The sequence below is a fragment of the Fringilla coelebs genome (assembly GCF_963513975.1).
Source record: "Fringilla coelebs genome assembly, chromosome: 2".
NCBI classification, from domain to species: Eukaryota; Metazoa; Chordata; class Aves; order Passeriformes; family Fringillidae; genus Fringilla; species Fringilla coelebs.
In genome coordinates, this window is record NC_140029.1 from 62,823,792 (window position 1) to 62,967,970 (window position 144,179).

Consider the following 144,179-nt stretch of genomic DNA (forward strand, 5'->3'; position numbering starts at 1 on the left):
CACATTTCCAGCCCAGCAAATTCCAGAAAAGGAAATTAGTGTGAAAATGACCTTATTGGACAATTATCTTTGGAAATAGTTTTAAAACTCCTTATAAAAAACAAAATAAATCCTAATGCTGAGACGCACTTCAGTATCTTGTGCACCATGTTTAGTTGGTGGAAGGGGCTGTGTTGCTTGCTCTCTCATAGGTCCCAAAGAGCCTCTGATGTTCAGCTGGTCTTTGCATGAATAAAGCTGTTGTGATCAGTCAATGTGATCGATGCAATCTGGGCTTGCAAAGCACAATAAAAGCTCCAAGGCCTCTCTCCTTGTGCTAAAGTGTTGCAGCTTTAGTAAAGAGGCACAGGGCAAGTTTTGGCATGAAGAAAATCCTTTGGGCCTGCAAGACTGAAAATGCAAGAGTTTGGTTACCTGATGCCTGTCAAGGTGCGTACGTGCGTTTGTTCATATGGGTTGGGTGGGAGGATGGAGATCTGACACATCAGTATTAGCAAAAGCTTGTGGTTTAGAGACATCAGCAGAGCTGCACTCTCACTGACATTGCTTGTTCCAGTGGTAGGAGGAGATTTGATTGCTACAGAGGAAGCAACATAGAAGAGCCTACAGCGCCGTTGTCACACCAGGAGTTTTTCTGGAATGCTATACACAAATGTTTTCACCTAATTAGGGTATTTCACTGCCATGGATTAGTAAAGAATGTCTCTTAGACCCACTTGTAGTAAAAAGAAATAAACAAGGTCACGCGGGTTGCTTTAGTTTAGAGAAATGCCTATGCTCACTCATTACAGGTTATGGTTGCTAATTTTCAATTGGTTTTCAGGTTGTTGGTCAAGATTAATTTGATTCCTAAGAACTACTTCCAGGAGAGTGCGTTCTGCTTCTTGTGAGCTTAGGAAATCTTGGAAGTGAAGGCATGGGAAACATCCTCACTGGGGAGATGGCCAGCAGCAGGACAGGGTGCTGCCTGTGCTAGAGCATACTTTGTCATGTGGTGAGAGGAAGCAGAACTTGGGACTGAGAAGGTTGGGAAGGGAGGGATTGCAGCAGGGTCCTTAATGTGGCTGTGTAATTGCAACAAGAGGGCTGTAGTTTGCTTGCTGATCTTTATTTCATTACCAGCTGGCAGTACCAGCTGAAATGAATTGCCCTGCAGAGGGGACACAGGATGCCCTCCCTGCACCTTCCTGGGGCACAGTGTACCCAGGGTCTGAAGTGCTTTGCCTGCCAAGGACACAGGGTGGTACCTGTGTGACAAAGCACAGGGTGTGATGCAGCTGTACATGCAAGGGCATGATGTACACTGATATCCAAGAACATTTGTAAGCAAGGAAAGACATACCAGGATTGATCATTTTTGTCTGATGTAATTGCACTGTCACTAGGGCTTAATCTGATAAATTGCATTAGTCAGGGATTTTATTTTTTAGTACCCTGATTCTCAGCACTACTGCAAATCTGTTAAAACAGATACAGCTCTGACAGCCATTCTCACAGAGAACAAGAAATGTGGAAGGTCTGTATAAGTAGTTATGATTCTTCTATAAATAAATACAACAGAGTAAAAGAGAAAAAAGTGACAGTTAAGTCTAAGAGCTTGATCAATGCAAAACGTCTCTGATGTCCAAGAAAAATAGCTGGAAGCATCTGTGAAGGGTTGAGGTTTTGCACATAGGCATCATTTACATATAGCCATTTCCCCATACAGTAACAGTGGTGTCCTTTCAGATCCCACTGGCAGTTTAGTCAAATGCTTTATTGATAGAGATTCCGTCTTAAACTCATCACTGCAGTCCTGGGAGTCCAGCAGTGCTCTGAGATGAGCAAGCCATGGATGTGTTTAACCGTGGAGTGAAAAATATTCTTTTTATTAATAATGTCAATGTATAGAGAGAGGATTTGAATTGTTAGAAGTTAACATCTGGCAGATACCTCTCATCTCAAAGAGAAACGGGTAGGTATTTGTTATGGTTCCTATGGACTTTTACATCACTGTAAAAATATTCACTTACAGAAATGGTTTTTATTCTTCACATCACAAGCTGTGTATTTGTGTAGGAACCAATGGCATAGGGGTCAGGCTCACCACTACCAAGAGCCACAACCAGTAAGTTTCACCCCATCACTCCAGTAAACCCTTTCCAGCTTCAAAGGCAGAGCTGATGCCAAGGCAATCACAGCGTTACCTGGGCAGGTGATGCTGGGGAGTGCAAAGGGCCTGTTCAAGCTATGGCCTGCAGGTCCCTGAGGCTCTCCTGCAGCAAGATTGTCACTTGGGTCTGCCTGCTGCACCAGGTGCTTCTCCAGCGAGGCTCTTCTTAAGGCCTGGGGCCTGTAGGCAGCAGCTGGTGAAAAGTTGGCCTGCAGGTCTGTCACCTCCTTGCTCCTGTTAGCACTCGTGCGGGGCTCGAGAGGGACAGCCAGGCTCCAGGTGACACTGATGGCAGAGGGCTGGGGACTGCTACACAGTGCAAGGAATGTGAATGCACAGAAAAGCCTGCCCAGGAAAGGCTCTGTCCCCTCCCTGGTTAATTCTGCCTGCTACATGCAGGAAAATGGGCGTGATACATGCAGACATTTTCAGGATCCTTGAGTTTTATTCAAGTAGAAATTCTGCCAATATTTAGTATTTGGACTAATGTCCAGAAGCTCTCAATTTAGTAGGTTTTTAAATGCATATGTTTTGGTCATGCAGCTTCAGAAAACTGATTTTACTATAATTGAAATAATGGCTTTAATTCCCACTGGCAATTACCATGAAACTACAGCAATATTTTTAAGTGAAAAAATTAGGATAATAAAACTACCTAAGGTTGTGTAGCAGCTGGAAACAATGAGTCAGGACTGCCTGAATGGACAATGTTTCACATATGTCCGTGACCTATACTCTAAAAGAAGTTATAACGAGATGTTTAAAATTAAGATTTTGTCAGGTCAGATGCAAAAATTATCATGAATACTTTATTTGACATTGCAGTGTGCCCTTTGCTTCTTTTGTTTTTCCCCAGTAGGAGCTGATTTTTTTCTTTCCTTTGTAATTTTATTGAAAAGTCTAAAGGCTTCATTTAGAAGATGTTTTAGAATACATGAAAACATTCAAATCAGTACATCTTAAAAGGAGAAGGTGAAAAAGATGTAGCAACTTAAATATGGTTTTACCCAAGGACATGCCTTTCTTTGGAAGTACATACATGTTAACTCTTCCTACTACAGTTTAGATGTAGTTACTATATCAAAGGCTTTGGGATGGATTATTAAAGGTTATTGTTGCTTCATTCATCTGCTGCTCCCTTTGTCTCCCTCCAGCTGTAACTTGAAGCATTCTAAGATTATATTTTGGTTTTACCTACTTATGGAGGCTAGCCCTAAGAGCCTTGCTTGATGAAAAAGTACATAAAATCTGACTTGAGAAGGTGCTTGGTGCATTAACAATTAAAAAAACCCCTAGGATTTACACTGAGGCTGGTTTGTGAAGTTTTTAAAAGGAGCAATGCACTGAGGGCCATGAGACAAATTCTTTGCCTGCCATCTGGACGGTGCAGGGCCTGGCTGTAACAGCATGTTAAAGCAGCTGTGAGGGAAGCGACCCAGGAGGGTGTGTTTGTTTGCTGACAGCTGGCATGGCCTCCACTGGCTGTGACCAAGTCTTCTGAGATGCTTTGCTCTCATTTTAAATTCTTTTGTGCTCTTAAAGCCAGTTGTGAGGAGAAGGCAATGGACTCAGCTGCGGTTTAGGGGTTCAGCTTATTTTCCAAGCTCGTCTGTCTACTTGTCTGTGGTTCAGTGGTTGATGACAGACAGTCCTAAACCCCAAACCTTCCACAGCATCTGGTACCATCTGAATACAAGTATTTAAATGTGTGTAGAAGCAGGGTGAAGTTACTGACACAGTTTTACTAGAATCATAATCAGGAATGTCTAAATCCCACTACAGTCTACAACTCAAACATTTAATTTGGAGTTTATGTACTTTGATTTGTTCTGTATTCACTTTTCTGTATTTGGTTTAATTCTAATTATAAAGCAGAAAGCCAGACACTGTTCTTCTGTTTTAAGTTAATGAATATAAAGGACGAGCCTGAACAAATTACTAGAATGTATGAATGTAAAAATACTAGGGAATTTTAATTGTGTAACATATTAATGCTCATGCTGATTTTTGTTTGGGTTTTTTTTGGGTTTGATTTTTTTGTTTTTGTTTTGGGTTTTTTTAAATCCAGAATTTTGACAGCAGTCTCACTAAAAGTAGTTGCTTTACAGGCAAATGTCAGATATGTGCAGGTAATAAGAATACTTACATACAAATACTTTTCCTTTTCTAAGAAGTTGTCATAATGTAAGTCTGAAAATAAATGTGCTTGTTTGCAGCAGATATTGGTTTTCTAAATGTGAGTATGCAACTGCAGACAACAAAGCAGATTTTTAACATCTTTGAATCAGGGCACTGGCAATTGAATCTCATGGACTTAAAATCCAAGAGATGCCCACAGCCTGAACCTCTTACATTAAATGTAATTTTACCACACAGTGTTAAAAATAACATTTCAGTTGGGACTTGGATCAATGTCAGATTGAGATTCACTGAATCACCGAATCATTTACGTTGGAGAAGACCTCAGAGATCATTGAGTCATGGTCACCCACCACCTTGTCAACGAGACTGTGGCACCAAATGCCATCATTTCTAGTTGCTTCTTGAACACCTCCTGGATGGTCACTTCACTGCTGCCCATGGGGCAGCCTATTCCAATGTTTAACAACCCTTTCCATGATGAAATTCCTCTTGATGTCCAACCTAAACCTCCCCTGGTGCAGTCTGAGGCCACGTCCTCTTGTCTGTCACTCATTACCTGGGAGAAGACGCCAAGCCTCACCTCACGACAGCCTGTGCTCAGGCAGTTGCAGAGAGCAGTAAGGTCTCCCAAGACTCCCTTTTCCAGGTTAAACACCCCCAGCTCCCTCAGCCGCTCCTCACAGGACTTGAGCTCCAGATGCTTCTCCAGCTCCCTGCCCTTCTCTGGACTTTCTTCCCACGAGAAACCATACACAGATAAGATGTAACTCCACCAGTGCTGAGTACAGGAGCACAATCCCTGCCCTGGTCCTGCTGGCCACACTACTGCTGACACAGGCCAGGATGCCACTGGCCTTCGTTGCCCCCTGGACTTGGCACACTCTGGCTCATGTTCAGCTGCTCTTGACCAGCACCCTCAGGTCCTTTCGCCCTGGGCCACATTCCAGCCACTGTGCCCCCAGCCTGTAGCTGTTTCGGCCAAAATGTGGGACCCGGCACTTGGCCTGATTGAACCAGAAGATCCTAAAGCATCTGCAATTCCTGCCCTGCTCTGCACCTGTACAGTTATTCTTACACACAGGTCTGCGTTCCTTCCCATCTCACGGAAAAGATGTATCGCCTGTACCCGCTGAGTACCTGAAGCGTCAGACACGGCGGGGCCGCCATCCCTGAGGCGGCCGCGGGGCGCGGGCGGCTCCCTGAGGCCGGGCCGCGGTGTCGGCCGCCTCTGCCGCTCGGTCCCGCCCCGTGTCCGGGGCCGCGGGCGGGGCGCGGCCGCCGGTGCGGAAGTGACGGAGAGTGGCGCTGACGCCGTTTTCCCGCGGTTCGGGCGGCGGGCGGGGGCCGGGAGCGGGAGCCGGCGGCCCCTGGTCAGTGCCGCCCGCGGCGGGCGCTCCCGGCAGCCGCTCCCGCCATGCCGCCCAAGCCCCCGCGCAGGGCGGGCTCCGCCAGGACGCAGCGCTCCAGCCCCGACGGCGGCTCCGCGCCGCCCGCCGCCACCCGGTAAGCGGCGCCCGGGCCGGGAGCGGGCTGGGGGCGGGCGGGCCGCCCCGGGGCTCCCGGCGCCCGGAGGTCCGGGCAGCGGGGCCGTGTCACCCCGGGGCGCCTCTGGCAGCGGGTGGTGCCGGTTCCGTGGTCGCTCCCCGGTCCCGTGTCCCCGCTGGCGATGTGCGATGCTTTTCCCAGGGTCGAGGTCGGCGAAGCGGACTTCGTCGTGCTCTGTGATGCGCTGAAGGTGTCGGAGAGCGTGAGGGAGAAAGCGTGGAAGACGTACGAGAGCTTGTCGGCAGCGGATGGAGCTCTAGTGAGTAGTGCTGCTCGTAGCATCGCTCGGCAGCGGAGTCTGTCCTGTGCCCCAGCTCACATACTCAGCCGTAACTTCGCTGCAGCGGCCGCCGAGGGTCCCACGGCCAAAGCTCGTGTACTGTGACTTAGCTTTTTCCAAGTGAAAGTAGACTGAAGTGGGATGCTGCCGTGTTCACGTCTGTGTAAACTAGCTTCTGTAGATTGCCCTTTTTTGTTAATATTTTGTAAAAAAAGTACGTGCTCAGGAGTCCTTTTAGGTTACTAACAAGTGACAGTAGAAAACAGCACCATGTGATCGCCTAATTCTTCGAACTGCCAGTTATTTCAAATATGTCTTAGTCAGCTTTATACAGGTAGTCTTACTGCGTGTTTCTGCGTATTTTTTTCCCCTCTGCATCCTTTATGAGGCTACAGAAAGGGTATGGAGATGACTATTGCAGAGACAGGAATGTTTCCTTTTTTGTTGCATAATGTTAACCTGTGCTTATTGTTAAGGCATTTCCGTTCGAAGTTAGTCATTGGGCATGTGTAAACAGATTAATAAAGTGTTAGGGCCTTTCTTGATTTTTGCTTTTCCTTCTCCTCAGTATGACTGCTGTGTCAACAAGCTGGCTCAGAGAACAGCTATAATACAGCTAAGTCATGGCAGAAGCTCTGTTAAAGAGTCCAGATGCAGTTTTGTAGTACCCAGCTGGGATGTTATTCCTACTGTGGGCACTTACATTGATGTACGTGTTCTGACTTCTGCTTACCTTTCTGCAACTTGAGCTGACCTGTCACAGCTGTATGTCACTACTAATAGTTTGTGATCTGTATTTTTTAAAGTGCAGTGTGGATATACCAGGTCTTGATGCATTCACATCACGGAGTAATAATAGCATAGAAGAGAGACTGTGCACAGCTCTTTCAGGAACAGATACAATTTCTAGTCATGGATGTTCATGAAAACATTTACCTAAAAGCATAGTTGAGTTCCCCTGTAAGAATGAAAACAGGAGTAGTCAGTTCCCTTGACTGAAAAAAGCAAGGCAGGTTGCAGTATAATCCTGCAAATTTCATTTACAGGTAAAGTTTTGTTTTCACTGATCATTACTTAGCAGTGGCCAGATAAGATACATGGTGTTTGAAGCCTTTCAGCATCTGAAGATTGCTTCCTTTACCTATTCAGAGCCAGACCTTCATTATGATATATAACTAATATCTGTTGTATTGCAATTAAAATTGATTGTTGAGAGCCTTTCAATGTACAGGGAAAAATAAAATCTACATTATATTTCAGTCCAAGGCCTTCCCCTCAAACTTAGAGATGTATCTGCAGGGTGTTGAAGTGAGTAAGCTGTCAAGTGTGTGCCTCCATGGCGACCTGGAAGGCGCTGGAGTTGCTCTTTCTAGCTGAGAGCAGGCTTTATCTGACTCTGAAGTGAAACAAATTAGCAGCCTGGCTAATTGCTGCTTCTTTTCCCAAGTCAAGCTGCTATTGTGAGCCTGGCTTCTCAGAATGACTCTCTAGTTCAAGTTGCAGGGATTTGGGAGGAGGCTGCTCTTTTCTTCTCTCTGTTAAAGGTATTATGTCAGAAGGGCTGTCCCAGGGTTTGTCCTGCAAGCACCAGTTGCATGTGTTCTAATCAGTGAGGTTCAGTAGTAACCTGTTCAATTCTGAGCTGGAGCAGAAGCTGTGTAGCAGCTTTCTGTTCTCAAGCAAAAAGTTCAACAGCAGACACCAGTTGAGACAAATACTTACCAGATCACTTTTGTTTAGCAGTGTAGTTGGTTTGACTTGATGAAGCTTAAATCATAAAGCTGCTGATGGAAATAGAGGTAGCATCTAAGAATCCCCCTCTCAAGCCATTTACAAAATACAGAGACCTGAACAAAGACCTGAAACCTTGCCTTTCTTGGCTCACTGGCCTTGTTTTATTGTGGTTGATACTAGAATTGTGCCTGCCAAATCTCTGAGAACGTGAAGGGCACTTGTAGTGGTAACTAGGAAGCAGTGTGGCCCAGACTTTAGGTACTGTGGTAACTGGCAGATACTCAGGGTGCAGATGTGGGTTTGGATGCAGTCTGAACATCTGCTGTATCCTTGCTCAGTGAATATTTAGTGACTTGAAATGAAAACATCTTGTAGTGCTGTCCTTTTTGAGTCAGGGTGCATCTGCAGAGACTCTGCAAACTGGGCACATGTGGCTTAAAAGTATAAAGCAATTATTTTTAGCAGGCATATATAAAAAAATTGCTAGAATGTAGTGACCTGCCAGCCTAAATGTGCCTGTGCTTCAGTGAGACATTTTACTGGCCAGGCAGGCATCAGCCAGGAGGAGAGAACCTGTTATCTGCCGTTCCCTGAAATGAATGCCAATGCCCACTGGAGCCACTGCTTTTTTTCCTTCAGGATGTCACACCTTTCCACTCTGATATTTTTTCTTTTGAGCATTTGAGCTACTGGTGATGATACTTTGAAATTTCAGCTTTCTTATCTTGCACTTTCTGTGCTCTGTAGCTTTCCTTGCAGTGCTCTCCAGTTATCTGTTTCCACGGCATGAGTCAAGGATATGCAGATGCATCCTATTGCAGCTGGGCTGTGAGTCCTTGAAACAGCTGAACCTCTTTGAGAGGTGTGGAGGAGGAGGAAGGTGACAAGAGAGATGGTAACAACTTTTCTGGAAAATGTGGCTGACCTGTAGTTGTGAAAGCCAGATCTGCTGAGGGGGATTGTTCAAATGCGCCACAGCTGTCTGTTAAATATGGTGGCGTTTTCCTTCATCGTAGGAAAACATTAAAGCTTCCCTCTGTGACAGCCAAGTTTAATGACATTCTTCTACAATAAAATGGTAACTCAAAATGTCTTAGAGCCCCAAATGCTGAATCAGCGCTCTTGGTGTGTGGGCTGAAGGAAGGTATCTGATGTGTAATCAGAAAGATGTTTCTTTTTAATTTCTTTTGCTATCTGGTGAACTCCCACACAAGCTTATTGTGAACATGGAAGTGTTTATCTAAACAAGAGCTTTTCATTGGTGTCATACAAATATTTTTGTTCTATCATTTTTTTTCTTTATCAAACCAACCTACCCAGATGAACATAATCTTTTAGAGTTGTAGTTTTTGCAGTCTTGGTTTCAAAACTTTTGCACACTGATTGTTGTTGGCTTAACATTGGCTCTCATGCTTGCTTCTCTTGTACTCTTAATTTATTTCTGTCCTAAAATCTCTATTATGAACCAACAGTGCTTGTAAATTCTAGATGAATAGATTTAGTGGAATTACTAATGTACTTTGGTGAGCAGCATGTGATTGTTAGTGTAAGGGATATTAGAAGTAGTCCAGGAAGCCATACCAATGCTGCTATGAAGAAGCTCAGGGTGTTTATGTTCTGCTACTGTTTGTTTTGGTAGAGAACAACAAAATGAGAATCTGAAGCAGAATATGGGGTGATATAAGCAGGAAAGAAAAGCTTGAGCAAATTGCTGAATGTATTGGAAATAACCCATGTGAGGAACAGATGATTTGGTGACTAAATTGGAACCAAACTTCTCAGAAAATTGAAGTGGTTTCAGAAATTGATAGGATTTGGAGTTTGCCAAGGACCTTAAGGCATAGGGTCTGGTATGCTTTGAGCTCATTGGTTTAGCTGGCTGGAGTGTGGGTAGGAGCTCCATTTTTTTGTTGGCTGTTCATAGCACTGTTTGGGAAATGTGGCTCACTGTTCTCCTGCTGCAGCTCAGCTGTTCAGAGTCAAGAATTCCTGAGCCATTTTTATCAAGTATTTGTCTAACCCTCTATTAAAAAATTGTCGTGGTGAAAGATCTGCAGTCTGCATAGTTATGTTTTCCTAGTTTAGCTTTATTTGCCCATTTATTTTTTCCCCAAAGTACTGTACTAATTTGTTTCTGTTATAATTCAATCCAGCAGTGTAAAATTCTGTACCAGCCAATTCTATACCCCATGAGAGATGTATTATTGCTGCCTTTTCCTTCAGAAAGTCTCTAGCATATGAAGACGTTCTAGGCATTTTTTTCTTGTCTCTAATTACTTTTCTTACATCCTGAAATTCTCTCCAGCTGGTGACTTACACTGGTATGCAGATACTGCAGAGCATTTGATTTGTGCAGGAGTTGAACTGCTTTCTTAATGAAGAAAATGTACCAGGTAAACTGTAGCTTAAGTTGAGGAATGAAGTAAAGACTACTTGAATAGTTCTTCTGGTATGGAAGGTTCTTCTGCATAGACCAAAGAGTTCATGTTCAGCAGGCTAAGTGTCCCCAATCCATAAAATTTCACATTTAAATTGAAAAAAATTCCTTTTGGTGTGGCTTCTTATTAAAAAGAAATATTTCAATTGGTAGGCTACCTCATCCTCTTGTTAAAAGACAGAGGGGCTTCCTGCTTTTGTCAAAAACATGAAGAATATAATATAAGCTATTAAAGTATTTTCTGTCTAGACTTTGTCTCTAATTTATAGACCTGCAGCTGAACTGAACCTGACTCCACTGAAGCTTTGGATGGATGAGCAAAATTACAGATATTTTAGGATCCTCTGTTCTTAAAAAAAGAGCTACTGAAAGTCCCAAAACAAACAAATCCTCTCCATGGCCTCTTGCTGATGATATTCAGTATCTTAGCAGCAGATGCACTGCTTGTATGTGCCCTTGGACTTTAAAAGTTCAGGCAACTGGTATAGTTTCTTTTTTTACTCATCTTATCCCTGTTCAGGGGAGAGATTGACGACCTCTCCAGTCTTGCTGCATGGAAAAGTGTAATGGCAACTTTGCATATCAGATGAACTATTTTTACTAGTTCAGTACTTTCCATTGACTTCATTACTTTCATTTGAAAGTATTCTATTTGAATTATATTTATATTCAAATATAATATTAGTATTATATTTGAATTTGATCTCCTCTGTTGTGAACTAATAATAATCTTCTATCCCAGACAGTGTTCAATAGAAAATTTAAAAATGGTATTGCTGAAAAATGGAGGATCTGTCTTTACACAGAACTTCTTATATGTAGACAGGGCTTATAATGGTCACAGATTTTTTTTTTCCTCTGGGATATTTTTCCTGCAGGTTTTTATTCTGAACAGTTTTTTTCTGTGAGAGCTTCTTGAGTCTACTCTCCAGTCATCTTCCACCCACTGTAATAATAAACATGTAAAGTCAGAATGGTTTGGGTTGGAAGGAGCCTTTAAAGGTCATCTCATTCCAACCCCCCTGCCATGGGCAGGAACAACTTCCACTAGAGCAGATTGCTCAGGGCCCAAGTTGATTGTTCAACTTGGCCTTAAACATTTCCAGGGATGGGACATCCACAGCTTCTCTGGTCAGCCTCTCCTGGTGTCTCACCACCCTCACAGTAGAGAATTTCTTCTTAATCCTGATCTAAACCTGCTCTCATTCAATTTGAAGCCATTCCCCCTTGTTCTATTGCTACATGCCCTTGTAAAAGTCTCTCTCCAGCTAAGATCTCCCTGAAGCCTCTTCTTCTCCAGGCTGAACAACTCTCTCCAGCCCCCTGGTCATCTCTGTAACCTCCTTTGGACTATCTCTAACAAATGTCTGTGTTCTTGTACCATCAAGCTAGTTCTCTATATTGATCGGAATGTAGTAACTGGGATTTTGTTAGGAAGTCAAGTTCCATATCTTCCTCTTCAAAAATCAGGTACTTGATATTTGCAGTGAGACATCCTATATCCCATTTGATTCAAGTATCCATCTGTGTTTGCATATTTCTCATGTGCGTTTCCCTTGATCTTCTTTTACACAGCATCGTTTGAAGTTTCTATTCCCAGATCACTTTTGTAGGCTGTCATCAAAATTGTTATCAGTGTTGGCAGAAGAGTAAACATCTCTAACTGCATACTAGAGCTGAGACTTCCTATGATCATCTCCTCCTTGGGACTGTTTAGCACTGGAGAACCTCTGGAGACAGGGAACAGAAGTTATTCCTCTTAGTGCCTTTAATGCCTTTCAGCTGCATTTGGAAAGAAGAGAATCCCATTTTACAATAGTTAAGTGTTGGATGAGCATTTTAAGCTACTGACTCTTCCCAGGTTGTTTTCACAGATTTAAATAAACTGGTCATCTGGTAAAAATCAGATCTAATAAAAGCAGTGGTAAGTCCAGAATGAGAACTATTTTAAAAGATTTTGTAAGAGTTTTAGATCTTTTCCTACAGAAAACTATATTGATTCAACAGAATATTGCAATGCAATACTCAAGTTATAGCATAGGTTCCTTGGGATCCTAAATAAAAGATGATAAAGAGAGGAAGAAGTCTATGTGGATGACTAGATGTTAAATAATCTTAGGGTTAATGATTTGTTGGTAGGCTTTGCTTCATGATGAGTTGAATTAAGGTCACTGCAAGTCATCTTACTGAAACTGAAGGACAGCCAAGGACAGATCTTGAGTTGTTGTCCTACCCGTTTTCTGTAGTGATGCTGTATCAACAAAGATCTTGAGTCAGACTGGTGAAGAAGAAAACCCTCAGAAATTAATTTCTGGCTATGAATTTGTCATCATTTCATTCCCATGCATTCAAGTCCCTCTGAGATGAATCATCTGTTTTGGCTGTAAACAAAGCAAAATAGTTGGAAGAAGTGACGCTACTGTGTTTTTTGTTCAGCAGTCAACTTTAACTCATAGGAAAGAAGAGAACTTGAGGAGGGAAGGGGTGCAAAGAGGAGAGTTCTTATGAGTGTGACTTGCCAGGAAGACATCTCCTTATTTCTTCTCCCCTTCCCCTGCCCCATGATGTTTATATTTGTTCTGGTTTCAGCTGGAATAAAGCTGATTTTGTTCCTAGTAGCTGGTATAGTGCTGTGTTTTGGATTTAGCATGAGAATGTTGACAATGCTGGTGTTTTAGTTTTTGCTAAGTAGTACTCGCCCTAAGTCAAGAACTTTTCAGGTTCCCATGTTCTAGAGGCCAGTGGGCATGCACACTAAGATCTGGAGGGAGCATGACCAGGACAGGTCCTGAATGGGCCAAAGGGGCATTCCATACCAAAGAATGTCATACCCACTGTATAAATTGCATTGGAGTTGTGCTGGGAGTTGCTGATTGATGCTCAGGAATGGGCTGGGTGTGGTGAGCAAATGTATTGAGCATCACTTGTTTCTGTTGGGTTTTATGCATCTCTCTGTCTTTCGTTTTCATTGCAGTTATTATTAATGTTGTTATTATTGCTGCATTTTATTTTGTTTCAGTTATTAAACTGTTCTTTTCTCAAGCTGTGATGGTTGGTTTCAGACACGTCTCCTCACTGAGGGGATGAGAAGTGAGGAAGCAGTTGTGTGGTATACTTAGTTGCTAGCTGGGGTAAACCATGACAATATTTATGGATTAAAATCACTGAAATTTTCATGCATGGGTATGACAGATGCCTTATTTTCTGAGAAGACTGCAGTTCACCCATGTCTTTGGTTGTTTTAACTAGCAGCAGCTGGTGGGATAGTCCCAGTCTGGTATTCTTTCATGTTTTCCTGTCGTTCCTGTCTCAGCTATGTTATAAGGCAGGCATGCTCAGGTGCTGCTCACCTTTTCTTTGCTGCTAGGAAAAAAAAACCAATCCATAATCTATTTATCTTGGGTTGTATATAATTTTTCTTGTTAGGCCAGCAGTCATGCAACATCTTGTGCTCAGGAGAAGTTGTCCAAAGCATCCTGTACCTTCAGCAATGGGTGTGGGAGTAGTCCTGATACTGGAGTTTGGCCATCTGTAATGGTTTGAATCTCATGGATTGCTAGGCTGCCTCTGAGACTGCTTTCCTGTTTAATGCTAGAAACAAATGAGTTGTTGCCCCCAGCCACACTGGACAAGGCATTTAAAGGTCATTCTTGCAAAACCAGACCTCACTCCTATAAATAAAGTATTGCTGTGGCCTTCTAGCACTCATCCTGCCAGAGTTGAGCTAGGCTGCCCAGGAAAGTTAGGCTTGTTTGCATAGGCAACAAACCAGGAACAATTTCATAGCTCGGTGGCACTCAGTCCTCCTGCCCTGTGAGAAGTTGTATTTACAGGACAACATCATGGCCTGACTTTGCCCAAGTGAAAGGAACTTATTTAATAAGCAAGCTCAGCTGACTCCAGGGGCAGGGGTATGCTCTGTGTGAGTAGTCTTCCCTCTTGGTAGTGCACTAGCTAGCATTACCCTGCATCATTTTTTTATATCCCTTTGTGTATCAACAAATGCATCTCAGTCTGTTAATAGCTTATTTCAAAATAATTTCCTCTTGTGCAAAGAGTGATGATTTGTAGAAACACTCAAATAGGAATGCAGGAAGAAAATAGTGACTTAAATAATTGTCAGTTGTCACATTGTTGAGGGTTAGTTTTCATTGAAGCCTGTTCTATAACTATTAACAATTGCACAAGCCAGTCAAAGTTTTTCTTCTTTGGAGAAAGCCCCCAGCCACTCTTCCCTGATGTATAAATACCATTCCCAAGAAAGACACAGAACAACTATCACCAAAACAAACAAAATGTTGGCAGTATTAGTGAAATTGTATCATTTATGGGCCCAGTGGGTTGTTGGTCATGGTTATACTGCTGAATAAGCAAGGACATGAGTGGATGCTGATGGTGCAGGGGATTTCAGAGCAGGTTTGGAAGACTGCATAACATGTAATGAGCTAGGTCTGGTGCAGTCTTCCTCTTACTGCCTTTGGGGAATGTTTTCTAGAGTGAACAGACCACTGCAACTCGCATTGGTGTTGTCTAGGAGGCAGCTGGTGGAGTGATCAGGGAAAGGATAAAAAAGTAGGCCAGGGAGTGGGCTAAGCTAAGCTTAGTAGAGAAGCAGGAATCCATTTCCATTCACTTGCTTCTGGTGCTCCCTTTCACTTCTGTCCTCCAAGAGATGTCGTGTCCAACCTAGAGCTGTGGAGGATGTGTTCAGATCCTGCTCCCTTGCTGTGGGTTTGGGTGGTGTTGCAGTTTTATTTACAAGGATGCTGGATCTCTGAAAAGTATTTTACAAGTTTGCTGTTTGTGTAGTTTTGGCCCGCACCCATGCCTAGTTCTGTCTTCAAGACACCTTTGTTTCCAAAACTTGGGATATACCTGCTTAAGGGTTTTTTCCTCCACGATTCTACAAGTCATTGTTCTTCAGGATTTTCCCACTGAGTTGCTGTTTTGGTGGAAGGGAATTGGAATCTTAAGTAATACCTGTCTGGCTTCAAGTGAGTGGCTTGTGGACCATCATCAGGAGTTCCACTCCATGTGGATGCCGTGTCTGTCATTGTGGGTTGGCTTCTTTTGATGAAGGATAATTGGTTATAACTTGCACCTTCTAAATAGTAGAAGGCAGATCTTAAATGTAGATGTATGGTAGGAAAATGGCTGGAAGTGCTTGTTACTATCATACTTTACTAAGCAGAGATGGGTTTGTGGTTCAGCAAACCACAGTGATGAGTGGTTGACACAGCTGTACTCATTTATGAGTGTTTATTGCCTGTCATTGTAAAGATTTCAATTATGTTTTTATGGCTTGGCTTCTTATTCCTTAACTTTCAGTGTTTTGTTATGATCGTATATGGTAAATTAGGAAAAAAAAAAAGAAATCATGTATGGGTAAAATTGATCCTGTACTGTAGGAATAAGAGTTGAAATGCTCAGTCTTTTACCTGTATTGTAAAACCTGGAATGGTTTTCTGTTATAAAATAATTGGCTGTAATAGTCAAATGTTTGTTTGAGCATATTTTGTTTAGCCATTTCTAATCATGTTTGGACAAATTATTGCCCTCTATGCATTACCCATTTCTGTTGATTAATAAAAACTCTTTCCTCTCTTTTTTCAAAAAGGCTTGCAACACAAAGAAAAAGGAAACATGGGGTGTATGTATCTTTATTGTAGCAATTGATCTGGATGAAGTGACATTTACTTTCACTGAGCTTTTGAAAAGCATAAAAATGAGGTAAGTGAGTTTAAGTGTGTGAATTTAGATTTCAACAATTAACTTGTCAACATTTTTATAAAGAGAATGTTTTTAAGGCATAGTGAATCTTTGTGCATAGCAGACTAGTTGATTTTACAATGAAAGTTACTTACAGAAATTATGAATATGTTGGTAAACTAGAAGTTGAGGGAGTAGTGATACTTGTTTGATTCATCTGTGGTTGGCTTTGGTTGCATCACTCATCCCATTGTTGTTCTTGGTCTCCCTAAAGTATTCACTTGTTCAGGTTGGTGCAAATTGGACTTAAAATATTTCTTTCTTTCTTTCCCTCTATGATGATTTTCCATAAAACCTTTTTCCCAGCATTAGGCTTAGGCTAAATCAAGAAGTGGGGAAAAGAAGCATTACTCTTCAAACAGTTTACCAGCATGCTGCTCTTTCTCAAACATTTTAATGCCAGGCTAAACTTTGTACTTTCATGCACTCTTTTTGTTGGGGGTGTGTTACTGTTATATTGCATATTAAGTTCATAATACAGAAATTAAGATTATAGTATCTGCTTTTAAGGTGAATTTAGGTGGGAACAGCAACCTTGTGTTACATTCACTTAAGGAAAGGATTCCAGTGCCATCTGCCTAGGAACTGTGCCGTGTGTGGAAAGCATGTGCAGGAGCAGAGCCTCTCGATGCTCTAGGACGCCAAGTCCGGGCAATAACCTCAGGCTTGGGCTAGAATATCCTCTTCCTTGACATGATCTGTTATGGTTAGACTTCTCCATGCTCTCTTCTACCTTGCATCATCTCCCAGATGAGGATCAGATCCAATGTTTTGACTTAATCTCTTCAGTGTTGACTGCCTTGGAACTGCATGAAATCCAATTGCATTTGTGCAGCAACGTCCAGCAAGTTCCACCCAAGTTCCTCAGAAAAACTTGTGCTGAAAAGTGAGAGACTTTTTCCCTTAGGATTTCAAAGCTGTTACTCTGCTGATTGTGATACAGTACTCAATTGCTTGTTAGCCCTGGGCTTTTTCTCAGCTATAAGGTTAAACTGGCAGAGATTTCTACTAGTCATCCTCTAGAGCCTTCAGATATATCGGAAACATCTTTTCTTCCATCATAAGTGTTCTTAAATGACCTTCTGACTGGTTTTGTATCTTGTATCTTTATCCTGACAAAGATCAAAAAGTCTCTGAGAATATTACATTCTGATAAAGGATCAAAATATATTTGATGCAACTGAAATAGTTGAAAATATTTGGTAGATTCCTCCTCTTTAATTTTTAGCAGTCTGCTCATTTTACTTCTGAATGTAACAAAATGCTTCCTTGGTGGCCATAATATTATATGGATGAATGGGGAGAACTTGTGTAATATTTCCAAAGGGTGGAGATGTCCTGTTGAAAGACTTGAAATTCTATATAATTCAATGCATTCATCTCAGTTTTCATTCCTAAATCTTTCTTTGGCATGGATGGAGCATAGGTTCATGTTCTTAGAGTAGTAGGAGCGTTTCTAAAGCAGAACAGGAGAGCTGAGAGGTGTGTGTTGGATGTTTGTGGTATTACCAGCAGCACAAGAACAAAGGTGTGTCTCGTTAGCAAATTCTGACTTCCAGAGATAGTATCTGTGCTAGGCAAGGAGATTTTCCTTCTGTAGTAGAGCCTGTATCGTGAGATACCTCTGAACAGTATTCCTGCTGTCTGGAAAATGTGAAGGTGGGACTCAAGATAAACAAGTGATCTTTCCCAAGGCAAGGGTTCAGTCACTGGTAATAGTAGTAAGAACATGCTGGAGTCTAGTGAAGTAAGGCATGGAGATGTGTTTTTATTTTCTCTTTTTTAAAAGCTATTTCAGAGTACTTGTTTTCACAAGTTATGATAATGTGTCATCTTTTTTTTTTCTTTTTTCAGTGTATGCACATTTTTTCAGTTTCTGAAAGAGGTGGATGTTAACATGGATACTGTAAGCACTAAAGTTGATAGCACTGTATCAAGGCTGAAAAAGAAATACGATGTATTATTTGCACTATACCACAAGTTTGAAAGGTAGTGTATGCTTTTTCATTTTGAAATTGATTTCTTTGTCTGTCAACATTTAAGTATTTGAATTTTTCAAACTGTGTGTTATAGGAGCCCATTTAAACTGTGTGGGCTAATATTTGCAGAACAGTGAAATTGAGCTGTTTACATGCATTAAATAAACACTTCTTACATTTTACTCCATAACTATCACAATGCTGTGTTAAACAACCCCCTTGTTGCAGTACAAACAGTAGTAAGAGTAGCATGACAAGTGATTACTTATCACTTTAAACTTTTTACAGATATAAGGAGGATTGGTTTACTATCTAAATATTTTTTTTTTACTTAAAATTTTGCCTTCCGAATCTCAAATATCTCTTAAATACCCTTTGAAAGGGGTAGGAGGTCACCCTTTGGTAGTTTATAGAATGAAGACATATATTTCCTAGTTTGTTTTTGCATAAACTGAATTTTTTTCTTTAAATGGTATGTATCTAGAATAATTGGGAAGCAACATTACACCACAAGGCTTGCACTGCCACTGAAGAAATACTAAAGATTTTTAAATGGTCTTTTATAGTGTCTTTTGTGCAGCTGTAGCACACTTTGCTGTGTTGTACAAAACACTGAGTAACAATGTATGTATGAATCTTGTCTTTCTGGAAGAAGGCAATTTTATTATACCAAGGTAAAATTGTTTTGCTGTCTAAGCTTTGACATAAATATGCAAACAACAACATTATTGCTGGCTTGGCAGGACTATAGTTGATCTGTTTTTAACTACTGAGTCAGCTTTATTTTAAGTTAGAAAAATGTTATTGTGAACTGATGTCTTTTTTGACTACATTCAAGTCAAAGATATTGCATAGTTTGCTTACAGAAGCATGTTCAAAAATAAGAATTTTTTTATTTTCTAGGACTTGTGGCCTTATTTATCTGGAACAACCTAGTAGTGAGTAAGTTTGATTTTCCTAAATTGTGTTTGTCAAGATAAGCTGTAAAACATGATGGCATGTTATCTTTTAACCCTTCAGGACTGGCCTAAGTTGTAGTCTGCTCTGTGTTAACTTAAGATTTAGTGTGGAGTTTGAATTTCAATGAGATGATGGAAGATGCAGAAATTATATATATCTCTATAGATGTGATTTATACACGTTATGTATATTATGTAAGTATATTCTTACAAAAATGTATAGAGTGTGTGTATGTGTATGTATATATCAGTAGATATGTATTATATTGTATTTATATATATTTTTATATATCTATCCCTCATCCACAAAGTATTGCCACCCAATGGTGTATGTCTTGGCATGGTGGAAATGAACATTGGGATGGAGAGTGAGCTTCCTAATCCCAGCAGCAAATGAGTGTACTAAAAGATGCCTTAGCAGCTCCCCAATGAGCTTGAGTTCGTGCTGTGGCTGGAGAGCAGGGCATTAGTGAAAGACACAGGAGAAGACAGCTCAGAGCAGTTAAATTGTCTACAGTCAGTTTCTTTTCTGAGGATGATACAGATATTTCCTGATTCTTGAATGGCTTTACAGGGACTTAAGTTTTTCAAATGTGTAGTCATAATTACAGAGGGAATGGGATGAGATTTTTAGTAAACTTAAGGACCATGGGGGATGTTGCATGTTTTCAAACATTGTAGTTTAAATTATTACAGAGCTATCAATGCAAATTATTTTTGTTTCCCTGCAGGATTTCTGCTGAACTCAGTTCTGTATTAGTCCTAAAAAATTACTGGATTACTTTTTTGCTGGCAAAAGGTGAGTTTTGGTTAAAACACAGTAATTTTGATGAATATTTTTTGAAGTGAGTGTATTTGCTTTACATGTCCAACATGACACTAGTATCCTTATTACAAATAAGTATTGTACAGACCCAGAACGTTTTGATTGCCTGGCTTTTGTAACTGCTCAATAATATTTCTTTATATACAATTTGGCTGTTCTTCTTACTGATACACTTTCTGTATATAAATATATATTTAAGCTTTCTAAGAAGTCTATGATTTTTGTCCTTTTTCTTTAAAGCTTGCTGTTCTGTATTTAAGTCTATTCTGAGGTGCTTTGTAGTCTGCCAGCATTTTAATAATGGATAATTACCTTAAAAAACTGGCATATTTTCAAAAATAAGCTTATATATATATTATAAATTATATTTAATAAGACAAATGTAATTATAAGGTATTATAGTAAGTCTCTGAAAGCATATCATTTGAATGCTTCAAATGTTTCTTAAAAAGTTGTAAATTACAGTTAATGTTGAGTGATGAACGTATAGTAGTCCATGGAGTTTCTGTCTCATTGTACTCCTACTAAGAGGAGTGAATCATGTCTCTCAATTGCTGCTTACTGCAGGTTTGTGTTATCAGTGAAGTGTATGCATCTCTGATATCAAAATCAGACTTGGATCAGCTGAGTTTTTTTTACTTTTGTCACTAGAATTCTCCAAGCGTAAGCATAAAGCAAAACTCACAAAAGGTTTTTTAGCCTGCCTTTTCTTGAGAACAAAGAAAGCTGAAATTTACTAGAAAATAGTTGGAGCTTCAGAAGACCCTGGGTGATGCTTGCTACTTCTGATAGAAAATAAATACAAAAATTGCACCTGTAAATAGAGCACAGGTAGATCTGTAGCTGTTCAAAATCTCTATCAACTTCCTGAATGTTTCGTGGCAAAGCACGCTATCTTGGGATGGCCCTGTAGATCATCTCTGGCATATGAATCCTAATTTGGGAAAAACTGGAATAATGCAGCTCTGAAAGTGCTCTTCATGCTATTACTTGTGTGACTTTTAAGTAATTTCATAAAAATTTGACAGGCTGAGCCTACGGTGTGATAGCATGTTTTGAATTTCTCTTCACCGTATACTAGCGGCTCTTGCTTTCTGAATATTTAGCAGCTTTCAAAAAGCTTGCATGAGACCTCAGACAAAGAAAATAGGAGGAATTACACAGAAGTAAGAGGTTATTCTTTTACAGTAAAGAGAAAAATCAGGGCTGAGCACTGAGGGCAGGATTTTGTAAACAGTAATTGTGTTTGTGTTTATGGTGTCTCTAAAGCCATGAACTGAAGCGCCACAAGTTATAAATTCAATAGCCTTTAAACAGCAATGGCACCCTGTATGATGCTTCCTGAATTCTAGTGGTAGTGTTTTACTATATGAGCTTCCAAATCTTTGTTTTGCAAAATTGCTTCTAGAATTAAGCCAACCATTCTCAAAAAGGTTTTCTTTACCTTTTAAATATTTGCAGGTAAAGTGTTGCAAGTGGAAGATGACCTGGTGATTTCTTTCCAGTTGTTGCTGTGTGTCTTAGATTATTTTATCAAACTCTCACCTCCTGCTATGCTCAAGGAACCATACAGTAAGAATTTTTTTGTTTTTTCATTGAAGTAGAAAGTAAATTTATTATATTTCTATTAGCCATGCTAATACTCATAATTAACATAATTAAACTTCTTAGGCTTATTGAAATGCATTTTTTCTGTTTTAGTTAAATTTACATTATAGTGAACTTGAATTCAATTACCTGAATGTGGCAGTATATTTAATATAATTTCTGCTATGTCCTCTCCCTATACTGGTTGTTTAGGGACTTGTCAAAACAGCAAGTCTAATTTGGTAAAAGAATTCAGGTTCTGGGTAGATTATAACTGAGAACTATTATTCAGGTTTGTCTTGTATTACAGAAGGGAAATGTGGTGGTATCTTACTTTATTGGTGTGGTGGACTCTTTATTGATGTTTAAGAGTTTGACAACAGCAGAAATGTACAAGATACTGGACTGTACGGATATTTAAAACAAATACACAATGGATAGCAGCTCAAAATAAAAGAATAGAGGTAAAATGTAGACAGCTTTGCTTTTATTACATCCTGTTTGCTATTGCAAGTGTCACTATTTTAAGTAAAAATATATTGGGTCTTCTCTATAAAAACTTCTATTCAGCAGTAAGCTTTTACCCATTAAGTTTTTATATCTAAAACCTGGAAAACCTCACTAAAAAGTTACAGTAAATATTTATAAAAACTTCCAAAGATAGAATTCTATGTGAGTTAACTATTTTCTTCAGCAAGCTGTGGAATTAATATACTGAAATATTTGAAGTCACAGGATGTGACTCAGTTTTTTAGTAATGAGTTTATCCTCTGGTGGGTTAAGATGCAGCCCTAGTATATTTAGTCTAAATCTATTTGCTTTATTTCTTTTTTTGGCATCTAAACATCTACCTTCGTTGTAATGTTGTACAATAGATAAGTTATTCACTACTATATTCTTTAAATTCTGTATTTTGGAGATACTTATCTGACCTAGTGATTACTTGTTGCAGGTAGGAAAAAATAACCTTGGTCTTATTCTAATGTGAATACAGGATGGACTTAGGACAAGCAGATCGCTGCTTTTCTCTAGTACTATTCTGAATTTAAATTTTCATTCCTAGTAGGACAGACATATATGCTGCTGCTTGTTTCAGGTGTTATAAAGCAGATCCTTTTCAAAAACCACTGAATTAAAACTGGTTTTGAATTCTATGTTCACAATGATTTATTTTTTTCTTAGTAAAATCATGCAGAATAGGAGCTCAGAATAGGAGAAACAGTTTGGTTCTGTGCATCATATCTTGAAAAAAAAATTCTGCCACTTGAGTTTAATTTGCAGATATGAGTGTCACTGTCCTAAGTGTAAAGCACTGGGTTTCTAGTGTGAAGCTGTGTATGAACTATAAAACAGCTCTGCATTCTTTGAGAAAATAACACAATTTATTGTTCAAACCCTCGTGACCAAGAGGCTTCATGTTGTGAAAAATGATGCCAAGCTTTATGATCTGACTAAGACTGAGGGGATTATGATGAAACCACCTCTGCAGTGTAGTTTGTCAGAATTTCTCAGAACAGCTGTCAAATGCAGATGAAGTTACAGGTGGGAACAGCATGCTGATTATAGTGTCAGGTTTAAACCAACAATATTTAATAATATTAATGCATGTTATTAATATAATTCACATATTTAAGCCATCTATTTTGAGTTTAACTAAATGAAATATTTTTACCTCACAGTATTAAGGTTTTTTGATACCACCTTCTAGGTGGACTTGTTCGTTTCTGTTTGTGTGTCTAGGAGTATATAGGGAAAGGAGGAATTCCCTCCAGGACCATTTTCCAAGTTCCCATCATCACTTAAGCCCTGCATTGATTTATTGTCCTTCAGCTTCTTGTTTTATACTTCTTTAAAAATAGAAAAAATAGTCACTCATCTGTGAAAAGATAAGGTTTTCCTAGCTTTGCAAAACAGATCCTCAGTTAAAGCTACTTGCAGAAAATGCTGTTACATTCCGTGTAGAGTAGTTTCTTAAAAACAAAATGTCCAAATACTGACACAGGAATTTCAAAATAAACTTTCTTTTTGTATAGATTTTCTGTAATGAAGATTTCTTACCTAGCTGAACGGATGAGAAAGAAAATATATTTAAGGGGAAGACCTGAAAAATGTATATAAGAAGTAGCATCTTCTAGGCTTAATAATTTGAATTTCTTCTTTCTTAAGATGTCTCTAACCTTGTGATGGTTTTGAATCTCTTTGCAGAGTCTTCTGTGTCTGCAGTGACTGTAAATGGTTCGGCTCGCACTCCAAGAAGAGGTCAGAGCAGGAGTTCACGCACTGCCAAGCAGCTTGATACTGACACAAAAATTATTGAAATCCTTTGTAAAGAGCATGATTGTAATTTAGATGAGGTAATGCCTGCACTTCAAAGTCTGATAGATCTTGCTGCTAGACTCCATCTGGAATATGTATTTATTTAAATGGTCTTTTTTTAAAGTCTCATTATTTGGGCCAGCTTAACTATTCTGTCAAGTAGTTACCTTCAGTAGTGAAGGTATTTTACCATTTTGTAGTTTCTTGAGTCAGTAGAGTAAAAAGAAACAAAACTCACCCAAAACAAGCCCTTTGGTATGGGTGATAATTTTGTCAAGGTAACTGGTTTGGGAAGAATACAATGTGAAGTTACAGGCGGATCACAGCATGTAGCATATGGATGCAGGGCTGCTCTGATGGAGTTTCACAGCTGCATTGCATGATGAGAAAATGTATGCAAAAAGCACATTGCTTCTGTGGAAGATCTTAAAAGACTCCATTTCCCTTTCCCTCTGCTGTTAAATCTATTTCTGTGTAAAAAGGACTGATTTTTGAATATCCAAATGGATGATGGAAGCAGAAATGTGAGAGGGCTGGAAAGAGTGCAATTTAATCACTTAGTATTCCAGCAAAGGATTGTATTTGCATGTTTACATATCACCATGTTTTGGATGTATAGCAAGTTTTGTTCTTGCTTTATTGAAAACAAACCACAGTGCATTACAGAACTGTCTCCGTTTCTTGATTTAAAGATGCAAAAGCAGTGTATGCATGGCTGACTTTCTACTTTGCTAATGCTACATTTTTTCCTTTTTTTTTAGGTCAAAAATGTGTATTTCACAAGCTTCATTCCTTTCTTGAATTCTGCTGGTATTGTAGCTTCCAATGGACTACCAGAGGTAAGTGGAGGAATTTAAGCCATTGTGGTGGGCAGACCCTGGCTGGGTGCCAAGAACCCATCAAAGCTTCTTTTAATTCCTCTCTGCAGCAGAATGGGGAGAGAAAATATAACAAAAGGTTCATGAGTTTAGATTGCTTACCAAGTACCATCACTGGCAAAACAGACTCAGCTTAGGGATGTTAGCTGAATTTATTGCCAACAAAATCAGAGCAGGATTACAAGAAGTAAAATAAATGTTAAAAACACCTTCCCCTACCCCTGCCTCCTTCTCAGGCTCAACCTGCAGCAGCAGTGCCAGGAGATGGGGAGTCACTTTATCACATATTCCTGCCACTGCACAGGGAGTGGAGTCCTTCCCCTGCTCCAGTGGGGGTCCTTCCTACAGGAGAACATCCCCCATGTACTTCTCCAACATGAGTCCATTCCACAGGCAACAGTTCTTCACAAACTACTCCAATGTTGGTCCCCCCAAGGGTCACAAGTCCTGCCAGGAAACCTGCTCCAGTGTGGACTCCCTCTCCGTGGTTCTGCAAGTCCCTGCCAGGACCCTGCTCCAGCATGGGCCTCCCACAGGGTTGCAGCCTCTCTCAGGCACCCACCTCCTCCACAGGCTGTGGGTGGATCTCTGAATCCCCATGGACCTCCCTGGGCTGCAGGGGACATCCTGCATCACCATGGTCTGCACCAGGGGCTGCAGGGGAATCCCAGCTCTGGCACCTGAAGCACCTCCTGCCCCTCCTTCTCCACTGACCTCGGTGTCTGCAGAGTTGTTCCTTTCACATACTTTCACACCTCTTTTCTCAGACAGCAGTTGTTTCTGTGAAATAACTTTTTCCCTTCATAAATAGGTTATCACAGAGGCACTACTGTAATTCTTGATTGGCCCCAGCCTGGACCAATAGAAAGGGTCAGTCCTGGATCCATCAGGATTGGCTCTGTGGACATGGAAAAAGCTTCTAGCAGCTTCTGACAGAAGCCCCCCCTGTGGCCCCCCTGGTTACCAAAACCTTCCCATGCAAACCCAGTACAGACAGTTCAACAACTGTGTTTTACTTCATGCCAAATTGCTTAAGACACCCTTTACCTATTGGTGGAGTTCTAATAGGTTCTTCTAAAATCATGTAGCAAAATGAACTGTTTTTTAGGAATGTGGGCTAGCAGGGATTCCAGTATTCATAAAGTATATTCAGCTTATACTTTTGAATTTAATAGATTAATTTCCCGAGGCTAAACCAGGCTTTGCTCAAAGCAAAAAGCTTTTGCTCCAAGCAAGAATTGCATATGCATGACCTTGGTAAGGCCATTAATCTAAAATACAACTATTACAATACTAGGTCTCTGAAGTCACTCTATAAATGTCTAAAGTCTTAAATTACACCCCTTAATTTAAATATAAATGAGATATGTTATTGTAATGTTGTTGGAAAGATATCCAGAAGATTAGTCTCAGTTTCACAACTTGGCAGAGTTTGGACTGCTGTGTCTGTGCAAAATTAATTTCATCTTGCTGAGCTGTTGCCTGGATGCAGCAGACTCTACCTCTACGCAATTGCATCCAGAGTGCATTTTAATAGGTAACTTCTTGCAGTGTGTTTACCTTCATCATTATAAAAGTTAAGTTTAGCTGTGTGTCACCAATAGATGTGGTAACCTGAAAATAAGCAGCTCTGAAGCTGATCAGAGCAATCAGTCTGCAGGGTTCAATGAAATGTATCTCCTGTTCACTGTCATAGTGTGTTGGGTGGGGAACAAAGTACAGGACTCACTGAAGATCTTAATCTCTTCCTAAATTAATTCCAGGATATCAGTAGCCTGTTTAGACTTTCTAATTTATGTGTGTGTGTATAGTTGGGAAACCCTATATGAACTTCCAGGCTAAGGTCATTATACAGTTTATTCTCAAATCAAAGGGTTTTCATCCAAGGCTGCTCAACTTAAGCACAATATGAAAATTATTAGTGTAAGACTTGCTAGTGAAACTTTTACAAAAGGATGCATTTGAAGAAAAATCAAGTCACATGATCTTTGCTCCTTAACCTTGAGTGCCAGAGCAAAAAGTTAGAGTTGTGTTTCAGAAGTAGTTCATACATGTAATCAGCTAACCAAAAATCATGGATGAGATCATCACTACAATAGCTAGTAATGTGGTACATTAAAATTGACTTTCATAAAAAAACACTGTGCTTTAGAAAAATTTTAATGTTCCTTCCAGAGCTAGAAAAGCTTTTGAGGCTTAATATTGGTATTTTGTTCGTCTTTCCCACGTGTTTGCTGGTCAGGCTTTATGCTCTAATGAATAGATTGATACAGAACTCTTATTTTTGACTGAAGGTTTCTTCCAAGTTAGCCCAGTACAGCCATCTTGTCTGAGAGCTGCTGGTTTTTTTTAAAAAATTTATGAAATACTGAAATATTTTAGATGAAAAGAATGTATAATCCATTAATAAGATAACAAAAAATAAAAATATAATTAAGTTTTTAAATAAAAAGAATAGTGATAATAGGAATTGAAATATAATCTTTGGTTTAATAGACCTAATCTCAAAGTTTTAATTGTGAGATCAGTTTGGAGCAAATCCATTTGGCAAAGGTAAAGAAGACGGTAAGGAGCAAAGCTGTGTAGGAGATATTTGCAGCTTTCTCTCTCTTGAGACTGAGAAGGGACTAATTTGGGTTCATATGCATTGTTGCCTGTTTTCCTAGCAAGAGTTTGCCAGAGCACAGCATCATTTAATAAGTTCAAGGGCTCAGGGAGCAGATAATTGAGGTGGCTGCATACTTCTGCACGAGCACAGCAGCGGATTTGGAGGGCCAGATAAAAAAATTGCAGACTTCCAGTTAATGTTAGTCATTCAAAGTAAAAAGAAGTAATTAAAAAAACATTCAGAAAAATCCAATAAACTTCTCCATGCAAAGTGAAGTGAAGCATTCTGGGATTTAGTCAATTAAGAAAATTTTAATAGTTAGCAAAAAAACTATGGTGTGGCTATGAAATAACAAGTCTGTTTTTGTAGCAATAGGTGTGTCTCTTAAGAGCTACTCCAGTGCAGATATATTAATATAAAATGAGGAAACTCCTGCTGAGGTAAAAAAAGGGTTTGAGTTTAGGCTGTGTCCGAAATAGCAAAGGCAGGGACTGAGTCAATTGCCCAGCAGCTGTTCTAAGAGGATGCATTTTACATTTCCTGCTCTTGGAGATACCCCTTTTTCTAGAAGAAAAGATTTAAAAATATGGAAATGTTAGTTTGGTTTGCAAGTCTGTTTCCTAACCTAGCTATTTTTACAGTGTCAAGACCTACATTTCATCAAAAAAATTATTACGATCTTGGATTGTTTTCTCTTATAAACAGTAATTTTCCTCTGGGTATATTTCAGCTGTGAAGTAACTTTGTGAGGTCCAAGGTCATTCTTTTAGCATTTCATCATTGCAATCATGAAGTAGGAATAACTTATGTTATTCAGTAGATTGTCAAACTTGTTCCTGTGTAATAAATTCTGGGTTTTTTCAATGTCTTTTTGAGGTTGAAGTTATCTTGAAACAGTATGACGAGCTCTATCTCAAGAACAAAGATATAGACGCGAGACTATTTCTGAATCATGACGAGACTCTGCAGCCTGCTATTGTTGCACGGTAATATTTCCATTTACTGCTTTCATTCCCTAACAGAGAGTGCAAACTTGTGTTGCTCTCTGCCCCCTTGTGTTATAAATGGAGATCTCTCTATCCTGTTGTCCTACTAGCTTTGTATTTCAGCTAAGGTGTTTCTGGCATTAACAGCCTTGCTTTACATCATCACTTAAATAATTAGGGAACATGTGACTTTGACTGCCTAAAACGATTTGGAAGCTCTGCTCTAACTCTTCCTCTGTGCAAGGCCGTTTTCATCCAGGGAAAGCTGAGGAATCATGAGGAGGCATGTCATGCTAGCTTGCCAGAGGTAGTGTTACAGCTCTGAGCCAGCTGGCACTGAATGGTTTGGGTGGTGGATGCCCCATCCTGGGAACATTCAAGGTTGGGCAGGGCTATGAGGACCCCCATTTAGTTGAAGATGTCCTTGGTCATTGAAGGTGGATGGGACTAGATGGCCTTCAAAGGTCCCTTCTAACCCAAACCATTCTATGATTGTTTAATTTTTTTTTTCAGTCCTACACTTATATGCTGGTGATTGCTGACAATTCAACGTCTCTATAATTTAATGTGAGCTCACCATGTGAATCTGAATTTATCTAAGCTATGAAAATACACGAACTTAAAATGGGATTAAAATGTAACTAATACCATCTGTACATATAAATTAAGTTGTTTGTAAATTGAATTCTAGAAAAGAAGAAAAGTTTGGAGGGAAACTTTAGGGCTTGTCTAGTCCAACATCCTGCTCAAAGCAGATCTACTTGGGAATTTAAACAACTGAAGTAATTGGGCATCTCTATCTTCTAAAAATCTGTTACACATTTTTCTCTTCAGATTAATAAGTCTTTATAGAAAACATTGTCTTTGGAATTGTATTAATCTTTGATAAGTTTGTTTTCCATTTCTGTAGCTCACAGCTGGAGAGCACACCACTAAAAAACAATCCAGATGAGGAAATCAATATTATACTTCCACAGACTCCTGTTCGGTATGAATTTTTCTCTTGAATGTGTTCTTTTGTTTAATATCATAGTTAAAAATATCCATCTTTAGAGTAGTCTTTTTTTAATTTTTAAGGAACTGGGGCCTTGGTTTTGTTGGCTTTTTTTCCATAATCTATATTGTAGTTCTGATCACTGATACTTTTTATTTATAGTAGATATAAAGATGTCAAAGATGCTTCCTTAAAGTTCTTGACATTAGAAAAGTCCAGGAGTATGAAGTTTCTACATTGCTAAAAATTTGAAATATTCTAAACCAACTTTGTTCTTGAGATAAAGTCTAGTGATTTTTAGATTCTTTCCATTCTCACTTGGGCTTTGCTCTGATTTTTCCACAACTGATGCTATTTAAGGCAAATTGTGTGAAGGCCTATTCACCAGCACTGAATTTGGGCTGTAGTAACTTTTTCATGAAACCACAGAAGTGTCAGTAGATGGCAGCAAAGGCTTGATCACCATCTTAGAGTGGAAAGCGAATCCTTCTCTCCCTGATTAAACAGAACCCTGTGTAGTATATGCTGAAAGGGCCATGCTTATTTCTTTGAGTTACCTTACAGTGTCATATTTTTGAACCTAGACTCATGGACTCTGCCTTAAAACCCCCTGAAACAGAGAATCTAATGATTTTTATCAGTGGATTTGTATCTGGTCATTTATGTAGAAGCTAGTATATAAAAAGGGTGTAAGTACTAGTTATGAGTATAATGAGAACGGGTTACATGTTTTCATTTTATGTTTTTCCAGTGTGCTTATGCTTTTCCTTATCATTAGGAGAGTTATGGCAGAAGTGATTTTTACCAATACTTTGTAAAAAGTAGATTAAAGAAAAATGCATTATGTTGCAATGATTGAACACATTTTTGTTGGGTTTGCACTTACTTGACTGGTGATATGAGCCAAATTGAGGTTAAATGATACAGAAATTTGAAACAGACAAACTGTAGTGGGCCAGCCAAACACCAGTGCATCCACTAGAATTATTTACTCATTTTCTGCTGCAAGATAAGGTTTAGGAGGAGAGCGCAGCAGGCTTAAAACTTTTAAAGGGTATAAAGAAAACTTTATTGATAGAACTAAAAAAAAAAAATTAAAAAAAAAATCAGAATAAGCCTTTATAAACCTTCAGAATACTTCTCCTCCCCCAACTCTTCTTTCCTTTTCCACTACTGATGTAAAGAGACAAAACCCGTAACTTTCACCTTTAAAACAGTAATTTTTTTTTCAGTTCACTTAGGGGAAGGAATCTCTCTTGCCATGCCATGGAGACTTTTCCACAAGAAACAGTTCTCTTGTGGTTTTAATTTTCACAAATAGCAGTCACCTGGAAAACCTGCAATCTTGAAGTCCCTCCCACAGTTTGGTAGTCTTCCCACAGCTACTATCATGGGGCATTTCAGTTTGTTTGTGTACAATTTTAAGGATGAGCTGTTCTAGTGTAGAAACAAAATGTTCTTTTACCTCTGGGAACAGAGGTTTCCTTCTATCCTGGGGTAAGGTTTCTCATCATTTTCATCTCTCTTGGTTCAAGCTTCTCATTGGAGCCCAGCTACTTCAACATTTGCTTGGGTGCTCATGGCTGTGGTTAGAACACTACATTCTCCCCATGTATTCCATGAGTTACAGGGGAAAAAAAAGTCTTGTGTATCAATTATATCTTCACCATAGCCTTACAAGACAATTTCAGCCCAAGACTAAGGCATCTCCTCATTCTCCTCGCATCTGGGATTTGACTCCTTCACTGACCTTGGTGTCTCCATGTTGTTTTCTCTACATGTCTGTACCCCTTCCTTTTTCTGTCACTTGAGAGAGGATTGATGCCTGCAAGTTCCATCTGTGCACAGAGAGTTAATATCTCTCCTGGGCCTGCGGATGGTGATGTGCTCACTCTGGCTGCGTGGCTGTTTTCCAGCCTCTGCCACGCTCCATTCCAGCCATGGGGCTGCAGGGCTGGTCTCTTTTCTGCAGTGCCAGCAGGATGGCTGGGCAGCTCACGGGAGGGCCTGGCTCAGCTCCACCCGAAGCTGAGCAGAGCCAGCCTGGCCCTCCGGCCGTGGTTGGGACTTGGCAGCAGCACAGAGGGGCCTGGCCCGGCTGCTGTCCTGTCACCTGTTCAAAGGCTGGAAGCAAGAGAGCTTTTCCTGGGCTTGTTCATCTTTAAATGTGATTTCACAGGGTGTATTCAGCTCTCTTAAGTGGTTTAACAGAGTGTCCATATTCAAAACTAGCCAGCTGATTGGTTCTGTCAGATCCAAAGGAAGCTGCCAAGGTCCTTACAGGGAATTGCTTCTGTATCTCCTAGAGTTTTTTTCCTTAACTAAAAACTAAACTGTGTTAAACCATGACACACACAAAATTCTACTTACAACAAAAAGCAGCAATGAAAAATTCAGGAATTTTCAGGAAGAATTCAGGAAAAAATTCTGGAATAATCAAACTATTTCTTAGGTGTTAAGCCATTATTTTGGTTATTAAAATTATCACAATCCATATACAAGTAATTAGATAAATTGCAGTGTTAGAATTCATAGTTGTTACCACAGTGCAGTAGATTTTCGCGAACAGTTTGATAACTGGAGTGAGAACTGAAGTCGTAATTTTTTGGTGTGTATTTGCTGTTCATTTTCTGGAAACTGTCAATCCAACCTTAATGCTTATTATGCATTTTTTTGTGTTTTTCCAGAGCGGCAATGAATAACATTCAGCAGTTGATTATGATTTTAAACTCAGCAACTGATAAACCATCAGATATTCTCATCAAGTACTTCAATGTAAGTGACTAAAAAGAAGATTTGTGTAGGATTCTTGGAATTACCACTCAAGCAAAGTAGACACCTGAAAATCTGATGCACATGTTTTTGAAAAAGTACATTTTATTTGGGCTGGTTTAAATGTCATTAGTCATTTTAGAAAGCACTTCTCTCCTCTCTAACTGTTGTGTAGTGGAACCTTTTAAGTGCTTAAATACTTCAGTTACTGAGTAACATATTAAAATTATTTTGTGTGTATTGAATGGAAAAGCAAGGGGGTATAGAAGGGAAACAAAAGAGAAAAAGATGTACAGCACTCTTTTAAATACTCCATTTTTATTTATGCTGATGACCTTATTGATAGGTGTTGCAAAGGGAAGCAGGACTTTTAATCATTTAAATGATTGAAATGTTTTTAAAGTAAAATGTCTTTTCTTTGTCCTTCCTTCCCCTAATTTGTTTCCTGTACTTTTTTAGAATTGCACAGTGAACCCTAAGGATAGTATCCTGAAAAGAGTGGAAAGTTTTGAACACATCTTCAAAAAGAAATTTGCTGAAGCAGTTGGACAGGGATGGGCTGAAATTGGCTCACAGGTAAGTATTTGGGTTGAATATCACTCACTTGAGCTCTGTTAGCACTAGCTGGTGTGAGACCTGACTTACTGACTGTCCTCATTCAGTGTAGATCAGTAAAGGTAAAAAGTAACAGTGAGCTTTTCAAATTGAGGAAGCACTGTAAAGAAATTCCTCTTAATATGTAAGGAGCAATAGTAATTGGGTGGAAATATGTTGGAAGTAGTTTACTGAAGAATGGAAAAATTTTTTGGGCAAATTACATTAAGTGAAACATATATTTGCATTCATTAGGCTAACTTGGCCTAAAACTGCCAAAGGTGACTCACTTCCTTATAAAGTCAGGAGAGCAGCTGTGCTTTCAACAAGGATTTTGGAAAATAAACCCAACCAAGTTTGTACTGACAGTCTCCTTCCTGTCTGTCAGCCCTGCTTTTTTATCCTGTTAGCTGTGAATCGGTGTGAACACAATTCAGGTTGTTACACTTGGTTAAATCTTTGTGTCGTTGGGGTAGTCGCACACCTTAGCAGCCTTGAGGCCTCTCCAGTGTTACTGGCCAGTGGAACTGGAGACAGTAACTTGTTTATAGTGGCTCTGTCAAAAACTGGAATGTTCTGGATTGTTAAAAGACAAGAGTCTGCCTGTTGTATTCTGTCAAAACTTCTTGTAATATTCCTGAATTTCTCATTCTAACAGAGGTACAAGCTTGGAGTGCGTCTCTATTACAGAGTAATGGAGTCCATGCTGAAGTCGGTAAGTTTAGTGCTGCTATCTCAGTACTGGCAGTACCTCTAGAATTGCTAAGAATATTCACAAGTTTGGTCTGATTTATTTATTTCAGGAGGAAGAGCGCCTCTCAGTGCAAAATTTCAGGTACTTGCCCGTAACTTGTTATTGAAGTCTGCTGTTTGAAGTCTTGGGTCAAGTACTAATAACTTCCTTTCTCTTCAGCAAACTTCTGAATGATAACATCTTCCACACATCTCTTCTGGCATGTGCTGTTGAGGTTGTCTTGGCTACATATGGCAGTAAGTTAAATCTAAAGTCCTTAATTGCATTGCTACTAATTGGTAGTTATTACTGTTTATTCTAATATAAATAGCAAAAATCTTGCCCAAAACACAAAAAGTGACTCGCTGAAATGTCTGAGCTAGCAATGATTCAATAAATACAAAAAGGAAAAAACATCAAAAGTGGAAGAATGTAGAATATGTGGTAATTTTAGTCTGTTTTCCCTTCAGGAAATGCTTCACAAAGTGACAGTACCAGTGCTGAAACAGACTTGTCTTTCCCATGGATTCTCAATGTATTTGATCTAAAAGCTTTTGACTTCTACAAGGTGATTGAAAGCTTTATTAGAGCAGAACCCAACCTAACACGGGAAATGATAAAGCATCTAGAACACTGTGAACATCGAATTATGGAGTCTCTCGCTTGGCAATCTGTAAGTAACACTTTAAAGTAGAATTTGCCCTTGTGTAATGTGCTTACCTAGAAAAAAAAGAAGTCACACCCAACTCTATAGAATAAGTTGTGGTCTTGCTGAGATTTGGTTCTAGAAAAATAAATTAAAAGGGCAAAACAGGATTAGTTTTGTCATGTCTTCTGGTTTTAGAAAAAGAGAGCATATCAGAGGAAGAAGTCAACATAGGTCTGCTGATTTATGTAACTGTAAGCCAGCATCATTTTACTAGTCTGGCAAAAATCATAAGGGTAATTCCCTTAACTGTGTTTTGGTACCAAAGTAAGCAATAAATTCAGTGTTTTTATCTGAATGTTAATTTTTATCCAGTTGCTATTCCTACTTGGCAATAGGGCCTTTGTTCTGGACATCTGATATATTTGCTAATAGTACTTAAAATATTGTTTTGCATTGTCCTTTGCATTCCAGTCACTTTGGTATTTTTGGATGCCATTAAAATAAAATGCTGGAAGGTTGGGTTGTTTTTTTAGGCTGTATTTCAGTAAATCAAACATTTGTTTCTTTCCATTGTTTGTTACTTATAAACCAGAAGTAGGCTGTTTATGCCACAAAGCAGGAGACTATAGAGGCTGGTAATTTTGACTAGACATAAAGGAACCATTTTAGAACCAATCCCATATCTTTTAGTTCTGGAGAGGAAGGGGTATTTTAAGAGGCAGATACTATTTTAGGAAACTTGCAAGCATGCAAAAGGTGTTTAGGAATTGTAACCTTAAGAGGACAAAAGATACCTGGGTTTGATTGTCTAGAAGCAAGAAGTGGCTCCTGCTGCCTTCTACAAACCAGCTGGAAGCCAGCTTGCAGATCAGCAGTACACAAAATCCAGCAGTTTTTACCCAACAAGTAAACTACTCAAACAAGGAATGCAGGATAATCTAATTTAGATCTGGACTTTCAGGCTGGAAAGTTGTGTTTTCAAAAATTATGGGTGTTGCAGGCTTTTTGTGAAACAAATGATAATGTCATCAACAAGCACAGGATTATTCCAGGGTTTTTTGAGTTCTCTGCTTGGATGTGTTTTAATGTTTTGACTCTCTCTTCTTGAGTTTCTAGAGGGGCATGTTTGGTACTAGTTTGGGGTGGCTGATTTGAGTGTTAATAGCATGGAATATTTCAGTTGGAAAGGACCTACAAAGATCACCTAGTGCCAGAGAAGGATGTGGATGAAAAGGAATGTGCATGACATGTATCCAGGGGCCCTGCTGCTTCCCTGACCTCCGTATCACCTGGTCTGGGTCTCCCCAGGCTCCAGACAGTGTCTCCTGTTGTTGGAACCTTGGCACCAGAGGGCACAGCAGGTTCCCCTTAAAAGCTGAGGGCAGCTGTGGCAGCCAGGACAGGCACCCCAAGATTCTGTGCTGGCCTCCATTGCCTCCTCTGGCTGCCCACGAGAGGAGGGAGGGCTGTGAGCTGTAAATGGCAGAGTGCTCAGGAGAGGAGGAGGAGGAGCAGTGAAATATTATCTCTGCCAAAATGTCTTACTGAGTCTTCGGGTCACTGCAGCTAAGGACCTGAATCCCCACATAGAAATGTAAGCCAAGAGTCCTCTAGTGCAGAAAATCTACCCCTTCTTTACATCTGAATGTTCTCTGGTTTTGCCTGAAAAGTTTAACTTATTAGAAACAGGAGAAAATACTTAGATGGCTTACTCAGGGTGCTGTTGAGGTATCCCAGAAAGGCTTAACTGGTGAACAAAGGAATGGTTTACTGTATTCTTCTGCAATTCCTTATCTGGGTATTGCCTCCATTGCAAGTGTCTGCTTAATTAGCAATTCCCTCAAGAATGGGCAGGCAATTAGGGAAGTGTAGTTCATACCAGTAAATACCTCTGAACCTCCAAACACTTGATAAAGGAGTAGAGAAAAGCCAGATGCCTTCTTACTCCTAAAGAATGTCTCACCATAAGTGGTTTCTTTGCATTAATTGTAAACAGTCCAAGAAAGATGGAATCTTGAGAAAGTTCAAGTGTCCTCATATGGTTATAGAGTGGTTTTGGTTTTTTTTTAATTTTATTTTAATTGGGTTGGTTTGATTTTTTCCCAAAAAAAGTGTTAAAATTAAGAAGAAAAGCATGGAACGAGTAAAGCTTATGCAAAAAACCCCAAAAACATCTAGCTTAGTAAATAAGAATATAACCTTCTGAGAAATATTTATTTACAAATATTTGCTTAATGTAACTTTGATTTCCCCACTTACTTGCTATCTATTTTTGTTTAGTTCTTGTGTCCTCCACCCTCCCAGGTAGTGCATTTCATTACAAGGCTTGTCTGCTTCAGTTGTTGCTCATTCTCCTGAAGACTTTGATGAGACATTTAAAAGAATTGAGCAATTTAATACCAAATAGCTTGAATTTATTGCGGTTTTACTTGTCACAGAACTTTTGTGAGGAAAAATGCCTTGTGTAATTTCTCAGGGAAAAAAGTCTCAAATGCATCTGACCTTTACCTGACTTGGGAAGCTGCAAGTGAATGTAAAAGATTCTGGTTTTTACTGTTTTTTGAAGATAATGTTTTACTTCTTAGCTACTCATTGTGAATATGTTTATGGCTTTTGCATAGCTAGCTGATTTAGTCATCTGTGCTTTAGGAAGGAAATGAAACTTTTCTAGGTCATCCTTTCTTTTAACAACAATAAAAAAAAAAAGCATAGCTAGACAAAATAGAGTGGAAACCAGCTGAAGGTTCTTCTCAATAATTCTTGATTTTAAAAAGGGGCAAGTGCATACTTACTAAATCATGTGAAAAGTACTTCCTTTTTCTTAAATCTTTATTGAACCCTGAGAGAAGAAGTTCTATTTAACCACTCAAATATTTACCAGTGAGGTTATGATGCTTCCAGATAAAGATTATGTGGAGATCAGTTCAGAATATATTAATAATACTGCATAATTTTTATTTGAAAAATAGAAATACACTGTACAATATTCTTTACTTTGAATTTGTGCTCACAGTATTTTGAGCACTATTTTGATTCTGTAACTTTAAAGGGAACTGAAATTACTTTAGACTCAAAGATGCTGAATAGCTTTGTTTCATTTTTATCATACTTATAGATATATGATGTAAACCCTTCCATAGTTAAAATCTGTTTCCTATGAAAGGGATAGCTTGTTACCTGCCAGGCTGGGAATTCGTGCTCAGCCTTTTCCATAATTCTATCAATTTGACCTCCCAAAAAAGTAATTGTTTTGAATATCTCAAATGAAGGTTATGTGAACAAATTCCAGAATATCTGAATTTCCCTTGCAGCCCTGTCAACTGCCATGCCCCATCTTTGACTGAAGTATTGTTGCTGTTTGCTGCAGTTTGTTAGGAATAAACAAGGAAGGACAGGTTTTCAGGCAAGCAAATCACACAAAGTCTCTCAGTTTTCAATCTGTTTTGAGTGAAATGCCTGTGGTATGTTTTTGGTTTTACCATTCAAGGAAGTAGATGCCTGTGGAATATGTTTGTTGTATCTGAAAAGCAATCCAGCTGTATCCCTGCCTCTCAACTTCCATTCTGCTCACATGCTCTGAATGGGGAGGTACAAGCAAGGTTGTGTGTTTTTCATGCTGCTGCATAGAGAATGTGCAGTGTTGGGGTAGTGAGAGGGACTTGTTCTTCTGCACTGGAGCTGCAGGCCAACCTCAGCCTTGTCTGAAGGTAAATCAAGTTAGAGACAGAAGCACTCCACACTTTCCTGGTTAGCTCTACAGACCATAGTGTTCTGTTAACTTGTTAGCTCCTCCGTGTGAGGAGCATTCCAAGCGGTGTTTCTCTTAGGACTGGAGTTTGAGAAGGTTATGTGGTAGCTCTTGCGGTTAACAGAGATGAGGGTCAGCTGCATCACCACCTGCAACCCTCCAACAGCTCAGAACAGAAAGTGAGGGTTCATTGTGGCAGGCTGAAGAAAATTAGATTCCCAGCCTGCTTTGTTCTGGTAACTTCAGCTGTGGTTTTCATGTTTGTTTTTGTGTGAATAACAAACAGATGGGAAGCTAAAGCAGTGCATCGCACTGCAGCTTTTGACACTGTAGCCTTCTTTGTACAGGTTTTTAATATGTGCTGTCCTAATTAGTGTTTTAATTTTTATAAGGAGGGAGGAACACCAGTATTGATATATGTTGTGATTTGGAATTGTAGTATGTTTTGGAGTTTTAATGACAGATGCAGGTAAAACATGGCTTCGTGAAATTAGTTCTCTTAATGGTTAAAATATGAGTAGAAGTAGACAAGTGTGCTTTTGCTTTATTTATAACATCTCTCATGTAGCATTGCCTGAACTGTGCTCCATAATGCTTCTCCTTTTGTAGCTTCTTCTTTTCTGTGGTTTCTATTGTCAATTCAACATTTGCAATGAAATCTACAGTATTGTTTTATCACGCAGAGTTGATTTAAAATAACTCGATATTTGCAATAAGTGTTTGTCATCTAACTGTGTAGTCAGTGTTTATACTTAAATACCTCATCCCACACCAAAGACTTCTGTTGGTTTTAAATTATGCAGCTCACTGCAGCAGAGTGCCTTCGTGCTCAAAACCATGTATTCCCAAAGAATATATTATTGCATTAATATGGTGAACTTGCTGAGCTGGAATAACAGCAGACCTACTTTGATCCTGCATTAAGGAAAAAAAAAATAATTAAATAATATGTTTAAGATTTGCATAAAAAGCCTTAGACAAATCCAGGTCAGGGTAAAGCTATGAGTAGTTACAGGTCAGCAAGTGCTCCTTAGTACTCTGCAATAGTACAGGCTTAGCTATGCAGCCTCCCGGTCTTTGATTGTACAAGGACACAGTTATTGTGGAGTTCACTGTTCGCAAGCATTTAGTGCCTGTTTCCTTGGATGTACAATTTCAAATTAGGTTTCTGTGCTCCTTGTAAGGAGGAGTTGAGCATCTAGAAAGGGGAGTTAATACATTTTCTTGTGGGTTGACTCCTTCTTGGTTGGGATTTCTGTTAGGTGTGTCTGAAGTCCTTCAGCTTCTCTGGAGGTAGGTGTCTACATGCAGTTTAAAACCCTCTTTCATTTTGACATCTTAAGTGATTCCTTTTAAACCAGTAGGAGCAGTAGGAATTGTCACACTGTTAACATTTGATACATTAGGTTGCTGGATAAGTGGTTTGCTGTTGTGTTAAAAGAATTAATGTAAAATCTTTTGATAGGCAGCCCAGTAAGCCCAGGCAGCAAGGGCTGGGTATTTGGTGCTGAGTTTGTACTATTGGCCTCAAAGGGCAGTAGTTTGGGCTTAAGTATTGCCCCACAGTCATCAGGGATGTTTCCTTGGTAACGTGTTCTCTGGCCTGTTCTGGCATTTGTCATCTCTCTTCGGGACAATGCCTAGGCAAGACTTGGGGCATGATGCAGCTCAAGGACTATTTTCAGCTGCTGGTATGGATTAGCAGTGGAGAATGTGTAGCTATGTGGGTGCAAGCTGTGCTTTGCCACTTGCCCATGAGGCCTCAGGACAGGCTGTGGCTCGTTGTGCTGCCAACCCCAGATGCAGTCGCGGGTTCAACCACGAGCGACTCCAGCGCTGGCAAATGAGTCACACGTTCCTGAGCTGTCTTCCCTCTGGGCTGCAGGACTCGTGCCTGTTTCTGCACAGCAGCTGGCTTCTCTTGGGAAAGCTAGTCTATGTCAGGCATACTCCCTCCATGCCTGCTAATATTTGCCTTTCCTCAGATACAGGAGTGGGGGACGACAGCCATAGGCACAAAAAAAGCGCTGAGCGTGTCCAGAAGGACAACATCTGCAAGCGTGCTCACTGGCAGGGTACAATCTACAGAGGGAGCTTCACCAGTGTAAAGATAGGCACCTCAGGAATTGCAGGCATCAGATATTGTTCATGCAGACATTACTCATGTCTTGTGGGTTTCTGGATTTTAGGCACCTAGGATCTTGTCTCAGCTTGGAAGTTGCAATGGGCAAGGATTTGTAATACGGAATTTTCTAGGGTTTTTCTTGCAGGGGACAAAACATGCTCACCATGGGTCACCAAAGGATGGCTTGTCATGTGCTCACCACGCTCCTTTTGACAAAGTTACACTAGGAGTATGCAGCTTTAACCTTCAGAAAGGAACTGAGAACATATTTGAGGTTTTCTGTCTGTACATACTAAATATATTTCTGCTTGCATCATGAGTGTGTTCCAGAAGCATGGGGGATGAGACAGGTCACGACCACCACTGCTCCTCGGCGTGATAGTGCTAAAGGCTCATACTGATTCGGCTGCATGTGCTCTAAATTTTTTTAAGGTTATGATATTTCAGTTGTCACAGCTGTGGCTGGAAAATCTTCTAGGATTTTGCCTTTATCATACAGGGCACAGTTTTAGGAGTCTGTAAGATGATTGCTTTTTTGGGTATTTGTGAAAATAGCACATGGTGTAATAAAAATATATGAATTTATTTATGTTTATATGCTCTTTTATTTTGGCTATATATATGCACACACTCTTTAATAAATGCTTGCCTTTCTAGTACTCCTGAAGAGTTTCCTTTAATTAAAACCGTGTTGTGCTTTTTGAGAGTTGAAACTTTTATCTGCCTTAACAGCTGAAGGCAAACTGAAAAACCAGGAAGAATAGTGAATTATAATCTTCACTGTCTCTCCCATCACTTTGAAAATCTTCCCTGCCACTCCTATTTATCGTGAGGATGACTCAAGCTGTTATTCATGCTTGGGTGTTACCATTTGTGCAAATCCTCCAGGCTACTGGAAGAGAAGCCAGAACATTTAAAGCTGAGGTCCTGTGTTTCCTGCTTTTGTCTGTGTTGACAGTGTGTTCACTTCTTGGTAGGCACTCACAAAAGTGCATAAAGCACTCACTAGGACTGGAGGATTTTGGTTATGTTAGCAGTGTTAACGGGTTTATCTGTTGTAGGTATACCAAGTCAGCCCAACCCTTAAGATGCTCTTGCTTCAAGTACAAACATGACCAAAGGGATTACCTAAGACAAAGCAACTATGCAGAGTTTTCATTCTGTGACATTTAGATGCCATTCTTGATTAAGAATGTTAAGTTTTTTCCTACTGCTTTAAGGTATAGAGTTTCTCTAATTAAGAGAATATGAGTCCTACTTCTACAGCTTAGATATTTAGGTTTCCTCTGCACTTGAGACTCTGTACTTCCAGGAAGCAGTTCATTCTATTTATTTTAAACAGGTATTTTGCAGTGGGATTATTCATCTTCCACTGTCATCTGTCTCAAAGACAAACCTAAACTAAATTTATAGTTTTGTTGGTTAAGGTTAGGAGAAGCAGGTCATATGCTTACTTTTCATAACTGTGTTTCCCCCTTCCCTAAAGCGTGAAAGGGAGATTAGCAAGAGGGGGTTGTGTAATTATCCCTAGGTTTGCTTTAGCTGGCTGCTTTTGCTTTATCTTGCCGGTAGTTGCTGTTGTTTTCACGTGGAGGTCATGTACCCAGGCTGTGTCAGGATTGCTCTGGTTATAGATTTACAGCTGTGACAGGGAGCTGGGACTTACAGGCTGTGCTCAGTGGACCTGTCAGCTCTCTTGGTTCCCCATAAAGATATCTTGTCTCCACACCAGTACTAAGTACAGATTTAGTCACAGAAATGTCTCCATTAACGTGGTAGACTTTTCTTTACTCTGTTTCGCTTTAAGGTTGGCTGATTATAAGTAACACGGAATAGTGAAATAGTTTTCTGGGAATCCTTGCTTTTCAACTTGTTGGGGTTTTAAAAAATTTTTTTAAAGTTCATTTTAATACTGTTCAATGTTTTGGTGGTCATATCTCAGCTGTAGGAGTTTGATTTTAGTCCTAGTCTGTTTCTAGGTAGTTTGAACTTTTCATCCTGCAGCGCTGCTATATCTGCATTGAAAATACTTTGTAGGAATGTTTAAAGGTTGTCCATGAGGGAAAAATGTATTAGAATTCAGGGAGGTATCTGGCAGTTCTTCAGTTTTATATAAACTTGCTGATTTGTGGCAAATTTGATGTAACTGTCTCCTTAAATACAAAAGTAAATAAAGCTTGGGTTAAGTTCTGTGACTTGTATCCCCATTGCTCCTTCCTTGGATGGCACTATGCTCTCCAATTTTGTAGTTTTAGGAATCTCTGTAGTGAAACTGGTAAAATTATTGAAATTAAATTTTGATTTGGTTTTTGGGGTTTTTTTGTTGTTGTTGATTGGTTGGTTTTGTTTTTGCTTTGGTCTGGCTTATTTTATCTCAGCCAAAGTCCTGAATAATTGTCACAACCTTTTATTACTCTTTCTTTCCTTACTGCTGTGTCATTTGACTTACTCTTGCTAACTTTTCTATGGAAGGTAAAATTAGTTTATGTTAAGAAGCAAAGTGGGTGCTGAACAAACATTCTAATATGGAGGTTTGGGGTTTTTTTCCAGCTTTGTGCTCAATTTTCAAGCTCTTAAGGTGATACTGGTATCATGTCAAACTGTCAAATTATATATTATTGGAAGATGTTTCTTTTCTTGCTGCACTTTAAGTTATTGCATGCATAAAAACATGGGGTTTGAGTTGCTTTTTTGTAGGCCAAATAAGTGCTTTTGTGCCTGGTTTTATACTGTATAAATATATAGGACTTCAGTTATGTGCTTGTATCACTATCTTACAGTAACTTTCCAGTAATAAAGAGTCCAAGTGGGGGATGTGGATGCCCCTGTTCACAGCTGTTGAGCAGGCATAGTGTTCAGCACCCTCCAGAAAGGTAATCCCTCTAGGTTTGGTGGAAGCTTTTCCTTTGGGTTGGGTTTGCCTGTCAGAATGGGGTAGCTGCAGGCTGGTAAGTGCCCATGGTACAGCTGAATGTGGAGCCTCTGCAGCTGCATCCTTGGTGTTCTGCTGAGCAGAGGCTGGAGGCTCACCCACGTAGACTCTGCCAGGTCTGAACTTGGCTCAGGTTCATTCCTGGACTGCCAGCACCCTGTGCTTTCCCTTTGGGAGTCACCCTCCCCACTGCAGAGCCCGTGCTTGGCGTGCTCTCTGCATGCCTGTTAGACCTTCCAGCAGCTGGGAGGAACTCTCAGATCTTATCTGGACAGCAGTCAGTACCGATTTTTTTTTTTTTTTTTAATTTGCTACCCAGGGGAGTGTGTGAAATACAGTAACATGTAGTATATGTGGTAAACTTTCTTCCACATGCAAGAAGTGTGAAATAACTTAAGTAGACCAGCAATTTTCAGATTTGATTTCATTAATGAAACATTTTTTGTTAGGCTGAAAAGGTAGATATCTTGGTACTTGCTTCACTGTCAGTATTCTCATTTTTGTCCATGTTTTGCTATGTACTTAATAAAATTTTCCAATTGACTTGCTTTCATAAAGCAGCAGGATTTGCAGAATTCTTCTGAAAAGCAGAGTTATCCTAGCCAAAGTTGTTTTCATGTGAGGTAGAGTTAATATTATTCACAAGATGGTTGCATTAATTTTGGGTGCCTCCTGTTGCTAGCATTGTTATTTAAGAATTTTGTTCTTTAAGGCAGGAACTCACTGTTTAAAAAAGATAGAGTTAGGGGAAATATTAAAATTATGTGTGTGCAAAAATATTCTTTTTATCTCATCATAAAAAAACTTCTTTCTAGCGGCCTTCCTTTGTCGTTGCTTGTGGTTTGATCTTCAGGTTTAAACTACGGAAAATTTACCCCTTCTTATTGCTGGACAGCTTTTAGTTCTGATAGAACTAGAGTGGGCAGACTACTTCTTAAGTAGGAAAAAATAATTATTTAAAATCTAAATTCTCAGCTCTGGAATTTGTAGTTCTCCAGCAATGTGATAATGTGTGAAGGGTTCTTTTTGTTTGTTTTAATTTTGTAGTAAGTTCGGTTTTCTTACGGGAAGAGCTGGGCTCGCTTTTGGAAGCAGCTGTATGACAGGAACTGGATGGGGGTGAGGTGATAAATGTGGAAGGCTTCAGTATCAAACCAGAATTGTGAAAGCAAAACTTCTGCATGCAGCTTCTTGCATAAGTGTTAGACTTTGCAAGCTTGGCTTTCTGAATTTGGCTCATCTTAAATGAACCCTATTGAGTATGTGCTGTAAATGTGCTAATGCAGTGATAGTTCTGTTTATACAATGTTTTCAATATTCTGGTAATTGGATAGCAAATGCAGCCCAGGCATTTCTGTCTTCTAGATTTAGAATCATTCTGATTTACATTTTGCCTTAGCTTTTGAAATGTATCATCTTTCATTTTGTCAGAGGTGCTCAAATGCCAGAAGCCCTGAGGTCTAAATGATGGTAGTCTAGTAAAAAAGGGAACTTGTCAGGATTCACAGGTCTGCCTAGATGCAAGAACCTTGTAATATTTCATTTACTGCTGGAAAAGTATGAACAAATTGCTTTTCATGGATAAAACTCTTAGAAAATAACTTGAATAAATAAGGCTAGAGGATACTGTGCTCAGGTGGGATTTTTGAAATTACCAGTCTCAAAGTGAACCTCACTGGGTTCTCTAATTTTAGCTGAGTTGTTTGTGTAATTCTAGAAATCTCATCTTTATTTATGGTGGTGCTTGAAATTGCAAGTGAAAATCTCTTTCTCATTTGCAAGAGATCATGGAATACTGTTGGATCAGGGGTGATATGGAAAGATTGAATGACAGTCTAGTGCTCCTTGCGTCTTTCCAAAGAAATGAGAGGGGCACTAGTGAAACTAGTAGATTTGAAACAAAAGGATGTTTGTGTTTCTTAGTTTTGTTCCTCATATGCACACACACAATGTGAACTTTCTACTACTGTCAACGTTAAAAACTTTACATACATTTACAGGAAGACAGAACAAGCTCACAGAAGAAAAGTTTTTCCTGAACACACAGATATATCTGACCCAGAAAATCCTGAGATATGACTGATGAAGTGGGACAGCACTTGAGAAAGCCTTGTGTGCTTCTCCTACTGTTATCTTGTTCCCCAGGCATCCAGCCTTGTCTGCTCTTGGAGTCAGGATTGTAGATTAGCTGCATGTTTGGGGTCTGATCAGCTATTCTTATCTTTTACCTGGTCTCAAGAAGTCTTTTTCAAGTTTTGCATTTCTGTGACTGAGGTTATTTCCTTAAGAAACCAAAGCTTGTGAGGTTGATTTCATTTAAGGATTCCTTACCTGCCTGAAGTATTTTCCATGGAGTTTTTTTTTTTACACAATTTTAGATGAAAAATATAAAGACATATTTGACTTGGTATTGGTATTTCTTCAAATATAAAATACTTGTATACTGAGGTGAAAAAAAAAGATTGCTTGGCAATTAAAAAATTAAAGCTGAATACAGAAAGTACAAAATAGGACATCTTTTGATTTTGATGTTGAAGTAATGATATGTTGAAGTAAGTTTAAAGTGTTTATAGCAAATTTCTTTTCCTTTTAAAACTGCTGGTTAATTAACTAGTTATCAATATCTACCTGCCTTTAGATCTAAAACATGCTTGGAATCAATTAAATTTGCCCTGCTTTTATTTTTATAGAAGGTGTGCATTTTCTGCACTCTCTAGATGAAGAAACCACACTACAAAGAAGAGTTTTTAAAGTTTTGATCCTAAAACTGAGCTCCTAGCTCTCCCTGGGTAGGCATATGAGTAAAAATAATGCACTTTTAGGAAGTACCGGTTGCAACACATTCAGATCCTCAGGAGCTCTGACAATGTAAGCCTTTTTTTCTTTGAAATGTCTTGGCATGACTTAGGAATGTAACTTCTTATCTAGATTTTACATTTAAATTTTGTCATAAGACCTTACCAGAGAGACAAAAGAGTTGGTATCAAAGTCAAGAGCAGAGAGAGAGAGTGCATCTGTTGAGGAATTGCTCCATCCACAGCTCTCCAGGATAATCTTGTTGCAGAACCAGAAAAGGCAGAGAAAACCTCATCCAGTCCTGAATATCTGGTCTTTTTATCACCTCGTTGTGGGAGGTACAGTTTTACTCCCTCTCTTGTGAATCAGTTAGATCAGGAATTTTCCAAGTAAGGGTCTGATTCTCAGCATTACAGATGATGCTTTTTGATTGTGTTGGCTTTTTTGTTAGGATATTTTGTTGTGTGGGGTTTTTTTTTCCTCTGGTGAAAAAGTGAAAATGTTTAATAATAAAAAATACAAAGTTTCCTCAAGTAGCTTCAGGACACTGAGCTATTAACTGATCAGAAAGCTTTTGTACTATGTTGCGCTGTGCTCTTTCAAAAAACAGAAGCTGCTGCCCTGGAGAGTGAGTGCAAAGCAGAGCTACTGTCTGTGCTTCTGCAGACTACTTGAGGTAATATACCAAGGAAAGTTTGGTTAAAAAGGGAAGTACTCATATATGTGGCTTTGTCTGCTTGTTCTGCTTTTAAGTCAGTGATGGGTTTTTATTTTTCCCCTGCAGTTTTTTAATCTCAGAAAGAGTAGGTTCTGTTTATCAGGGTGAGGCTCCGGGGTGCTCACTGCTGTAAGGCAGAGGGGGTGTTGCTGAACAAGTTGTCACTCAACTGAGTAACAGCTATGACAAGCTCAGGGGAGTAAGCAGTACCCTGGAAACATAGCCCAGCAGGGACATTATGGGCTTTTGTCTCACACTTCTTGGAGGGAGTCTAATATTGAACACACCCCTTAGAGAGAGAGAGAGTCATTGGGACTTTAGAGATGCATATCTGGTTTAGGACTTTGGATTTGTCAGTGACATATGGAAAACAGAGTAACTCATGCCAAGAGTTTCATGCACTTTTTTGAAGTTGGATATATATCACAAGAGTTTAGGATTCCCAACAAAGATAATTGTTTATTTCGGATGTCATGCAGACATTCATATCTATGTTATCTTGGTAGCTTAAGCTCATACTATATGAATTTTCATTTCATAAATTATATGGATTAAGATTGAAAATGCTGTTAAATTTAAAATTCAATCAGCACTAGCTCCTAGCAGTCATTGAGTAACTCTGTTTCCCAGTAGTAGGAGGCAAGGTATGGTTGATTTATAACAGTTAAACAGAAGCTTTGCATAGGGAAATAGACTCATTCAGATAACAACGTATCATATCGTTTGATGGCTCAATATGCATTTTTTCCTGCATTGATTCACTCCTCTGTACTCCTGTATACAGCCCTGGTGCAGAAATGTCTCAGTGCTGTATGTGTGCTACAGCTGACTGCCCTAAATCTTAAGTGCAAATTTGTTTAGACTCAGTTCTTATTCTTGACTCCATTGTTTTTGGGGAGGAAAAAACAACACTTACTTTACCTTTTAAATTTTATTTTATTTTACAGTGATGTTAAATTAATTCTCAGGAAAGTGTACACAGTGTTCTAGTAGCTGGGAAACATATATAGCAGGATGTTTTAAAGCAGTTTTGTCTATGTATTCCTGTTTGTAACAGTAATATATATAGATTTCTCCTTTTACATGTTGCTGACTTTTCCAAGTGTCTTGATTAATTTTGCCAGCATGTAGCCCTGAGTACTTTATTTTTATACTTTTTAAAGTTTGAAAGAAAGTAGCATTTGAAATTTTAAATGCTCATGTTCAAATGATTTCTAGGACGCAAAAATTGAGAGGAAGTTGAACTCCAAAATTACAGCATCTTGAATTTCTTTATGGGACACCAAATAGTCTCCTGGAAGAAATAATCAAGTTGATGCACATATATATTTCTAGTTAGAAAAGGTCTTGTTTTACTAAGAAACTGTACTTTGAGATCAAATTAACTTACTCAGAGGATGTAATTTTCCTCAAAAGTCATGCTTAGTTTAAGAACTCCTCACAAAAGAGTTTAATGAATGGTACTGTACCTAGAGCATTAACTTCAGTCATCACAAGTTACTTTGTTTTAATCACACAGGCTTCTGAGAGAGAGGTGAGAAGAAAAACCAGTTTGTCTGAGACATTTCCAAATGCTCTAAACTACCAGGAGACATAATTGCTTTATGGGGGCCAGGCTTGGAGAGAGCAGGTATTTTTATCAGATAAACCTGGGAGAAACAAAGTTCTTGTAACGCACTGATTGAAGCCGCCTGTGAACATAATGGTCCCTAAGAAGGAAAGTGCAGGGGAAAAGACAGTAGGGGAGGAGTAAGATGAGTAAGAGAAGCAAGAAGAAACTGGGGATGGCACAGTAGCTGAAGTGATATGACAATATGGGCAATTTTCCTGCAGTGTGGAGCAGGTAGCTTCGCCCCCATCCTCAATAACTTGGAAACTGATACCATTATTAAATTGAGCAACTGTTTTAACTTCAGGAAGGAAAACAACCTACTTTTTCATTTGTGTTTGACTTGAGAAACAGTCCTTGGACTTTGGTTAACCTCTAAACTCAAAAGTTCATTTCTAACATACAATCTGTCAGAACAAACCTTTGACATAGATTTTTAAAATACTTTTTCTGTGTGCTATTATGCTTAACACTTTTACAGCCTTGTAATAAACTTTTCAGATGTGAAGGAAGCACAGCCTTTACTTATATGAATTTATGTCCACAGCTGAAGAAATGTGCAGGCTTCTAATTCCAGTTTAGTCCCAATAGTCTTTTAATATAGTTTATATTGTAGAGTCACTGTCAAATATTTTCATTTTTATGGTCTGAAGGCTGTGTTGAATGAAGCTTTCTGAAACTGGCCTTTCAGAGAATCTGACATCCCGTGGTCTGGTGGACCGGTTCTTTTTTATGGAATTTTGAATGGTATCTGATGTGAAGTAATAGACAATGGGGTCAAAACAGCAGTTTGAGACGGCAATGCACAGAGTTATGGGGTACATAGTCCTGACTGCAGTCACCACTGAGCAATTGACCCAGGTCTGTGTTCTCATAAGGGAGTAGAGTATTAAGGTAATGTTATAAGGCACAAAGCAGAAGCAGAATATCACCAAATGGACAAAAATCATTTTGAGTACCTTTTTCTTGCTTACTTTATTCCGGCTTAACGTAAGCGGTTTATTCAAGGTCCGTAGGACCATAGTGGAGCAGGTCACGTTCAGGATGAGCGGGATGAAAAACCCAACGGTTTCAATGAAGATAACAATCCGGGATAGGTAGGTTTTCCACGTGTCCTCTGAAAAGTTTTCAAAGCACGTCCTTTGCTCCGTGTTGTTCCGGCGGTTTGTGGACTGGAAGAAGCTTGCTGGTGTGCTGCCGGCTAGCACGGTGATCCACACTGCGGCACAGACGATCTTTGCGTTCCGTTTGGTCCGCAGAGTCTTGGATCGGAAGGGGTGTACTATAGCCAAAAAGCGATCCACGCTGATGCAAGTCAGAAACAAAATGCTCCCGTACATATTCGTGTAAAAGAGGGTGACAGAAATCTTGCAGAGAATGTCTCCAAACGGCCAGTTTCTGGTTACAAAGTAATAAATCCTGAAGGGTAATGTGAACACGAAAAGCAGATCTGATATGGCTAAATTAAGCATGTAAGTTGTAGTCTCGTTTCGCACTTTTAAAGTACAAGTGAAAATGTAGATCGCTACGCAGTTCGCTATGAGGCCAAGAACAAACACCATGCTAAAGATACACCCATACAGAGTATATTTAAAGGAGTCCTCAGTGGAACAATTAGAGCTTACCATTATAATGGTGTGTTAAAAATTCCTGTGATTTGGCGTCTTCTCTGGTATTTTTATTGCAACTTTTTTGAAATTCCACAAGAACTTGCAGGTCAGATATATTTGCACGGTGTGCTTTGGCAAGTTTATGCTGGGAAGCTTCAGGGAAGGAAGGTGAGCTCTGTGGCAGGGGAGTACATCTCCAGCAGAAATCACCAGGAAGTCTCTCTTCTCTGCCGAGTGCTATTTGTAATCACATAGCCAGTCTGCAAAAGTCAGAAAACGCATCATTTGTGGCAGATGAGATCACCCCAAAGCTCGCTTAGTTCCATTTCCCACCTCGATTCAATGAAGCCATTGTAGGACTTTCTGCCTTACTCTTGGCTGCAGATTGTGCCGGCAAAGCCTCGTCCATCCAAATTTACTGGGAGAGTGTGCTTTAGGAAACGATTTCCTGGACTCTGCAAAGTGTCAGCGCTTGCATCTCCCCCTCTCCCTTCTTTCTATGCAACAAGTTTGTCGGCTTGCTGGCTGGCCCCATGGGGCGGGAAGCAGAAGCAGAAGGGAGCTGCCTGCCAGGGCAGAAACCGAATTCCAGAGCGTGTTTGTTCCTGCAGCCCGCAGCCCTCGGCAGCTCTTGCCAGCCCAGCTCCTTGTGGAGAGCGGAGCAGAGCGGCCGGGCTATTTGTAGCGTGACATCACAGGAAGGAGAGGCTGGACGTGGAAGAATGGTTTCAGTTTGGTTTGTTTGCCTTCCTCTGTCTCTGCTGTACCTTGCAGATGCAGCTTGTAGAGTGCTGCAGCTGCTTCTTAACTCTTTCCATGCCCCCTGAGATGTCCTTTGTCAGTGTTGCTGGGGTCTGGAAACCTTTCTCTTCAGTTATGACAAGACTTTGCAGTGTCTAAACTCTCATGCCCTTAAGTTCCTATTTTTCTTTGGCGATAGCAGTAATTGTGGGATTTTAATATAGAATTGAACTAACATTGTGCCTTTTGTTAATAGTTTTGCTTGTAATAGAGAACACTTTAATCACCAGAAATCAGCTGAGTGGTTCTGTCTAAATTCCCCCAATACACCAGTATAAACCTCAAGAGGGACAAGGTAACATTGATAGTATATTAAATAATTGCACCAAATAATTACTGAAAAAGAGAGGGTTGCTCTTGGATATTCACAGGACTGAGATGTGTTGCGGTGGGAGGAGAGATTTTTTTTAACTTGTTCCATATTAGAAGGCACACCCCCAGCTTTATTTCTAATCAGAAAGGTGGTTCTTTTGTTGAAAAAAAATTACTTCAGTGTTTTTTTGAAATGTTGTGATACAGAAAGCATTTTCTTGAATATGTAAGCACAGAATTATACAACAAAATGCATATAGTGTACTGTGCAATTGGTTCTGGTAATTTCAAGGGGGACAGTTACCACATATGCACAAAATACTCCCATTAGTCACTAATAATTGAAACAAAAACATGTTGTAACTAATTACATTAAGTAAATATTAAAAAAAAGCAGCTCTTTCTGCCTTTAGGGGCAGATATGAGATAAATCTCAGTTTAGACAGACTCATTTATTAAACAACAACTTGAATACACTCACTTCTGGCATCAAACCCAGTCTATTTCTAAGTCTCAGAATAACAAATCTCTTCATATCTGGCTGGGTGGCATGGTTCTTTTGAACTGTATTTTAATCAGTTGCACCTAAGCAAGGCTCTGGGCAAAACCTTTCTAGTCTGCTGTGAAGGAGAGTAAATAATAGCGCTTCACAGGATTTTGGCACAGTTTCTTAGTGTAAGGTATGTCAGATGAAATTCAGAAACATGCAAAAGTGGATCTTCCTTATTTTATTTCAGGTTTTCTTTATAGTCTTCTGTGAAACACATTTTCACCTTGATTTTGAGGTGAAATCAAGCAGTTTAACTTCAACAGGCTATAACCACAAGATAACTTTTTGAATATTGAAATCCATGCTTAAATGTAAAGCATAGTGCACCTGGGACTTCTAAGTCAGCCGGAAATGAAAATGTGAGCTTGGCAGAGTCACTCATGTCCAGCTTAACATGTACCTTAGCATAAAGGTTTTCCTGGCTTTTCTCACAAAAGCAGTCATCACACACTAAATTTTGTTTCTGTTCCTGGCAACCTTGCATGGTAAAAGAAGGTTTTCCTGCAAATGTTCTGCATCATGTAGCAGGAGCTCTGCTCTCAGTTTTACTGCTCCAACTTGGTTTGCACATGAAGACTCTGTGGGGCAGGCTCAGTTACTGGAATGAAAATCCCTGCAGTACAGAAATTTGGTGTCACAAATCAAAGCCTCAAGCAATAATTCATGTTTAGGGGGAGAAACTAATGGCAATGAGTGTGTATCTCACTGATTAGAACTTGATTTGGCATTTTGACAAAGGTGTGGGTGCACAGAGGCAGGATGGGATGTCTGGTCCATTTTAGCACTGTAAATGTGCTTAAAAGCAGTGGTGAAGGTACATCCTCAGGCTTTGCTCTATGTGTCAGCACTCCTGCCTTGCTATGGCTCCTAGTTGTTGGTCCTGTTACAAGCATGGATACTACTCAGAGCCTATTTTAGGGCTTTATGTGTATGGTTGTGTTGTCATTAGGACTCTTGCCCCTGAACCCTTCTAGTGCAGTACAGTACATGCACTTTGCACTAATTGATGACCTAAGTGATATTTGTGTATGTCCAGAAACAGCATTCAGCTGCAGGGTTTCTCCATCTGCAGATGAAAATGTGAAACCCCTGAATTGACAGATTTTTCTTTCCCTTCTTGTTTGAGCAAGGAGAGTAACCACTGAGCAGGCAGGCTGAGTAGTTTTAGTGTAAAAGTGTGAATGGCAAAGACAAATTGTATATCCACTTGCTTAATTTAGATGTAGCTGATTGTTACCAAGCAGTATTTTAATTTCTGTGAGCTTGTCCAAGCTGAAGAGCCTGTGTTAGTGCACTGGGAGCAGTTGGGAGTCAGGACTGGCTTCCCTTCTGGCCAGGCTCCAGCACTAGCAAGGGGGGAAGCTTCATTTTGCTCTCTCCTTTTGTTGGATCACGTTTTAAGGTGTTGGGCTTTGTGCTGACAGGTTCAGAAAAGACTTTGGTAGCCCCCAACCCCTTAAATTATAAGAAGTTTAACAGTTATGGAAGAAGAATTGACAGGGTAATGGCCTTGCTTATACTCCTTCACCACAGGCTATTTTCCTTTAGGATGGGAAGGAGGGGGTAGGCAGGAGGAAGCAGCTGCAGGGCGGGCCTTGTACACTGAGGGGGTTTTTGTCTCCAAAGGAAACAGTGCTATTGCTGCAGGGAAATGCATATGTGAGTCTGTCTGCCTTTCTGCATCAGAGATGGGAATGAGTTAGGACCTGTCATTTGTTGCTAGTGCTATATGAGCAAAGCCTGCATTTCCATCAACAGGCTTCCTGTGGCTCTTGAAAGGGCACCAAAGGCAGAGTAAGAATGGGCTCCTTAAAGCCAGGAACTGATGAGATGTTTGAAATCATCTCTCGCTTCAGCAGCGAGCAAATTTTTTGCACTGCTTCAGGCAGTTATCGCATAACTCTGCTTCTCTGAGTTTAGATACCTATTTAAGTGATTTTGGATTTATGTGGCAAGCCTGCTCCACCTCAGGAGTTCAGAAGGAAAAGTGCTTATAACCGTAGCAGTGTCCTAGGAGAGTGGCTGTAGGACACTGTTCCTTCTTCCCCAAGATGCCACAGAGTTGATTATTTGCTGTCATTTAGGACACAGGGGGCAGGATTCCTTAAATTCAGAAGTCCAAGTTGAGTGGCAAAAACCATTTCACTGAAATAAAACAGGTATTTGAAGGCTTTCCAAGCTTTTTGGGTTGTGCTGACCAGTGTTGTGTGTTCGTCTGGTGGTACCCTCACCTTCAGAGCTGGAATTAAACCAAAGTTGTGGTCGAAGTTGAGATGCATTTGAGCTTGTCTAATGTACTGCATTCGGTCTGTACATTCAGTCTGTGCCGATGCTAATACTGAAAGTTCTTTAGAGGGGAAAGAAGCAACTTCAACATCAATAGCATTGTGATAAATGCTTACAGTGTTTCTAAGGCCAGAGTATGCACTGTTGAATGAGGGTTGTCAGGTGCACAAAATGGTCTGTGTAAGACCATTGTTCAGTTACTGCTTTTAGAGGCACACCTCTGTCATGGTACAGGCATTTGTTCTTTCTTAGGTTAAGCAGACTTATGCTGAAGAACTTGCAGGGAAGGCAAGCCCTGGCAGGATAATATTTTCTTTGACCTAAGTGTTGTTATTTATCCAGTTATTTTAATGGATTTTAGCTCTTTTTTGGGTCTATTTACTGGAGTTTCTCTTTGAACATGTGTATGTACTGGAAGGAATTTGTTATGGTTGAGAAGTAGGGCTGAGAGCCAGGAAATCTTTTTGGCTGTGCCACAGATTTTCTGTTCCAATCCTGGCAAAGTTTTCTATGACTTAGTCCTCAAGCTTCCCTCCACATAAGAGCTCATTCCACACTGGGATGATGTGAGACTGTCTTGATTGCTATAGTTTGAAGCCCTTGGATGGAGAACCCTCTATTAAATATCATATTGAGATAATTACAGTGCTACTGAATGTGACAAAAATATAGACATTAAAATTTTGTAATTTTAGATTAGATTCCAGCCAAGCAAAAGGATCCATTAAGAGACTTCATTAGTTTCTCCTCCATAAGTCTCTGGAAAAATAGGTATAGGGGAAGTAGGGCTGGGTATTTTGTATATCAGCTGGTATATCAGCTGTCTTTTGAGGCTTCCTGCTCAGCTACCCCGAAGTCACTGTAAGACTGCTTCTGAGAAGTGGTTCACTGCCATCCTAAAGTGCAGTGGTGGTTTCCACCTTTGCAGATAGAGTGAAGCTGTTATGGCACTGAAAATTTCCCTATTTTGTGTTGGTGTGGCAGACAAGACTTCAAATGAGCATTATAAAATTTAGGATGAACAGAGTATTTTTATCTAGCCAGCCTAATCCCTTGCAACTGTTGCAGAGGCAGTTAAAGGCTCCTCCATGTCAGGAAACTTGTTAGCATAATGCATATGAAATCCATACAAATTGCAAGTAAAAGCTGATTGTGTAATTGCTTAAAAAGGGAAAAGGAAGCTCAGAATAAAATTCCAGACTTCCTTCTTCTCATGATTTGAAATACTTCTCTTCCCTCTTTGAAATTGTTTCAGTTTTCTTTATAAGAGACATAACTGCTCCTCTCTTGCTTGTAGATAGAGGAAACAATTTCTCTCCTTCTGTATGAGTTTTTAGGCTGCTAGAGTACTTATTTTTCCCCCCTCAACTCTTGGGTTGATGGTGTAAGTCTAGTTGATCTCATGGTAGGCTAGTAGAGGTTAGATAAAAGATGAAATCTTTCCAAGCTTTTATCTGTGGATTGATTGGTTTAAAAGGGATGGACTAAACAGCGAAGGAAAGGATCATAGGGATTAAGAGCTTGAAAAGTGGATGTTGATATTCTTCAGAGGAAAGAAAAATGGAAAAAAGACTATAAACAATCTTAACAGCATGATTTTCAGTGGATAGGAATAGAATGAAAGGAATCTCTAAAATGTCAGGTAGGAAGAGAAATGCCTTACCTAGAACAAAATACCTGAGTTCCTAAACTTTCAATTGCATTTTTTTCTAACTTAAAAAAAGTGGTTTTTCAGTTACTCTGCACGCGTGATTGAAATAACATCAATACTTGAAATTTCTGTCTGCTGTAGATGCAGGAAATAAGTTGAATGCCTTTCCCAAACACTGTGGCAAGTTCTGGCTCTACTCATTCTTATACTTTCTAAGTCCCAGGATTAAAAACTCATAGTTTGAGTTGGCAGAAATTTGCCAGATGTTCCATGGTTAATTTTTTTTACTCAAAATACTTTTCAAGTGCAGAACATGACTGTTTTAAGAAAACCTAAAATAAATTTAAAAAACACTTGGTATAGTAAGCAAATACTAGAAATGATAGGAAGGAAGCCTCATGAATTATTTTGGAAACTCTTCCAAGCATAGGGGGTGAAGTGGTTGGGGTAACAGAAGAACATCTGGAATTTGTGTTGTTCTAAAGCAACTGCTTACTATTTTTCGTATCTTTAGTGTAAGGTTTTGCCCAACATATGTTCTGTCAGGATTACTGGTGTTACTCCATTGGTTTGTTTTATTTTCATGTCAAATTACTTGCAAATACTGCATCCAGTGTTTACAGCCTCTTTCAGTTTTGGCCAAATGGAGGCCTCTGATTTTATATACAGAGAATTTTAACCTCTATTTGTCAGAGGCAGTAGGAAGCCCCCAGTCACATTCCTATGCTGCTTTTTATAAAGTATAACATTATTAAGTTATTGAAAGAATTTGCCATAGTCATTCAATAAGATCTATGTGAGTTCATATTGTTTAAAAAAACCCAAATCCCGTGATATTAATTTGGTTTCCTTCACAAAACCAGAGCATAAGAAATGAAGGGGTGAAGAAGAGTTTCATAAGAATTATTCAAGCCGATAAGCTAATTAGTTTAGATAAATACTGACATGAAAATGCTTGTCAGGGGAAAACTGCTGCCAAAAAGCAGAACTTGGGCTTGATTAATGTGAAGAACTATTACTTTCTAAATGTGCAAGTCAGCAAATAACCTCTTTAAATTCTGCACGATAAGATCACTTAAATGATTATTTAGCAAATCATTAGTACTGGTAAACAGCAATTATAAATACTTCAGCTGACTTTCCCTTACAACTGCTCTTTTCTTCCAGCCCATACTCTGAAGTTTTATGGAACCAATTTGGTGCTTTATGAACCATTTTACTGCACTGTTGACCGTATTTAGCAGTTGCCTTTTCAATGTGGCAATCAGCTAATACGTAGAAAATAAGAAAGGAAATGTCAAAACTGTGGAGGATGGACAAAGGTCATGCTTCTCATGTGACAATTAAAATTTTTTCTACTGCAGTCTTGGAGAAATGGAGAGAGAGATGCTCTCAAATGCAAAACATAAATGATCCATTTTCATTGAATCTCTGTGAATAACCTTTCTGGAAATGGAAGGGTGTTTTTCTGGGAGACATAAGTTTGACCTGGCAGGAGAGGGGAGGCTGGAACCTACATGTCCTGAGCAAGTGCTCTTGTTGTGAGGGATTCTTATCCTTTGCTGTAAGGGAATGGGTCCTCTGAAAAAAGGTGCTCCATCTGTGGAAGTATTCAAGCCCATGGGGGATGGGGCTTTCAGCCACCTGGTCTGTGCAAAGGTGTCGCTGCCTCTGGTGGGGATTTTGAAACTAGATGATCTTTAAAGTCCTTTTCAGCCCAAACCATTCTGTGATGATGTATTTAGCCTCAGAAAAAGGCATTACACTGGGAACAGAAGCTTTGTGCTGCAGTTCCTGGTGAGATATCCTTGCAATAGTATTTTGCTCCTCCTTCGAAGGTGGTAGAGGAAGCTCCAAGTAGTGTTGTGCAGCCTACAATGTCCTGCTCATCCCTTGCTTGAGTTTCTGGGTTTTGCCAAACTTCTTCAGCTGTTGTCCATGGTGGTTTAGTAGGTATGAGATACCTGTTGTTGTGGAAGGATCACTAAGATCCTGCTTCTGCTCACAAATACTCCCTTAACTTTCTGTGTACTTCTTGAACTCCTTGGGTTCTGATACAGTTTTTTATGGTTGATTTAAACAGTTGAAATGTGGGCTGTTGCTCAAAGTAATCCTACTGCTGTCCATTTAAGCCTCTCTTTCCCTTGTGCTGTGTGCACATATGCAGTCAGCAAATGAGGACAGCCATTTGGTTTAAAACTAATCCTAACAAATACATAATTTGCAGTCATAGCTGTGCTAATGCTGAAGCAAGGGATGAGGCACAAAGTGCAGATGTGTAACTTGGAGAAGCACCATCGTGCTTACAACGATTTAAGGCAGGGTGAAACTCTGCTGGAAGTGTTGTGGCAATGTTCAGATTTGAGGCTTTCAAATCTGTATTGTTTTGACTCTTGGCCAGACATTAGCTTAGAGTCTGGTGGTGTGAGGTTTTAAAGCCTCAGCTAAACTCAAGAGTGAGATCTGTGCTCTTGGTCTACTACCCTATAATTTATTTTGATGTAAACTGTTTGGAATGATGATATTTATAATGTATTAGGAGAGAGCCATGTATGCCTAACTGATTTTTCCACAAAGTAGAATAAAAATGAGCAGTAAGACAGACATGGTATGCATAGTCATGCTTTCTTACATAAGATTGATGGAGTGATAAAGGATGACAGCTTTCCAGGCATATATCCGATCCAGAGTGCATTGAAGATGCTGTAAGTTTTCTTACTGACTTAAGGGTGTTGGATGCTTTGGACCAACTGTCTGTACTCTTGATACTGGTTTTTGTTTTCATGGTCTCAGGCCAGTCTAGGGGGTTAGAAAATCACAGACAAATAAATATGCTACAGGTATCTCATATCACCTGCAGTTATAAAATTGATAAAATAGAGAGCCAGGTAGCAGGGAGGTGGATTCAGGTTGAGATTGTAATTAGTGGGTCTAACCTCAGAAATGAATTAATTTGCAGCCTCTTATTTCCTTGGAAGTAAATTATAAAACCTGGTATGTTTTTGCTGTAGCTCAGTCTTTGGTTTCTATGCTTCAGAGTAGCTATAGAAATTTCTCACTGAATGATAAATAACCTGTTGGATACTTAAGAAAAAAAAATTACAGAAATCTACTAGCAGAATTTGTCCTGGATTGAAGTACCTTAGTAGATGTGCCTTGTATGAGCTTTTCCTAATAAGTCATTGATATGTAAGGCTTCTGGCTGCTGTTCTGCTGTGGTTGTGGGCTCTCTTTGGGTTTTGGCTTCTCAATGAGTTTGACACCAGTATGTTTGTGGTGAAGGCAGTGGAGCTGCCCATAACAGATCTCACACTGACCAAAAGCATTTTCCTTACAGTGAAAGTAAAGATAGCAGAGTAAAAGTGCATTCAAATCAAAGTAACTCCTTTAAATTTGACAACAGTTTTCACGTGTTCTTTTTCCTTCTTTCTCTGAAATATCAGGAGTGTATATATAGATGCACAGATAAACTTAAATGTATACACCTAAGCCAGTGTGAAAATGGTCTGTTTCTTTACCAGAAGCAATGCAGTGAAATCTCAAGGTCAGCTTGTGTTTTTAAGTCTTCCTTTTATTCTTTATACTTTCTGAGGCAGGCAGGTTATCGTGATTAAAATGCAACCTAGATCTTTGAGAGTTATGACTTCTTAATCTCATGTGAGAGGATGTGAGAGGCAAGATTGGGAGAAATGGCTGAGCCAGTTCAGGTTTGTTTTTTCTAGAGCAAATATGAGATGCTGTAAAATTCAACAGAGCTTGGAATTGCATTATTGTCTACGTAATGGTAGACCTTTACAGGCTCTGGAGCTTGAGAGCTAAAGGGAAACATTTTGGGGGGGTTTCTATAAGCTCAGCACTTTACAATGCCTTGTCAGGAGAGGATATCTCCCCAGTCATCACAACCTTGCTGCATCTGCTTACCCCACAGGAATTAAACAGTAGCAGGTTCAATGTGGTTGTTTGTAACTTCAGTAAAACAGAATTGAAATACTTTAAGTCATGCACAATGACAGTTCATGGAGTGATCAAGACTTAAAGTGAGCATATGATGGCTTTTAAAACACTACTTGGTGAGCTTCTGCTTTGAAATTGCTAAAAGAGATGCTACAGCCAGATTGGTAGTACTAGCAGAGAGTTTGAAATGCTTTTGTTGGAAAACATTGGCAAAATGTAGGGTTTCTGCAGGAATATGTTTCAATGAAATTTCTTCCAAAAAGGCTGACTGAAGTAGAAGAAAAGTTTTAAGAAGCTGATTAGCTTTCCTTAAATTTAAGGGAGAAAACCCAGGATTAAAAGACTTGAATTATCTCAAATTAGGATGCAAAGCATAGTGGTTGCCTCAGAAACATTGAACTTGGGGTTTGCTTTGTTTACAAATGACCAAGAATTTCTCACAATAAAAATGCAGAGCTTTGATAGAAAAGCACATTGTTATTGAAGGATTTCACATTTTTCATTTGTGTTTTCTAGCCAGATATTTGTAGTTTAATGAGATCGGGGAAGCATGTTTTGATAATTTAGTAATTGAGTGCACCTTATCCCCTAAGTCAGTTTTACTGCTTTATTGATATGTACTCTTCATGTATTGCTTAATGTCATTGATTTATTGCTTCAGGGAGAGTCTCATAAGTTCTTTCTATGTACATGGTGCAGTTTTTAATTATATGCCAAGGTCATATAATTAAAAGGAGCAAGCGTACAGAAGAAGGAGAGAGCAGAGGGCATAAAATTTTCTTGATTTTAAATCCACTCCCTACTCAGGAGAATCTGAGCACCAAAAAAAAAAGGGGGCATCAAAAGTCTTGACAGTCTTTGAAATCCTTTCTTTTGAAATGTCATTATAAAAGGCCTAAGACCCACATGCCTGTGCCTTGGCAAGATTTGGCTTTTTAGCCCCCAGCTGGATGTGTACTTCTCAACATGGCTTTTGTAGAGCCTCTCTGGGGCAGCTGGTTTCCCTCATGGGTCCTGCACAAAGCCTCCAACCCAAGTTCTGGCTTCAGGTTCTGCAGTGGGTGGGCAAAGGACTGCAGGTGGGATGCTGAGTATGGGTCCTTCACTGCATAGATGTGTAGCACAAAGGTCTCCTGTGCGGAGGGAGGTTTCTGCATTGGTGCTGCTCAAATGTGAAGGGGGGTGGTGGATCTTGTTTCTGGTGTTTTGGGAAAAAACCCAACCAAACATGATCTTAATCTTTTTGTAGCTGTAGATTTTAAACCTTGAAGATAATTGTTGTTTTCCTAGATCCCTGTGAATGCATCTAAATAGAAATGCACCGAGTTTTAAACACCCTGCTGGAGCAGGGAGGTTGGACCAGGTGCCTCAGTGTGTTCCCTTCCAACCTTAACCATTCTGTGGTTCTCTAATATCCCACATAATTTTGCTCTAAATATCCAAAGGGAAAATGTTGCACCTTACAGTGTGTTTTTCCAGAGCCTGAGCTGGCCATCACTGATCAGTCTTCATAAAAGATTCTGGTGTGGCCATGAGAAAAGGCACTCAATATCACGTCTTAACATTATTTTCTGAAAAATAGTACTGGACTAGTTTGCAGAAATGTGAGCTCAAACTTCTTGCAGATGTTGATGTGGTCCAAGTGTGGTCTGCATTTACCACATCCACACACTCACTTAGACCTTAGAGAAATTGTTTAGTTTTTTTGCACCTTTTTATTGGTTTAGCCCTTCTTTGCCAGTTTAACTATATTTTTGGTCTTAAAAATTAAAGCTACTGGTATATTGCATTGTTTTAAGGTTTATTTAGTCTTCTTTTTAAGGATCCCAGAATATCTTCATGTATATTCCATGTATATGGATATTTCAAAGTGTAAGATACTTCTGACTGCTATCATTTGCTGAAGGATACTTTTGCATTTGATAATAATAGTTAACAATTGTTTCTCTGCTTCAGATCTATATGAAGCTAATGATGACCTAGTAATTCTGCTGACATAGTAATTCTTGCATCGTTTCTCCTATGGTTATAGAAATTTACGTTTTTTAGTTATGGAAGCCACCTAGTGCTGTAGATCAGTGAAATTTCCTTTGAGGTGAGTGGTGGGAAGTGAAGGAATCACCAGAAAAAAGCTGGGGTGGTAAGGAGATCAGCACTTTTTCTTTCTTTATTTTTAGTAGAAAGCTCTGTAGTATCTTTTATTCCTTTTGGCAAGGACATGTATGACAGGACAAGTGAAATGGCTTTGAACTAAAAGAGGCTGGGTTTAGATTAGATATTAGTAGGAAATTCTTTACTGTGAGGGGGGGAGGCACTGGCACAGGTTGCCCAGAGAAGCTGTGAATATCCCATCCCTGGAAGTGTTCAAGGCCAGGTTGGATGGGCTCTGAGCAACCTGGTCTAGTGGAAGGTGTCCCTGCCCATGGCAGGGGTTTGGATGACCTTTAAGGTCCCTTCCAACCCCAACTCATTCTGTGATCTCCCTCAGAATTAGCTGCAACACTTTGAGAGAAAGCAGAGGGGAAAAGCACTTAGTAATTGATAAAACCATCAATGTATACAATTACTAAGAAGTGAGTATGAAACAGGTGTAACGTGAAAAAAAATATACATACCAGTGCTTTCCCATTTTTTGTTTCAGGTCTGATAAGACAAGTCATTGAAAAGTTCAGGGTGTTTCTAGTGATTTTTATACTATTTTGTATCACATTGTCAAATTTCAATTATTTATTTTCAGTTTGGGAAGAATGTTGTGTTTTGATTTTTAATGAACTCTAAATAATAGCCCAAGACCTTTTTTACCATTCTCTTCTTGATTTGATTTCCAGTGCAGTCTTCCTTACCTCTATTATGCTACATTTTGTTAAATAACTGCTTGTGAGGCAGAAATGCTTCACTGGAAATGTCTTCTTAAATTCTGCCAACTGACCACTCAGAAGCTCTGTATGTGCTTCTGCTCCAAAAGCCAAGCACAGCAGGGTGGCTGCCAGGTCTTGTCAGCCTTGAGCTCATACCAGGGTATGGACAACTGAGCTTGAGATAGCTCATGAGGATAGTCATACAAGTATTGGCTTAAATTGAGATTAAAACTCTTCCCAGAGGGTGGGTTTCTGCCCAAAATTTTGTGACATGGATAGTTTTGTTACAGTTTCAGGTTTTTCTCCTTTGTCATGTCTAATTTCCTTTGTATGGAAATGTTTTCCAGAATTGGTTGATAAATCCATGACATAAAATGGTTTGCATGCTCACATTGTCATGTTTTCTCACAAAATATGGCATATTGTTTATGGAACTCCAATTTGTGCCATTTTTCTCTTCTAGATTATATGAAGTACAATGCAAGATATTCATAGTCCTTTTTTTCTTTTAAAAATCACAAGCAGTCTGCTCTTAATGGTGCATGAAACAACCCCTACCAAGTATTAACTTTTCTGGGGAATTGCTCTTTCTGTGCATGCAGCTTAGTCAAATCCTCTGCAGGTTATCTGTTATATCTTCTTTTGCTCAGTCCATAATTGGTTGACTCCTTGGTTACATTGCTAAAAGATAATCTCCTGCTCTTTCAAAAACTGCTGCCTACAAAGTTTCTTGGCACACTAACCACTTTTAGGTTGTTAAGAGAATTGTTTATGGGACATTGTACCTAAATTTGTCCAGCTAATTGGAAAGAGCACTAAACTTGAAACTGAATCTTGGGCTTGAACCGAAAGTCTCAGAGGCACTTCACTGTCATGTTTCCACTTGTACTTGTGAAAATATTTCCCAGAGGTGCTCTTAATTGTTTTTCTGGGGACTGGGACTGTGTAAATGAAACTAATAGAAAATGTGAGGCAATACTATGACAATTTGATCGTTACAATAGTAATTATGTAAATAAGTTGTCTTTACCAAGATAGGCATTTTGTGACTCAGAAGTTCCTCTGAAGAAAGTAAGTGCTTGAGTGCTATTTTGCTCCCCAGTGTAAGAATTTTTCCTGCATAGTGATAACTATAGAACTGTTATTTCTAGTACTGCCTGATGTTTGTTAATATAATGGTCCCTTAAAGCATCTCTCCTCTACTTCCTGTGCTGAAAATCTTTACACCCTGTAGTTTTTCACAGCTTAAAGCTGTTGGAAAAATTTTCAACCTCAAGATTTTTTTTCTTGATATATTGTCATTTCCAACAGTCAAGTGGTTCACATCAGGTGGGCTTTGGTTTATCGCACACAACTTCCTGTGCAGATCGTGGCGGGAAACTGGTATTGATTCCTTGAAACCTCTGGCTCTTGCCCAGAAATCTTGAGATTTGTCCAAGAATTAGTCATACTGAAGCCTGGCTGCCCTGGGAGCTAGAACTTGCTAATTACTTCAGATTCAGATTGTTTCTGCAGCAGCACTGCCAGTGCAGTACACAGATCCCTCTGGAAGATGCTTATAGCAGTTGTTTTAGGGAAAAAAAAAGTGTGGCAAATGAGCCTAAAATTATATTTTCTTGGACAATGTTCAGCAAAAAAAGCAAGGATTGTTGTATTTTGTAGTGCTTTGTGTACCTGCATGAGCACTTGAGCAGAAAAACTGCTGAAGGAAATGGTGCAAGGTCTGCAAACCCTGTAGTAGCAGCCTGCCCAGGGTCATCCTGAGCAGTGTAAACAAAACAGTTGTATAAAAGCATAGTTCCATTTGTAGACTGTCTTTCAAAATTCCTTTCAAAGTGATTTTTTAAAAGTCCCCCAGTCTTGGCAAATAGGACCAGTCCTAATGACCAGGGTTTGTTTTTTCCTTTCAGTATTGAGCTGGTGATTGGTTCCAGAGCCACAAACCAGTAACTGTGTCAGAAGTTCCCTATTTGCCAAGCACTATCACTGGTTTGTGTAATATTTTTGAACATAACCAAAAGTTTTAGTCACTGTATTGACAGAAGGTCTATCATCTTTATGGCTAAAAAGTGTTTTCATTGCTAGAAAGGTGTTTTCATGATGCTCTTGTACTGCTCTTGTAGAATGAGGTAGGTCCCATGGACCTTTGCTAAGAGATGCTCTAAATCATAGAGAATTGGTTAATTGGTGTTCATTTGGTGAAGAGTAATTTTAGGAGCAGAGAGGCTGAAAAGTATGGTATTGATTATTCTGAAATAAAGTCTGATTTCTAACAAGATTTGCCAGGTCTTTCCAGAGACTTCTGAGGAAGAGTAAATTATTGCAAAACTGTGAGGAGAATGGATTTGCAGCCTCATTTAAAGCAATGAAGTGTAAGATGTATATTCAGACTGGGGCAGCCTTCCTTTCCTTCTCTGGGGAGATTTGAACTCCTTTATCACTAGATAAAAGGAGATTCTCACAAAGCTGGATGACTCTTAAATGCTCAAGATAAGTGGGATAGGAATTGGACTTGTTAAACATACACACACTGTATGGAGTTAAAAGCAGATCTACCAGTATTCTTAAACAAATTAAACTATTAACACTGTAGTTTTTAATGGTTTTCTTTATAAATTTTGTAAGAACAAGCCCAACTGCGAACATAATTTATATAACACAACTCTCATGTGAAATTAGGACACAATCCTTAATTTTGTTGATTTTTTTTTTCCATGATCAATACTATTTCAGTTTAGACTGTCACATCTACTTTGTTTTAGTAGGTCTGAATTCAGAATTCTGGTAACTTATTGTCACGTGAAACTTCTGAAAACGTGGTTGTAAACAAAAGCCAACTTTCTGGGCATGCAGTTTTCCCTTGGGAAAGAGGGTTGGAAATAGCTTGTGCTGATCCAGTCCTTGCACTTCCATTCCAAAGCTGTCAGTTCTGAACTGGGTCTGTTTTGCCTTACAAAATCACTGCTATCTTTTATGACATTATGAAGAAGAACATGTCTTAACATTATGTGTTGTATTGACTGGTTTAATAATTTGAAAACAAGCAAAAGAAAGCCTGAAGCAAAAAAAAACCCAGCACCCAAGGGACCTTGGCATTGAGATATATACATAGTTAAGTGCTAAACACTGCATTAAAATTTAATGTGAACAGATAACTAAAGCCTGAAAATATATTAGGAAAATATTACCAAGACAAAAAACATAAGGCATATAGAAAACAAAGACAAAAGCAGATTTTTTTTATTAGTGAACTACTAATAGCATTGTTTAGAGTAAAGCTGCTCAGGGCTTTTCCTCTGTGGTCAGTGGATACACCCAAATCCCAGGGTGGTTCTTCCCCATATATAAGGATTAAGGGTTTTTTTAAATCTTTTCATGGAAACCAAAGTCCAATTAAACATGTAGTTGGGATATAGCCAATATACAAAGACTGGGAAGCACCTGTGTGTCCTGTTGCCAAATAAAGAGTAGCAAATAAGAAATTATGCATGTTTTTTTCCATAAAAGGAGCTTTCAGATGGGGAAAAATCACTGCATATGCTTGAGATGTAAGTGTTGCTGCAGGGAAGCTTCCTGCAAAGCCACTCTTAACAAAGCCCCACTTAATGCACAGAGTTTAGCCTTGGAGAGTTAGTTAGCCCTGGGTATTTTGATAGGGAACTGAGTCAAATTTCAGCCTTATTCTTCATTCTAATTCCAGCAGCCTTTTGACCCTGAGAAATTTTAAGTCTTCATTTCTTGCTTTCTCACTTTTTGCACTAATAAACTGGGGTTTCTGTGGCCATCACAGGGAAGGTCTCAAATTAAAATCAGTATTTGGCTTAATTACTGAAATTCATTCTGTGGCTGCATTAATCACTTACTGAGCATTAAATTAACGTACAAATTGTAAATCTCCTTTCACGTTAAAGCAGTGCATTGGAGGTGACCTGTTCACCTTAAGTGCTGCTTAAAAGCTTTAAAAAGCAAGATGAAATTTGTAAAAGCGTGAATAACATTGCTTTAGAAACAAGTTCCTGATAAACATTCCTGTTCAATTAAGCTGGACCCGGGGGTTAAAGTTCTTATGTGATTATTACTTAGAGGACTGGTAATTGATTGGTAAATGATGTTGTATTTCTCTCATTTGAGTCCTGAATATCAAATTGTGGACTGAAGCTGAAATTTGCCCTGATAAGCTTGGAAACACCCTGCAAGCTGCAGAATGCACTTTGAATTCACGGAATAGGAGCATTTTTCATGTTCAAGTATAAAGAAAGGAGACACAGCTGTAATTAAATCAATTGGTTTTACAGCAGGGGGATAGTTGCACTTGAGCAAACCCCTCTCTTTGTGTTTCTTCATTGTGCCACACAAAGGTTTTTGTGAGGCATCAGTTTTGTCAGTGCAGCACCTACTTCTCCAACTATGTGGCCATGCACTTGGAAAGGTTCCTGTGAGAGTGGTGGGGGTCCCTGGGGAAAGAGCAGAGGGGGTTGCACCTAAAGTCTGAGAGGAAGGTGGAAATGGTGATCAACAAAACACCTTCTTTAAATGTCACCAGGTCTGAAAGCTAAATAACCTCTTTTTTGCTCGTGCAGCTGCAGGGCTGGCAAGTTGGTGCTGTCAGCATAGGTGACAAGGCTGTGGTTTTCCCAGGGACATGCACTGAATGGGGCTTTCTCACACCCTGCCATTGTTGGTGCTGGTAGCTCTGCACTGTTGGGGCCAGGTGTGTTGCAGCACCCTCTTTGTCTTGCCTTTTTAACCACAGCATCAGCTAGTATTTGTGGGAACCAAAAGAGTTGTACTGGACTCACTGCATCTTGCTGTTTGGGCTCTGTGGGTAGATGTTTCTACACAAAAATATCCTCTTGCTGAAGGTAGCCCATCTAACTGATGGAAGGAAGCAATCAGTTCTCTACATTCCTGTCAGATAAAATTCCACATACTAATCAGGTTGTGGAATAGGTTGTTGTCAGTAAATGCACAGCATCTTGTGCTTTGTGTTCTGCTCTGCTCCCAGCCTTCGTGGTGTGGCGTTCCTGTCTGTTCTTAGCGCCTGTTCTGGCTCTGTGATTCTCTCCAGAGCAGACTTAAATCTGGGTTTGCTTTCTCTGTTAGCTTTCTGATGGTTTAGTTGATTTATGTGGAGGTTGTCTGGTTGTGGAGGCTGGCAGGTAGAAGAGTAGAAATTATGCAGAAATAGGCAGATCCCTTCTGTGTGTAGCAAACTGCTGTGTCCCCATACCTTATCCAATGGAATCACACTCAGAATAATGTGAGCAAAATTGGAGCAGGGTGAGAGAGGACCTGGAACTGCTGGTCTCAGGTGCTAACTCAAGAATAGTAACCTTTGCTTCTCTTTATAGACCTCTCATTCCCTTTCATCAACCCCTTTTCCTCCTTCATTAAAAACAATACTCTTCCAGTCATTAATCACTAAAATGTGATGTGAATGAAGTAGGGTTCACTCTTAGTCAAGATATCTCAGCAATGATTGCTCTGGGAAAGAAATTTGGATTCCTCAGAGCAAAGTGAAGTGCTGGTGGGAACAATAAATAAGGAAGAGGCCAAGTGGCCAGAAGAATGAGAAATGGAGGTCATGTGCCTGTGTTTCCAGCAAGGGCAGCACTGAGAGACACAAGCGAAAGTGCGTGCACTCCTAAATGAAGGGAAAAATTATGCAAACCAGCCCAAGAGCTGAACTGGTTGAGAAATGATGGGGAAACAACTATGTGGTTATGAATCACTAACTGATGGTTTTTTCCTGCTATGGATGAAACAGCTCCAGTATTGCCAAAATCATAATTTAAAAATTGCAGTGTGAAAAATTGTAAATCTCATCACTCTCATCTTGTTACTCTGAATTTCTATTTGATGCACTTAAAAAAAGGTGGGTTTTTTTTAGGAATAAGTCTAAATAAGGAATGTCTTAATGCTAGTTTTAATTCTAGTAAATGTAGTGTAATTTTACTAGGCTATTTCTTATTGCCTTAGCAAGGTGATGCTGCATGCTTTACATGCATACTGTGCTCCTTTTCATAGCTATAGATTTGTCATCTGTGCCAGTGCATTTTAATATCTAAAATGTGCATTTGGAAGACCAAACAGACCAGGAACCATGAGGCAATGCATTGTCTACAGAGCAATTAGCTGACAGATGTTACTGCTGTCTTTTGGGAAGATCATTTGAGGAAAATGCTGCATGCCTTGCATGCCTGATTTTGCCCACTTAATCCTCAGTTTTATGGACACTGCTTCCCCTGCCTCTCACTCTTAAGAAGGCACGTATTTGCTACTCAAATATTCCTCTGTTGCTTCGGGAGTTCTGATGCTGCACTGGTGAGAGGCAACATTGTACTCAAGGATGAGTCTCCTGTTTAAAGAAAATAAAACAAACAGAAGCCATCAACCCTGTGCTTTCAAATTTATTTATAAATATGGTGTCAAAATACGCTCCCATGTAGTCTTGCTGTCTCAGCATAGTTCTATTGTGTGTGACATGGAAGCAGGCTGAGACTTTGTTTCTGCAGGACTGCTGTTTATTACTAACGTCAGCAGAAGGGCTGATGTGGTTTCAGCCAGAACCTCCTCCATTCCGCTTACGTTCTCTCTGCTCCTACTCTCTCACCTCCTACCTCGAGCTCTTAGTTTCTGATGTATTCCAGAGGACTTGATTAAAGTACTGGTAGTTAGCTTCAAATCAAAATTTGGGTTTGCTTTGGGCCATGAAGGCAGAGACTTACTGTATCCAGAGTCACTCTAACTCTTTCCAGAGGTGGCTCTGGAATGTGATACTGCAGAGCCTAAATAGTCCCCAGTGCAGTTAAATGACTGTGGTTTATATATTATTTAAATATTATATATTGTTAAATGTAAAATATTGGGTAGATGTTGTAGCAAAAATGGATTGACAGTAGGTACAGCAGTAACTTGCAGTCACCAATGGGCTGAGGTTTCCTTCAGCTATTTTTTGGTGAGGTTTTTTGGGTGTTGGTTGTTTGCTTGGTTTGGTTTTGGATTTTTTAGGGAGTTGGGAGGATTTTTTTTTTTTTTTTGTATCATTCTGTGTTTTTTGAAATGTGACCTTTTGTGTGTTTTCTTGCATTGATTACTCTTCAGAAATGGCTCTAATAAGAAGTAGTAAAGGACTCTAGAATACAACTGTCTCAAATCTGCAGTTAGCCTATAGCTAATGGACTGCTGTTGAAACAGGGAAAAAAGCATTTGATGTATTTAATAACTCAAATGGTTAAAATTCATCTTGCAAAGTATGAGTGTTCTGAAGTACTTCAAAGCTTTAACTTTCTGTTGAGGTTCACATTTTGGTGGTTGGGTTTAGAGAAGGAACAAAATCCATTCAGAGTTGTTGTCTGTTCTTAGTGTGATGCAGGATTCCTGTCATTTTTCCAGGGGTCCCCTCTCTTTGATCTTATCAAGCAGTCAAAAGAGCGAGAAGGCCAAGCTGATCAGCCTGAACCCACTTCTACTCCCAGTACACCTTTCCAGCATAACCACACTGCTGCAGACCTGTGAGTGAATGCCTGAGGTCTAGGGAAATGTGAAATTGATATTATCCTTAATATTCAAATCCAGCTATATTCTGTTTTCCTACTTCTTAGGCTTGGTACTTAAGTTTTGTTAAACCATTGTATTTGGAGATATTTATTAAACATTGAAAGTTAAATCAAATATTCAAATATTTTTCCCCAGCCCTATCAAATATGTAATTTTAAAGTGTTACATTACTTGCCTAAGAATGAACAAGTCCCTGTATCAGCTGTTGGGGATAACAGGTCACAATAGCAATTTATTTCTTCTGATGGGGAAAAGGGAAGAGTTCCTGCAAGTATTATTCATAGAGAATTGAATAATGAAATTTCTTCATCCTGTGATGTTAAATGCTTAATATATGTTGAACCTCCAGCTATCTTTCTCCTGTGAAATCTCCTAAGAAGAAGGCACCTGGACCTCCTCCAAGTGCTACTTCCCCTTCAGATGTTCCACCTGGTGTGACCCCCCAAACACCGCAGAAACCGCAGAAATCTACCTCCCTCTCTCTGTTCTACAAGAAAGGTTTGTTCCTTCTGCAGTGCTGACATTGCAGAGTTATCTCTCGCTCTTTGTCCTTTCTGGGTTTTGGCACTCAGCATTTCAGAAAAGTTTGTTGTAGAATCTGTAGTGAACACCGGGCAAACCTCTGGAAGAAAGGGCAAAATGGTGCCAGGAGGTGGTTCCTGTGTGCACTCTGTGAGTTAGAAGTGAAAACTTCCCTATCCTGGCTGTAAGAGTGTCCATATGGGCTCTTCTGTCGTAGCATCCTATTCCCAGCAGCGACCATAAAGAGATGTCAAGTGAAGCTGGACAACTGGGCAGACATGGCTGGTGCTTTCCCAGGCTTGATCTTTATCCCACCTGGGGGGTTTGCTGAACCTTTTGTGCTGTGTCTGCTTAGTAACTCTCAGCAAATTCTTGTTCCAGGGGAATGGACATAGATGTACATGTGCAGTGGTGTTTGGTGTGGCCTTCCATGTTGTCCACTGTCTCTTGTACGAAAACCTTTTCCCTTTATTTTGAGCCTGGCTTCTACTACCTTCACTTGATGTCTGGTAGTTTTTTTCTTTGGAGACAGTGAAGAGTACAATGCTGTCCCTCCTTCATTGCATTCTTTCATTTTGTATGCTCCTGTTACAACAATTTCAGTTTATTTTTCTTTGTTTCTGAAGTGTATCTACTGGCCTATCGTCGACTCCATACCCTGTTCCTTCACCTTCTCTCTGACCATCCTGACCTGGAACCCTTGATCTGGACCCTCTTCCAGCACACACTGCAAAATGAGTATGAGCTAATGAGAGACAGGCACCTGGACCAGGTAACAAGGACAAAACATTTTTAAAAAGTTAAAAAGAGTCTCCTGAACAAAATGTTCTTTATATGTTCTTAGCCATTAGAAATTGTACTCTGAGGTTCTTAGTAATCTCTTGATCACTGAAAGGAGGCCTTAGTTTAGACTGAAGTCTGTCATCTCTGTCTTTTAAGCACTGGCAATTACTTGATATGGCCCCCTTAGATACCATTTTGAGTTTTTAGCAAAATAACAAAGACAGACCACAATTTCTAATAATTTGCATAAAAATATAGTGATTTTCTTTGTGAAGACAGCATGTGTGGCTGATAAATTCTTTTGTTATTCTACCCTAAAATTGCAGTAAATGGTAGGAGTTTGAGAAGCTCCAATTAATTGTTTGTCACAAAGAAATGGAGGTAGCATTATGTTAACTTACGTTCTAGAAGTTCTTTCTAACTTGAGTTGTCTGCTAGTTTATAGAGCAAAATCAGTAAAAGAAAGTTATTTCTTAACTTGAAATGAAAAAGCTGAATTAATTTTCAGTTTTCTTGTTTCTTTAATAGATCATGATGTGTTCCATGTATGGCATATGCAAAGTAAAGAATGTAGATCTTCGATTTAAAATGATAGTTTCAGCATACAAGGAGCTTTGCAACACAAATCAAGAGGTATGGAAGTCCTTAAATATTAATCCTCCATAAAAAACCAGAAAACTTCTGCTCCACTGCATCTCCATTTTGTGGAGGAGAAAACTGACTCTAATACTAAATATCTCTTAAACATCTTGCATAAATAGTTTGGTAACTCTCCTCAGAAAACAACTTTCATTCCATCTTTTGAAAAATATGTAACAATGGTTTATGACTGTATTTGGAGTCTAGATGAAAAATTTATGTCTAGAGCTAATAAGATTTTCAAAAGTAACACAAGTTTCTTTATGAGTTGTCTAACTTCCCTGGAACATTAAGGGAAGAGAAGCAGATTACTTTCTACAAAAGCTTTCAACAGAACCATGGTTTGATAGCAAATAGAGATGTATGGCTATATATCAAACAGCTGTGTATGTATTAAAGTTGCAGGCTTAATTCTAACATGAAGAAGTTCCTTCCTTCACAGGAACTTCAATGTACTGAAAGTTTTGCACAGCACAGTAATGAAATCTATAGAAAAACCCTCACCAGTTAATGGAACTGTAGCATCCTCTCAGTAGCAGAATTTCTCATAGTGTATTTGTGGACCTTGGCTATACTCCAGACTTCTGTCTCCAAGCCTATAGAACTATTTTATCCCCATCAGGTCAGTAATGAGTTTTTTAGCCTTCCAAGGCATGCACAGTAGTCTAGACTTTTTGACACATGTGTGTGAAAGCAAATTGTTCTTAAATTTGGAAAATGTTAGAACTGTGTTCACACCAAGGGGCTGTGCCAGTTAATGAAGTAGGTGCTTGTGCTGGTGTTCAAACACATTTGGAAAAATCCCAACAGTTTAGAGAAGTTACAATGGCTTGCACCCACCCATGTGCCATCCTAGCTCTTAATCTAACTCAGACTTTGAGTGACTTTATGAGTTTGTCAAATGTAAAATTTTCATTCCTTTTATTTTTTTTTAATCTGTGTATGATTTTCTTACTCTATGCAGACTTTCAAACGTGTTCTTATCCGAGAAGAACAATATGACTCCATCATAGTCTTTTACAACTTAGTGTTTATGCAGAAGCTGAAAACAAACATTTTGCAGTATGCTTCCAGCAGGGTAAGCCATTAGCTCTGTTCATTATTCAATAGACTAGAAATATATAGGCAATAAAACCTTATGATTATTTTATTATTTTTATAGCCTCCCACTCTGTCACCAATCCCACACATTCCTCGCAGTCCTTACCAATTCTCCAACTCTCCTCGGCGTGTCCCTGCTGGCAATAACATCTACATCTCACCTCTGAAGAGCCCATACAAATTCTCTGATGGGTTTCAGTCACCCACAAAGATGACTCCAAGGTCTAGGTACGTTGTTGACAAGCATTTCTTGGACTAAATTTAAGGTATTTGGGGGATTTTAGTGGAAGCAAATTTGAAAAATTGCAGTCTAGCTTGTCAGTAATCATATAATTTCTGGTTAATAGTTTTTTCCCTGTATTTGGAATCTTTATTCATCATTCAATGCTTTTCTGTTGTGCTCAAGGAGGTTTTTTGTTGGTTTATTCCTCTTTTTTTTTTTTTTTGCCCCACACCAAAGAAGAGTTTCCTGACCTGGTTGCTATAAATGTTGTTGGCTTTGACCCTGCATCACACTCCTGAAAAACACAGATGAGCTTTGTCAGCTTCTTTAAAGAGAAAATACTTTTTTGCAACAAAATGTTTGTTTAGCTGGCTGAACAGCGCATTTCAAACTGTTAGTTACTGGTTCTTGGCAGATGAGGATGACAGTAAATATACCAGTTTCCAGTGGCTTTTCAGACTAGGATCAAGTCAGTCCCACTGCACACAAAAGTTTAAATGTTACTGTGTGTTTTAGGTTGGAGTCCTGCATGATTTTGATTAGCGGACACCTGAAGGTAGAGATGAGAGGATGATTGTCTGGGTACCCAGCACTGAAGTATCTTCTTGCTGATACAGGACAGACTAGAGGGGCCTCTGATTCTTTCAAGCCACAATTTCATGTCTGTCTGTGACTTAGTTCATTTGGTGATTGAGCATTCAGTGGCTCAAAGAGAAAGGTCTCAACACAGTAAAGCACAGTATGGATTTGCACTGTTAATGCAGAGAGAGAGAGAGGAAAGACCTTGTTAATGCCTTGTGCTAACCTGTGCAAATGAGTTGATGCTTCTGTCAAAGTTAAATGGAGCTTAAACTTCTCTTCTTCATTTGGCAGAATTTTGGTGTCCATTGGAGAATCATTTGGGGTGAGTTTTAACATCTTTGATGTCTGGTCTTAAATGCATGTAACTTTTGGAGGAATGGGGTAGCCTGCTCACATCTCTAGAGCAGGTCAATGAGTCTACCTGATTTAATATAGTAATTATAGGGAAGTCCTCTTAACTCCTTTCAAATATCTAGACTTGACCTTCAAAATGTGTTGAATTTTATTTTAGTTGCTTTGGTGCAAGATAAAGGTTCTTAAAACTCCAGAGTTTTAAGAACTCCTAATTTTTTTGATAATCTGGAAAGTTGGAGTGGTTTCAGGATTTATTGGCAATTCTTTCCCTGTTTTCTTGTCACTTCAGACTTCTGAAAAGTTTCAAAAAATAAACCAGATGTTGTGCAACAGTGAGGGCCAGCTGAAACGCAGTGCAGAAGTAGGAGCTGCTGCCCCGAAGCCACTGAAGAGGCTGCGCTTCGATATAGAGGGGACAGACGAGGCAGATGGAAGGTGAGAGATTGCCCTGGGCTTTTCAGAGATCTTGCATATATTGGGGTCTCAGGGCCTTCATCCTGACTTCTTCCTGACACCCTATCTTGTGTTAATTTGTGGGCTTTAGCAGCTGTATCAAATGAGAGATGGAAGCATGAAACTCCTCAGTTATGCGCTTTGATGTCAAAAAGCGACTCCCGTGATTTAAAGTTTAGGTAATGAAGGTAAAAAGTTATTTTATTAACTTAACTTTATGCTTTCTTTCTGTAGCAAACACCTACCCCAGGAGTCTAAGTTCCAACAAAAGCTTGCAGAAATGAGTGAGTATTACTTTTCTCATAATCTGTAGAGCACTGAGTGCCTTGGATAAGAGAGCCTGGACCCACTCAGACAAAACATTGTCCATCACTGATGTGATCTGGGTAATTTGCTTAGCTTTTCTACTTCCTGCATATAATCTTGAAAATGCAGATTACAAAATGGGAATTTATGTACGCAGGAAAACCATATGTAGGTTTTTTTGTTGCTTTGCTTTTATAGGGAAATGTCTGAGACTGCTTTTTCTTCTACTGTGGGTCAGCATTTTTTCAGATCTTATGGCATCACTTTTCTGTTTTGAAATGAAATTCAAATCTAGCTCATAAAAAGCAAAACAGCCCCACCCCCATGTCTGAGTTGTATTTTCCACTTGTGAGAAGGAGCACACTTGGCCTGGCCAGGCATTCTCACTCTCTGAGAATCTGAGCTCTGCAGCTGAGCAGATTAGCCCATTAAAAACTCTTACATTGCTCATCAGGATAGGTATGAGTGTGGATCCAGGCACCTCTGTTTTAAGGTAGGATAAATGTTTCAGTGCTGATTTAAGGCAGGGGTTAAGAAGGAGAGCTCTGTCTCGTGTCTAGTGGTGTTGGTGTGTGCCACTGAGGGGAAAAGGCATTCCTGGCCAGGCTGTCTCTGGGATGTGGGCACTGCTCAGCCTGCAGCTACTGCCTGGCGAGATTCCTGATGTGACACAGGCCATCTGCCCACCTGGAGGATGGAAATGGACACAATGAGGGGACAGAGACAATGAGAACTGGAGTGAACAGGTGGAAGGAATTTCATAAGATCTGTAAGATTGAGCAAGAATGGTTGAAACAGTGCAAAATTAGGTGTCCGGCCTATAATGAGGGATTCAGTTTGTTTACAGTAGAATAATGTACTTCTATTCCTTGTGTCATTACAAATTTTTCCAATAGTCCAAAGTTAATTATGAAGAAATATTTCATTCTTTTTCTTTGTTGGATTTTCTTGTAGCATCTACTCGAACAAGAATGCAAAAGCAAAAGCTGAATGATGGAAATGATACCTCAGCCAGTGAAGAAAAGTGAGATTCTTCTCAGGACCAGGGGCTGCACTGCCAGCCCTCTTAAGATTGTTTTTGTTTTACAGCCTTCATTAATAGAGTTGCTTTTTAGTTGCTTTCTATTCCAAACTGCTAGTTGAAAACATTTGTACTTTTTAAATTGTTAAATGTTTTCCATTATACTTTGCCTTATGATGTAGCATATATACAATGTAAGCCACTGAATTTAATTTATATATTTTTTGAGGATTTTTAAAAAGTCTTGGAAAGTGTCTGAATTTCCTGTTGCAGCATTACTGATTTAAGCCAGTTCGGTCTTGTTGGATTGAATTTTTTATGTCTAAAGATGAAATGTTAGCTAGAATGATTTGAAATGCACTAATTTTGTTTCTTAGATTTGATTATTAGATTTTCATTATTTGCAAATTTTGAAAATGGTGGGCCAATTACTGCAAAGATTTCCTGTCTCTGTTCATAATTAGCACATCAAATTCCCATTAAATTAAATGGGACAGCAGCTGGGGGCCTTGCAGAGAAGGGGCCTCACCTCAGGAGTACAACCTGAATTCAAAGTGAACTCATTTTATAGCCTCACTACTGAAACCAACACTTGGCATTTTGTAGTTTTGCTTCCCCAGCTCCCACCCCAGTGTCATTTTGGAAGGCAGTTACACTGTCCCTCAGTTTGAATTTCATGGAGTATGAATCCCATAGAGATTCATTCCAGAATCCCACACTGAAACTTCCCAGAAGCTGAAGCTTCTTTCCATATGCAGAGTAATCGATGTGCCCTTTCTTATCTTGGGAAATTTCAAGTATTACAAGAAAAAACAAAACAAACAAACAAAAAAAACAAATTAAAAAACCCAACAACAACAACAAAAAAAAACAAACAAAAAACAAAAAAAACCCAAACAAACAAACAAAAAAACCCAACAAACCTAAACCATACCTGGTACACACAAGATTTCAAAATTCTAATGATGCAAAATTTTCCTGATTTCTTCAAGTTTTCACCTCATTGTAGCCAAGCCAAAGAGCTTGAGAAACAGCTGGAAGCTGAGTGTCCCCAGCTGGGTTCCAGGTAAGAGCAGCCTGGTCTCTAAAAGCACAGGGCATACCCCGTCGGCCTTACTGCAGAATCTGCAAAAACCTGAACGTGGTGAACCCACGTTGGGAAAATCCATCTGCCTTTACTGACAAGGCAGTTAACAGGGCAACTTGTGAATGGTTGCAACTAGCAAAAAAACCCAAACAAAACCATCCAACACTTTTTTCATATTTTGTATCTGTAAGTTACTGATTCAGATACTGGAACTTTTCTTGCAACAAGAAAGTTTTGTTAAAATAGCCAATTAACAAAAGCACATGTTTTGTTTCCAGTGGATTAAAATATAAGCAAATCAATTGTCCTGCTTTAAAATTACCAATTTTTATGAATTTTAGCTTTTGTAGCTTCTTAAGAACAGGTAGAGTAAAAAAGCATGCTATTAATGACACAAACATTTTAAACCAGTGTCTTCCAGGGAGCTTATTTACAGATTGTTTAGCAGATCCTAGAGTACTTAGAGTAAGAAGTTTTTTAAAGATCCAGTTCTTGTGTTGATTCAAAGCTAACCCTAGAACTACTAAAAATTCTATGAGCAGCAAAAACTGTAAATTAATTTAAAAATAATATTGAGGGGTGTTTTAGACTCAGTATGGCTTCAACTTCCTTACTGAAAAATGCACAGAACTTTCCAGAGTACCTTATGTTTATTTTCTCACTTTTTGCAGTTTTTCAGACAGGATATATGTTAACATTGGGGTGCACTGACTGTAAGCTCTGTGATAGCAGTCCTTTGGCTAGAGGGATGATACAGAGTCCAGTATCTAAACAGATTCATTCTTTCTTTACTGTAACAATGTATTTTTTTGGTCAAGCAGACTGAAGGCTTTACATCAAATGTACAATATTATTTTATACAACTAATCAGTTTCTCGCCTTTCAAGATAAATAAAATAGCTTTTAAAGGATTTACAGTCAGTGATTTTCTTTATTAGGTGATTTCCTATGGTACCTGTCCAAATAAATACATATTGAAACTAATGGCTTTTTATTAGATGTGGAAATGTTGCTGTGTTTCACAGCACTTTTCTTAGAGTGAGACCTTGCTGTACTAAAAATGGCCTGGAATATTGAAACTGTTCCAGGAAAAAAGAAAGTCTGGAATCACAGCAGAAGCTGGGCACAAAATGTGATGGCCATTTTAGGTGCTTAACACCAAGCATCAATTTCTGTAGAAAGCTGAAGCTGCCCTGGGTGTAAGATGAGGTCAGGTAAATTGTATCCTTTAAAGGCCCATTTCTGTCCATTGGTGCTTAAAGGCATGGAATCTATCAGCCTGGCTCTGTAGCCATGGGAAGGTGGATGAGCTGACTCCCAGGCTCTTCATTTGATGTTTTATACCTTAATCTCTTCCTGCTGTCCACTGTTTCCAAATGCTGTTTGTTCCAATATGTCATAGGGAGCTTATTTCTTCTTCCCTGCCTTTGGCCTTGCAAGTGAAGGATTGCGTGCTGAGGCGGTGCTTGGGCAGAGGGGCTGCACTAAACAGCAGGTTCCTCACAGGTACCAGAACAGCCACAGGGAATGTGCAAGTGCACATTTTCAGGCACAGGAGCAGCTGTGGGAAGACACCTGTGTCAAATGTGGAGCAGCTGGAGAAGATCATGGCTGTGTGATACCAGCACACAGTACAAGTTGAAATATTTTAAATGTAACAAGCTTGTCATAATATACATTTGCTTAAGAAACCATGATTGGTGTTCTGAGAACCATATTATTAATCACAGTTTATTAAGTCACCAGGGCATTGATTTCTTTTAAAGGTGGAAATACACTTGAAGAAATTCTCCAGCTTACAAATGTGTTATCTGGTGACAGTGATTTCCTAAGAACACAAATAGCTTTCAAGGTACCTCTGTGAAATATTATCTGCTTTACTTCCCCCCCCCCCCAACATACAGTCAATTCAGTCTACAAGCACCAAACTTTCTTCATTTTTACTGAAAAGAAAGGAAAAAAGTCCCACTCAAACGGTTTTAAATATGGCATTTTTATTAATGGTTTATTAAACCAGGTAAGCTTATATAGAACAAAAAAATAATTTATGTAAAATCAGGGTGTAAACTTTCTATATCATTGGGTGGTGGCCAATCAATCCTGCCTCTCTGGGGCAAAGAAATGCTTTGTTTTACAAGGAAAGTCCATGGAAAGTGTTCAGATCATATCAAAACAGCAGTTTACATAGTTACCAAGCATTGTAACAGAACTCTACAGGTGGATACTAGATGACAAGGCAGTGCTGGCTTTTAGCTTCAATGACTTAAGAGAACCTTCAAATGATCCTACCCCTGTAATTTTTTTTTCTTTTCAGACTCCTTTCTGGAAAGCAGAATATTGTTTTTTATTTAAACCCCAGACACGCTTTCTGCTTGACCAAATTTTCACTTATTTATTAAATACTTTTTTTCTGTGGTATCCTAAAACAGAGCAATACTTTATTAAGTATTTAACCTGCAAGATACACAAACACAAGGCTGTTGCAGTCTATCTCACCACAGTAAAACACATCTTTTGAAATGTCCCATGGTTGGGTTTCAAGCAATATTTACATCCATGCAGCCACATTTCACCACCTAAGCCAGTAAGGGTGGTTTTTCTTTGAACACATGCAATGAAAAGTAAAAAATTAAATAAATAAATGTGTCTATGAATGTAACACTATCACATCCAGGTCAGATGATACAGAATTAAAAGCCAACGCTGACACCTTGGACCTTTAGAATCACCCTCATTCCATCCAGAGATGCTTTTTCTCAAAATTACAGGCTTTGTCAGTTATTCTGAAATTGCAAGTAGGCTTTAATGTGTATAGTTGGCTGGAAATAATGAGCAGGAAGGAAGTAAATTGTAAAAAAAATGACACTTTGTTCTATAAAGCCAAAAACATCTTGTTCCAAGCAGCATGCCATTTCAGCTGCAATCTCTGTTCAACTACTTTGTTCTGAACTTGAGCTAATGGAGGAGAGTGGTGTCTCTCTCCAGTGCTATCATTATTCCATGCAGTAATGTCCCCAGAGAGCCAGGGAAGGTTTCTGATCAGATGCTGAGTCAAAAAAACCCCCATGATTTCACATATATAGTTTTTTGTTTGATTCTTCTGAGTAAAACAACAGGAACTTGTGGAGAGACCTTTCATAATCGACACCTTAGGAAAGCTGGAGTGACCACTGCCAAGCCAGCAGCAGGGGTGGGGGTTCCCAGCTGGTTCCATTTCCCAGTGAGACTGGATGTGTGCCAGTGTGAAGGTGGGTGGGACAGGGCTGGTGCCAGCTGCTGCCCCGAGGCTGGGATGTGGTCACACCCTCATTCCGTGCACTGCTACCCTGAAGAAGTGCTGGCAGGTGACTCTGGCATCTCAGGCCTACCCAGGGATCTGCAGCCTTGGCTTACATGGAATCCCTTGTGCCCACACTGGTATGGTCAGTGCTGGGCTACAGCACAGAGGGCTGGCAGTAAAACTGTGCCCTACGGTGACAATATTTCGCTGTCTGCAGTAACCTCTCTCTGTGTGCTGGTGTCAAGTGCTTCTCAACACAAACTTAACAAAACCGATCTCCTCCCCCACCAAAGCTGTGTTTTTGATGAATCTGCATTATGTATTGGAAAGGCTTTGACCACTTCTGTTTGAATACAAAATACTGACACAGCTGCTAAGAACAGACTTAAAACTGCTGGAGGAAGTCATACTCATCACTGAGGGGGTGGCAGAATGTGCTTGTTAGCAGTAGATAATCCAATATATTTCTAGTGAGGGGCTGAGGCAAATATTTCAAACACAATTAAATATTTAGCACAGCATTTTCTAAAATACTTGCTCATCACCCTCTTCCTAAGTAAATTCTGCTACCTGTGTGCTTCACCTTTCCACTCACACACACAAGGCCTGGGGTGAAGGGGGTACTACTCACTGCTCCTCTTCCTCTTTTTCTTCCTACTCTGCTTCCAAGAACAGGATTGTTTGAGAAATGAGCCTCCAATATGGTACAGAACAGCTATTTCCACCTTAGACATGAAGATGTGATAATTTAAGGGAATGAAGTTCTTAGAAACCACATTTGAGGATTAGAAAACATCATTGAAGGATGCTGTGGCACAGCAGAGATCTGCAGGAAGACTGCATGACTATTTACATAATTATATTCATGTACTGAGCCTGGTCATCCAGCTTTTTCTTGCCCATTTGTAAAATTTGTAAAATACTGCAAAAGGCACTTGAAGTCACTTCACTCAGTCAAAATCTGATATTCTCAGGGTTAATTCACAGTTACCTGTTAGAAAGTTCAGGTAAATGCTCCATAAGCTCCACATCTTCTGTAATGGGGCAAACCTCTCTCTGTGCAGCACTGGGTGGGTTTTTCATCTTAATATTCACTTCAGCCAGTTAGGAATGAAGCATCTACTCTACCTTAGCCACCGATGATCAGTGGTGGGAGAGAGGCATGTCCAGAGGGCATCTCCTCTCTCCTGAACAGCCCTGAAAGGAAAGTGGAGCGGTCACCTCACAGCTCTGACCACAGGAGAATCTGAAATGCCCTATTTGGACAAGATACCTTTATCACCATTTGGAATATAGTGTCGGTTCACTCTTAAAACTTTATTAATTTGAAGTTACCACTTCAAAATGACCTTTTTCTCCATTTTTCTGAAGTTGATCTGTCTGAGGAGAGATAGGAAAACAGGAATAAATAAGCCTCAAGCAGAACTTGAAGAAAGCTTGTTTGGGTTTGTAACTAGGTGGTTTTCTTAGTAGTAAAACTCACAGCATGACAATTCACATCCCAGACAAACTTGGCGAGTGCATCCATTGGGGTGCCAGGGACATGCCTGGTGGAAAGGCAAGGGAGATCCTTTTCATTCTGGCTAAACAATGAGACAAGTGCTGGGAACTCAAAACTGTAATATCCTACTGAAGCTCCTCATAAATTAACTCCAAATAAACAACAAGTGAGACAAACCCTCCTACAAACCAGGAAGCCTCTCATCCTAAAGGACTTACAGTACTTTACCATGTGACCAGAAAAACAAGTTTGTATCTCCACTGGATTATACAAAGAAGCCCATTATGGCATATTAACTGAGTTTTGACACAAAAAACATGCTATGAAAGTTTCAGCAGCAAAGAGGTCACTGTCCCATAAAATCCAAACACAGACTGTTTGAAAAAAAAATAAAAATTGGACAGACTAGATAATGACAAGCTTAGTTTGCTTGACTTTGGGTGTTAAAGGGTAATTACTGCATTAGATTTTTGTATTAAATTCTGGCTGTTGGCAATGAACAGTCACCACACACCTACACTGTAGCCATCCTTACAACAAAGCCTACATGTTAGTGGACTCCTACACACTCCCTAAGCTGATGGACACCGAGACTTTCCAAACCATTGCACATTCTGACCACGGAGGAGTTCTCCAAAGGAAAAGTATTTCCAGAAGGGAAGAGGACGTGCTCTTCAGCTTGGTAGTAGTCAGACCTCAATTTCGGAATGCTCCCACTCTGCTGGCTTTGCTAATGAAGTTTTTCAGGAGGTCATGGTCCATGTCTGCAAAGCCTTGAGTTTGTGTAACAACAGTCAAATGGTTTATGCAAAATCTGAAGCAAAATTCTTCCAAGTCCTAGGAACAAATTTGAGTAATTTGTAATATGAATGACTGATAAAATTATTAACATTGTTACTTTGTTTCAAATCTGTCATTTAATTAGCAGAAAATATACCAGATTGTTCCCATTATAAATTCCTTTTCCAATCCTTTTGATGAGATGACAAATGATAGGATGAAATTCTTTCATACAAACTATTCAATAAACCCACTTTGAGAAAACAGGAGTAGCCACCAAAATCAACTCTAGACCTCCATCACATTTACTAGAATTTACTACACATTCATTAGAAAAGTTACCAATAGGTAAAGCCATCAAATTGCCCCAAACAGAACTAGAGCATCAATAACTAATTTCTTGTCCTCCCTGCACTGCATTCAGTAGTGAATGTCCCAAGAAAAACAGCAGATCTGTTAGTCATGCTGGAAATAAAAGCAAAGTATGATGGAAAAGGGGATGATGCTGAACACAAACTGCATGTTAGGACACATGTGTCTTTCATAGCAAACCTAGGAATTGAATCCCTCTGTCTAATGGGATTCCCAGATAGCACAAAAGGTTCTGTCTTGTCCTGCTCTCACTGTAAGAGGATGCTTAGCTGTTCAGCACAGGATGGGTACAAGCCATCAAGCCAAACAATCAGGATTGCATGTAGCAAATTCCTCCCACTCAAACTCCTCACAACAGTGGCAATCCTTCTCTCCATGCACTGGCGCAGTCTCCTTTAGTTGGCTCCTATGCAACAACTTGCTGTGAATAAAAATTATTTACCTTCTGCAGCCAGAGCTGGAGCCAGCAGCAAGGAAGTCAGAATTAATCCATAAACTACAAAACTTTTCAAAGGTTACAGCAAAAAGAGTAACCCATGCCAATTTGATTCTATGTTAACTACACAAACATTGCAGCCTAGGATTAATAGTAGCAAGACACTCAGCAGACTACCTGGGCATCTCCTTTCGAAAAGGAAAACGTTTCCTTAGATTCTGTGTTTCAAGATGTAACTAAAGCATAAACTGAAGCACAAAATATCCTTAAAGAAGAAATATGGTATAGCAAGTATCTCTCATCAACAACTACTGGGAAAGTTGAAAAGGAATGAGAATAGAAGAAGCAAAAAACCAGAGGAAATAAAAAATGTAAACAATCAAAGACGGTGACACCTTAAGTTCCAGCAGACTTCTGAAATAATACTGTTAGAACCTGAGCTGCTTTACAGTCAATGTGTAAATTTTTATGCTAGCTAAAACTATCAGCAGCTAATTTTTCTGATGCTGGCATGATTAGGACCATAGATCATAGAGAATCCTGGTCACTCATTTTGCAGTTTCAAGAAATACTGTCTTTTTAAATTCTGTTTTATAGAAGATGATTAGCCTAAACTTTGCTACACTGTATATGAGAAAAATGCTTTAAAATAACTTGTAGCAGAAACCCTTTGTATTTTCTGAGGATAAGAAAAAGATATTTTTGTACATCTTCAATCCTAACAGATGTATACAGTAGTCAAGTTAATCTTCATTTAATTTGCAAAGTGAATGGCATATCACACGCCACTATAATCTTCCACCTGCAGTGCTCACACTTCATGATAAAAAAATGGAATTCTATCTTTTCAAACTTCCAAAATATGAGGCCTCTTTCACAATCCTTCTTTTGGCAGTTTTCTACTGAAGTCCTGACACAGTGCACATGGTTCTCAAACCAGGAGTTACTATATTGATGTAGTACAGTAGTAGATCCTGATTTATTCCACAATTCCTTAGACAGAGGTTATTCCCAAGTCTCTAATAAAGAAATCTTTGCTGCACTTCCACCTCTTTCTGAGCTGGTGGGTGTAGGGAGGAGGGCAAAAATACACGCCTGAGTTTGGCACATGCTGCAGCCAGGGCAAGTGAACCAATTCCTCATCTGACAATTGTGCTAAACTGTTACATGTTTTGAAAGAGCAAAACTGAATCACAGAAGGAAGAGGAGGATAACATGTATTTAGTTATCCAGCCAATCCCTTTTATTGTGTCTCAGGCCTTACGAACTCTGGTACTTTGTTCAGGCTGGTTTTATTATTTCACAACACACCTAAACCTATCTTCAACTACTCTTTAACTACTTCACCAGATACAGACCAACCAAAAATAATTCTGCTTTGAAGATGTTAAAAAATTTTGGAAAGCTTGTAAGAGGAGAAAATGAAGAATAATATTTTAATGAAAAATCTGCTGTTAAGAGAACCAAACCATTGGGTCATGCCCTCCTGTAGAGCTTTCCCTGCCATGCTGGGCTTGTAGCAGCAGGGCACACTGAAAGCACAAGCCCTTTTTGACCCAGCCATCCACACCCTCTGTTTCTGCTACCTGGGTTACAAATGCCTTTTAACTGGCAGCTGGCACTCTTTCTATCCACTGATCTCTTGTTATCCTCTCTTTCAGTGCACAGAACTCACTGACTTCCATCTCCTCTTTGCAGCTCCTACACAAATTCATCTCCTGTAGTTTGCTGTCTCCATACAGTACTCACTACTGCAACATTTTCAATTCAGTGTTTGTTTCAGTCTCTTCTACTTGCCTCCCATACCTGAAAGGTATTTATAACAATGTCCCCTATATATGAAATACATAAGTAGACTTTTTGAATAATAAAACCCACCACACAGTTATTTCCACAATCATCACAGCACTAGGAAGATGAGAAAAGGCAAATATCTTTGAAAGTATTTCTTTACCAAAAAAGCACAGATAACAGTTTAAGTGCTGGTGACTCATTCCAGAACCAAGGGCAGACCAGATGACAGGATATGGAGGGAGTATTAACAATAGGTAATTTGTTGCATGTCAGCACAATTCATTGTAAACAGTATTGCAAAAGTGGATTTTTTTTTTTTATAAAAGCACAAGTGTAAATATGCAGGGACTTTACAGCTGACTTCTCCCACTGCCTGTAAAGGTCAGCACCAGAATAATGGTACCAGACAGCAGCAGACAAAATGATCAGGAGGAGAACTCAGGAAGTGAAAGGGCAAAATCCAAAGGCAGAGATGTAAATGGCAGTGAGAAATTTGTATGCCAAGCCTTGCAGTGCCACATGACAAGGAAGGAAGCAGATTAAAAACCCTGACTCACAGGAGCAAGCCAAAAGGGCAGGAAGAAAACACTAAACTGGGAGTTTTAAAATTTTTATTTAACAGCTTAAAAAGGGGAAAAAAAATTTGTTAAGCCAGAAAGGGAAATTACAGTAATCATGCCTCATCAGTTAAATATAGTCATGTTTACATTAGGCAGCTTCATTTCTCAGAAAACAGCTGCTTACCTGAGGAGAAGTTCTTACCTGAGCTTCGTACTTGACAGCGGCAGAAAGGAGAGCAATGGCATTCTCTTCACAAATGCCTTGTTTGATTGTTTGCTGGCAAAGCTTTTTCAGTCTGTTTTCTCTATATAGTGTAGCCAAATCTAGCAGCCCTGTGAAAATTTATACAGCTTTAACTATTCTGGTGCAAAATGTATTAGTGGCTTTTCAAATTAATCAATCATCCTTTTGTTTCAGACTGAATTAATCAAAGACTTGCTCTGTTTTTTTCCCCCTAGATGATGTGTGCATTTTTAAGGTCCCCTACACACCTATCAAAAAAGGAACCATTTTATTACTGTGGAAGTGTTCTGTTCTCTAGTTCTCGTTCTGGACATCAATTACTGACTTACATCCTCTTAAATTCATGCAGGGAAGAGCTCCCTTTGCATTAAGGATCAAAAATCACTACAGCTACTCAAACAAGTAAACTTCCAGGATGGCATTAATGCCTTTCTAAATAAAAGAAAGTTCTTAATAAGAGCAACAAGTTCTTTCTGAAAACTTTTCACTTTTGATCTCATTGCATGCCCACCACTGTTTCCTGCTACTGTATCTTTTCTTCCCGACACCTGCAAAATTCAAGATTAAAATGCTGAAGAAACTAAAATCAACAAGCCCTGCTTTCCTTACTCTGTAATGACACATAGATTGAACTTTTCAAAAACAATAATCTGGAGTAATCTGCATTTATGGCAAATACCTATTGCATCTTCAGGAGGGAGCCTAATGTTGTCAGTATACAGATACTCCAGGAAGGCTCGGTAAACAGGGTAAGAAAATTCACTCATTTCTATAATTTCATCATCATTATTGAGTACGGAGCGAAAATGTTCACACCTACAAAACATGAACAAAGATTGTACATGGCAAAGAGTTAAGCTTGAAAGATGAGCTGCAGCAAGAAGTTGGTAAAAAAAAAAGTCAGTCCTACAGAGTAAATACAAAAGCAGAATCTCTAGCTACATTATTTCTGGCTTTGAACACGTTCATTTCTTTAAGCCTTATAAACTTGATATATGTAATTCAGAATATTATTCCTGTTGTTAATATTTTATGGCAGGCTCCATTTCTACTTACAAGAATTATCCATCTGGTTTTGGTGCCATTTTTTAAAATACATTATACATTAGCAATCAATTTTATTACCTGTCTCATAGCACATAAACTTTACAATTAACTTAGACATTCCTGAGATTTGACACTGATTTCTCCAGCATTTCCTAATCAAGAGGGAAATTATTAATGATTTTAGATATCATTTATTCCAGCATCAGAGTCCATACACAATTTAGCATTAATCATTACAATCAAGGATTAAATTACTGAAAGTGAAGACACTTTCACTCAGATCTTTCATCATCTTTTTCCTTATAAGTCTGAATACTTTTGTGACAGATACAAACAAGGACAAGGCACTGCCTTTGGTAGCTGTAATCTGCAATTTCCAGTTCACAGTAATTTACAATGCCCTGTTCCCTAAAGAGCATCCTAACATGAGCATTGTTTTCAAATTTTTTGTTGATAAAAATGAACATCTCCCTCCACTTCTGATAACTTTTCCTACAGCAACCACAACGTAATCATATTTCTTTGTACTACACTAATTTGCAACCCTCCCACATCTGAATTTTCTCTTTTTTTACTTAAACTTTCCTGTAAAAAGCAAGACTGTTTCCTTTTAATGTCTCTGAGACAAAACTACAATGTAAAGTATTGCTTAAATCTAAATGAAAAATAATTAACTAATGACTTAAGTTCTTCACATTTTACTTGTTAATGAAAGAATTTTTTTCTTTTAGTATTTTGAGGATTTTAATAAAATAATGGAACCTCTTGTCTAATTCATAAAGAAATAAAGTCATTATCTAGCTTCTGCCACATCGTTTACCACATTCTGGCATTGGGAGAGGCAGACAAAACCTCATTGTTTTGCTTCCCAGAGCCCTATGTTAAGTAGTGGTGACCATGCTATCCATCCAGCATGGATCAGACCTTGGGAATGGTCTGTGCCCCAATGGCACCACTCAAAAGTCAGAGAGAAGGTGGTACACACTGATCCCTGAAAAATGAAGCAATTCTCTTGGAGGAGATCCCTGGGAGTGTCTCTCTTGCTGTCCCTACCCTGAGCAGAGCCAGCTCAGTCAGCCCCTCCGGCTGACTCAATGCCGGGCTGGCAAATCCCAGCCGCGTTCTGCTCTGGGATGTCCCTGCTCCTGCAGGCAGCGCTGGCCTGGGGCTGCCCTCACTGGGCCGGCTGCTCCCTGACGTTCCTCCACCACTGCCAGCCAGTAACCACCACCAACGGGATCCAGCTCAAGAACAGGAATGGAACAAGATGGAAAGGAGTCCTCATAAGCAGTAAAGAAATGACTAAACAATAAAAAGGAACTTTTAGCAGCACTGCTTTCATGACAATGCTCCAGGCCAAACGTTGCAAAACACCTTTTCAAATACTTTGATCCAGTTGCACCATGAGAGTAAAGAAAATAGTAATTTTACAGACCATGCCTGATGCTTTATTATTCCTTCACAGTATTTTGCTAACACCATATATGTAAATCCATTTTAGAATTAGACATTTCCTTCACAGAATGCCACATAATCTGAGAAAAATAGAGCAAGAAAAAGGAAATATGGGAAAGTTACACGTAGTCTGATTATCAGGAAAACAAACCTCAGGAACATTTTGGGCATACACAAGATCTAGTGTGGTATCTGATGGAGACCACATGGCATTCCATATGAAGAGGGTGGACTATAGGCATGAAAGTAATGAACAAGCAATGAAACCAGTAAAGGGAAGACAAAAGTAAAACAGGTAATCAGAGTAGCAAGAGGAGAGCAGATAAAAAAACCCAACACAACAAGGACAGGCAAGAATTAACAGGGAATTTTAATTTCACACAGTAATATACAAGAAATCACTAACAGGATTCAGGAGCAGAAGTAGGAAGATGAAAGTGGTGATAAGCTGAGTGAGATAGCGAAGCATTTTGAGAAAAAAATAGCAAAGAGAAAAAAAATATTATAACAATGAAGAGGATGAAGCAGAAGCAATTGGCAAGGCAGAAGAGATCTAAAGCAGTGTCTCTAGAATATCACAGGAGAAACCACATTAGCAGTAACAAATTAATCTCTCTGCATGTTAATAACAATGAGATCATTCTGTAGATCTACTTATGTAAAATCTCACCATAAAGTGGTCATAACTTGCAAAAAGTTGTAAAAACAGAAAAAAAAAAAAGCCAGCTTAAAAGTCAAACTCACTGGTAAGAATGTTTAAAACACATAGAACAAGAAATCTGTCATAAAAGGGGGAAAAAGATTATCTGGATAGCACCTACAGAAGTTGCTGAAACAACTTCCACTGAAAGGTCCTGTAGAAGGAAAGAGTGCCAAGAACAAACACAACGCCCTCAAATCATTCTGGTGGAGGAAGCCAAGCATATAAAGGAGGAAAAAACTGATTCTAACTACTGACAAGACAGCAGAAGGAAGTGAGCCTTTTCCTTGGCAGCAAAAGGTTACTGGAAATCAAGGGCAAGGCCATTTAGGAGCACAAAGAAGGATAAATGTCAGGATAAATGGAGGAAAGTTTAGGCAGGTAGTAGAGCAACATGCTTGATAATTAGAAAGTAACAGTGAAGAACAGCACATGAGTCCCTGACTCAGAGAAAAGAGAATTTGTAAGAATAAGTCAGGAATTTTTTTGCAGTGATGACTCAGCACAGTGGACTACACTGCACAGTTTAGTTTATACAATTTATACTGTTTGTTTCTTACCTAATTTTAAGAAGAACTTTATGAACATGAATGTATTTTCCATCCACTAGGAACTTCAGGTCTGCAGTTTCAGGGTTGTCAAATTCCTTCTTTAGTGACTGGGCTACTGTTAGATGATCATCAGGCTCTAGAATAAAGAGGGGACATATAAAGTAATAAGCAATATAAACATCTCCCACTACAACATTCTGGGTATCTGTCAGCAATTAACACTCTTAATAAATACATCTCCTTAAAGCTAGTAAAACCCCCCCAGCAGCCTACGTGTTCTGTCTGGGCCAGAAAAGCAAAGAAAGGACAGCTTTTTTAGTCCTTTTTAGTTTCCTGCTCCAAGCAAATATCTCCATTAAAAAACCTGTGAATTCCACTCCTCTAACTCATCTATATAAGGTCAGAAAAATAAAGTTAAGGAGTTTACTGCTCAGAGGTTTACTGCTCCATATGACAGAAAATGCTATCATCCATTAGTGACTAAATTATATCAAACTGAAAGTGTTAGTTATTATAAGAGCCTCAAAAGATCAATAAAAAAATCATAACAAAATTTTCTGAAATGCTCCCATAAGGAGACATTATATTGCAGCAAAAAATGAATCTATTACAGAAACAACATATTGGCTGGCAGTGAAACTGCCCAGTGCAATATTCCTAAAAGTAATACCAACACTCAGAAGTTGAATAGCTTTCCCTAGACTTAATGTGTTAGAAGCACAGTGTGTCTAGGTCTGCATACTCCTGTTGGTGTCATATCTCTGTATATATCTGATATTTGCATTATAAAGTTACCAAACAGCTTTGAAAAGTCCTCCATTATCTGCATACAAAATTTTTACCTACTGATCCAAATCTCCATCACACAGCCTCAGAGAACCATGTTCTTTAATAGTAGTCAAAAAAATCACCAACTCACTCTACCCCCAAATCTCATTCTGAACTGTGACAACATTTTCTCTTCTTACCATATAAATATATATTATGGGTTTAGACAGATCTTGTGGGTCAGTAATTAGTTGTTCTCTACAGAAAATTACATAAATGCTAGGTTCTGTAACCTAATCAAGCTAGAAATTAGAATAGTATTCTGCTGGAAATGGAAAGACCTTCTCCACAAGCTCTAAAAAAGCTTACACACACACACACTTAGATACTGTTACACTTTGTTTAGCACAGTCATTTTGCACTTCATTTAGAGAATGTCAGGTATACACAATTTGGGTAGGTACAGGTAAAATGGATGGGGGAAAAGAAATCCATAAGAGTGATGATTGAAAAAATATTTCTGAAACAATGATACTGTAAAATACTTTGTTAGTTCTTATTTTGTACAATGTGTGGTTTATTGATTCGGATCTCTGCTAGCTAAACAAGTGAGCATTTTAGCAACTAATGCAAAGGTGAAAATGTTCAAAATTAACTGACAATCCAGATGCCCACCAAGACACATCTCCAGATGACTTATTACAGCCATCAGAGGAAAAGTGAATATAGTGGGGTTCAGCTTTGAAACTCTTAGAGGAAAACCAGATGCTTTTATTTGTTACAGCAGTGAAAGGGGAGCTTGAGGAAGGAAAGGAAGAGGCAGTTCCCACTGACAAGGCACAAAGCCAAGAAAACTCCTTAGCAGCCAGTGCTAAGAATTGTATAAGAAATGTCAGAACTGCCACAAACGTGCAGAGAATGGGAATGCCTGGGTGTGGAAGCATCAGAATAAAAGGGACAGAGAAGGGCTGTAAGCATGGTAGATGTCCGTGGCATACAGGTCAGCAGATGTAAGATCCCAGGACACAGCTGCCTGAGGATTCTCACCATGCAAACATCAGATGACAAACAGCAGTGAGTCAGTCCTGAGAGCTTGCCAGGGTGGGACAGGATGAAGAGGCCAGTAACCCTCAGCTCCTGGAGTGTGCAAAAAGGCACAACTGACACCAGCACAGAGACACCTAACTAAAAACAACCCAGGAGACATGACAAGGGCCTGATAGCCAGCATCCTTTTTCCTGTGTCATCACAAGAACCCTGCTCAGACCTCCTGAATAGTGCCAGGATGCTGGAAAGACTACTTGGCACATATGAAAAAGTGGCTTTAAAAGTGCATCTGCAACTTGTTTTATTTAAAAGTTAAGTAACCTTTTCCTCTTGTAAGGCTTCACCTTATGCTTTCGTACAACATTGCTGCAGTCTTGTAGCTCTATTTCCAAAGGGACCCAGACCGCCCCAAAAACCCCCCAAAAAACCACATAATAAACAAATACACAACCCCCCCAAGAACAACAGCAAACAAAACCCGAAAACCCACAACAAACCAAATCAAACACACAAAAATATTGCTACAACAACAAAAAAAACCCAAGAAATCAAACAAAAAATCCAACAACACCCCAGCAACTTCATTAGAAACCATTATGGGATTAAACTGTAGTGAAAGAATGAGCTCTCTGGTAGCCAATGCTGAGTACTTAACTCTTTCTACTCAAGGCCAGCAAGACAGATCTTAATGCTAATCAAACACCTGAGAGCCAGCAACTTGTCTCTTCAGAAGACCAGGTCACGATCAGTTGTGATGAGACTGAGGGCTTGTGGCCAATTCAGAACATGGGAATTTGGCTCCCTCAATTCTTAGTAGTCTACTTAAGGGCATCAAAGAAAGCTTCAGATCTCCTCAACTCAAATCTCCAAATTCAAACTCAGATTTTTCCACCCAGAGCCACTGGACAGTCACACACAGAGGTTACACAAAAAACCCCGTCCCAAACCTGAGGCACTTCTCCACAGAAATGAGCTCTTGGGATCCCCCACTGGTCAGAGTGACCCTGAGATAGGTTGGAAAGTTTCTTTTCCCAGCCTGGCAGTCGAAGAAGGAGTCAGAGCTCTTCTGTTCTTGGTCTCAAGGTTGTTTATTGTTCCTTATCTATAACATTCTTTCTCCTGACCTGCCAAGGTCTGCTCAGCAAGACAGTCAGAGGCACTCTGCCTGCCCCCGGGGCAGTGTTATCTTTTTATACTAAAAACTACGTGTACAATACTTACAGTAACTTTCCAGTATCTATTACCTATGTTAGACAGCGAGCTTCTACTCTAGACCAATCTAAAAGTGCCAACATCACAGCAGAAGATGGAGGCCAATAAGAAGAAGGAGAAAGGCTGGACATGCCCAGATTCCTCCATCTTGTCCCCTAAACCCCATTCTAAAAACCCCAAAAATCTATTTTTCACCCTGTGATAAATTCACTATCATTCTACTTAAACTGTTGTGGCTTGCAGATCTTCATGTAAAGTTGGTAATTTTTTTCCCCAAGGGCTAAATCAAAGGCACAGAGGTCTCTGTCCCAAGGTCTCTGAGCCCCCTGGGCAGGGGCTCGAGCCCTCCAGGGCAGCCAGAGGAATTTCCTGGGTTCCAACAATGAGCCACATCAATAAAATGGACAACTGTCTAGCTCCGCCATCAGGCTTTACCAATGTTCTACCATGCCACATTACCACTTACGCATACATCCCATGTCATTATTATTATGCTCCCTGGTGTAAGTTTTTCTGAGCAGCTACGTTAGGCTTCAAACAAACGCAACTGTTTTATGAGCTACCGGGTGTGTATAGAAGGTGCCAGAATAAAGAACGTTTCACCTCACCTACGGAGAGCAGGCGCCACATGACGGCGGGCGTGGCGAAGCAGGCGAACACATCGTCCGTGCAGGCGAAGTGGGTGAGGTGGGGGAAGGTGACGGACTGCCCCCGGCACTGCCCCCACATGTACACCTGGCCGCTCTGCGTCTTGGCCGCCGACGTGTGCGCCGAGTGGCAGGCGGCGATCTCCACCACCCTGAATGTGCAAGCAAACCGAAGGAGAAAAGCGAGTCACTCTCATTAAGAACAAAACACAGTGAATCAGCTCACTGCCTCCTGTCTTTCTCTAGTGCAAGACATGCTTGTAAGCGTGCATGTAAACAAGAATGCTTTCTGGTCACGCACAGCAAAATTAAAAGGGCTGGAAGTGTTTCTGCAAACAGCATGCACTCCAAGTTTCTCTTTGGAAAAGCATCTTGGGAGAGAGCAGCCAGAGCTGCAGCAGAGCTCTGTATCTGCTGCAGCACATACTCTGCTGACCCCTCAGCTCTCTCAAGCAAAGCTATGATGAGATTCAAGTCTCTGAATGTCCTTGGTGGTGCTGGGCAGCGACAGGAGTAGCTGTATTAACAAATACTTGGAGAAGATGAAGAAGGAAATAAAGATGCATTAAAAAAAATTAAAATTGCATTATGGCTTATAATTGAAAGACAATGAAAGTCTTTTTTTTCTGTTTGCTTACTGGTACCAATTATAAACCAACAAGTTAAACATACTTCTTCATACTCCTATAATTATTATTACCTATGTTTAAAGGAATTCCATTTTGAAAACTAAAACTTAGAACCAAACAGCACTTAAAGCTGTTTCTAAGTGTCCTTTAGCTAGGCTATGTCTCTAATCCCAAGACTGATTTAGGACTTCAAAACTCCCACTGTGTACAGCATTACACAATCCACTGTTTTGCAGTCTGAACTACTGCTTGTTTACTTGTGTGCTCAGCTGCCTGGGGATAATGGCAGGGAAACAACTTGTTTAAAGCTGTACGCACAAATCTTGCGGGCTTTAGCGAGGCAATATTTTCACTGATACCAACAATTCATATTCTGACCAACAAAAGTCAAAGGTAGCATGCAACATTAAAACTTGTATTAAATTCTTATTCTAACATTTTAAAAGTGTCTGGAAAAAAAAATCAATAACATTTGAAGCAAAACCACAAGTACACACATAGAAATAGCAATGCTCAAGATCAGGCCATGTCTCACCACCAAGAGCAGAGATGCCACTTCCTCACAATGATGTACTCAGACACAGGGTTAAGAGGGACATCTCACTTTGCTTCTTATTCACAACAGGAGCCCAAAATCAAGATTTCTCATCATACATATACATGGCTTTATAACAGCAACAGAAACAACTGCCCCACTGTCCCTCAAGGACCTAGAGGAAAGTATTTAACTTGCAAAAATCGAAGCTTCATTTTTAGGCAACAATACCAAGAACTCCTCCCTTTCTCTCTCTTCTGGATTATGAGCCAGATTTAATAGCAGAAATAACACAAATTGCCGATGTCCACCCTTCACTTTTTCTGAGTACACTTCTTGTCAAAAGTAGCATATAAAAATACAATTTATATTCACAGACAATAAAGCCTTTACTGTTGATTTCAAGCAATGAAACTACACCACTGAAGGGAAACTGCAATTAAGGCCTTTAAAGCACAATGTGAGTCGAAGCAGAAAATAGCATATTCAGGCTCAGAATATTCAGTTTCTCTTTCACAGGCATGGTTATGGGACAGATTCAAGAACTTTCAGTGAAAAGTCTCTTTATATTTATCAGATGAACCATTGCAAAAAATTTTAGGCTCCTTCTCCCAAATAAAAAAAAAAAAAAGATAAAAAATACCATAATTTTATGTAGTTCTTCTGTGAGTATGTCAACCAATGTCTGATTGCAAGACTGTAAGTATTACCTGTCCTTATCCACAATAACTGTTGTAGGGTAAGACTGGTTACTTTTATTCCCAGTACCTAACTGGCCATATGAATTGGCTCCCCAGGCATATATCTGACCTTCATCTGTTAGCACTAATGTATGTGCATAGCCACAGGCAACCTGTAAGGAATAATAAAAAGAAGAAAACCTCATTTTTATGCAATAGTAAGTTAATACAGATAGATACATCTTATGCTATAGATGTATGCCATTGATTCTAGGCTAGTGTAAAAATTAAAAATACAGGTAAGTTTATTAAAAATGGAAGGAAAGTAGATGAGGTGACTTTGTGGAAAAACATTTACCAATGAGAAACCCTGACAGATAATTTCAAGAGCAGGGCAAAAAGAGTAGATGGAAACTGAGAAAGAAGGAAAGTTATATGACAAATTTGAACAATATGCAGGAAAGTGAAGATTGTCTGTCTTTCATTGACCTTGCTCCATGAATAGCTTCCCCACTGGAAAAATAGCTAAGGTCTGCCTGTCTGATTCTCTCATCCCTGACCGACAGCCACACAAAACTGCTCCCTCTCTGTGCCAGCTCTTGTGCTTAGAGGATCCTCTGGTGAGGTAACTCCCCATCCCTGGAAGTGTTCAAGGCCAGGTTCATTGGGGCTCTAAGGAACCCAGTCTAGTGGATGGTGTCCCTGCCCATAGCAGGGGATGGAACTGGACAGTTTTTAGGGTCCCTTTCAAGCCAGGCCATTCTGGAATTCTCTAAACTTACATCACTGCAAGAAAACTCTCACAGTACGGTCTGAGAACCACACACAAGATAAGCAACAAGAGCAATCAACCAGGAAAGAGAGGGCAGAGACAAAACTCTCCATTTTGATGGCAGCCCACAGCTGTATCAACTCATAACTCCCCGTGGAAACCCCCTGGGTTCTACTGAGCTGCCTCCTCACATCAGATTGTTCAAAAAATCCCCTTCAGATATGCAGCACATGCCCCACATACAGACTGATACACACTGGCAACACTACCAGCAGCAGTCCTGCACTGCAGGAGTTTGTGTAATTTAGTAGAGATAGACAACTACCAAAAACCAATTTACATTGTTCATAACTAGCTCACCTATCTTTATATGATCTGCAATGACACACCATAAACGTATATACTCCACTAACATCCATGAAGCATGTGATGCACTTTAAGTGAAATAAACCATCAAGTTATTTACTGAGTGGAGATCTACTTAATCAATATTAAGTAAAGGAAGTGTACAGAAATAGAATCTAAGCCAAACTTGCTGGAGCATTCACTCTCTAAACAGAAGAATAAATACAGGGGAACATAATGCTCACTTTATTATGTTACTATCCAACAGTAGTGGCTACCAGCAAAGCTACTGTCTACATCCTAGGCACTGAATATAAAATGACGTCATTAAATGAGTTTCTTTTAAAATACTTTAAAAATTCATAGCTTTCCTGAGTAAACGCAATAAATAGAATCCAAAGTTCAAAATGCTCTTGCAAATTTTCATTAGTTACAAAACCAATGTCTTCTAACAGCTTGTATCATTTTCCTGTCAGTATCCTCTATTTTGCATGAATCAATTAAAAATTTCCACAACCAGTCCTGCAGTAACTTTAAATATTTCTTATTATACAACAGAAGTTATCATTTTGCTAGTTACAAAGCTGGCAGCCCCGCTACTTGGTAAAGTGCAATAACCTTCAAAGGTCAAGACTAACTGTGGAATCATACCAAATATTAGCCAAATGCAGCGGAGGCAATTTATTCAGACTCCAAACACCAGTAAGTCACTGTGGCTGGAGTGCAGCTAAAATGAAATTCAGTTCACGAGACAGACAAAATGGTAAACTGCAGCTTTTTTCCAGAAAAAAATGGCACAGGTTAATGAAGAACGGAATATCCTAGAAAGACTCTGTTATTTACTAAAATAACAGCAATATTTTTTAATTAACTTTCACAGGAAAAAAAGAAGAAAACAAAACAAACATTTTCACTGGTCTAGTCCTCTAAGTAAAATCCTGACCTCACTGAAGTCAATGGCAAAATTTCCACCGAACTCAACAGGGTCACAGTTTCTCCCCTGTTGGGAGAGGTCCACTTTAGGACACATTTGTTTTATTCTGATGTCACTTTTTAAACAAAGGACTATCTCCTTCAAAAGCAGCATTTGCTGTCTACAGGAGTCTTGCAGAGGTTCCTGGAGGGTTTGAGGTGGAGCAGCACAGACGTACCCGCTGCACACGAATGCCCTGCAGGGCTGCGATCCGGCACGGCGTGGGCTGGTTGCCGCTGCTGCCCAGCCCCAGCTGGCCATTCCCATTGTACCCCCAGACATAGACCTTGAAACAGAGACAGGGACTGTTAGCTGTTTGCTACTATTCACTTCTTTTTGTTTTAGGTAAACACAAACATATTCACAGATATACCTACCTATGTAAACATACATATACACACACCTTTTTCTTTAAAATGCCAGTTACATACTCATCTAGAATTCTTAACTTCCACATTCATGCTCTTTAGGAGTTAGATTATGTAGGACTACAATATTTTAATAGGAAGAACAGTGACTCATATGGCTGCTTGCCAGCACAGAGTAAATCCAGCACAATACTTTCCTTCTTCAAAGAGCTGATTTCTCATTCCAAAATCTTCTAACAGAAAACACACTAGAACAATTATAAAATGGAAGCTGTGCACAACAGCTTGAGTAGGCAGCTTTATGCCAAACATAAGAAAAAGGGAAGACACTAAGCTCTGATAATTTCAGTGACATTATGGTTTTACTGCAGTCAATAGCTACTTAGTTCTAAACTCAAGTGTTTGGAGAAATAGAGCTAGCAAGATGTACACTGGCCAACATCATCAGCTCATATGAACAAAATCTAGAACTTTACAACCCCCTTGTATCTTTGCAAAGAGGATAAAAAAGTATGAGAGAGACTCAAGAGGTACTCCAGTACAAAAAATGTATGCAATGTACTTTTGTTTCCTCTTAAGATATGTGAATATGAGCATTGAAAATTAAAATACCATTCAGTGATTATTCTCACATTCACTGATTATTCTCACATAAAATACTTCAGATTCAAGTATAGACAATAATTTATTTGTCTATGAATGCTAAAGACAGTAGTCTTTATATATGCTCATAACAACAAAGGTTGTTATGAGCAGTATGAGCAGCTAGACTCAAGGGAATTTGGAAAAGTAAACTTCCTTTCTGAGTAACAGCTCATTACTACCAGGTTTGAAATTATCTACATGCCAAGTTATTACATGAAGTAAAACTCAGTCCAAATATTCACTTGAAATTTCTTACCTCTCCATTTTCCACCACAGCCATAGAGCACATCTGCCCACAAGCTATATTAACGACTATTTTATTTTGTAGGCAGCTGGTAACTCTTCGAGGAATTGGCTGATTTGCTGTTGAACCAGATCCAACCTGGCCCGAGTTATTATAACCCCATGTGTATACCTGTTGCAAAATAATTGTCATCAAAGATGGCTTTATAATATACAGTTCAAAGTACACATTCAAGAGAGGAAAGAGCAGTATGAACAAAAATTTTCATTTTTTATGTGAAAATGGATCTATTGTTTTACAGACATAGGAAGACACACAGGTTTACAAGTCAACTGTTTCTAACAAAAATATGCGAATCTAAGCATTTATATATTCCATTTTTTTATGTTCCTCCACTCAAAGGTGAGGAAACATGATGGCTGCAGTTAATGCTGGAAGAATCCATTGCTACTTTTCCAGAACCCAAACTAGAATATTTAAGTGGCACAAATGGCACCTCAAGGCAAATTACAGGAAACTTTTTACTTTGGCAGGTAAAATTCCTTGCAGTGAATGTGATTCACGTTAACATCAGCTTTAATGCCATCAAGCATTTAAAGTAGATCATAGCATAGGAAGGAACTAGCTGTATAATTTGTTATTACAAGTAGAAGTGGCACAAAATCAGTGCTCTGCACACACTTCAAAACAGCTACACCCTCACAAGTTTCAATTTTTTTGAAACATTTGTGTCACATCAGCACTGTGAGGACTGGAGGAAGCAAGGTCTAATGCTAGAGGTGCAGAGTGTTTTCCTGTGTCTCACCTATGTGAGTTCCATAAAGAGAAAACAGACGCTGGTTTCCACTATACTCACCTCTCCATCAGAGGTTAACACCATGGAGTGGTGAGAGCCACAGGCAACCTCAATGACTTTCTTGTTCACCAAGTTAGTAGAGACTTGACAGGGAATGAAGCCATGATTTGTTGTACCATTGCCCAGCTGACTGTAAGCATTATGACCCCATGTATACACCTCTCCTTCTACAAGAAAAATGTAAAGAGCTGGTTGAAAAATCTCTACTTTTCCAATGAGTACACAACATAAAATTACAAACCAAAAAGTCAAATTCAGTAAAAATATGCATACTTAAGTGTATAAATACATATATGACCTATGGGGCTTGCTCAGCCCATGGATGTATCAATCCTACCAGGCTCACATAGTTTTGACCACAAATCCAAAAGGATAGTATCAGTATAATCATAGCAAAGGAAAACATACTGCTGCAGGAAAAGGGATGGTGCAATACAGAAGAGAAAAGGATAAAATGACAGTCAGAGTCCCCATTTCAATTTCTATGTTACTGACAACAAATCAGAATTTCTTGTCTATGCCCTGGCCTGTCTCCCATTTTGGAAAACTCAAAAATTAAGCTTTCATTCCCTTACAATATGCATATTCCCTAAGGAGGATTCCCTCAGAACTACAAAGGCAAAATATGCTACGTTAAACCAATACTTCTCCATAATAACTGGTTAAATCTAATTACTTTATCCTACCAAAAGTGAATAACCCTTTTCTCAGTTCACCAACATGTGAATACAAATTTCAGTAAACATGTGAAACATACAGCAAAGTGGCAATGACAGTAATTAACACAAGAATTGTGTAACATATAACAGCCCTCTAAAAGGTAAGTTTAAAAGGCTGTGCTGAAGAAAAGCTATTAATGCAAATGGAGTTATGAGTAAACATCATCAAGGATCAGTTCTTGACCTGCTCTTTGGCAGTACTTCATCATCAGGTTAAGGAGTATGAATGTGTCATTGGGATCTACCAGTAACAAAACTCAGAGTACAGATACACACGTAAAAAAAGTGTGCAGAATGGTCTGCCACGAAGAGTGGAGGAAATGATGGAACACAACTGAATGTAAAACACACATTTACAACATAATTCCCCTCACCTACTTTTAGTCATAATCTAAGAATACTGAAAAGCATTTCCTCTCATTAAAGAAACATGTAAGTGCGAATATCATCAATTAGGCTCTAATAGAACCTCACTAGGAACACATTATTAATAATTTTTCCTCAAGTGTAATGCACTTAATTATGAACATAAAAACCACTACCACAATGTGGACAATAGAGTGTCAGTGCAGGAAACATGAAGGCTGGAAGGCAACATAATGGGTCTTTAAATCACATCCAAAAGTAGGTACTGGAGGGAAAAGATGCATTTTAGCTTTAGTGTTGGCACAAGAACACAGGGGCATAATGTAGCCACTAATGTATTTCAAGAGCAATCAGAAGTTTCAAACTTAACTGGGAAGTGAAAGAAAAAACCCTTCCAAAAGTAGTAACGAGGTCAAAGTAGGGCTTCAAAAACTCTTGAAAATAACAAGCTAGCTGACATGTGATATTTGCCATTTTAAATACTTTTGCCTTAACAGCCCAGAATACTCAACTCTCTCTCTTATGTTACCAGCCCAGACCTTTCACACCTGCTGGATGAATTTAAGTGGACTCTCTGAAGAAGCAATATTCAGATCATACTTTACCTTCTGTAGCAAGAACAACATGAGGGCCACTTCCATAACTCAGGCAGGCTATCTTTTTGCCACACAGGGAATCCAACCTCCTTGGTTCTATAGTGCTCTGCATGTCTCCTGTTCCCAAACAGCCACTGCAGTTCATGCCAAGCACAAAAACCTGTTATAAAAGAATCACAGACTTGTAACTTAGGTTGCAAAGGAGAGCTTCCTCCTAAGTTCAACTAGTCCACCCCTGTGCTCACCAAAGATCTAAACAGAACAGTTGACTCAAGGCCATGTCCAAAAGATTCTTGTACATGTCCAAGGAAAACAAATCTCACAACTGCTTCAGGATTTAACCCTTCTCATGGCATTTTTTTCCTAGTACTAAATCAGAAAATGCCATCTTGCAATTTTGTGTCCACTGCCTCTCATCCTGTCACTATGCACCTGCAACAAATACCTAACTCCATCTTCTCTTTGCTCTGTGATTGTGGTAAGAAGCCTTTAATTTAAACTGAAGATGTTTCAGTAGCAAACAAAACAATCAGACATTTTTGCATGCAACTTTCTCTAGGTGTACTATTATACTACTGGCCTTCAGAATAACTTGATACATAACTGATTAAACATGTCACATTCATACATACTCTTGGACAATTACCTCATCATTTTCAGTTGCATACAACACTTCATTACCAGCACTGCCAAATACACAGGCTTGACGAATTAACTTGATCTCTTCTGGGGAGCAGAGAGAAAAAATCGGCCATTTCCCAACATCCAGCATCTTCAGGGCTGACAAGAGTGTTGCCTCCAGGGCCTGGTATTATAAAAAATGCTATCAAATATCTGCACAGAAAAAATATATGCCATTGCATAGCAAAAAATTATATAAACACTACCATCCCCTTTTTCAGCCACAAACTAGTATTTTAATTGTACAATACTTGAAAGGAAGGCATTAAATAAACATATAAAATATATCATGATCTAGAAATAAAGGATCAACATTAATGGAGAAAAGTACCATGTAGAATGTTAAAAGGTGAGGTCATACATTCACTATATTCATGCAACATAAGTGCTGTCTTACAGTATTCAATATACATTGAATTCTGTAAGACAGCATTCCAATATAAAGTGTAAAGTGTATATTCAGAATTTGAAATCTGTGTATTTTCCCTTGGTGCTAAAATTGCTGTTAAAAAAAGAAACCATAAAAGAACGCTGCCCAAGAATACACTTATCTTTGAGAAATATGCATATTTGTTTTCATGTATGTATTATTTCCACCTCCAAATTACACAAAGATGTGAATAAATTCTAGTTTGGAGTCTGAAGCATGTTATATCAGCCATAAGAATATTGCATTTTTGATTAGTGTCACTGACTATGAAAAAATATACACAGGAATATATATAACATTAGAAAATCAAAACCAACACCCTAAATTAATCCTAAATTAAATTCTTTTGAAAAATACCAGCTAATCACACATTTTTTTTATTATTTACTTCAGAGGAGGGGAAAGAAGTATTGGCCATCTTCACAGGAAAAAAAGTTGTGGTTTTGATCACACCAGTTCTTTCTCCATCTCCTTGAAGCAAATAACTGACCAACTTCAGCCAAATTTGCAAGTGAAAGGGAAGTAAGATTCTGCTGACACAATCAGCTTGGCAGCAGGCAGCTGGACAAACAGACATTATGTTATGAAATAAGTCAGTGAGCAAGTAGGTCCAAGCTAATCCTAGCAGACACTGTTCCCTGTGACACATAGCAGGGTTATCAGGGATGAAGGACCAGAATCCATATGGAATCAGTCTTCGTACATCTGCTGCTTGCAGAATAATTTCTTTTATGTCAAGAGGTTACCATTCATTACAGAGAATTTTAGGCCCTCCTAAGATATGATAATAAATACTGAAAGCATCACAGACTATTCTTCCAACTGCATCAACAAAACTGCATCTCACTTTTGTGCAAGACTGAAGAAGAATGAAATTCAAAAGGACAGTCAGGGTGTCATTCAATTTTACAGATTCCTTTACTGAAATAACATATTGGTTTCTTTATAATGTGGGCTCTAAATCCCAAGTACTCAGTGGGTCAGAACCCATTAATCTTGTAGAGAAAAGTTGTTTTTTTCTGTAACCTTGTTCCACAAAGCACTCATGTTGTACCCTCATAATTAACAGCTTAAAAAAAAAACCCAAACTGTAGCATTTCTTAACACTAAAATAATACACTGAAAGAAAAAAACCCTCAACTACTTTTATAAAAAGCACCCAAGGAAATACTTATAATACTGGTTAAAAAAAAAAAAAAAAGAACCAAAACTTTATCAGACAAAAAAAATCCAGAATCTAAATCCTGTCTCTGGAATTATTAGTTGCACTCAGTAAGAGATATTTTTCCACTTTTCAAGACTTTCTTCCCTCACACAGTTCCACATTATATTTTGTTTCAAAAATATAAAAATCACCTTCAACTCTTAGCCTACCAATATTTATATCCTGTAAGTGATCAGTTCCCTCATTATATTGCAAGTCATGAAAGGCAGACTTGGACATGAATCTCAGACGTTATAGGAACATATTGTTCTTTTAATGATTTGTAGATGACTTAAGCAAGATTTCTTCAGCTAGTATCATTTCTTCTAACCATAGCTTTTCTGTCTACCTTGAAAAGTACTTGTATATATTAAGTTACTGCTAAATGGAACCTTTTGAGCAGAGCAATACAGAATTCCCAATACAAATCAACACTCTGACCTTGGCACTGACTCCTTGAGGAGGAGGTTCATCCTCCATATGGATTTGTGCTTGCGTCCCCCTGCAGAGAGAGAGAGCTGTGGTTAAAATCATCATATCATATTGCTGAAACAATGCTTTCTGAAACCATGCACACTTAATATTAAGCCAGAAATACCTTCCTCTGTGGGGTGAGAAAACAAGAAATGCAAAGCTCTCAGTTTTACTTTTACATACAACTATATAATGACCAGTTAGGCAGACTCTGCTCTTCTGTATTCTTACCTAAAATATTAATTCTCGGACAAAACATCTTTTTAAAACAAATAGGAAAATTAATCAGATTGTGATTGGAAAGAAAGATGTTTTATGAGCACCATACTCCAATGTCTTTTCATTGCAGTAAAAATAAATTGAGAACCTTCCTGACATAATGCTTTAAGACATTTCTTTCAGCAAAGAAAAAGCACACTGCTCAGAGAATTCAATTTCTGGCTTAAGCCTTCAAAATTACTTACACCAGTTCCATTCTGAAACCAATGCTAGAAAAACATTTGTGTCTTTTCAGGTTTACTGAGAGCTGCTAAAAAATTCATTCTGCTTCAGAAAATATTGTCAGCCCTGTAAATTACCTGTATAATTTCTATGACGTACACTATCAATAGAAACAGATCTTCAGACCAGATGTTTCTTCACAAATGTGCACAACTCTGCCATCCTAAAATTATTTCCTAACATAAAGCCATGCAACTCTGTTTTCAGTAAAACGACAAAAATGAGAAGCAGCTCTGAAGCTGTAGAATCCTCTTTCCCTGAAGAGTGATGAAAATTGTACACATAATTTTCTTTGAGGTACATTGGTTCAGACATAGCTAAAATCTGTTTATTTCTCCCATAAAATCACATGTCTCTAAAATTCTGACTACAGGCAGAATAACATCCAACAAACAAGTTACCATTTGACTGAATTAATTTTCACACTTATACCACATTAAAACAAGTATCAAATGTAGCTACATAAAACTACCTAACTTACTACTAAACACATCTCTTATGTAAGACTTCATGCCATTAGACTCAATCCAATTACACAAAATACATGAAATTAGTATGACTTAAGTATGAAATATGTTAATGATTCAATATGTAATCTACTGAATAAACTAACAAAAATTATTTTCTTGAAACAAAAACCTGAACAACTCTGCAGTTCATACCATGCAGACCATACTGAATATGCACAACTGTTAAGCTTAAGCTTTGACAAAACCCACAAATCTACACACACAGACTGTATTTTATACACCTAGTTTGAGATATTAAATGAAGAATTAAGGAAGAATTGAGACATTACATGAAGAACTCACAATTTATGCTTGAAAGTCCACAGTGACTTTGAGCTTAAGGCTCAAACACACAGCCAAACTGAAACAACTGGAAGCCAAGTTATATTCCCCTTCAACTAGAACAGACTAAAGGGCTGACTCAGTCACCTACACATCAGCACCTACTGGTATTTAAGATGACCTTGGGGATCCCTGACACCAAACAGTGCTGGCAGATACGATACAAGACCCACGGGATATCCACACATCCATGCCAAGCTGGAGCAGCAGCCAAGAACTAAACAGCACCAGACAGTTCTGCCTGTGCAGCTGAGCAGAGCCCTGAATAAGCACACAGCCTTTTACCAAGCTTTACACCTTCATGGAAATGGGGGAACTTGCTGAGCTCTTGTGATTAAGCAATTGCTTCTTTTCTCCAACATACTTGTACAAATAACAAGAATGCAACAGTTGATTTTGTGGACATTGTCTCTATTCAAAGTAGAAACAACTCCCCCAATCAAGGCCTTTGCCTGTACTACTGAACTATTCTGAAACATTTAACTTCAAGTATGCCAGTAGTCCTACTGTGAGACTGATTATCGAGGCTACCCAATATTTTGCAGCACCAATTTCCAGCTCTCCCTAGCAATGCTGACATGGTACCCACTTTTCAACCATCTTTAGCCTACACTCAGATCCCAAGGGAAAAATTACTAACTGAATTTTCTAGCTCAAATAAATGTAGAATTCCGTATTTCCTTCCTCAAGCCTTTTGATACCCATGATTCTTCAGGTTCCAATATTTCACTTCAATAACCATCTCAGTTAATTAATAAAAAGTGCTCCACTTCATTACTTTTCAGACTCCCAACAGTTTTGCTTTGACTTTTCTATAACAAAGATCAGTTACATGCTCTCCCAACTCAAAAGTTAGAACATGTTTTATCTTATATATGAGAAAATTACCCTGCAACTCTATTTTCAGTTTGCTCTGCAAACACAGACACCTTATTTCTGAGCAACCCCACAGGAGTACGCAGGGTGACTCAAATTATGCCAGTTTATGCTTCTATTCAAATTCATGTCTTCTAACAAAAGCACATACTGTGCACCACATATCTGCATCTGCAAAGTTGTTCTTTCTAAAAACCTGTAATTGATTTAGGAGTATATATCCACCTGGGGATCCCAAAAATAAGGACAGAAAAAAAAATAAAGCCTGTTTAAGAATCATTCTTATCCATATACTTTAAAATATTAGGAATGATTCATATTTGCCTACTCACACGAATTTTCCTCCAGAAAAGTAACCATTGTGAAGGCAGTCAAGCAAAGAAAAACCAGTATTTTTATCAAAAATGAAAAGACAAAAACCTGTATATTTGAGTAAATCAGGTACAGGAGAAAAACATATCCTAGCTATTTAAGACAAGTTACTGGGATTATTTGTCTACTAAATCTTATAATATGTGCACAACTGCTAAAACCCATTACTTTCAAATAGCTAGCCACTACATTTAAAAAGAATACAATACTTATTTTAGAAAGTTAAAAGGTAAGCCAGAAATATTTCTCATGCCTGAAAACTTTTTATAATTTTCACTATCTGGATCTCCCAAAAAACATTTTGAAGCGCAAATCTAAAGGAAAAAACATCATTATTGTAAACATCCATTTTTTGAGGACAAGCACAGCATTTTGATGCAAAATATTTATATTAAACTTCCACAAATCTCTTATCTGGAATCCAAGTACTATTAAGAATCTGGACAGTGTACTCTGGCAGTTTGAGTTTAGATCTTGGAAACTGGAAGCTTTGACCATCATTTTGGCCCAGCCAGGATAGGTCTTTGGATAAGACACACATGCTTCTGCAGTACACATAAGATTGAGTTAAAGAACATAAATACTAAATCTGGTAGCCAAGCTCCATTAACAGTCCCAGACCATTTAACCCTAAATATTTAAACAGGTTCACTGACTCATCTGAATGTAAACATTCTTGTAGATTCTCTCTCTAGGAACTTGGCAAGCAAACAAAAATTTTCTGAACTCCACTTAGTATTTCCTCCCACTTAACTTGAGCATTTATGAACCTCATCTGCTGATTCAAAAGTCTGTCTGCAGCTTCTTCCCCAAGGACTCTAACCACAGGCTTAGGAAAGATTTCAAAGCAAAAGTCACAGAGAAAAGGGACTTGATAAGACTTTTAGAAAAGAAACCTAACCTTCTCTGATATTCCTGATTTCTCAGCAGTTTCCAGCAAGAGTAGACATTACATGCTACTTGTCCAAGCAATTTTGCAGGAGAGATCAACAATACTGCCAACATGCACTCCTTGAACAGGTCACATTCCTTTCTAGGAAGACTATTTCCAAAACTATCTTCTTTCTCCATGTACAGTAAAATGCCAGTACTATACCTAGTGCTGACAATAAATTGACAGAACTCAGCTTATCATTCATTCCTCCACTGATGTGGCATTTTCCATTACCAAGAAATTGCAGATCTTGACAAACAGTGAGTGATTGTTTGGAAAACTTCAAACTCCAACTAAAGTATAATTTTCTCTCCTTCCTTTCTTGCTCCATGACACCAGACTGTGAATTCTTTGCTCCTGATGCAATTTCCACTGTGTGCCTACTCATTACACAAGCAAATCAACGCACAGTTTAGAGGCTAGATCCAAGAAACTCTTTATTGGCTCCATCTCCAGAAGCAAAACTTCAGCCAAGCATCTTGTCAGACATCACCTGTCTTTTGGCATGACATCCAGCTCCACATGTTGGCTCCAGGGACAGACACCTAGCATGACCCCACTGAAGTTTCCAGAGGTTCACATGCAAGATCCATATACTAAGTGATGGTAAGACAAGTGCTCATATTAAGTCTTTTCATTTTTCTCATTCCTATTCCAGTTACTTTTCCCCCTTTAGAAAAGTCTATCACCATTGTTGATGCAGAATGGTGGATTGTTGACCAGCCAGCAATAAGAGTGGAAGCAACTGGAAAAAAATCATCATCACCCGCCAGAAAGAAAATATTTAAAGCAGAAATAAATAAGTAATCCCAAACTCTTTTCTCATTCTACAAACCCTAGATTCAATCTGGAAAAAATAACACCACACCTTTGGCTAGCTATCTACTTGACTTTAAAAAAAGAAGCTTTGAAGAAAGAAGGTGGCAACTACTAAGAAAGAGAAGCTATATAACAAACAAATAAGAGACAGAAATACAAAGACAAGAAAACAGTAGTGTTTATTTAAAATTAAGCCTCCAGTAGACTTACTGAAATGTCAAAGTCAGCAGCTAAAAGAGCCTGATAAGAAAATGTCAACCAAAACACATTTTCATTTAGAAGTATTTACACTTCCTTCTACACATGCAAAAATACCTTTTGAAGGCAAACAAATGTTTCAGATCATGGAAACAATGCAAGAACTACTTTAAGTGCTGAAAAGTATTATAGGAAGATGCTGGAGTCACTTTCACATAATTACTGGTTTACTTCTCCAGTAAAAGAAAAAAACCATAATGAGCATTATCTCTAGACCTTGAGATGTGTTAAAATAATCAAACATTTTGGGAATCAGATTCCATTTCTGCATCAAAATCTAACCTCATGTAATCTAATGTAACCTAAATCTAATCTGAGGTGCTAAGGAAAAACATCTGTTGACAATTTTGATATGGCTAATCCAGGATTTTCAAAAAAATTAACTTGAAAAGTTCCTTCTCTTTGCTGAATTGTTACCCAAACTCTAAATACACTTCAGTTCCTGTAATCCATACAGAAACATAAACATAATAAAATGCAACTGATGCAATTGTTGGCTCTTGCCTACTTTATGTTCTACATAAAACTTCATTTACTATCCAACTGATTTGGTAGAATTGATAACCTATCTTGATTTTAACCTTCAAACATGAGAGGTCAAGGAACCAGCTTTAGGGAAACAAAATAAATTCAAAGATTCAGTTTAAGAAAGAAACACCTTCTTAAAAATATTGACCGTGCAACAGAACAAAAACCACTCAGTTTAGTGCAATAAATATGCAAAATAAATAGCCTTTTTTAAATTTAAATAAGGTTAAGGAATTCTAGTAGAGAAAATATTAAAGCTTTAAGAACTTAAGCACCAACAGGTCAGTTCTTCAGGATAAACCATGTATTAACTTCAGATATCAGGTGGCATTGTATCTGCACATAGGAGCCTGACAAAGCCAGAATTTACCTAGGTAAATCCATCAAACAGGTATCATATACCTGGAGCTAAGAATGTTATTAATTTTGTTAATACTCTTAATGCTGTCTGCCTAAGAAGACACTGCATGCTACAGGAAAGAGAAAAACCAGTAAATAGAATGTGCATGAGAAAGAAAAGTTACCCCACTTCCTCTAGCAATAAATGATACTGTTAAATACCCAAATGTACTGTTCCAGTCTTCTGATACTGGAACTACTGGACAATAAGAGACAAGAGCATAACAGCATCAGACATAACAAACAGATTCTCAGCCCTTAAAAAATAATTGAGACAAAAGGTTATTCTTTCAAGGCAAAAGCTGGAGTATCTAACAATAAGTATATCCACTGCAGTAGCCTCCTCCAAACTGCAACAGATGACATGCATCATGATGCCAAGGCCATTTTACCTCAAATTTATCACTCAGTGGTCTTACTTCTATTACTGTTTTCACTTACATGATTAAGGAAATTAAAAAAAACAATTGTCTGTAACTAACTCAGAATTACTTTTGCTATTCTTTTGCAATTCTTACTGTCGAACTGGCACTTTAGCTCTTCATTTTCACTTTGCTTGACTATCCTTCTTCTAGTCTTTATTTCTAAAATCCTATTTGATGGTTAGAAGTTGTTTTCAACAGACCTTTTTGAAATTTTTTTTTTGGACATAAATTGCAGATGGATTCTACCTTTGGCATAAAACAGCTTTCTACCATCTTTACTTTCTAGGGCCCTCAGGACTCTTGTACAAACAACATCACTAATTAATCCTCTTGATTTTTCCAAGTTTCTAAAATGAAGAATTTCGAACCTGTTTAGTCACCTATTTTATTTCTATTTATTAACCTAATTAGAAATGTGATCCAAGATCACAAGCTGACTAATGAACCACCTTTCCTCAGAATTTTCCCACTGCTTAACTGAGAGCAAGTGCTTATTGGGCAAGATGTATGTAAGATCATCTGGATCGCTGTGTGTCTAAATGATGCCATAATCTGCACGTCTTGGCTGTTCGGCCTGGAAAAGAAGAGGCTCCAGGGAAACCTCACTGTGGCCTTTCGGTACTTAAAGGGGGCTTATAAAAAGCCCCCTTTAAGTACTGAAAGGAGGAAGGAGTGTAAAAAGGAGGGAGAGTAACTTTTTACACAGGCAGATAGTGATTGAATAAGGGAGAGCGGATTTAAACTACAAGAGGACAGAATCAGATCACATCCCAGGAAGAAATTCTTTACTCAGACAGTGGTGAGGGCACAAATGGTTTGCTGAGGAAAGTTGTGAATGCCTCATCCCTGGCAGTGTTCAAGGCCACTGGATGGGGCCAGGGGCAACCTGGTCTAGTGAACGGTATTCCTGCCTATGGCAGGGAGGTTGGAACCAGATGATCTTTAAGGTCCCTTCCAACACCAACCATTCTGTGATTTTACGGTCTAAGAAAGAAATCCATCTGTGACATAATTCCTGACATATCTCTCAGTAAGCAATATTCTTATACAAATCAACTCCTGTGGACGATAGCAGACACCATCAAAAGCTCTTATTATTTTCTTATCTCAAAGCAATGCTACGCTTCACTGTTTTTCTTTATCCACAGTCTCTTCCTGTACTTTACAGTCCATCACATCATTCACATCCTACATAATTCTGTCACATTTATTTCCAGTATCTGGATGGTATTATCTCTCCAATCAACACTGAGCAGGACGATTACTTCTAAACGTTTCCTTTGCCCCATGTTTGCTTTCACATCCTCCAACATGGAATCATAGAACGATTTGGCTTGGAAGGGACCACACACATAATTTTGTTCCAACCTTTGCCATGGGCAGGGACATCTTCCACTAGACCAGGTTGCCCAGAGCCCCATCCAAATCGGCCTTGAACACCTCCAGGGACGGGACATCCACAGCTCTCGGAGCAACCTGTTCCAATACCTCACCAACCACAGTGAAGATTTTTTCCTGACATCTAATCTAAATACACTCCTTTTCAATTTGAACCTGTTCCCCCTTGTCCTCTCACTACATTCTCTTATAAATAGTCTTGCCCCATCTTTCCTGTAAGTTCCCCTCATGTACTGGAAAGCACATCGGTTCATCAGCCCTAATAGTTTCTGATGGTGCACAAGCATCACTCCCTACAGACGTCACCCGATTCGCAACCTGAGTAAAACCTCTTCGCTGACTGCGCCTGATATTAGCAATTTCACTTGCCCAAGGAAACGTTCCATGAAATCCTCCCACGTCCCACACAATAAACAAACGGTGTCTGGTTTCCAAAGGATCCCTTCTTTTCCTTAAAACCATAACCGTGCCGCCAAGCTCGGCTCGCCTGTAGTGCCGCCGCCACCACCACCACCACCACCACACCTCTGCGCACCTGCGGGCAGCGCGCACCGGCACCACACACACGGGACTCCTGACGGAACCGGAGCACACGCAGACAGACTCACAGACACACACACGCAGACGGACACACGGCCATCCCCGTTATCGGCCATTTACAGACCGGCTGCCTGAGAAACGAGGCCCCGCGGAGCGGAGCGCAGCGCCAGCCCGGCCCAGCACACGCAGCACGGGCAGCCGCGCCCTGCCCCGGCCCGGGGCCCGCTCCCGCTCCCCACCGCCGGCCGCCCGGGGAGGGGAAGCACAGGGAAGGGGGGGAGCCAAGCCCCTTCCCTCCCCTTCCCACCCCCGTGCTCCGCAGCTTACCTTCCTTCTCCGAGGCGGCGGCGGCTCCTCCCCCCGCCCCGGCGAGCCAAGGGAAGATGCTGCCGCGCTCAGGCGCCTCCTCACCGCCGAGCCCGCAGGCAGAGGGGAAGGGGAGGGAAGCGGCTGGCACCTCCCAGGACCCACCCACTGCAGCGGGAGCCTGGGCAGCGGCCGCCGCTGTCCTCGCAACCCGCGGGGCCCGAGGGGCAGTGCTGGCTGCCGGGGATTGCGGCGGGAGAGGCTGGAGCTCTCCCAGGCCTGGCCCGGGGATGACATGGCTGCTTTGGGAAGAGTCATGCCCAGAGCGAGCTCGGCGTCGCGGGAGACACCGGCCCTTCCCGCCTCCGAATCACAGAATCAATGAGCTTGGGAAAGACCTCTGAGGTCCTGAGCCCCGCCTGTGACCCGGCACCTCGGTGACAGCTAGACGGGGCACTGAGTGCCACATCCAGGCTTTCCTTAAACACCTCCAGGGACGGTGGTTCCAGCGGGTCCCAGGGCAGCCCGCTCCAGGCTGTCGCCTGGGCCAAAATACGCGTGTCAACCACGCACTGGGTGACACATGGTCAAAGGGGAATGTCAAATATTGCTATGCTGTTCCAACCTGCAATCGTTTAATTTTTTTTCCCAAAGGAAGTGAGGAGATATTAAGTATTCTGTATCTCCTCCTATGGCTTATGTTTAAAGTTAGGCACCCCCAAAGAGGATACATTTGATAAGTTTTCCTAAAAGCACAAGCTGGCTGTTATGCCTGGTTGTGTCTCTTACCTTGAGTGTCACAATTGCCTGCTATTTTGCTGTGGGAAATCCTCAGAGACCCTTGCTGCCATACCCAATGATATTGTTTCATTATTGCTGTTGAAACCTTTTTCAGAAGGAGAAAGTTTGCTCTGGAGCTAACTCCCATCAAAAATTAAATTCCTTTATGACCTAGGGAAGGTCTCCATTTTTCTTGTGGGAATGACAGCTTCATAAGGATGTTTTGACATTTTAAAGATTGATGTACTCAGATGCAAGCCTTTGGCTGTCCAAAAATTAGGTTTGTGTAAGCACTTAAAGTTTCAAAAACCCCATCCTTAGTGTTACCAAAGGAGCAGAGGTTCCATATGTGTATGTTCTCCATACTTGCTCTGTTGCATGGCAGTCTCAGTCTATGGGCTACACGTGCCTTTCATCCCATTCTTCACCTCTATCATACATGGAGTGCCTGCAGTGCTGTGCCGACTACCAAGTGCTCTTCCCTGATGTGCTGCCCAGTGCACGGAATCAAGAGTCACAGAATGGTTTAGGCTGGAAGCTGAAGCGATTAATATTCAGATTGACAGTAAAGCAAAGAGTAATTGTCCCCTAAAACAATTGTGTGTGTTGATTCATCAGTGCATATTTTAAAACAATATTGGGTATTTTTCTAGGAGTTATGCTCGATGTGACTCACTGCAGTGCTGTGTACTGCATTAGGCTGAAGGTCACACTTAGAAGCAGTGGAACAGGTGGTGTATTTGATCCTCTGAAACAAAATGCAGTTTGATATGGTGGTGCCCCTAATTCTGCAAGAAATAGGTGTAGATCAACAAGCAGGCAAATTGCATTCTGAAACATGTAGCTAAAGGACTGAGTTCAGTGAACAACAGCTGAATGCCAGAGGATGTAGCAGTGAAAAAGGCTAATTTCATTCATGAATGTGCCAAGACAGGAATCAACAGTAACTGAAAGGTAATTTGCATCCAGTAATTAGTATTTTGAGCCAGTTATCAGGATGCTGCATATAATGCTACTATACATTTGCATAGGAACATTGAAAGTGGGATAGGCTGCATGAAGATGATCAATGGTCTGAAAATAAGACATAGCTAAAGGGATTATTTGTTTAGCTTATTGGAAAGAGTTTAAAGGTAATTGCCATTTGTAGCTTCCTTACAATGAGAAAATATTAGGTACTGAGTGGCATTTTAATTTAATGGAAAAGAAAAAAACCATAATAAAAAGCAGTGGAGATATATTAAAGCCTCAGGAGTTCAAACAAGAAATGTTGCACAAATTTCTGACAGGGAAAGTGGAAAGTAGCCTCCATTATTTATGCCTTCAAGTAAAAACCTGATCCAGTTATTTCTGCCTTTCCTTACATGCCATTTGTCGAACTCCTGTCTCGTTTTCTTCCTTTCATTTGAACTATTCCTGGGTTGTTTTTCTTCTTTCCTAAATGTAATGCCAAATTTAGAACTCAGCAGCAATGAATGAAAGGGAATTGGAATGGAAAGGAATGCTCATTGCAGGGGGGTTAGCCTAGATGACCTTTAAAGGTCCCTTCCAACCCAAAACTATTCTGTGATTGTATGATTCTAATATGTGCCTGTCTCATCTTACAAGCAGCTTGTAGGTCCTTCCAGTTTTTCAATTAATGACTAGGATGATGCTCATTCCATTTCTGTTTGACATGAAGCCAGGAAGGACTGATGGTGCACTGCAAGGCAGTCCAATTTTAGCTTGTACAGTAGCATCCCATCAAAACAGGTAAGCCTCATACTGGGATGTCCAAAAATAGTATCTTAGGACAGAAAAGAAACATTGCCAGGTTGTGAGAAAATGCTACTGCAAAGAGCAAGGAGAATTTTTGATCACTGCATTACGATCAGGAAAAATCAGGAAAAATATTGAAGCAAAGGAGATTTAGCTTTGCCAGTAGGGAAAACTACTCTCACAGTGATAATAAGGAAGTTGGGAATTGATTGCCCAGTGAAGTTGTAGTTTCCATGATTTGAGATTGTAGCTCAAAATTAAAGTAACTTTTGTTGATCCTAATTCAGGTCATGAAAATTGATCAGATGACCTGCTGAAGTTTTTTCCACTTTTAGGATTCTATCATTAGTTCCATTGTACAAGAAATTAGCTCCATTGTAGTTTCCATGTTCAGGGTAAAAAATGCAATAAGAGGTACAGAACCTACAGTTAAAATAGGAACAAATAAAAGCTTTTAATCAAAGCAAAATGTCTTTTGTATGTGTTGATTAATAAAAAGATTACTTCACAATAACCTAAATTTTTCAAATATTCGAGCAGTTTTATTGGCTGAATTCCTTTTAAAAAGCTGTTAAAGTTCACTGTTGTTTTTTGGGAGGATGGACTATTTTAAGAATGGAATAACAGACTACAAGTTAGGTGTCATATAGCTGATAAAAAAAAATCTAGGAAGAATTGTCTACCATGCTTCTATTTCCAGTAATGTTTTATAGGTTGATCCTGACAAGTATTTGCTTATATTCAAATACAATCTCTGTTGTGATTTTGTGATACTACCCATAATGTTTGCAACAAATCAGAATTTTCCTAGTTTTGAAAAGTCATGATTATGGAAATATAATTCTTCATGATTTTTGAGTAAGCATTTCAACCAAGAATCTCTGGCTCCCCTTCCCCTTGAGTATCATCTTTTGATGCCTTCAATAGTGCTGGTTTTCAGCCTAATTAATCTCTTTTGATATTTTCAGATATTTTAATAGAAATACTGTTTCACTGTCAGTCTCAGAGAGCAAAGGCTCAAGTTTCCACTACCTCCATGCTTAGGTATTACCTATGAAAAATTTGCTTTGAATTATCTTTAAATCTGTGAAGTACAAACTTTAGTGATGCCCATGTAACTTCTGAAAACAGTTTTCTTTCAGAGTTACATCATACTATGTACAAAGAAGAAAACAGGAAAGAAGCTAGATCTGTGACTATTACCATTTTCTATAAGCACTGTCATTTAATTCCTTGCAAAGATTCTATTTCTAGCACCACAGATACTCTTTTTTCCACCAAAAAAAGGTTACAGACAGGAAATGTTTTGGATAGTGTAAAAACATTTCCTGATAAACATTTTATCACAGCTTGATAGCCATTTCCTGTTGGTAGGATTTGTTTTAAATATTGTCATTTTGTTTGCTTTCTTGCTATAATTAACACACATATGGGATCTGGCTAAGTGTGCTCATCCTGTTAGACAAAGGTTTTGACAAGTCACAGATTTAATTATAATGTCATGCAAGAGTGTATATTGTCCATTTCCCTTCATTTCCACTTCGTCTGGAGCACTAAATGAAGGAGAAATACATGTGCAGCATTCTGGGAACGGGGAATTCCCAGAAGGGTGGAGGTTCCTCAATATTCCAAATAGAGCATTGTCTGCTGTGAGCCCAGTGCTTGCAGTGAGCTTCCAAAATAACTTTAGATGAGAAGGTGGGACTTCACACAGGATCTTGTTGTTTAATGCAGACTTGGACTTGAATTGACCTGAAGAATACCAGAAGAAATTTGTCACTTTCTATGCAGAAGTTTTGAAGCACTGTCCTTGCAAAGGAGACTTCCTTCAAGAATTGTGAAATGAATCACGTTTTCAGCTTTCAAAATATCTTTTCAGTCAGCAGATCTGCTTTTGCCATTTTTGTACCTACCTACTTACTTTGTAAGCGATGAGAGCATTGCTATCATACAGCTCAGTCTGGTTCTCAATCCCACAAAGATCACAGGCATATTTTAGCTATGCCTCTGCTAAACTGTAGATGGCCAGGACACATCCTCTCTCCCTTCCTGGAGGCGTAACCTACCCCATGTCCATATTATTTAGGGCTGTATTCCCCTTAGGATCAGATTGGCCAATCAACACTACATCTCAAATAGCCCTGGAGCTCCCCTTCAAACAGAACTTGCTGATGTCTGCAGAGTTTTTTATCCAGTTCATTGTATTTGAAAGTGGCTGTTCATGACCTTTTGTTTAAAAGTTTCACTTCCATAGTTTTTCTTTCCCCCAAATTAAAAAAAATATAAAAATTAGGTCACTGACATGAAAGCATGTAGTATTTGAGGGTGCAACACCTGCTGAGATAGCATTGAGGGAGTCTGTAGAGAGTAGACTTGGAGCAGGGTTATCCATAGAACCCGCTGCAAATGGTGTTTAAGGTGCACTGCTCTTGAACTGTTCTAGTTGGCACAGGCCAAGTCTGCTGGGAAATCAGCTAAGCAGCAGCCTGTGTGATCAGAGGTCAAGTGGTCAGTCATGGGGAGTTTATGGAGTCTAAATAACACTTTGCCTCAAGCTTTATGTCTGTTGGAAAGCCCCGAGGAAAGAAGAATTTGGAGGTCAAGGCTTTGGGAAAAGCCTACATGCAGAGGGTTGAATTTGAAAAAAAAATTAAAATTATTGGTATGTTGTGGATAACTATATTTTGCATGCACATCCTGAATGTATTCTTGGAAAAATATCCAAGGAAACAGAATCTGGTGGTGTCTTTTGGTGGTTTGTTTATTTGTTTGTTTGCTTTTAATTAGACTGGAAGAGAGTAAAGTATTCTTACAAAGAATTGGTCCCAGTCATGCAACCCAATGCTGACTGCACAGTCTATTAAGGCATCTGAAAGAAGGTGACATTGATGTAATCATACATGTCACTCTCTGAGGATGAGTGTAAAAATATGAAGTGTTTGTGGAACAGGAAAATGAACTCACAACCTTGATTTATGTAATTCCAAAAGGAAACAAAATTGGTTGCACTGAATGCAGTAATGGTGAGGCTAAAAGATAAAGTATCTTTATCTTTTGAGACATAGATTTTCTGTTATTGGACTCTAGCAATAATTAATAAGTAAGGCAAAGTGAATGCTATTTATGGGTAGTGTATCGTGTCCATTATCATCATTTGCTTTCTGTGGAGCAGACAGCAGATGTTGCCTTTGACCCTCAGGAATAAAGCAGTTTCCTATACTAAAAATGTAAAATTTATGGTAGCATCTGTCTGATGAGGTGTAACATTTTTCACCAAATTGCCTTTAGTTGTGTAAATATGTTATTGAAAGACAAGGTAATTGCTAATTTTAAGCAAATGCTTTAGCATTGCTCTCAGATATCTTTCTGGAAAGGGAGATACACAGTAACCTTATAAGAGGTAATGAGTTATAGCTCAGGTTTTGTGGGATTTCTGTTATTTGGTGCAAACAATTTAAAAACAGTCTGGATTTTTTTCCATTGGAAATAATGTGCAATTCACTCTCTGGACTGTTGAAAAGCTAAATAAAATCAAGCAATTGCTTTTTGGATGTGTATTAGTAAGAATGTTAAAGATGATAGAAGCATCCCATTTTATCAGAAGCCAAGAGCAATGTTACATTATTTATGGTTGCTATCAAAATGTGAGCTTATAAAATTAATTGTCAGCAGAAGCCTTTTTTTCTTTTTTTCAGTGTACAGCATTAATCCTAAGAGTTAAAAAAAAAGTAGTTTTCCTCCTGCAATTCAATTTTCGGAACTTTCCATTTTAAGATTCTGGAAGTGCTAAAACTTGGCATGAACAAGTCAAGGGAGAGCACTCGATATTGCTTACGAGGGTCTCCTGCTGAGAAACCTCTGAGCTATGAGTGTTCAAAGGCTAGGATAATATTTAAAGGAAGCTTTGTATTTACTTACCCTGTTCTTTTCTAACTCACTGCCAGAGAACAGATTTTGTTAGAAGGCCTGACCCTTTCTGGCACTTTTCCCTTGATGTGTCCTTATGTAGAGCATGTTGAAGTATGTGTCTAGCTTTTGACACAGCCTAACACTGATGTGCACTTTTTATTTCCTGTGAGGAAATGCTCAATGCTTTCTTGGATTGGAATATTTTTTTGTGTTTTGTTTTTAATGGAAGCATTGTTGCTGTTTGTTGATGTAAGGATTATTCTCTGTTAAGGTCAGAGGGACTGAAGATTTTGGACAAGTCAGAAATTCCCTATAAGACCAGCTAGGCAGCCAGGCATGCCCCAACCCACACTGAATCTAACACTGAAGGTATCTTATATACTACTATATTAAAGCATACAGAAATTAATAGCTTTAAAAAGAAAGCATAGTATGTGTTCTGTATATGTTCTATATAGCAGCATTGTAGTATTCTACCATATGCTCATGATGAAGTCTACTCCATATATAGATCTTGATACACTTAAAATGCTACACTAATCTGTGATATAGCAGCTCTACAGATGATTTACAGAGCACCACACATAAGGGAAATAGATGGTCATGTTTATTAAACAGCAACATCAAAAAATATACTGAGAATTTGAAATGAAGATGGATCAATTAAGCAACAAATCCGGGTCTACTTGAGGAAGTGATCATGTTTCAGTTTCCCCAAAGTGATGTGTAACCATTAGTTCTTGAAATACATGGGGAAAGGAAAATAAACAAGTTGCTCAGGGTAAAAAGCTGGAGCTATAAACTGGACACGGACAATTTGAGTTCTCAGCTTCATTTGAAATAATCCTGAAACCCTTAATATTTCCCAGTGACAGGAGTCTTTGGATCACCACAAGGTTCAATGTTCTTTTTTGTAGCCTAGGAAATCGCTCACACTGTGCTTCACAGCTTTTTCATATGTTTCTCTAAGTGCAAGTCATGGTGTGTGACAATTCATCAGTCACCCTGTCAGTTTCTCTTCCAATAGAAAAATGAAGATGGTTCTAAAAAACGTGGTGGAAATTCTGCCATTCAGGGGAGCTTTTGCTTTTGCGAGAGAAGCTGGAAGAATAAGAAGCCTTGCCAAAATGATAATTTTGTCCTAATTCTAATGTCAAAAAACTTTATGTAAAATTAATTTATTGGAGTCATAGATACAAATCATGCTTTACAGTTTAGCAGTGGAACAGAATAGTTAATCTCAAATTCGTGATTTGCATGGAAAATGAATTACATATCTTTTTTGTTCTACTTAACTTTTTTGTCTTTAAGGGCTATGGTTTTTCTCTTTTATTACTCCTGCTCATTTATACACCACCTGTTCAACAGTTTTCCTTCACTTCTCTTTCCTCAACCCCCCCTACCTTTCCTTTGTCTTCTTGAAAATATCACAAATGGGGTGAAATTGCTTCAATTGAATCTTGCCTCTGGCCTGGTCATTAAATGGCCAAAGCAGGGCTCTGACCCTTAAAACAATAGATGCAGGAGCCGAGGAAGTGCTTTTGATATGTAAATCGCATTCCTCAGTAGAGTGCTTGGCCCAGACCTGTAATTAAGCACCAAAACAGAATTACCATTTCAGATGTCGCTCCTCTTTGCTACTTCCTCTGGGTCTGGGCATCATGCATAAGCCCTGGTGTATGCTGTAAACAAGCCTTGGGGTCAAGTTTGGGGCACACAAATCTCCTAGGCCAGCCAGTGTTCAAAGAATACAAGTGATGGTCAATTCCACTTCTGGAAGGTCGCATGGTTTTGCATTCACCACAATTTTACTTGTGGTCAGTGGTGTTCTCTCATTGTTTTGAGATAAAGACAGAAGAGTCCCAACCGGTCCTGACTATCCAAGGAATGTGTCTGAATTGGGATTCTCTGGAAGAAGTCTAATCACTCTAAGTAACTTACTCAGAGAATTAGTATTTCTTCTGTCTGAAACATTAAGATCCTGCTATGTTAAACATCCTTGGTGTGAACTATTTCCTCTCTCTTCCTTTTCAAATCCAATACAGAGACTAAACTAGAAAATGCATTGATTAAAATCACAGAGGGTTTCAGATGCAGCCAGGAATGTAATAAGGCCTCCTGGGGGAAAGTTCAATGCCTTAAGTACAGCCTGTTCTGTCTTTCCTTTGATTTTTAACTTCAGAGAAGAGTTATAAACATTTGGTGCACTGCCTTGTTATGTAGATGTTGGTTCTACATATTAATTGGTAAAAGGCTTGGAGTTGGATAATGGATCAAGCCACCTTAGCACTGAAATCCTTAAGAACTGCATGTATCACTTGCACAAGTTCACCTTAAAGGTTTGCATTCCACTGACTCCATTTTCAAAGGGCAGACTGTTCTTGTCCTGCTCCATGCCCACATCTTTCTTATCTGTAAATCAGGCCTACCATCACTAAAGCTATTCTATTCTTGTGAAGGAGGACCTTAATGACAGAACACAATTTTAGCCTGCAGCTCATGAAATAATGTAATGGGGACAGATTAAACAAACAAGCAAAACTAAACTAAATTTTACAAATATGTGTGTAAAAGCTAACATGTAGCTGGATGGTAGCACTCCAGCTGCCAGGTAACTGGGTACACCATAATGGTTTATGTTAGCCCTGAAATTACTTAACCCCATCAGACAGGAACAGCAATCTCCAGGGACATCAGGATACAGCTGGATCACATCTTGATTTGCTCTTTCCCAGCAAGTCCCATGGTCTGGGTGGATGAGCTGAAGCAAGATCAAGTGGAAAAAAAGGGTAAAGTTCTCATTTGGAGGAAAGAGGATAAGCATCAGAGCTGTGCCCCAGTCTAGCTGCTTGCTCAAGCCAGTGCCACCAGGCTTTTCTGAGCACCATCCTTGTAGCAGATGGAAAGGGTGTGAGGAGAAAGGCTCCCTTGGACAATGACCACCAGCCAGGAGAGGCTGAAACTTTGTGTATTCAGCTAGAGAAACTCTCTAATGAGACCAGTTTCCTCCCTGAGGAGCCTTCTCTTTCCCCAGGCAAGGAGAAGAATGAATATTTGAATTTCAATAACTTCTGAAAATGCACAAAGGCCTAGTTTCTCAAGGATTCATCTGTATTTCCCAACCAGAGTCCAAATGCCGTTTCCAGATCTGTATGCCTGTGTATATCCAGTGGCTTTCTCTCAACTGACATCTGGGCAATGCAGATTCCAGACCTGACCTGTGTGGTTGCACCTGAGAGAAGGAGGTCTGACTGTGAGCACTGCAGGGCAGTACAGGCTGGAGACTCTTTCCTGAGGTCAGGGAGACAGATTTTGTTCATCTTTCATGTCCATTGATACTTCCCTTTTGGGATAAGATGGACCAAGAAAACCCAAAGAACCCCTGAAATGACCATATGGAACTGTGCCCAGCACATGGTCAGGATGAAAAAAGAAATGAGAACCCAGGTCTTCCAACAGGGCTGGTATCCAGCTGTGCTCACCTCCCCAGGACACTCATTTCTGAGGCTGGGCAATGGCTTTTTGGCAGGTTTCATAACAATGTGAATTCAGGAACTGACATTCCATCTGTGTCCCAGCTTCAGTACCTAAGTCCTCTGAGGTTCTCCAAGTGAAGTGCTTGTCACTCCTTCCCATGCATGGTTAATGCAAGCACTACAGTTTTATGTTTCTGCCACGATAGTTTAACCAGCCAAGAGAATAAAGATTACATCAGCATTGCATGGTTTGCTAAGTAAACAAAAAAATATTAAGATGCCATCTATTTTGCTAGACAGATTTAAGGGAGTGCATCAGTAACTAGAGAATAGTCTTGCCCTTAGCACGTTTTCAAAATGTTTTTGTTTGTTTGTTTTGGAACTGCTATCCTTAAAAATTTAACTCCCTATACACACCTTTCCAAAAAAACCCCCATCCCAATTAGGAAAAAGAAACGTGCTGTTATGGACTAACATAGTAACATTGCAAGTGGTGATTGGTATTGTTGCTGAAAAAGAAGTTTCCACTGGAATATCACATGTTAATATTATTACAACCACATAAAAATTTCAAGTAAAAAGCATCTCTAAATAACTAATCAGATCCCTGAGATGCTGAGTGCCATTTGTTGCCAGATAATAAGTTCTGATCTCCTCAGAGTTGTGGCCTGAAACATGTTAGGGGACATAGGTAGAATTTTGTTTAAGAATAAATTCGGGTTAAGAGGCTTAGGCACAATGCATTTCTGGTACTTCATGCTCAAGGTTTGGGGGTGCACACCAAACTACAACCTCTCAGTCTTAAAAAACCCTCCAAAGATGTTTCTGCTGCAAACAGAAAGCATTCTTGAAGCATTTCTTAAACCTCTCCCTGAACATCTACACTTCTCTCATCCCAATTTAAGGCTGCTTGTACTTCCCATCTACCTGGCTGACAGCAGGGTCAGCATTCCTCCAGGAAAGAACACGGAGTGGTTTGTCACTCATGTCACACGTGTCAGCCGTGTGATCCAAAATGGTTTGGAGAGGTCAGGCACAGCTGGGCTGGTCTATAGGGATGAAAAACACATGGAGAACCCCCTGACAAAGAGGAAGTTTTTCTCTGGACATACAGTTTAGACTGCCTCAGAAGACTTCCACAGGTTTTTTGTGACCAAGCAGCAAATCTGGTCCTAAAGTAGTTCAAGCTTGCTTTTGCAGGTAGAATGCAACTCCCCTCATTATTTTGGTGATGCTCACACTGGACTCCAGAGTGTCTTGTGACTTCTCTCCCTGCATCCATCATGTTTAACACAGCTTTGAATCACCCCAGTGCTTATCAGCTTGCAATACAAATGCAATTGCATGAGTGCTACTGGAGTTATGTGGCTACAGGCAGCACAACTGAAACATGAGGGTACTTAGGTCAAATACTGAAGATTGTTTTAATGCTTTGCGTTCAGACCATGAGTAGGATTGTGTAACCTGATTGCCAAAATTTTCAAGATGGTTTAGTGACCAAGGAAGTACTTTAGGGCTTCCATTCTGTGCTTCTAGGATCACCTAATTCAGGCATGACTGTGACATGAAGGGTGGCTGTTCTGCAGCTGCTGGTGGCGCTCCAGTGTCACATCCTACATGCTGTACATGGATACCACAGAGCAGCCTGCTGAGAGGAACAGTGCTGAATGTGGCTCAGTCTTACTTCATTACATTCCTTATCATCCTCACCTGTGTGTTATTTCTCCCAGATGGAGCCGGTCAAGCTGCTTCAGCCATGAAAAACAACAATAACAAGCAGGAGAATCTCAAAAGACAGAAGTTATCATGAGCAAATTGCACTGAATAAACAAAGAAAACACCAGCTTTACTTAGAATGTGTAACCTGATGTCTATGTTTGTCTTGTCTCTACCACAGCTTGCTTTTCAGGCCTTTTCAGTACTTCCACAAAGGCAGTTTCCAAAAAACCCTTTGCGCCAGTGGAACCATGTGCAGTTTTCTTGGAAGGAAGGGAAGGAAGGAAAGGGAGGAAGGAAGGAAGGAAGGAAGGAAGGAAGGAAGGAAAGGGAGGAAGGAAGGAAGGAAGGAAGGAAGGAAGGAAGGAAGGAAGGAAGGAAGGAAGGAAGGAAGGAAGGAAGGAAGGAAGGAAGGAAGGAAGGAAGGAAGGAAGGAAGGAAGGAAGGAAGGAAGGAAGGAAGGAAGGAAGGAAGGAAGGAAGGAAGGAAGGAAGGAAGGAAGGAAGGAAGGAAGGAAGGAAAAGATGAAGCCCAGTGGTCTCTTTTACCTTGTAATGACAGCAAATCAACCATAAAATATATCTCAGTCCCTGGCAGTCCTTCCTGGTAACCACCATTCAGCATCTGTTTGAAAGTCCCCCATGTTCCTTCCCTACAGAACTTTTTCAGGGGGAGGAAAATTGCCCTCTGGTTCAATGCTTTGGTGTTGCCAGGACACAGGTCCATGCAAACAAACTTTAAGCTCTTTAGGGCTAAGCAGTAATTATCCAGCTTTGCCAGCTGACTGGTTGACTTGCTGCCAGGGGACTGAAGCAAGGCTGGAGACTTCTAAGCATATTGCCTGGCCAGTGACAGAACATGCAGGGTACAGATTAGCACAGTTCAGTGGACAGAAAAAGAAGTAAAATGAGGCTAAATGGGGTTCGGTCAAAATAGGTATTTTTTTACTGTGTGCAAGCTTCATATAGATAATCCTGGGATGGAATTATTCAAAATTTCAAGAGAAGTTTCTCCTAGCTCCAATTTATCAAAAGTGTTCCTTTAGTGCAATTTTTTCCCCCACAGGAGCTTCATGTATAGGGAATTGTTCTTCAGAATCTCTTTCTTTGGCTTTTATTGGAATTTCTTTTTAAAGGAGACCTATGGTTACAATCCTATCTAAAAAGTTCTCTTCTGTTCTCTACCCAATCTTCTAAAAGCAAACTTGAACTTTTTCTACCTGTTTCTTTGAATCCAAATGGCTAATCAAACCTGAAATTTAACTGAGAAAATCAGACAGTGAAGCAAAAAAACGAACTAATACTGGTTTGCCTTTGTGAGTACTAAATTAGGGATGCAGCTTAACTTCAGTATCACAGCCTAAATTAAGGAAGCTTTAAATTATATTTGAAGCTTCAGTTTGTTCATTGCTCTGCTTGAGCAACAGGAATCTTGATGGGATGGAGTTCTACGAAGCAAGGTAATTAGGAATTAAAATATGAACCAAAAAGTGCTGTTCAGGTTTTACCTTATCTTCCCAGCACATGCAGGCTTTGCCGGCATCTACTCTATAGGAAAATGTTTCAGAGACAGGCAAAAAATACATAAGCAAATAAATAGGGATAGAAACTAATCTATGTGAAGAATGCCAGGCTAAAAGTGAGTCTTTTTATTATGTCGGATATCAAGAGGAATCTGGCTCGATTCTCAAAAAATAAGAGGCCTCCCAGAAGTGTAAATGAGTTCCCTTGTTAATGAATCTAAAGTGTTCCTGCCTTCATACTGTGAAATGCCACGATCCCTTAAGCAGGGACTGGATGGTGACATGAACTGAGAACAGTGTTTGTATTCCTCAGTGGGGCCAGATCCAGGCCCCACACAAGCAGGCATCACTGGTAGGGGCATCTTTCCTGCCTTTAGATATCCACAGGGTAGGCTATGCAATCCCCCATGGATCCCTTCTAATCAGTGAGGAACAATCCCCGTTTGGAGGGGTGATTTACTTTATTTTAGATGTCTCCTGTAGGACAAAGTGAATTAAATCCTGGTAGCGGCTCTTTCTCTCTGCTAAAATAGTTGGAATTTGGGATGGTGACTGGCAAGAAGTCCTTGTTTGATGGGGTAAATCCATCACTGGTTACTAGGCTTCATGGGAGCATGGCTGTTTACAAGGCAACAGCACGACAACCTGCTGAAATGCACTGAGATTTTGGAAAATCCTCTGATAATTAGAACTTGAAGTTCTCTCTGGCAGTGTGTGCAACACTGTGGTGAACTACAAATTATATCTGGTGCTTTCAGTTGATTTTCAGCTGAACAAAGTCACTTTAAGTCACACTTTTTTTACTCTGATCTGCAAAGCAATCAAAAATATCTGTTCTCTCAGTCCATCAGGAAAAGCTGAACATAATCTTGGAACCCACGGGCTTAATTTTAAATTGATAACTTCTCTGGGCATTTAAATTGCAATTAAGATATTAAACAACATTATAAAAAAAATCTTGATACCTCTTTAGAACATTGAAATAAAAAATATTGGATATTGGATATTATTAGTTTCACTATGTACTGGGTTTCTTAAAATGCAAACTGCTTTCTGAAAATTCCTAAGGTTTAATTATTGATATCTATTTTTGTCATTGACTGGCTCTCTCTTTTTTGGTCATGCTAATAATAATCCTAGTACTATTTCTCTCTCTTCCTATTTTGTGGGTGTTCCTCACTGTCTACATTTTTCCTGGAGTTTTAAACCAGCTTTTCTAAAAAAATAAAAGTCCATATGACCATTTCATTTGCTGATCTCTCCCCATCCCATCCCCTTGACAAATGACTTTTACATTTCTTGCCCTGTTTCAACCAAATTAAACAGAGGGAGAGAGATTTTCAGAATAATTACATTCCTACCAGATTTGTGAAGACTGACAGCTCAGAAGAGGAAAGAGGTGGACAAAGGGCCCTGCTGGTGGACAAACAAGCAGACCTAGGTCATGGCACTGCTTTGGCCCCAGTATGCAATTATTTTTGTGGTCCTTGGAGGATTCCAAGGGGACTTGGGGGGAATTTGGGCTACTGTAGTAGCACTTAAGTGCACATAAAAGGAGGGGACCCAAATCAAGAAATCTTGTGTCTTTCATTAATCAGGTTCTTTGAAGGGGCCTTTTTTTGCCCTCTGGCTTGTTTTTCTTTACTTTACTCTGTTTAAATGAACTGATAAGAGCTTTCTAAACTTGTACAAATACGCAAACAGACTGAAAACAGAGTCCATTTGACCTTGGTTCACTGCCTCAGAATACACTTTTCAGGCTGTTTTCAAGAAAAGTAAGTAAAATTCCAGGAAAAGTGATCTGTGATCTCAAAGTTTTAATGTGAACTCCTTGAACTCAGAATCAGGGCTGCTATTTCTGTGCCAGAGAATGACATACACTGCGGATAGACTGCAATTAGTGTTACATTTACCCACTAGTAGAAGCCTCAGATGGGATTGTGGCCTCTGAGCTTGATGTTTTACAAGTGCATGAGTGCAAGAAGGAGAATGAGATACAAACCAGAAGCAAAGAACATTCTGTGATGTTTTCTATGTAGATGAGACATGGCCAAGAACTTTTCACCAAGGCAACTGTCAGTACAAAATGCCAGTTATCTGAAATGAAAACTCCTTTTTGTACAAATGCATTTGTTTCAGTTTCATTACTTGCATGTGATAGGAAGAACTCCCGGGCTTGGGAGTTTTCTGCCTTGTGCAGAAAGCTGTTGCTGTCTGAAGAAAAAACCTCTCTGTAAGTTCACATACTGGGTGATGAAGCTCAGTCCTGGAACTCTTATCACAACCCCCTCCCTGGATGTCCTTCTTATGGAAGGATCCATGTGAGTCCTTGGCAAAGCATGGGGTGAGCTACCCACAGCCCTCAAATGGGCAGAGCAGCACCTCCACCGTGGGCTCTGACTCCAGCTGGGATCTCATTGTAAGAGGGAATGATCACTTTGTAAGGAGGAGGTCACGGTGCATCTGGCACTCATGGGATTTTGTACTCACTGGGTAAAACCCTTAACCCTGTCAAGATTTTAACATTCTACCCCAGAACAGATTTTAACCCACCTTGGCTGTGAAAATGAGGTATTTTGAAATTCCTACTTTATGACATCTTGAGGCAATTGAAAGAGAAAAATAATATGTTTTTTACTCCTTATCACATATAAGCCCTGAAACCTATCTCTTAAAAGTTCATGATCTAGTATGGGGGTGGATTGGGTAATTTGCTGACTACCATAGAATCAAACAATCATAGAATTGTTTAGGTTGGAAAAGACCTCTGAGAACATTGAGTGCAGCCATTAGCACAGCACTGCCAAGTCCATCACTAAACCCTGTCCCTATGTGCACCACCTCCACACCTTCTAGATACCTCCAGGGGCTGCTGGGATCAACACAATCTTCCAGTGAAGTGCTGCTGGATTTTGAAGCCTAAATACCCTTTTCCTATTGTTCTTTTCTGGGACTACTTACAGTACATTTAAACTTTAAAAACTTGCCTATTTTCCCAAGAATGGAAATAAACTAATTTTTTTTCTGACAGTTTCATAGACTGTAATTACTTCAGCCATAACAGAATTATGTTTTGAACCACACATTGTAAGGCAGATCATTGTGTTTGGACACCCAGACTTGCAATGAACCAAGGCAGACAATGTGATTAATGAGTTTCTGACCTCAAAATTTACATCTGGATTGGAAAAGAAAGTCTGAGGCAAAATTTGGAGAAAGAGTTAGTGTGGATTACCCTGTTTAAACAGAGGGAAGGTTATATGGAGAAAGCTTCCTAATTCAAATCCTCTTTGTGCTGGCAGTTTTATTTCAAGGAGTGGCAGAATTATGTCCCACTCCTGCAATGTACTGCTGACATTGGCTGATTACTGCAAATTAGGACAATCTGCAGACTAATTTTAGATGTGTTGGAAGTGAACCAAAGAATCAGGAAGTTGTTGCTTTCAATTTTGTTGGGAGCCTGTTCTTTCTTAGGGAGAATCACATGATATGTATGCATTTGTCCATAGCAAAGTACATCAGGCATATGGCATTTCATCATCTCTGGTCTCACAGGCCACATGCCAGTGAAAAATAATTACAAACATTGGGTTTGGTGGCATTTATGCCCAAGGTGCTAGGCCCAGTACCTGTGTTTCTGAACAAACAGGCAGGGAGGGATGGAAAAGCACAATTCATGGGATCTAAGCAACTGTGGCACGTAGGAGAAAAGAGGGAGCTCATCATGTCCTTGCAGTCAGGAGCAGTTCTGCTGACAGCAGCCAGTTCCTGTTCCTTGGGCTGTGCACCCACACTCTACCTGTGCTCTCAGCAGGTTGTATAAGCACAATCAAGCTCTTATTTTCATGTAGGTGTAAGCTTTTGATATACTGACTTTTTAAGTTAAAGCTTTTGTGTAGGATTCTTCTGAGCAAATTGGACTGTATTGTGTCAATGCCTGTGTCTGAGCTGGTTGTGAGTCATTAGAGAGGGGCAGTGAGGTTGGGGCCTGATTCCTTTTGAAATGTCTGAACTAGGTCAGATGCCCTGCCTCAGACCTGCTTGCTCCCTTCTTTTTACTGTAAAGAAAGCATGGGATACAAGCAAAACTACACAGATTGTAACTTGTGTACAATTTGGCACTAATAGGAATTCTACTTCAGAAATAGTGGCACTTTAAAACCAAATTTTAATTTTTCATATTACTATAATAGTGTCTTCCAGCTTGCTTGGAATTTACAGTAAGACAGTGTTTAGATTGGAATTGCCACTCAGAATTAAAGGGCACATTGAACATTTCCTGTGACCCTAGCCAATGCTGCATGAATTGAACCAGATCATGGATGTAATAAGAATTGAAAACAAGAGAGCAGTGCCAACACTTAGAGCTACTGCAGAGGGAGAAATTACTGAGTTGAAGCAAAATGGTTTCAAATTTTGACTCCTGGCTACAAATCAGCCAGTAATTAGACCATGGAGAAAAATTCTGACAGACCATAGATGGATGTAGATTCAGAAAATAAATAAATAAAGGAAGGGGCCAGCCTCAATTTTACTGAGGTCTATAATTGGTTCTAGATTTTATTCTGGGTTGTCTGTAATTTGATAATTCCTGTTGTGTTCCTGGAAGAGCAGAAGAAGGAGCAGGGCAGGTAGATTGCAGAACACCGCACAGCTGTGTTTGCTTTGTGAGGCACAGCGCTGTTTGCTGTACCAGTCTGTGGGTGCTGTCATGTGTCAATAGCTATAACTTGTCACTCTGTTTGCTTATATCTGATGGGAGATGTTGGAAATGGAAGCAAAATCTCCTCTCCTAAAATATTGTTTATTCCAGTGAAACTTCACCTGAGTAGCTTGCTATAGCACGTCTGTTTTCCTAACATGACAATAGTAACCAGAAGTTTAACTCAAATATTCCTACTCAAGTGTGTAAATCGTTGCAGCAGCTAATTCCCTTAGTAGGGAGAAATACAGGAAGAATGATACTGTATGCAATTCCATCCAAAGACAGTGATACTTACATAATTTTACTCTATAAATAATGTTTCCATATACAATTGGGTGTGTTTCAGATATGCAGTGATGTGGCTTTTCCACCCAGAGCTGCAGGAAAAGGGGAAGATGAGAAGTGGCACCTCACCAGCAGTTCTAGCCAAAGGCATTTTGCTGGTGGTGCTGCTGCAGGCTGAAATTATCTGTGGCTCCTGGGAAAGCTCCCTTTAAAGCTGCTCAACACTGCTTTTTAGAAATGAACACTATCTGCTCTCTGGAAACATCTGTACTTGAGTTAGGGCACTTGTTTGTAACCTCTTTCTCATCCTCACAAAGGGAGTATCTCAGCTGCCTTCAACACAGGTACAGAAGAGAGTGCTGTCAAAGCCACATTTCTTCCTCTCATAAAAAGCTAAGGAAAATCAGAATCCAGTCATCACTGAGATATTGTTATTTCCTCTAAAAAAACCCTCTTCACTCAGCCATGTTTTTATTACCTAATGCTACTCCTAAATATACTGTGTATTATAATATACCTCAGCATGTTGTGTTTAAAATAAGAGATTGAGTGATCTAAAACCCAGCTCACACATTCACAGAGCAATCCTGAAGTTTAAAGAAATCCTGTATCCAACTGAAAACTGAAAATTAAAAGGTAACAAGAAGAAAAAAGGCCAAGTTTTATGTCTGGTCTTTGGTTACCATTTTGGCCAATAGGTTGAGACTGATGTATTTAGAGCTGGCAACAGAGACAGCCTGAATACATGAGAGCTACCTGCACATCTGGCACAGCAAGCTGTGCTGAAAGAGCATAAATGCTTTGGACCCAATCTCTAAAAACTTAGGAAATGCCAGGGAAAAAAAATGCACAGGCAGCCTTAATTTTGCCCTTTTGTACAGACATGTTATAATAGGGGCTTTAGCTGTTACTTTTCCTCCAAAGAATTTCTGCCTTGATCTGCACAAAGAGGAAGAGCGCTGATTGTTCAAGAGCTGCTCCTCAGTTTGTTTTATCCTGCTTTACCCTTCAGCCTTTGGCCTGGTTTACTGGAAATGGAATTAGGGGACAGTTGTCCAAAGCTCCCTCTGGAGTCAGTGGAGACACATTAGTGCTTCCTCAGAGTTTTTCAGTTCAGCATAGGTTTTGAGTTACTTTCTGGAAGCATTTCATTCTCACCTTTCTGCAGCAGGGAGCTTAAGGTGAATAAGTGCTTGTATCATGCACTTTAAATCAGCATTCATTTAGGTGAAAAAAAGCTGTTCCATAAGCCTTGTTTACAGAAAATATTCTCTTCCTTGTCTCCAAACAATGGTTAATTTCCCTATGTGATTTGCCATGATACATACTGGTTCAGTATCTCAGTGCTTTCCATATTATAACATTTTTTCAAGGTCCTGTAAAATGAGGAGATGACACAATTCCCATTTGTCTGTTGAGAGCTGATATTCTGAATAACAATAAAAACCCCTGTTAATTTTGGCTTCCATTTACTATGCACTAGATATAAATTAGGAGGGAGTTCTCATTGTCTTTGGCTGTAGCTCTGTGTCGATACATGAAGTCCAGATCACCTCACAGGATTCAGGGCAAGCCCAGAAAAAGGCATTTTGTGAGCCACTGTGAGTGGTTTTGAGTAGACAATCTGCTCAGCATCATTCAGTATGCTGTCTCCTGGAAGAAGAGCTTCCTTCTCCACAGCATCTTTCTGTCAGCTGAACTGCATGGCTTTCTCTCCTTCCCTTACCTCATTCATCAGTTGTCTTACAATTTCTGTTAGTTCAGGTCTTCCTGCTCCAGGTCTGCCTTCCTCTTGCCCCCCTTCGCTTCTCAGCTACCTCAGTCTCAGCTTACATTCCCCTGAGGCACATCAGGAAACTTCCTCAGTTACCTCAGTACAGTGCAAGGGTCTCCCAGGAATAGCTCTTTACAGGAACCTTCTTTAAAAAATTGTCTTGGCATTAAGCAACCATCTTGGCTCTGGTTTGAAGCTACCTCTGAAATACAGAATATCCAACAGTCCATAGGTCAGCTCCAGCACTGAGTTGAGACTCTGGTTCAGATAAATTATCTTCCACTTGAAGTAGTTTTTCTTGTCATATTTTGGCTTTGCTTGTAGGTTTCTTATCCAAAGAAAAGCCTGACCTCATTAAAATATTGGCCCTATGGACTTTGAGCCATGTCATGACTGCTATTACTTTAGGCTTACCACAGGGGAAAGGACCTTGCCAGCCTTCAAAGTTCAGAGGCAAAATCAAACACAACTGAAAACTTTCCTACATTTCAGGTTTTCCATATCAACATCTTGATCCAAGTCTGAATGTTTTGAAAATTCAGAGACCAGAAAGTCTGGATTCCGCTTTTGGATTTTAATTTAATCTCGGGTTTCTTGGAATTAAACACACAGAATTACATCTGATTAGATTGAGTTTGGACATAATGCCAAGAGAATACTTATTTAAGCTGGGAATGATTTGAATAACTCATTCCAAGAGTGTAACACTGAAGTTAGAAGCTTGGTTAAACAGAAATCAGGAGGTAGAGTTAACGTTTATAATTGTTACAATATATTAAAATAAAATCACAAAGAATAACTTTATATTAGCTTATTATGCTTCCCATGCTCACAAGCTGCTTTTCAGGGCAGAAGAAGAGAAAGAGCAGATGTAGGGGCAATGAGCTTGGGGGGCATTTCCAAAAGCATTCCTCAGCCATTGCCCAGATCATGCAATTTTCTGGCTATTTTGTGGCTGTTCCCCACAGGTCAAGCATCAGTTAATTTATGTCCGTGTCATTATGGCTATATTAGGATCTGGAATGCTCTCAGTGACCTTACACATGTCTCATGAGAGCTGCTGTTTCAAACACAGATGGTTGATACCTCCCTCAGAGCACGTCCAGCAGGGTCTCAGCCCCCTTGGCCTCTGGAGCAGCCCTGTGTGCCCTGCAGCAGTGACCAGCTGACATGGTCAGCAGTGTGCTGCTCAAAACCACAGCCCTGTCCAGCCACTTATCTGTCAGCCACAGAGGCACATGCATCATACCCACATGCCTTCATTCAGCTGCTCCCAGGCTGCTGGTGAAACTGTCCCTGGTGTTTCTAGTGCTAGCTCTGTGAACCTCCATGACCCTTGTTAAGGGCTTCTGCCCTGGGTTTTGCTGAGGGAATGAATGCACAGAAATCACACATAAATCTTCTGGTAAATGGGCATTTACAGCTCTCCTTGTTTAGTACCATCTTGTCTAAATGTTCTGTACTGGAACCGCAGATTATAATGCTTTATGTTTCCTTTCTCCCTTTTTTAAAGCTAATTTATGGATTGAATCCACTCTCTGAGCAACATGGGTGTATAGGCTGGTTTTGAACTCAGAAATTATGGCCTGTCTAGTCTTGTGGAAACATGCTAGAGACTTTGGACCACAGTTATGAAATTTGTTGACTCAAGCAAACAAAAGAAACGGAATCAAACCGAAAGTCATTTGAACCCAGGTGGATGTCAGATGGAATTTAAACCTGAAAGAGGGCATCTGCTAAGGCCCTTGGTTTGTCCTTTATAAGTGAAAGGACAGAACAGTTTCTTCATGGCAAGTGGAGCTAAGAGGAGCGCTCAGTTCTTGTCTTCAGTACAACACATGAAGAAGAAGACAGGATTGCAAAATTAGAGATGTGTGTGTAAAGACACAGCGCAGGTAGATGCTTTCAAGACATGGCAGTTCCAGATGGGAATTCCCAGTTAATGGGACATCTTGGATAGCTGAACCTCTGGTTCCTGGTGATCAGTTTGAGCTGTGCTATGGCTCACCTGGTCTGCTCTTTCTCCTGTATCTCTGCAGAGGGGACAAGCTGCATCTGCTGTATCTCCTTGTTGCAGGAATGTTGTGCAATATCTCCCGCATAAAAGGAGGGGAGAGACTCCACATATCCATTCTATATCTGAGTGGTGACTCTTGTGCCACAAGGTTCAATAATGTCCAAAATGTTTGTGAATACCAGAGCTCAATAAGGACAGTAGGAAGAGTTAATTTTCAACATGCCAGCAAAACCAATTCTGTTTCCCACCTTCTCTGTCCCTTCTGGAAATGGTTCCTCATCTGTTCTAAATTGCTGTGGCAAAGAAAGAAAAAAGCCACCATTCCTTCCCTCACTCCTCCCTAAGCTTCCCCAGCAGCAAGCCACAGTCACACAGACCACTGCAATTCACAGTGCTTCTCTCAGCCTTGCTGTGGCCCTCCCAGTGACAGGAAAAGTGGGGGCAAGAGCTAACCAAGAATTCCCTAAAAATTCCTGCTTCATGGGGCAGAAACATCCAGGGTCTAAGTCATATGAAAAATATGTGTAAAAACAGGAATAAGACACTTCTAAGTATTTTTTAGAGCCACTGAGTGTGGGGAAAGTGGAGAACACTTTTCACTGAAATGTGTCTTTGTCATTCATAAGAGTACTGTGGGTGGGAAATGCCTTTTACACTCTGTAAACCAGGCTGAGCTGCTTTTTATGCTCCACTTCACTTTTTTTAGGTGTGTGTTTTATTCCTCTTCTAGATGGCGCCAGTGTCTCATTACTGAGATGGCTCCTTGCTCCCCATGCATCTTCTTTTTATGTTTTTATTTTAATGACTGCTTATGTAAAGGACTGAAATAGGTATTTGCCAAGACCCAGGATTGCATCCTCTTCTGCTAACTTTTGCCAGTGGCTGTTATTTTTCACACAGTTTTGGCTTTATGGTACGGAATATTTTCTGCAGGTGTTCATGTTTTTAGTATTTCTTTTACACCTGTTTTATGCCTTATTAAATGGAACGTGCCAGTTAACAAATACAAAAGAAGATTAATGGTTTTAGTCCAATTTTTTGATGCTCCTGGGGCCTCAGGAGAGCAGCCCCATAGGAGTAGACATTCTCTAAGAGCAGAATGGAGCCTGTTTGTGCTGAGACATCACAGTTCATGTGTAAGGAAGAAATCAGGGGGTTTGTGGTATCCTTTCACAAGCAGCTGATGCAGTTCAGTTTGTATTCTCTATATCACTGTAGTTTTAAATGCTTTACCGCCTAATTGGTGGTAAAGCATTTAAATTGGTTCTTCCTGCAGGATGCATGTCTCTGGTTACAAAGAAATGTGATTTTCCACACTTGTTTCAAGCAAAGATGATGTCTTTTACTTTCAGATGAATCATACAAAGACCCAAGAAAAGGAGCAGTTAGGTATAAAGAGCTATTCATTAAAGTAATGTTTTTTGTTACAAGGTTGCTGTTGCTTTCTAAAGTCTAGAGCAACTTTTTCCTTGTCTACCCACCCTGCCTAACAGATTTTTTATTATTTTGTTCTGCTAGTCAAAATCCATACCTGTCACAAGGTTTTCTACAGCATGTATCATCCAAAACCCCAAATGCCCTCAGTGGAACTGGGATTTTCTGGCTTTTCTAGTAGGAGTGTTGAAAGAAGAAGGAGGAATTTGTGGCATACCTGAAGATTAAAACCAGTTTTTATCGTTTTGATTTCCTTCAGGATTTCATTCCCCATTGGAAATCTTGAACTGAAAACATCTGTCTGTGACTCACGGCTCTGACACTGAGATTTGTTTCAGCAGCCAGCAGCTGCCTGGGTGGCACAGGGAAGAGGGAGCCCTGCTGTAGCAGGTGTCTGTGCCTGGACCTGATGCTTTTCTGCCCAGCTCCTAGGATGGCTGCTGCTCTGCACCCTCAATTCCTCAATCCCACTTTCTTGGTACGCTGCATCCTGCATTTCACTCCCAGCTCTACAGCCTCTCACCACAGCTGTTGTGTAGCAGGTTTTGGAGCTTCTGAAGTGGTGCCTGTTCCTTGTTGGGCTCATCCTTGTGTTGTTTTTCACCTGCAAACCCAGGCATGGTTATAATGTATTTTCACAGGGGGCAATTACCACTGGCAGGAGTCTGCCACCTTATTTCCCCTTTTTCCTTATATCTTATTTTGTAGTTGAATCAGAGAAATCTAAAACATAGTTTTTAGTAAATAGATAGAAGTAGTTTACACACTTAATGAATATTGTCCAGTAATTTACATCCAATGCTTGCACCTAAGGGGCTCCCAAAGGAGGATTCTCACCTGGATCCCCATCACTGCTCCTCCTGCTCTGACTGTTCACTCAGACGCTTTTCCCTTTCTCCCTTCTCTCTCCTGTGGCGTCTTTTTGTTTCTTCCAAAAACAAACTTTCAGCCATCAGCTGCAGAACTTGCAAACAGAACTGCATGTGCACCTCTTGGAACATTCTCTGTGCATCATAAGCACAAAGCTGGCAGTCCTCTGCCATCCTGCAGTGACACTGTGCTGTTCCTAAAAATAGCCCACGTGCTTCAACCATAAGAAAGAACAAGACTCCCTGGTCTCTCTTTTGACATACATGGAAGAGAGAGAAAATACCAGTGTATATAAAAGCAAGTTTTGAGTTCAGACTGAAAAAGGCTTAATTGAGGAATTTTAATTCTAAAACCACTTCAGTAAAAAAAAAGCCCTGTTTTTAATCCAGATGATTGCAAAGTGTCATATGAACCACTCTACACGTAAGAACTTGCTTTCTTCCTTTAACAGGAACTGGCAGGGACTTTTGCTAACTCTGTAGATATAAATGGAGATCAAAGAATGCTCACACCCACAGATCACACATAATTCAGCAGATTACTGGAAAAGTTAAAAACCCCTTAATCAAATAGCAAATGGCAAAATTATATGACAAATAGGCATCCATTAAGAGACTGCAAGAACCAGCATGCCTGAAATTCTGCTCTCCCTATTCACACCAATTCTCCCTATTCAGACAAATTCACTTAGCAAGCAGATTGACACCTCTTTGAGAAGTAATTCCAAGTCAGTTTTTAGGTATTTTTAGTTCTTCTATAACACAATTGTTCCTTTTTCCAAACACAAGAGTGAGAAGTCTGACCTTTTTAAAGATGAACCGAAGCTTCACTGTGAACAGCTCTGGCTAATAGAGGCTTTGCCATCCCATGTCTTGAATCACATCAAATCTGTTAGAAGAGGCTAATAAAGTCAGGTACAAGAAGGGGCAAGAGGCTTGTGGCTAACAAATTATCCAATTTTGTGTGAGGTATTTAAGCTTGTGGGCACTGTGGCTGCATGTTCTGGCATTCTGCCTATATTTACACTGGTACCACCCTGTCAGCAGTACCCCAGACCAAATCCTGCATCATTGCAGCACTGCTGTCCAAGTGCTGTCACACCCCAGAATAACCGAGCCCTTCTCTTCTGCTGTCAAGGACAGACTTGCCCGGTAGGACACAGCCGGCACATCTGGCCTCGCTCAGACCTTGCACCACCCCTCAATGGCATCTCCTGCCTCGGTGCTGCCCCACGGCCAAGGGACTCAAATTTACCTCACAACAGGTATGTGCCTGAAGAGATTTTATGCTTGAGAAGCTGCTGTTTGCAGCCACAGCCTGCCCTGGCTTGAACGTGTGTCATCACCCTCCCAGCATTTTGACAGACACAGCACAGACTGACAGGCCTCCAGGGCACAGAGCGTTGCAGCACATGGCCTGATTTAAACAACAGATGGAGACAGAAAACCCAAACAGCAGAGCTAAAACCCTGATTTTGCCTTGGTGATTTCCCCTGCAGTGTGGGTTGAGGGTACATGCGTTTGACTTCTCCCACAGGTTCCACTTGGGCACACAGGGAATTGTGCATGTATCTCTGGGGAGCCCCTGTGTGCTGCAGACTCAGTGCAGGGCAGCACAGCGAGAGCTCTGGGGCTGTGGCCATCAGGAGCTCTCTTGGTGCTGCCTGTCTCCTGCCCAAGTGCCCTGGGCAGCTCCCCCTGACACTCTGTGTCAGGCTGCAGAGCCAGCTCGTGTGGCTTCTGCAGGGCTTTCTCAGGACACTGCCCCTGAGAGAGAGGAAGGAAAACAAATGTGTTAAGCCTGGCAGGGGAAGTGGAAATGAATGGATACTGCTTGGCTGTGTGTGCCTTGCATCCTGACTTGTTGCACTAAAGCTCCCAAATCCCACACCTCTCCTTCATCCCACCCAAGTGTAACTCCCTGAGGACAGCTGTTCCCCCTCTCCCATGGCCCAGGCATGTGACCTGTCGTGTCCATGGGTGCTCCCGAGTTGTGCTGCTTTTGTCTGAGGCTTGTAAGCTTCTTCTGTGGAAGAAAGCCTTTAGGACCTTGCCCCATGCCAGAAGAAGGCCTCAGTGTGCTGGTGTTTTGTCTGTTTGTCTGTGTCATCTCATGGCCACCTGAGCTTGGTCTCCCTTGTTCTGTGACGGGAGGAAGCCACCTTGGTGTAAACAATGTTCAACAATGTTTTCATATGCTGAGGCACAATAGGACCTAATAGGAATGAAGTAAATCCTTCCCAAAATAAGTTAGAGCTTAGAATTTCACGTAGAAACTGTCTCCAATGTTGTTAGTAGATGCTGGCCAAGAGGTACATTTGGCTTCTAGATATAGCATGGACTGATCAGACTAAATTTACTTTCAAACATTAACATCTTCAGAAAGTGCATGGTGGTAACAATCCAGTCCTAAAACCAAGAAAGAAGCAAGTGACAAGTGACAAGGTGAGGAAGGTTTGTATCCTTCAAGGCAACATCTTTTCTGAGATATAAACAAGACATCTAATAGCTTCTAGCATATAACACACTTATTAACCTGGTCAGGAAAATGAGAGTTCCAAGACTGAGTAATCTAAAATAATTTTAGTCTTTTTGTTAATTTTGTCAGAATTAACTACAGGTATAAATGACTTTTTCATTTCTGGTTCCTGTAGAGGGTGTTGAAGTACTTCTTAATGCAATGTCTGCCTGTGCTTGTTTTGGTGGTTCATAAAACTGCAGATACATTAAAATGTGTCTTCTGAGATCACAACTCTGCTTTCAGTTCTTTGCTCAGACTTGTTTTTCAGATTTTTTTTCATCTGTCTACATGGAGATATTATTATTGAACAGGAGACCTGAAATGCAAGGAGCACTGTGTTGAAGAGGCAATCATCCACATTTCTGCCCTTTAAAATGTAACTTCCACTGTCTAGTTTCTTTGGAGCACTCCAGCTCTGCTGGGGTATTCAGTTCAGGGGCTACAGCACCCCTGGGATCCTTGAAGACACTGTCCTTTCTGACAGTCAGGGATTTGTCACCTCTCAGATCATTCTTGGCATATCATCTCTCAGCCACAACAAACCCAGCAAAGGCCATCACTCTTCATTAGCACCTGGCAAAGAAAGAGATCAAGCACAAAATGAACTTGGTGCCCTTTATGACATTGTCCTCAAGCCTTGGCTTGGGAGCTGACGTGCTGTACAACCATTACTTGCAATAGTTCATTACCAGAGGGACTATTTTAGGTGCCATATAATTTACCTGTAGCTAATAACAGGAACACATACAATTGAAAAGAAAATACTGCATTTGAGAATCAATGTTGCTGTACCTTAAGTAACACTTCTGTATTTTGCAGTCTGCATCTTCCTGGACACCTTGGGTAGGCAGTGCAGTTACCAATATACCAGAGAGTGGGAAGGAAGAGCTCTAAGTGAAATCTCTTATAGATATTTCCATAAATAGATATAATTTAGCTGTTTCTTGGTATTTTCTAGACTTATTTTCTGTACCTTTATGAAGATGGTTGCTTAGAACAAGTTCCTTTCACAGGTAGGCTGGAAAGGCAAGATCTACAAAATGCCTCGAACATTACTTTCTTCTGGGATACAATCATAATGAGACAACAGCCCAAACTTATTTCAAAATTAATAACCTTTCCTTTTATTCACTGTCATGATTTTCTCACTGATGAAGCCATAATTTTCATGTGTATCAGAAATGAATGCATATTGATTCACTTCAAAGAATCTTTCTTGCTGGATAGGTAAGTAATTTTGCTGTAAAAAAGACTCTTTCCTATTCGCCCGTGCATGCACTAGGCGTTTGTAGTTTTAGACTGCTGACTGCTTAGATCAAAGTCCTTAAGCCATTTTCTGAAAGCTTTTTTGTTGCTTTTGCTAATAAGTTGCCAAGAACAACCAGCCTTAAAACAGAAATACATCCAAGTGAATTTCAGTAGAGAAAGATTTGGTTTAGCATAGGTAGTTCAGCTCCTCAGGCAGATGCACTCTAGAATAACTCAGGCTGTTCCTTCAGCTTATTTTGGGAGTTTTACAATAGTTTATATAAGAAAGCCATCTGCATCAAGTGAATTTTGTGCACATACCCTGCTTAGTGAAATATCACTGCATCACCTGTCAGAGGTGCAGTCACAAAGATGAGACATCAAAGCATCAGTTCAAAACTTGCTCTGGAGTCAAGGTTACATCAATGGAATACCTGGTCTTTGGACAGAAGAGCCTCAGATGGGTGGGTTGTAAGACTTGTCATCATTTTAATTTGTGCACATTTTGCTTGTACTTCTGCAAGGCTTTGCACACCCCAGATCCATGGATTACCTTGGCTCAGGCAAATAATTCTTTAACCAGACTTCAAGCAGCACCCTATGCCAATAGACAAGTGTTTGTGCATCACTAGAAACAAAGTAAAAACAGGCACCCTTTAAATTAACTGGAATACTGTCTATCAGTATTCTAATACTGTTTTCTCTGCTGCAGTGGAATCAAAAATTTCACAGCCTCGGTGTTCTCTGCAGGTTTGTTGCACTGAGGCAAAGGGGAATAGGGGCTCACTGGCTAATTCATTCATCATCATGGAGCTGAGGTACAATTTAGTAATGTCTCCCAAAAAAGCAACTCCTCTGGCAAAGCCTCTCTTCTTCTTGACATCTCCATGTAGGTTTTTCTCTCTTTTGCCTTTAATGGGAAATGTTTCAAGTCCTGTAACTGCTGAATCAGTATGTAGGCTTGCCAAGTGGCAGTGGTTTTGTAAAATCTCCTCGTAATCTACTCCATGGACAAGATATTATGTTAAAAGTAGGAATGCTCAGTTCATTACAATTAGTGTTGGTGCCTTTGCACGGTAGGCAGTTGTTAGTGTATTTTTCAATGTCTTTTCCCTGCTTTGGGAGCCATTCTAAATTGTTTTTGCAGCCAAGGATCCTTTCCCTCAATTCAGATCTGTCTGTTTTCTTATAAACTCATATTTTATTTACTCAGAAATCTCCTGTTTCCCAACTAGATCATGCCCAACTCTTGTCCTGAATCTCTGAATTAGCAGGAAAGATGAGTCTGCTCTGATATGTTATAGTCATTCCTATTTTTCATCTCACTTCCCAGACCTATTGCAATTCCCATAACTCTGGCTAAACTAATAAGTGTGCTGAGCCATACTCTAATGCTGAGCTGAATGGCCTACACACACATTGCAAAACTGACTGCTTCAGGCTTTATGACCCATTTTCCAAATGACCCATCGTAGTGACCCCGGTAACTTCCCAAACATACACGGAAATCAGAAAACCCCAGGCTGGCATTCCCAGTACCAGATTGTTTTAACCACTTAGCACTGTAAACTGTCTGGGAACACTTCTGACATCTGAGAACATCTCTGGGCATGTATCATTTCATTCTTCTCATTTTAGCCTGCATGTCTTAAAATAGCCTTTCTACAGACTCATGGTCTTCCTAGGAATATCCATTTATGAGATTTCCCAGTGGGGGGTTTTCCAGAAATAACGTCTAAGGTTAGCATTTTTTTCTACTGCAAATGCTACTAGTGTTTACTGTTCATCTCAAATCTTAGATACACAGAGTTGTTGGTAACTGCTGCCAGAACCTCCTCAACTCTGAGGAGATCCCAGGAACAGCTTTCAGTGGACACAGTATACTGGTGCCCCTGTTCACAGTCCTCCCCTGCCTCAGAAGCTGAGGATATTTCTTTTCTCACTCTCTTCTCCTACTGTACCCAGCCCTATCTATCTCTTGCAGACTTTCTTTGATATCCTTCCTACAACTGGATGAAGTCTGTTTGTTAAACTATTTTTTCCTTTGTTTCTTGATTTAGAAAGTCACCCTCAGCAAATTGCACACCTTGGGTCTTGTGTTCCTGGGGGGCTGAATTTTAGCCATGCAGCAATTGGATGCTCAAGCCCAGGACAACCTTCAAAGGACCTGGCTTGTGCTCCTGATGAATGTCTGGGCACCAAAGGCCTCATTCTCTCCCAGCACTATTTGGAATGATAGTATTCAAGGTTCCATCAAACCCAGCTTTACCAGCCCAGTTCCTGGGAGAGAAACAAGCATTTGCAATATCAGTATTCTTTCACAGCTGTGTTAGCAACAATCCACCTCATTCTATTGCTGTCCACATTTTATTAATACTTTTCCAAGTACAAGCAAGCATCATTGATATGAACAAACCGGAATTCCCACAAGGCAATTCCTTGTCTCTGTCACTTCAGGTCTTAGTGTTGATCTGTGTGCTTTGCTCTTCAGCCTGTCTTTATCCATTGATTAGTGATGCCGCTGGGAGAGATGGAGACATCTCTGACCATCTTCCGAGCCCTTCCAGTCATGGTCTGACAAGTACTAAACATGTCTGAGTCTGTCATCTTGTGCTATGAAAATGAAAAAAAAAAAACAAAACCCAGTGAAACCACCCTTTCCCCTTGATTCCTTTTAGCTCTTCCTGTGCTTCAAGAAGCATTCTTACAGCCTTTCAGTTAAATCTTCAGTCTTAAAACCTTCCCCTCTTTTGCCACAGAGTTTTAATGTCACTTAGAAAGGCATTTCTTTTCCAGTGTGACCCAAGCGTGGCCTACTAGCTGGCTTCAATAAAAACAGATTCTCCTGCATCAGACATATTCTTTTCAGGATAAAATTAATCCCCTGATCTTTAATTTGAGAAATTAAGTCCTTTATTAAGTCCTTAAATAACTGTTTCAGGAGTGACATATTTCTACCTTACAGTGGAAACCACAAGTAGATGATTTTTTTCCCAGGGGTGCCCTGATATTGCTGTATTTCCCTTACTAATCAGAATGAAGTAGCTGCCATCACTGCCTTCCCTCCCCCATGTCTTATATATCAGAATTAAGCTGCTTGCATAAGGTTAACCCATGGAAGGGAGGAAAAGCTGTAGCAGTGGCCAGTTTGATCATCACCCATGTAAATAACTGAACTCATAGCAGCGGCTTCCTTGCCAAGTGAACCTCAGAGTGCATCTTAACCTGCTTCTGGGAAATACTGCAGAGGTGTTGGTACTTGTGACCTGTGTTCAGCAGGAAGCTGAGTATCAGGATCTCTCTGGCTGTGCTGTCCAAAAGGCTCCTGGCATTTGTGCAAGGCCAAGAAGAGGCAGAGATGTAATTCCAGCTGGGGGGAGAGAGTGGAGCCCGATGGCTGCACAGGGACTGCCTGGGCATTGGTCAATGGGCAGTAAGTAAATGTAATGTGTATTATTTTATTACTTTCTCATTTCTTTGCAATCTGTCTTTTCATTACAATTGCTATCAGTAGTAGCACTAAATTTAACTTTATTTCAATTATTGTACTGTTCTTAGCCAACAGCATCATGGTTAAATCACAGCAGCATATTACATTATTTTTGGGTATATTATTGTTATTAAATAATATTACTTAATAATATCACAGATATTGTAATAATAGCACAGTTATAGGCACCTCTGGATATTGTCTAGTCCAGTCACTCTGCCTCAACTGGAGTAGATTACCTGGGACTTTACTAAGGAGCGATAGTAGCATTTAGCCATTTACTGTGGAAGAGCCATTTGGTAGTCATGACCCTGATGCACATGAATTCACAGCATTTTCAGGATCAAAAGAAGCAACACTGCTCAAAGAAGAAACAAACACCTTACAGCTTTTAAATGTTGCAAAGGGGAGCTATATAAAGAAGAGTGTGTTTATTAAGGGTTTACAAGGCCATTGAATCTTTGCACACAACTTTAGTACCAGGTAAGAGTTCTGCAGCAGAGGAATTTTGATTAGCTTTCTGTTAATCAAAAAAGATTTGAGAAAGCACAGAAGGAGGGCAGCATACATAGACACCATTGAAAGGAATGCTGTTACAGACAAGAAGAGTTCGTTTAAGCAGCTGAAGTTTTGCCCACATAGGGTGAGTGAGAAGATCTGTTTGATGTAATTAAGGTCAAAAGCATAGCAAGGCAGGCCAAAAAACTTCCTCCCAAATCCCCCTTCCAAATTCAAATAATCCAGGGAGTTATTTACTAAAATCAATTAATAAATCCTAAAAACATGTCAAACAGGAGTTTGTTTCAGTAGCTTAATGACTGGTGTGTGAAATATGCAGGCAAGAAAAAGCCACAGACAGAGAAAAAAAGTATTAATGGTTTTTGGATCTATCCACTGAAGAAGAGCCTGGATAGCCCTTCTTGCAGAGAACATATCAATGGACGTCTCAATTTTAACTAAAAGTGTCTTGGAACAAGCAGAGAGTATGAACATTAATGAGTCCCCATTACTTGATGGTTTTTATCCAAAGTGCACC

The 144,179-nt window shown here is 39.7% G+C and overlaps 3 protein-coding genes across 10 annotated transcripts; 1 reads left to right on the forward strand and 2 right to left on the reverse strand.

Annotated features, from left to right (window-relative positions):
• The first annotated feature begins 5,631 nt into the window (after positions 1-5,631).
• RB1 (RB transcriptional corepressor 1) lies at positions 5,632-77,115 on the forward strand. 3 transcript variants are annotated; one of them, XM_084227060.1, is made up of 27 exons: positions 5,632-5,797; positions 5,981-6,098; positions 15,908-16,020; positions 17,914-18,048; positions 18,942-18,980; positions 19,729-19,796; positions 21,285-21,395; positions 23,616-23,764; positions 24,488-24,565; positions 28,089-28,198; positions 29,109-29,186; positions 31,880-31,967; positions 32,424-32,540; positions 33,217-33,273; positions 33,362-33,393; positions 33,472-33,548; positions 33,762-33,964; positions 69,286-69,404; positions 69,800-69,948; positions 70,599-70,744; positions 71,284-71,388; positions 72,359-72,472; positions 72,557-72,723; positions 73,592-73,622; positions 73,944-74,089; positions 74,342-74,391; positions 75,368-77,115. In XM_084227060.1, exons 1-27 carry the CDS (start codon positions 5,709-5,711, stop codon positions 75,439-75,441), a joined length of 2,763 nt encoding a protein of 920 aa, XP_084083186.1. In that variant the 5' UTR covers positions 5,632-5,708; the 3' UTR covers positions 75,442-77,115. The 3 variants fall into 3 exon arrangements, with proteins under 3 accessions (XP_084083186.1, XP_084083187.1, XP_084083188.1); XM_084227061.1 differs by lacking the exons at positions 72,359-72,472; positions 72,557-72,723; positions 73,592-73,622; ... (1 more) ...; positions 74,342-74,391; positions 75,368-77,115 and adding an exon at positions 71,837-72,006; XM_084227062.1 differs by lacking the exons at positions 5,632-5,797; positions 5,981-6,098; positions 15,908-16,020; ... (16 more) ...; positions 70,599-70,744; positions 71,284-71,388 and adding an exon at positions 71,916-72,016.
• LPAR6 (lysophosphatidic acid receptor 6) lies at positions 47,315-50,088 on the reverse strand. Its single transcript, XM_084201383.1, has one exon. The coding sequence runs from the start codon at positions 49,494-49,496 to the stop codon at positions 48,474-48,476; it is 1,023 nt and encodes a 340-aa protein (XP_084057509.1). The 5' UTR covers positions 49,497-50,088; the 3' UTR covers positions 47,315-48,473.
• A 1,399-nt stretch (positions 77,116-78,514) lies between the features above and the next one.
• LOC311151202 (RCC1 and BTB domain-containing protein 2) lies at positions 78,515-111,751 on the reverse strand. 6 transcript variants are annotated; one of them, XR_014615980.1, is made up of 14 exons: positions 111,661-111,751; positions 103,400-103,460; positions 101,290-101,448; positions 100,653-100,803; positions 98,963-99,129; positions 98,119-98,277; positions 97,028-97,135; positions 94,790-94,932; positions 92,877-93,067; positions 89,251-89,377; positions 86,168-86,304; positions 85,447-85,577; positions 81,285-82,139; positions 78,515-81,181 (listed from the first exon to the last, which is right to left on the reverse strand). XR_014615980.1 is itself a non-coding variant. In XM_084201486.1 (13 exons), the coding sequence occupies exons 2-13, from the start codon at positions 103,436-103,438 to the stop codon at positions 81,999-82,001; spliced, it is 1,653 nt and encodes a 550-aa protein (XP_084057612.1). In that variant the 5' UTR covers positions 103,439-103,460; positions 111,661-111,751; the 3' UTR covers positions 78,515-81,998. The 6 variants fall into 6 exon arrangements, 3 of the variants coding, with proteins under 3 accessions (XP_084057612.1, XP_084057613.1, XP_084057614.1); XR_014615981.1 differs by having other exon boundaries at positions 78,515-80,998; positions 81,075-82,139; XR_014615982.1 differs by having other exon boundaries at positions 78,515-79,120; positions 80,793-82,139.
• Between the last annotated feature and the right edge of the window lie 32,428 nt (positions 111,752-144,179).

Coding starts and splice junctions, on each gene's coding strand:
- RB1 (XM_084227060.1), top strand. CDS start 5,709: ATGCCGCCCAAGCCCCCGCGCAGGGCGGGCTCCGCCAGGACGCAGCGC. Junction 16,021..17,913: donor TTGAAAAGCATAAAAATGAG/GTAAGTGAGTTT, acceptor TTCTTTTTTCAG/TGTATGCACATTTTTTCAGT. Junction 33,549..33,761: donor TGTCTTGGCTACATATGGCA/GTAAGTTAAATC, acceptor TTTTCCCTTCAG/GAAATGCTTCACAAAGTGAC.
- LPAR6 (XM_084201383.1), bottom strand. CDS start 49,496: ATGGTAAGCTCTAATTGTTCCACTGAGGACTCCTTTAAATATACTCTG.
- LOC311151202 (XM_084201486.1), bottom strand. CDS start 103,438: ATGGAGGATGAACCTCCTCCTCAAGGAGTCAGTGCCAAG. Junction 99,130..100,652: donor TGTTGTTCTTGCTACAGAAG/GTAAAGTATGAT, acceptor TTTTTCTTGTAG/AAGGAGAGGTGTATACATGG. Junction 89,378..92,876: donor GTGGCGCCTGCTCTCCGTAG/GTGAGGTGAAAC, acceptor TCTTTATTCTAG/AGCCTGATGATCATCTAACA.